This window comes from Tuber melanosporum, assembly GCF_000151645.1.
Source record: "Tuber melanosporum whole genome shotgun sequence assembly, scaffold_48, strain Mel28".
Lineage (NCBI taxonomy): Eukaryota > Fungi > Ascomycota > Pezizomycetes > Pezizales > Tuberaceae > Tuber > Tuber melanosporum.
The window spans coordinates 257781-378295 of record NW_003299093.1 but is presented as its reverse complement, the minus strand read 5'-3'; the positions used below and the strand labels follow the sequence as shown (position 1 = coordinate 378295).

Here is a 120515-nt window from a genome sequence, read left to right as displayed (position 1 = left end):
CCCCCCCCCCCATCACGCCCCCAATTTGGATAATAAGATCAGGGCTCAACGGGATTCCGGGATCCCCCTTGGATGAGCGGGTTACTCGTCCCAGGCAAGGGAGTATTCGGAAACAGGTATTCGCAAAATGTATGGCAAGTTCGTGGGTATCTGGGCGCCCACACAAGCTCACGACTCGTATTTTTGGATACTCCTTGCCCGGGACGAGTAGCTGAGTGACCGTGGGTGGGGGGGTAAGTATTCGATTTTATCTGATCTTTCATTCCCGGCGTTCAATCGAGTACTGTACTCGTATAAGAAGGAAATTGATGCCTGTCGCGTTGAGATAAGCTTCTCTCTTTTCTAGGATTTTTTTTTTTTCCATGATGAATACATTGGGACGGCATGATATTGCATCACTTCAAGGAGACGAAATAAAGAAAGCAGTTAAAAGCAACACGAAGAGGGCTTTGTCTCTTACTCGCCAAAACCAAAAGTCCGTCCTCCAAGAGTAGCCGCCTGTTCCGATACGGGGATTGTTCTCCCTGGTAGCCTTCATGACAAGAAAATTGTGTCGATATCTATCGCTCATAAATAAAATATCCCTATAAACCAGCGTCCCTAGCGGTGTTGAGAAGCCATGAGAAGTATGATATGATAAGTGAGTGAGGTGTAGTGGAGCGGTCATGTGTGTAAGGGTAAAGGTCGGTGATAGACTTTTGATTTCGGCGAGTACTGGCTGTACAGTTACTGTATCTATACTGGTACTACAGTTGGACTGATAAGTAAACTCAATTTAGTCCAGCGGTAGTGAAACACGACCTTACGGGTATCATACATTAATAAATTATCCGCGACAAAAGCGCGATATGAGAGGAGGTGAAGACAAAGAAAGCAGCCAAGCATAAAGCAAACAATCCAGCTCGTGAGCATATCCTCACGTGACGCAGTTGGAAGGAGGAAGGCATTTCTTTTCTGTTCTGCCCGACATGACTCCTAGTGCTTGGCTTGTGTTGGCTTAGCTTGGTCCATCTTCTTCCCTATCGACGTAAGCTCCTTTATTCGGCAACACGACACCCTTTGGCATCGTTGGTTACCGGTATTACAATGCTTAGGATGGGATGGGATGCAGGTCACAGGGGCACAGTGAAGATTGTGAACTGGTGATATAGGTAACATATGAAGGTGGTGTAGGTTGACCAGACCACCCCTCCCTCATCCTGAATGTGACGAAAAAAGTCTCTGGGGTCTCAATTATTATTCCACATGAAAAGAAAAGCAAAAACGAGGAGAGCAAGACGTATTCACTAGATATAGAATGTTACAAGGATTTAAGGAATTTCAACTTACCAGTATTTGGGTACCGGATGAATGGACCCCCCAACAGGGAGCAGTTTGAGTGTGCAGTTTACCTCATCATCACCCCATCCAAACCCAACCGGGGAAAAAGGTTTGACGGGTTGTGGGAAGAAGAGGGACGAGAAAAGAAAAAAGCGATCGGAATATCATGGCACCGAGCGATGTTACATACAGGTAGACTACCTGGTCAGCAAACGCACGTACATACAGTAATCCCCAGTTCCATTCTTTCATCATCCCTAGGGAATATAGCCCGATCATTTGCACGTCAGCGGGAACCCCCATATCCTGGGAAAGCTAGTTCAGTCACCAGATATAATAATGGGCCAGGCCCGACGACATCATGGAAACGAGGAATTGGAGGGTCAAGGCCAAGGTGAAGCTGAAGATGCCTACAACCCATTCGCGCAGTTCGTCTGTACAAGTACGTCTCAAGGAAGACTAAAACTTTTGATAGCATACACAAAAGTACAAGTACTCGCAAACGGCACACGAGTGACCCTGTGTGATACCCTGTCATGTCTTACTTAGACACTTACTTAGACACACGGGTTCATATTCTCGTCACGACCTGATCTATCGAATGGCCAGGCAGACAGGGAGCGAGCAGTACACCAGGCAAGGATGAGAAGGAAAGGAAGCATGTAAAAAAAAAGAAAGAAAATAGAGTGCTAAACTTAGATCGGCGATGATAGCACTGCCTTCCCGACCACCCATCTTTGGTCTCCTGCGTTTGATTTATTGTTGGATCTCTGGAGGACTAGATGAATACGGTTTCCTTAACAGTGCAATAACAGCCCTAGGCCTTGTTTGTTTGTTTTTTGCTTTTTCTTTCTGTGTTCAAAAAAAGATGCTTAAAAATTTTATTCATTCCATCGCTCTAACAAACTAGAAGATCTCAGTGCATCCGATAACAGTGGGGGAAGGGCTGGGCAGTGAACAAAAAAGATTGAGGCAATACATACTTGTATGACATCCCCTCCCCACACCTTCAAGCCCTTTCGTTTCAGATGTGCACTTTGCACTTCGAACCCGCCTCAGGTTCCAAAAGTCCAAAGCTTTTATCCGACGAGAGAACTTCTTTGGAGTACAGTACTTTCTTACTATAGATAGCAAGGCGTGCGTGATGCGTACGTGACTCAGCCCTCGAGGGATTGCTAGACATTACGTATGCGGGAGATGCCGCTCAATTGGAAAAGAGGATCAAGTCTCAAGAGACCGCCCAAGCACCATATGCGCTATCGCATTTCATACCCAAAAAACTAGATCGCCGTTGCGAGGAGTCCTGTGCGGGGGAAGGGGAAAAAAAAACCAGTCATTTCTAACGAAGAGGGGCCGATTAAACCGGTGAGTATTTCGAGTGATTGTTTATGACGGGGGTATCCAGGTTGCACGAGACTTCTGGGCGAAGGAATGCTTCTGACGAGTAAAACTTGAACCGGTGGGGGGGGTGAAGAGGGAGGAGGGAGGGGTGGGGCAAGGATGGCAATGTAACCAGCCAATGATAGACGGGCGCGCGACAAACGAGCACAAGACACCCGTACCGCGCAGATAGTCTACGGGCACACCAACTCTGGGATCGCAGGGCTCGATTTATGCACCGCGTTCATCTGGCCATCTGTGCTCGAGTGCCGTAGTACCAAATCTATGAGGCTGAGAGAGAAAGGGCATCCGGTATGGTAGGGCGAAATGTGCTCCTCACCGCACCGCGGGGTAGAGAGGACGTAGTATTAATTAGGTTCACCGATCAAAACAACCCAAGGCGACTCTGACAGGGTGACAGGAAATTGGAGAAACCTTTCAGTTTGTGCGGATTTGGCGCGAGAGGGCGCGAAAAATGCTATCGATAAGAACCCGTCACGGTGGGACTAGCCTGGGGTGTCGACACTTTTTCCCCGCATGGCTGACAGGGGCGGTGCAGAAATAAGTCTCCCGTTCAAGAGGAAGAGGAAGAATGGGCTGGTGGTGGAATTTTGTTGATTTAGCTGGTAATTCGCTCCTTTGGGGTCATTGGTTTGTATGAAATTTAATTTAATGGGGTTTGCGCGTGGTTATCTTATTGCACTCTTGGTACTGTGGTGTACTATCATATAGTACAGTACATGGATTCCACGAGATGGAGCCTAACCGTAGAGGCAACACTACCGGTACTGTAGAGGTGCAAAAGGGAGAGAGGAGTCGGGGATAACCGAGGATAACAGGTCATTTTTATTTTATTTTCTTCTTTAAGAAAATACTAGTAGTACCGGTACTTGCTCGAGTACGAGTAGAGAGCCTAGCCCTGTAATATTTACCATAAAAGTATGGAAACTACTTGTATCATACTGTAAGAACTCGAATGGACTGACATTGTGCCAAGACGCCAGAGCTGACTCTCCGAGTATCGTAAGGTCCGGCCATTTTTCTCCTCCATAACCTCCGGAAGCGGGCTTCGAGGTGTGTCTTTTGTCCCCTTTCCGGGGGTGAAAATTTTGGACTACCCAGCACATGGCCCGTTTATTCGAGTTCAAACCGTGTTTGCTTCCGGAGGGAGACACGATCGCGAGGGCTATTATTGGCACTGGTAGAACTGCCATCCACCGGTGCGATACGGCACAGCCCGGGGGGTGCTGAGCCATGTCGGTGTTGGGTTGAGCAGAAAGTCCGTTTCAAACCCTTGTCTGCGAGGGACTGTGGCCGTTGTTGCGAGTAGAGTACCGTAATACCTGTATCTCACAAATCTGGATGAGTGCATGCATGCATATTAGACTCCACTATTTTTGCTGGGGGAAGGTGCATGAATAGATGGAATGAGTACTTGTAACTTGTGCGAAATGTATCAATATTCCCCAGGCGGATTGTCCCCGGAGAATCACCGTAAGTGTATTATGTCCTATCTATCCATGTATGATAATGTACTATTCGTACAAGTACAGTATGGTTCCGGCACCTTGGGATCAGCACACGGTGCTATCTACTCGTACAATAGATTCAGAAGGCTGGTCCTAATATAGCATGTGACCTAACCGCTTTAGGCAATATCTTGGTATATTACTCAGCCGAAACATTTTCTTCTTCCATACCGACACAAGGGCTGGTCTCCGAAACATACCGGTACTCGTACCCAAACTTTACCTCAACTTTAAGGGCTACAGTACTGGTATTGGGGGGGTCCTCTCTAGGGTGAATCCGCTCTGTAAGGATTTTCTTCACATGATTTGGAATTACGCGGGTAAAATAACAACATGTGTCTTTAATCGAATCTTTTCTCCCGCTCAAAATCACAATTCAATTAAAGACGGCAAAGAGAACAATGTTATTGACCAAATTATGGACAAAACCCCCTTCCTTATAGCCATCTGCCCCCAATATCTCCCACGAGCCTGCGCCGTTGTTCAGGAGATTTGCGTAGTCTATAGCCATCGCCTCACACACGACGACAAAGTACCTGTGTTCTGCACCCGCAATATAAGGAAAACCAACACGAGCTCCTTCTTGGCAGCGCGACAGTACCATATGATACCAGTATCGAGGGAGAGCCCTAAGAGAGAAGGAGGTTATGCTGGGCCCAGAAAGAGTGAAGGCTAGGATCATCTTTTTTTTCCGTTTTTTGGTTGTGCCGGTATCAACCTGGGGATACTGTATCTGGTTTCCTTGGGTTGGGGGGGGGGCTTGAATCCAGGGACAATTCTGTTTGGGTCGCGGCTCCTGCGGTAGATTTTTCCCCTTCTCTATGGAAGAGACGGCTGGAGACTCGATGTGCTCGTGCTTTACTGTATTTTTGGAATCGGATCGTTCTATTTTCCCTTGCACTGTACCCACGGTAACTAAATCATTGTGGCGGGTTATGGTAGTTTGCTATTGAGAAAATTGGTATCCCTCTCACATGCTCACGAGATTACATGGTTTGCGGTACAACTGCTACGAGATGACTACCCCCTTCTCCGGATGTACCCCCCTTAATCCAACTGTAGCAGGGTAGGATAGGCTCGTAAATAGTGGGTAAAATATCTCCGGGACCGAGTTTGGTGATTATCTGGTGGTATAAGGTTTTCTCATGTCATGCTTTAACATACTTTCGCTCGCTGCTTCACGAGGGTTTAACTCGCGGGCTGGCACGGGTTCGTATCGCACAGGTATTACTTCTCATGTGCGGAGTGAATAGCGCCTATTAACTGGAGGTTAGTCCAGGTAGTTGGACTGCAGGTGCTTCGTACGGTAGCTCTCGGGTGCCATGCCTTAATCCCCCCGGAGCCTTGAGTGGAGGTACCAGTAAGCTACCGTGCCGAACAATGATCAGCTTCTTGAGAGCCTGGGGCACTGGCTGTGCTACACATCTGTTGGGTACTGTACCCCCGGCAACTGTCGTTCCGATAACTCACTTGAGGCCTTAATCTATCTATCTAGCTTTATTCTCGTATCACACTCAATATCAGGTCTTGCTAGCAGCACGTACCCGCCCCGCATCTATGTGCCGTTCCCAGACGGAAGGCCGCATATGGTACGCTACGGGGTCACTGTTCTAGGAGAATCGCAGCCCCGTCGGTGCGGGGCGAGCACTGGAGGGCAATATCGTAAAAGTTCTTGACGCCCCCTATCTGATTACCCGTGGAATTCAGCCCGTCAGCCCATGGCGTAAGTTTGGTTTGGTGCAAGTAGGCTAAGAGAATTGTGAATACCGGTTAATGAGATCTGGCACACCTAGTGAGCAAATCTTTCATTCTGCCGGGAAGGCGGTACCGGTGATCCCTCTCAAGAGCAGTGTCTCTAAATCCGGAGATTACAGGGCAAGCGGAGGCAGCGGATCCCGAAAGATTTCGCAGTACCACGGAATACAATTAGGATAATACTTGCCAACCCTGGCAACCGGTCTTCTCCCCATTTGAATTTGAATGATTAACGTCTTTGGACTCCCTACCATGGTTATTATAGGACGGTTAATGATTCCGATGCCGTAAGAATTGGCAAGTCCTTGCAGCATAATTTGTCGAGATTCGTTCGTGGCACCTATCTTCAGCGCGGGTACTTGCAGCGCTTTAGAATCGCACTCGGGGTTGATCTATTCAGTCACTTTTCATGTCAACGGGAAGTGAAGAAACTAGGTAGCTATCCGTTTGAACGTTCATCTCCCAGACCGCTGACACTGTGGAAAAACTTTTGTGCTACCCCAGTCACTATCTGAGACACTGGTTAATAAGCAACTTTCGTTAATTACTGCGCCTCGGGGATGTGCAAACTTCGGACCGCAGCTGATATTGGCTGAATTCAGACCACAGATACCGTAGTGCAGTACTGTACCGGTCAAGGCTATGTGATTCTGGTCGCACTCGGCATCGCTGAAGGACACGAGGTAGAACCTTAAATATCTCTGTCTTAGACACCACAGGTGGGCACGAAAAATTTTCATCCTCAGTAGTTCAGGAGCTTGCTTGGTCCTATTTTATTTATTTATTAATCTTTTCGCACCTAAGAAGTGCAAATTGAAGGCTTTGAAGCTACCCGGGGTAGCGCCATGGGTAGCAAAATCTGTGATCACTGGAACCACTTCACGATGGTGTTTATTGGATGCTGCAAGGAACTTTTGGTATCATATTCTATCCGTAGGGTGGTGTCAGAGATTCAGCTCTTTAGTTAGTTATCGGCCTATCAATTGAATACTTTCAGAGTTGACATTGAGTGAAAAACATTTCAGCTATCGTGTCGATTGGGAAAAGCAACGTGTGGGGATTAGGAGAATTTATTTCTGTGCGCGTCGGGGGGGGGGGTCCTTGGGGTTCTATGTCAGAACCTAACTTTAGGTCGCTGGCTATGCACAACGATTTCCGAAGTGAACGTGGTTCTCCTAGAGAAGCGGTTTGGAAAACGACTCCATCGCACCCGGTGAGAGATAGACGAGTTATCTAGTGTGTTTGCCTGCATGAGGATATCATTGTGCAATTTTACATTGCAGCAGAGGAATGCTGGTACAGTCGCACCTCGCTGTCCCGGATGGCCAAAATCCGCAGAATCTGTCCGGGACAGCGGATTATCCGGGACAACAGGGTACGTTCTGGTGCAAAAAAATTCAGATCTCAGAGAATTTCGTCCGGGACAACGGGGGATCCGGGAGAGCGGGGTCCGGGACAGCGGGGTGCGACTGTATTCATCGGGGAGGGCAGAATCGGGCAATCTCCACAAACGGTTTGGATGTCCGTGGATAGCACTTTGAGCGACCCAAAGTAGTAGCAACAGCGAGAGTAGTACGATTTCCTTACTGAGCTTCATCGGGACAATGTTTATTTACTCTTTACTATAGGGGGCAATGTCTACCCACTTCTGTAAGAAAAACATTCACGACCAAAGTTTACTATCAAATCCAAGCTCCCCAAGTCGCTCAGCTTTGATTAGTTATCTGCTTAATTGGGTTGAAATAGTTGTACTGTACTCGAGTACGTTTTTTTTGGGTGCTGGTCCATCCAGCCTGTAGGTGCAGTGTATGATACGTGTAATATTATGATCCTGTTTATCGGAGGATATCCGGGTGTCTGCTGGCACTATCAACCCTTAAACCCTGCCACAGACACGGGGCCATTCGTCATGGAGTTGAAATCCTGCCTCTTTCAAGCTGAGCCGCGTTATTTCTTTCACAGCTTTCTACATTGCACACATCGAGTGGCCATTCCTGTGGCATCCAAGACGGAATGCTGCCGCTAGGTTCACTTTAGTGTAGTGTCGTGAGAAATTGTATATAAGCTGCTGGCGGTCGAAGCTCTTCAAGAGCACACACGAGGCGAGAGTTCGCATTCGGTCCATCCACAAATACCGTTCCTCACCCATCTGAAGACAAGCATTTCAAACAAAAATGGTTGGTCTAGGGAGAATCCTCGCATGTCTAGCTGTCATAACTTCCGAACTGGTAGTCTATGCGGCTCCCAGCTGTTCTCCACGTCTCAACCCTCGAAGTACACATTTGTATCCCAGGGATGAGATATGCACCGCGCCCTTCAACCCCTCGGTAACCGCGCCCAAACCTAATCCATGGAATCCTTTAAGCAACGCCGAAGTTATCAATCTTCTTGCATGGCTCCACGCTCCGGCTCAGGGGTTAAACTTGACGGCGTTTGATAACGCGTCGGCTTGGGATAATCGGGTTGAGGTTACGGAACTTTTGCCACCGAACAAGACTGATGTCCTGACCTATTTGGATGGCTCAGGGCCCGCGCCCAAGAGATATGCTAGGGTTGTCATCTCTTTCGGTGCGACAGAAAATCCCTACTGGCAAGAGTTCATGGTGGGATATGCTCCTTCCTTCGCTTTGGTGCGATAAATATCGAGTCTATTTGGGATCTAACGATTGGGATCTTGTAAACTAGGTTGGCCCGATTCCGGTTGTGCAAAGCGTTACCAAGATTGAACCACTAAACTACCTCTACAACAAGGGGGAGGGGAAATCTCCGAATTATGCCGCAGATGATAAGGTTCGAAGAGCATGGCTTGGCCTCATTGCATTAAATATGTCTGACATCACTCTGGATATTTTGGGAACGGTAAGTTGTTGAGGTGCTCCGACTCTGGAGGATCTTAAAGCTTTTGCGCGGTGGGAGCGTAGAATCCACTGGTAGTTGATTGCTAATACTCTCCATTAGGATTATGGTAATTCGAGCCTCTGGGGGATAGACCCCCTCTGGGAAGAGAACGGAAGAATCATTAATTGGGTTCAGTTTTGGTCTAACCCGACTGGCGGCTACGATTCTTCCACTCTTCTCCCTCAGGGTCTCTATCTCAAACTAGGTTAGCCGCTTGTCCAACTCTGGCCCCCACTCCCGCACACTCTAGCAAATCCCATTAGGCTAACTTGACTGGTCAGACATCACGGGACGTGATATGAGCGGGTGGAAGTTGCTTAACATTCTCTACGACAACAAGCTTTACAAAAGCATTGACGAGTTTCGGGCTGCTTGGAAGTCTCCCGGCTTTAGAAAGCTCGCCAAGCAAGCCGACGGAGAGTGGGCTGGCACCGGCCAGACTGGTACAGCGCCCCCGTTAGACATACGATCTCCTCCAATACAAATCCAGCCCGACGGACAGCGGTTCGCAGTCGATAAAGATGCCAAGTATGTTGAGTGGATGGACTTCGCCTTTTACATTGGCTTCACTAGGGACACCGGGGTCAATCTATATGATGTTAAATACAAGGGCAAGAGAATCATTTATGAGCTTGGCTTGCAAGAGGCAATTGCCCACTATGCCGGCAACGACCCCACGCAGAGTGGAACATCGTATATCGATAGTTTCTACGGGTTTGGGCCTAATGTATTTGAGCTGGTTCCCGGCTACGATTGCCCCGCCTACTCCACGTTTCTCGACTCGACGGTGCATGTGGATGGCAACACCACGACCCATAAGAACAGTATCTGCTTGTTCGAGCATGATGCCGGATATCCCCTGCGGAGGCACACCGCTGCTTCCTACGTTTCCGTGACTAGAAACACCATCTTCACACTTAGGTTTGTAGCAACGATCGGTAACTATGACTATGATTTCGACTACAACTTCTATCTCGACGGCTCAATAGAGATTAAAGTGAGGGCTTCGGGCTATATTCAGTCAGCTTTCTACGCCCATAACGAAGACTATGGATATCAAATCCATGATGCCACATCCGGGTCCATGCATGATCATGTTTTGAACTTCAAAGCGGATATTGATATTCTCGGGACGAAGAATACGTTTGAGAAAGTCGGCATCGTACCGGCAACCACGGAGTAAGATTGCCGGGGCTTCTTTAACCTTTCTTTTCTAGGGGTCTTACGATGCTGACCCCCTACCTCACAGCTATATTTGGTCGACTTCCCCGCGGAATACCATGCGCCTCGAGCGTTCTTCGGTCAAAAATGAGGACGAAGGAAAGATAAATTGGGCCACAAATGGTGCTACCATGTACGTCGTCGTGAACAAAGATCAGCCAAACAAATTCGGATCATCCCCTGGATACAGGATTATGCCTGGTGAGTGGATTTCCTAAAGGGCAAAGCCAACATAGGTGATGCTCGAGAGACTGAAGAAGGGAAAACGGTGCTAATGATATCTCTGGGAACCGTTTAGGAGCCGGAACACCCATCCATCTCACCATCCAAAACTCTAGTAACCTTCAAAAAGCAGCGGAGTTTGCCACTCATCACCTCTACGTTACGAAGCATAAAGACACCGAACTGCATTCGTCGACAGCTGCAAATTCAATGAACCCGAAGGATCCACTCATCAACTTCTCAAAGTGCTTTGATGGGGAATCGTTACTCCAGGAAGACATGTGCGTAGTATCTCTGTCCCTCATACTATCTGATGCCAAAAAAAGACAAAAATGGGGAACACCGCGCTGAAACCAGGGCACGCATCTCAAACAGCGTCGTCTGGTTCAATCTGGGAATGCACCACGTCCCCCACACCGGAGATCTACCGAACACCGTCTTCACCACAGCCCAATCCAGCGTCTTCCTCTCCCCGCACAATTACCTACTGAGCGACCCGTCACGTGCCACGTCACAACAGGTGGAAGTCAACTCCGACACCGGCGACGCGGGTGTGACCGTGAACACGTTTGGCTCAACTTTGCCGTCGTGCACGAGACCCGATTTGGTAAGTGTAAAAAAGTTCTTTTCCAAAAATCACCTTTTGCTTTCTTTTCTTTGCTTTGCTTTTGGGTCCATTTTTTGGCTGACGCGCTCACCTGTTCGTGAAACTGCCTGGTAGGCTGTGCTGTATCCCGATTTATGCTCTTATCAGGGCCCGCAGAGAACCAGAAAGTTCCCGTACGATGGGAACCCGGAATAGTCAAGTTGAACTGAATTTAGTCAACGATGGGTTTCTTTCCTTTTATTTTATTTTTATTTTAGCTTATTTATTCATCTATTCACCTCAAATGGCTATGCAGGAATAAATAATTGTAGTGTGGAGGAGCGGGGTAAGTATTCAAGTATGATAAGCAAATGTGAATGAATTATTACCGTACAATTATTAGTGTTGGCACAAGTGATACAGAGGCGAGATAAAGGAGCAGAGTACGGCTTCAATGTTACATTAGCCCGGTTACTTTTTCCTTGTTTTGCGAAAGATCAACCTGCCCCCCCCAGTCGTGGTATGGTAGGCAGGGAAACGGACGGACATTTACGACATTTCTCCTCTCCAGGTTTCTCGAGAGGAAAATAGTGAGAAAATAATGCTGTAAAGGAAGGGAACAAAAAAGAGCGGAATTTGTGTAGGAGAGAGGAGGAGGAGGAGGCAGTGTTGCAGGATGGTCCGGTGAGAAAAGCTTGTCTCTCATACAATGTCGCGAAATAGTAGTGTCAGTGTTACACTTGGTTATTACAGTACAGTAGCTGCGAAGGTGCATATATATGGTTCCCTTACCCTATCCAAAACTATTTCGGCTCCCCTCCCTCATTCTCAGTGCATCATAGCAGCGGAATGGCATCCGTAAAAATCCTGTAGTGTACGGTACCCGTACTAAATTTGGCCGTTGTGCGGCGGGGCACCAGGAAATCCAATGAGGGCGCTAAGGTGGCAAGGAATAATTGCAGTATTGTTAGTTGAGCTAGTGTAAGTCCAACTTGTGCGACTAAGAGGGCGCTGTTGCTCTCTCTCTCTCTCTCTGTTCTCTCTCTCCAACCCAGCAACCAAGCAAGCATGATAAAGAAGTAAAAGAGAAAACGCCTGTGCCCATGAACTCGCCGTCCCAGAGAGGAAAGAAGCAAAGCCATATCCCCATCACCACCAACCACTACACGGAGTTCGGCTCCTGATTAGCCCCCGCTTCCGTCGCCGCTACCGCTAACTGTTGACGTTTTACCGTAGCTTATGTTGTCATCGGCTTCTGAAAAATGAAAAGAAAAAGAAAAAGAAAAAGAAAAAGAAAAACGGAGAGGCTCTAAGTATAGCGCGGTCATAGTATATCACTCGGTCATTGTTGGGGCTGTGACCAGGTGAGATGGGGAGAAACGCAAGAAGGAAAGAAGGAAAGAAGGGTTTCTTGGTTGGGCTTTGTGGGAAACATTTTAGGGCGAGTTGTTGTGTGACAGGCACCGTCAAGCGTTTGTTCACCTTTTTTCCTCCCCCCTTCACTCCGAAAGGGAAAAAGAAAAAACAAATTTTTCTGAGCTGCTTTTCTTTTTTTCTTTCTTTTTTCTTCTTTTCTTTTCTTTCTTTCTTTCTTTCTTTTTTTTTTTTCCTTTTCCAAAGAGGTCATCATGGTGGTGGGTTTCATTCATTGTACTAGTACAAGTATCTTGACGTTAACTTGCTTTTTTTTTTTGTCGTTGTGTTCCCAGTGCGAGTATACGTACCGTACCGTTTAAGCAAGCACGGTACTATATTTTCTTTTTTTTTCCCCTTCCCCAGCTCCAATTCCGAGAATTCTTTTTTTCCAATGATCTGCCCCGATTATTTCATTTTTTTTTTTTTGACTCTTGGGAGGTTAAAAATGGGAAGGGGAAAACGCCCCCGTAAATTTTAGCGGCGCGAAGGAGAGAGAGGAATGGTAAGGGGAGTAGAACCCGGTGAAAGCTTGAAGGGACCTACCTACCTGCGAGACAGATCTCTTCTCTCTCTCTCTCTCTCTCTCCGTGACCTACCGTATCTGACATGCATACATAAAGATGAGAGAGAGTGTTCCCCCCCCAAAAAAAATGAAACAATGGCTATCTGAACGTACGATAGCTGAAACAGGGTGTTTTCTCTTTTTCGCAGTGGAAGGAATATATATATCTACGGCTGAGCCCTTTTTTTTCCTTTCTTGTTTATATCCTGCTGTACGGTATCGTCCTTTCTTCCCTCTATCTCTGGCTCACTCACAGATCGCAACGACCTCCCCCCCCGCCACACCCACACATCCCTGTGATTCACACAGACCCCGGCAGGGGACAACCGTACGGTACAGTTACTCCTCAATAACCGTAACCCCCCCCCAATCTTGGTCGATATATCTCACTTTGCTTCACTTTCTCGGGATATTGATTTTCCTACTTGTACTTACTGGCTCGCTTTTCTTGCTTTTTCCACCATAGGTTTACTTTTTTCTTCTTCTTCCATCACTTCTTTTTTATTTTGTTTTGTTCTTCCTGTGACTCGGAAGGTTCGGTAGAGTGTGCTATGGGAAAGGGACTGACCGCATTCCACTCAATCACAGGCGTATCGATAGCAGGCGAGGTTAATATAACTTAGATTTTATTATTATTTTCTTTGGAAAAAAAAAAATCCAGAAAAATGGTCGACGTCCACTTGGGGGTGTGCCAAAGTGCAAATCAAATCGTGAAGCTCGAACTTGATGCATATATACCGGTGATATAATACTCGTATAAGCAACCGGTACGGTACCTGGACCAGCAAACCGTTAAAAGTGCAGTTTGCGCATCGCCTCAACCATTCTGTACTCCATCCCTGCAATAGTTTATCGGAGGAGGGGGGGGGTGTTTGTAAATATGCTACCACGGGATGGAGACTGGTTTGAAAGAGAGAGAAAAAAGGTATTTGAATTTGGTAGCCCCGTTTAGATGGATACTCCAAGTGCTCGAGTAGAGGCTCGATTGTGAGGGTGGGTGGTGTGAATGCAATTTGTGGACAAACAAGATGCTTGCAACTCTTTGGTTTCTTTTTTTTTTTGTCTTTCTTGGGTCCTTTTGCTTTATTTATTTATTTTGTTTTATTGTCCGCTGTTGTATGTAACTGTATGGTTTTTGTGTTCACGTTCTCTTACTCGTACTATTGCTTTTTCTTTTTTTTCCTTTTTCACCTTGTTTCCGTTTGAAGAGAAGAGTCAAACTGGAGTGCAGAGGGGGATCGTTAGTTGTGTAGAAATCATAGGGTTCCCGAATGAAAAACATACTTTCCTACCACGTTGATATATTAGTTAGAGTATTTGGGATTTCCGAGCTATCCCACGCCGGTGGGGCATGCCGGGGTGTCACTGACTGGGTTCTCTCGCAGTTGCGGCGAATTCATCCATTCGCTCTCTCTCTGCCTTTCCAGGACCAAATAGAACTCGAGTATACGGTAGTGTTCCACTGGTTACCCACACACCACCCTTCCTCCTATGGGCCCACACTTTAGGGAACGGCAGTTTGGGCGAGCGAAAAATATATGCTCACACTGATTGACATACTCCCCAGGGTCCTGTCAGACTGAGAGGTCGAAGACCAGGGAGATGGAAGTGGGGGGGTGGGATGGCAGCGGCGGCGGTGGTGGTGGTGGTGGTGGTGGTGGTGGGCTGTGGACACAGTTTGGGACTCATTAAGATGAACAGTTGGAAAAAAACTTATTAGTGAATTACCGTAAAGGGAATTTTGGGTCACCGACTTGACGCTTTCGGGTTATGCGGGTAAAAAGTACTTTGTACCTCTTTGATTCACAGCCAAAAAAGTCATTGGCCGAAGGCAGGCGGGGTGCACAGCCAAAGCGGAGCACGGTGAACTGGGTCTCGACGTGGCCCTCGTGGTGACTGTAATGTAGCAGGGAAGGATAATGGGTCAGGCGCCGGGGTGTCGATTTTTATTTTTTTCAATAATTAGCAGCATTTTGAATAGAGCCTTGTACAACCACACTATCCCACCCCGTGAGTGCACTCATCCATCTAACTCTCTCTCTCTCTCTCTCTCAATACCCTATCCTTCTTGACTTGGCGAGGCTGAAAGCCTTAAAACCTCAAGCAATCGCTCCCGTTTACCGCAGTTGACGACTATTACGAGACTTTATAAACTCGGCGAGCACTCTTCTTCTCCGGACTCTCTCGAAATTCGAAAGTGTCAAAGCGTACGGATACCCAGAGAGACTCTTGTCCTTCCAACTCTTACGACGAAAGAATTGCTATTGCTACTACCACCTTCTGCATACAGTAACTTTCGTCCTCTCTCTACCACCACCACCACCAGAGCCAACACTCTTATCAAATATTCAACATGACCAAAGCTTGGGACCGAGAGAAGTCGAGGATGCATGAGCTGTAATTACCTCCTCCATTTCTTTGTCCTTTCTTTGAAGGTGGCCCACCCAGCTGACATTTGATAGCTACATGGTCCGCAATATGAAGTTATCCCAAATGCAAGAAATCATGCGGGAACAGCACGGCTTTACAGCAAGGTAATTCCTGAAGAATAAAACCCTTACAGGAAAAAAAAAAAAAACTAACGCTTATAAAAAATAGTGAGCGGGCATACAAGCAAAAGTTTAAGGAATGGAAGTGGTTCAAGAAAACTCCGGTAGGTCCCTTGATCTCCATTCCCACCTGCCCCACCAGTTCGCCCTTGGAATGTTTCAATTTAAGTTTTTGCGGGTGTCTCGGGCGCAAGAGAGGGAGAGAGAGAGAGAGAATAAAAAGCTTATTCAAAGCTCCTAGCGCAACCAAGGAGTAAACCCAGACGCGATGACCATCAGCCTCGGGCGACCGTCGCCCACTTCACGCTCGTACGGACACTCCAGCGCCGACCTACGAAGGTGTTCGGACTCGAGTTCTTTAAGTAGCATGGACCACCATCATGGCCAGATGCCCCCCCCGACCCCGTATCCCGACCCAAGTGTAAGCCCCGAACATAGCGTTTATCCAGCTACTCAGCACAGCTTGTTGGGCTTGGGACCCGTTCACAGTCCACAGCCGGTCGTTCGAGATACCTACCAAATATCGCTACCACCAGTGGCGGAGTTACAGTTGCTGCCTTTCAAAGAGTCTGTAAAGGATAGTGTAAGGACGGCTCAGATGCACCTGGACTCGGGGGATCTGGAACTCGCGGGGGATTACCTTGAGCATAGCTTGAAAACTTTACAATGGTTGACTTCCAAGGGGTGTCGGTAGATGACGATTTTTCTTCTTCTTTTTTATTCGTTAGGGACATGGGTTTTTCTTCTTCTTCGCCTCCTCCTCCGCCTCCTTCTTCGCCTCCTCCTCCTCCTCCTCCTCCTTTCTCCTATTCTTTTCTTTTTACATTCGTTATTCGGTGTTATTGTCTTTTTTTTCGTCTCTTTTTTTCTCTTATTTCCAGGGGCGTCAAGGGTTCGACGATCAAGGGCTATCGTTATGCAAATTTTTTTTATGGGAAAATGCACGAAAGCGAGAGGGGGATCAAAGTCGATGCGCATCCTTTCCGTGGTTAATGTGCATTACACAGATTAGAACTGTCACATCCCCCAGATGTGGACCTGCAGATAAGAGCCTTCTGACTAGTGAAAGTCGGCTCAAGAATACAAATCATCTTCAAGAAAACAAAAAAGGAAAAAGGAAAAAAGACCAATCAACCAATCTTTCACGAGTGATTAAGTGTGAGCGCCCAGTAGGAATTTATTAGGAAATAAGAAAGAAAGAAAAACCCCAAAAGACTCCCTTCTTCTCTGGTCAGCTATGCTACTGATCCTGGTAGGCCAGATCCGGCGCCTATCATGTCCTTTTAAAATAGAAGTGGTCTGAAATCAGTTAGTGCGTTATTGACATCGGTGCCCTGTCCATCTGCCTGCGGCAGGCCGATCAATTGGGTTTTCCTCTAGGCTAAGGCTTTTGGTAAACCGATTTCCCGAATGCCCCCTCCCAGAGTGCTGTACGGTATATCCCAAGGCTGAGAAATCTCGCAACTTCTCACATTTCCCCGCTTCCCAGTGATCTGCGCATTCCCGTCCAACATGGAAGCTTGAGGCAGTTCTGATGGGATAGAGGTCATGAGAGATCACTCATACTCGCTCTTTCTCGCACTTTGGCTCATCCCGTTAGGCCTTCATGATCCCTCATATCCGTAAGCCCTCGGCTGGGTGCATTCGGGCCTTACCGCTGCTGGGAGGGAAAGCTCTGGGTTTCCGGAGAACCTCGTGGATGAGATGTAAGTAACTTGAGACTTTTTTTCTTTGTGTGTGCTAGGGCACTTGTATGATATGACACCTCCTAATTCCAACTCGCGACTTGAGCCCGATTCGAGGGATTTCTCACTTTCCCTCTCTCCAAAAGTCAGTAATGTGCAACTCTCGGACTCCATAGCTCTGGACTAACAGCATGATGCCGCCGGCATGTTTTCTGGGGTACCGTAGCAGATCATTGATAAACCTTTATCCTTGTACATCAGTCGGTTGCATCATTTTCGCACCGGCACGTGTTGGAATCATCATCAGAAATCACTAGACTGGGCTCACACTCGCTCACTGACATGCATATATTGATATCGCACCTTTCTATCTTCTTCCCACTCCCGACAAGTAAGGAATTTATCTCACCCTACGCGTCATCTCCGCCGGCCATACTGGGGACAGATGGATGTTCCCATGATCACCCTTCCCATTACTTTGGTGACCGGCAGGTAAATTCGTTAGTAGCCTGATCATCTCGCACCAATCTATCCTACTGTTCATTCATTACCATAGGTTGACTTCCCTCGCACGCCCGTTCATCGTAACTGACCACCAACCGCACTCCCCATCACATCCTCTACCCTCCCACAACCCGATCCATAATCCTAGCGGAGCTATTTCATTCCACCGAAGAAGTGGGACCAAGTCCCTCTCTCTCTCTCGACGAGACCTACATGTGCGGAGCGGGCCGCCAAAAAAGCCGCCGTCTCAAGCTCAAAAGCCCACCCCCCCTCTTCCCTGGGTATTCCGTATCACTAATTGCTTTTTGGAAGGCTGAACGAGGCTGAGAATGTGATTGAGCTTTTCCCAGGATACCCGAGGAAACTTGAATGTTCAGATTGACGCTCCGGGATTACAAGTGTACAGATATCGGTCCGCGGTACAGAAAGGTACTGTAATACTGACACGTGGGCCTGGTCGGCCCTCATTCGCGGGGTTTGCGGTGTTTTTATTCACCACCGGGAAGAGGGTGGGATAAGGATGGGAGAGCATAACAGCTTCTCGAAGTGGGGTGGGGGGGGGGTAAAAGAAAGAGAGAGATCAAGGGAAAAAAGCGCCTATCAACTAAATACCGAGATATCAAGGGTAAGATTCGCATTGCGGTAGTGCAGATGTTTATCGCTTTGGTATTTTATAATCGTCATGTGTTTTATGAAATGTATGTAGGTTTTTTTTCCCGCTCAGGGAACCTCAACATACTGACGGTCCACTTAGCTCGGGCTTTGGCTACCCGAGCGTGCGTCGCCCGGCAAGAAGCACACGGTGTGTAAAAAAAAACACTAGATTTCCGGAATCCTGGAGAGGCTCTCACCCTACATCACTCGTTCTGGTTCTCTCTAGCTCCATGATCGGCAAGATGGAGACTTTGGTTGGCCGTCGACGATACGCTCCTTTAATCGAGCATTCCATTGCGAGAAATAAAATACTCACGCGGACAAAAAAGAGTTGTTAAGGCCCATACTACAGTTCCTGTGCTTTCTATTCCCTGCTTGCTACTAACCAACGATATTTTTTTGATTTTGATTCCCCCCCCCCCCCGAGGGGCGAGGAATGAAAAAGAAAGAGTCTAGGTCTACCTATGCGGTAGGCGCGGTGTCTTCCATTGTGGGCTTATTGGAATTTTTTTTTTCCTGTGTCTCGAGATTTTGTGTGGGTATGCCCTTCGGTGGGCTTCTAATTATAAAATACCTCTTGGATATCTATCTCCCTATGGATTAACCGTACTGTACCTACTATACCCATACCCTTCACATACATACATGTTGGCTAGCAAGGTGGGTGGTTTGGTGTGAATCCCGACAGTGAATCTCACCAGGCTGTGCAAAAACCTCAAGGTCAGAAATTCGCAGGGAACTAACCAGAGGAATGCAATAACCCATTGGTCATAGCGTTTTGTTGTGTGGGAAAAGGGGGGGGATATTTTTCCCAGCGGGTTGGAACGAGCCCTGGTCGACTAATCGCGGCCAATCACTGATATCCCGGGTGCACTTGGGCAATAGCTTTCTCCTTCTTCTGTTTCGTTTGATAGGAGAAAGAGCTCCCCCCCTCCTCTTAAGCTCGGGTTTGCAAGGTATGGTTCATGGAAAGGATAATGGTACATGGATCTCTCCCCTCGCGATAGCTAGGGCAGCACGGGAACGACATCGGCACACAAACCTGAGCGTGAACTTTCTCGAGGAAAACTACTTGCTGCGATTCTCCAGGATCATGCTGGGCCAACGACTCCCTACATGCTGTGGAGTACATACACAGTTACCGATAGCCTACGGTATCATGCCTGCGTCAGTGCATTGACCGGAAGTACCCCTGCCATTCGACACCGAATCGTGCCAAGAATCAAAAAAATCCGATCCGAACAATCAGGCAATTGGTCCTTCCTCCAACGAAGACGGTTTCCAATTCTGGCGAAAAAAGAGCTATTTGCCTAGGTCCGTGTTGCCAAGCGGTCTGGGCGTCGGAATTGATAGGTTGGCCAGCGAGCCATCCCCAGTTGATTGGTCTCCAGGTTTTCCGGAATGAGACGGATACCGTTTCCCCCTCGAACTGGACGGAACGAGGGTTCCGTCATGAAAGATCACTCGCGCATGATGTTTGATTGACATGGTACCCGGTACGAGCTAATATATCGTGGGATCGTGAAGCGTGTTCAACTCATGCGGGAAGTGCCGGAAGAGGTGTAAAAGCGTGCCGCATTGTGAGGGTGCACAGTTGGAGGCGATGCCCTTACTCCTCCTACCCGGCTTTGGGGGTGTACTAAATATAGTACCGCTTTTTCAGCATCAAAAGGACACTGCAGTAATAACAGATCATCCGTATTTTTAAGATGGCTGCCCCCCCCAAAAACAAAAGAGGATCGCGCGTTTGCTGGGCGGAGGTTTCCAGAAGGAAATCACCAGCTGGCATCTCTGCCATTCGTATCTCGATCTCTGGTCCAGCTGTCGTGTTCCAGAGGTGGTACTTTCGTTGGCATAGCACCAGAGTCATACCACTGTTTATTTTTGCTACGGGGATGCGATTGAGATACGCGTAATGGAGTTCATTAAAGTGTTTACCAAAATGCCGAATCTTTGGCTTGGAAAGGATGGATGGGTGGTCTACACTGCCCCTCGGAGAAGTATCGGAGACGAATATCTGGGGGTAATGGAAAGCCGTGATTTGAGTCACGGAGTAGAGATGTGAGTTGGGAGAACTTGTGACCTCCGAAGGCTGTAGTCACAGGAGAGTGAGTTTTTTTAATTGATTCAGTATGGGATTTCCGGTGAGCGAATAGAAACAAGCCGGAGCTGTTGAGCTGAAAGTTTCCATAGACATGGTCTCTCGATCATCGCTCTCTATCTTTGCTTAGTGGTGCTGGGATTTTCCCCAGGGCGGATGTGCAAGTGGAAGGGCAGAAAGACTTTACATTGATTTCCTACGGGTTTTCTGTATTCCTCTTGCCCTCCATGACATTTCCCGGAGCTACGATAACAATCCTAGACACGGAAGCCTCTGGTTAGCCCTCCGTACCGAGGACCCTAGGACTACTCCACGGTGCAGAAACTTAGAGAGGAAGCTATTGACTACGCATCCCGAGTTCGTCTCTGATACCTCATTACAGCAGCTGCTGCTGCGAGGTAAACGCTTGCGCATAACCGAGATTCCTAAGACTATGGGAGTATCAACTCCGCCTACCGTCGGCCGATTAGAACCAGGTTCCAGAATACTCATAATAGAACCTATCAGAGTGTTTGACCCCTCACTGGAACTTTCTCACGGTACGCGAACCTAGCGGGAGTTCCAGACTAGCGTTAGAATCATGGGAGATCACAAGCCCAGCACCGAACGACTCCAAGAACTGGGAATCAACTCTTTACTTCGGCGACACAGGCAATCTTTACGAAAACCTTCTAGGGTCTCGGCTTCTGAATAATGATACTCCTGATCTCCTGGGTGAGCGCGTTTTGATGGTGCTACATCTAGTGATCTACCGGAAGAATAACCAAAGCACTTGGTCTTTCCGTTTTAAACTTTAGAGTAGCGGAGATAGTTATGCACCCGTATTCTTCTTTCTTTCAACCTCGAGGCGGATGCCAACATCTAGATTATCTAGATTACCGTGAGAGACAAGCAAGATTAGCGCTACAGCAGACTGCGCGCAGAGTTCAGATATGTGATTCTCTAGAAGAAATGTTCCATCGCTCAGCTACGTTTCGTAGAAGTAGCAGAATCTCATCGCTAAGCTACTACCCTATACACCCCCCTCGCGCGGCGCCCCTCTCAAGAGCCACACTCACTACTAAACCACACTTCACCATATTGAGAGACGAGGTATTATCCAGAGTACTACAGCAGGTACGGTAGCAATCATCCCAAGTGTTCAGTCACCCCCCCCCCAAACTCCCGCAAACTCATTCGCAGGTCGGCCAGAGCAGAAAAACTCTCTCCCACACAGTCAATTCCCGATACAACCGGAGACAGCCTCCGGCGTTCTCAAAGATCGCAAACCCTCGAGTCCCCAATAACGACAAGTCCGTGTATCTGCGGTATCTCCCTCCTCTCTCCGGCAGACATCTAAACCCTTTTAGATTGGGAAACATGTGATTAGCATTATCTCCTTCAGATAACGGAGCGAGCGAGGTTAAAGTGGAGTGACCAACCCCCCACACTGCACCCTTTTAGAAAAACGTTATCCCCACGGCAGCGGTTCAGGCCTCCAGCTGGACAGGGACTCAAGCAGTTATCCGTCCGCTTGTTGAATCCGGGGCTTGCCGCTAATAGAAGCTTGATATTCATTAAAAGGATTGGACTCCAACTCGTGATCTATCGATTAGATGGCCTAGGAACAGAGTCCTCCCATCTTGATATTTCTGCACTGGCGGCCTTTTTATTGACGTCCGGGACGTCACTCGGACATTCTCGTGGTCCTGTACACCACTCTTTTGGCGACGGCAATTCATAGCTGTTCGGACGATAATGGGAACGTTGGGACCTGCCATGCTCATCCATAGCTCCATAGCACTATCGCACTATAACCTTATCCCCCAGAGCTATTTCTTTTTCTTTTTTTCTCAGGCCTCCCATAAGTCTGATCTAGTTCGCCCCAGAAATCACCCCAATGCCTGGCCATCGGACGTTCGAATCGTAGGTAAAACCAAGTTCAGATGGGGCGGAGGGTGAACAAAGGACTTTATGCGGGAAAGCCGTCTGGGGAAGGGAGGTAGCTGTTCCGTTCCCCGCTGTCTTATCGGATTGAGCCTACGCTTCACTTGCCCCTTCGCTCTAAGACTACGATGGAAGATTTTGGTAGCAAAACAACAACGGAAAGTTTTTGGGAAGAAGGTGTTCAAGGTAACATAGTTACTTTTCTGAGGGATGGGGTGGGGTGTATCTAGTTTGGGGGTGTAGGTGGTGTAGGTAGAACTTCAAACTCAATGATGGGATCCCCGCTTCTTACACAAAATTGTTATGGATGATATTGGCTTAAGGGGTGCTTGAGCACAGAGTGATACGTGAAAAGGTATATAAAGATTATCGGCAAGTGTTGGAGTAAACCTGAGGTGTCAAGTTTATGAGCTATCCTACTGCCATTTTCCCAAAGACTGACTTAAAACCTCCTCCCACCAGCAGAAACTTTAGTAACAAGCCCGGAAGTAGTAGTCTTTAGCCCTGCCCTCGTTGCTCACGAGAACAAACTAGAGCTTCGTAGAAAAGGAATATCACAAGGTTTGACATATAGTCATATCAAAGGCATATACGTGATGATATTGTCACATGGTGTTTATCACCTACCAACACCTGGCGGTGATATATTCACGCATAAGATTCACATAAGGTTCGGAGAGAAGTCGATGAAGTCAGGGAAAAACTACTGTATAACACCCGAGGGGAAATGGAAGAAACAAAACAGCACAAAGAATTCCCAATCTATCATTTATTTATTTATCTATCCAAGAGCAAAAAAAAAAAAACTTTGCTCATCCCCCACCCGCAAATCTAGGACCCCCCTTTCTTATATGCCCCGCCAGCACAAGCCATGTCCAGCAAATTTGGCAGGCCGATATCGTTCTGGACGTGCCTGGAATTGAACTTGGTGACCTTCTTGAGACCCTGGAATTCTTCGTTGCCCAGGCGAACAGGAGTCCCTGAGACGAACCAGAGGACTCCTTCGGAACAGGGTGGGAATGGAAACGATCCGTTATAGTAATGGATCTTGGAAGTTTCGACATTTTTGATGATGCTCCTAAAAGAAAGAGGTGATGCATGGTGAGTACTGGGAAGGGCAATGGGGGAGAGAGGGAATGTTTACTTGAAATCTATCTTTGCGGGCATATGTACATCTTTGGACCGACGTAATACCTCCAATTGGTCTTTGAGGGAGGAAAAGACTGGGTCGGGTGCTCCAGTCCCTTTTAAGAAGTCTCCAAAGATACCAACTACTGCGAGTTGTCCTGGAACTAAAAAAAAATGTTAAATTTAATTTAATTTTTTTCCACGCAAAAGGGAAAAGGAACAACTTACAGTCAACACTCTCATGGACAAAGTGAATCTCCACCGGAAAGTACTCATCTTCAAGTGTATGCTCCCCGGGCAACTGGAAATGGAATTGGACAAGCCTATATCTCCGCCCGCCTAGCATAGCCGTGAACTCCTGAGGACCCTTTGGAGTCAATTGAACCCTCAACGCATACGCATGGTAGAAAACCTCGAAGTACGCCATCGGCGGGTAAAGGAATTGGGAGCCCGTGACAGCCGTGGTGGTTGCCGCGCCGACGTTGATTGGAGATTGCTGCTTGGAGGTTGCGCACGCTCCCCACTCGGGAGACAGCTTGTGCCAGAGGTTTGGACCGGTGGAGCGGGAGTAGCCGTAGGAAATGTCAGCGCCAGAGCTGAAGGTGTCATTTCTGAAAATGGTTCCCGAGAGGACGAGGGTGAAGAGGTTGAAGAGAGCCAGACATTTTTCAAGGAAGATACGCATCTTAAGTAGGGATTTATGACTAATGGAAATTGTTAATGTTCAATTTGGATTGGCCGCGGTGGTTTGAAGCGAGGAGTTGTGATGGTTGTGTGGACTAAATGAAGCAGGGGTGGCAAGGAAAGAGGAAAGGGAGGAGGATGTGGAGAGCCTACTAATGGACCGTGGCTCGAAGGGAAGGAGAAAATTTTCGAGACACATGAACCATAGAAAAGAAAAACTCGGAACTGATCCATGGTGGAAACGCTACCTGACTTGATACCAACAAACAAAGCTCTCTGTCGAGGAAGAACTTAAAAATAAAGAGTGATAAATTCTGCTCCTTTCAGAGACAATAGCTTCGCTTCTAGTATTATAGAAGGACGAGACCACCTCAATCTCCCCTCCATGAATACACCCTCAAACTTCATCGAACGCCACCAATGACCAAAGGATACCAACACTGCATCACTCAGAATCACTCGTGAGTTCAAACCACCCGCCGCCACCAACCCATGACCTCACAGGACTCTTCACCACCACCAACAAAGCAAAACTCCGAGTCAGATTTTGTACAGTATATAGCTTTGTACCTCGGGATATACAGATATCCCGAATTCATTAGCCGCGATAATTAGGTAGACCTACTGCCCACCCACCACCCCTGACCCCCTCCAACAACCTTTCATCCCTTTCACACTCCCCCCTCCGAAAAATTTCCCCATCAATAACCACTAACTTAATCACAACCTCTATCAACCACACCTCCACTAACCGAATAACTAGGTCAACCTGTGTGAACCGCACCCATAGGTATTCTCGCACCGAAATCAAATGGGCCTAAGGTCCAACGACGGATGATGGATCAGGTGATGCCATGCGTCCGTTGTCCACCTTGTGCGACGTGCACCCCCACCACTGGAAGCCTAATTCAACCTTCTCGCAGAGGGGAAGAAATTGAGTGGACAAGGCTTTCGATGACATATCTACCCTTCAATACGGGTAGCTGCAGGTGTAGCTGTTGGGGCTTGGTACGGCTATGATGGGAAGCCTAATCGGCGGATGCACCGGGTGGGGTCCGGTTTTGTGTGGGGTTTATGTGATAGGTGCAATGGCATTTGCGGTATTACTGCAGTGGGATTGGAGATTTTGCAAGTGTGGATTGCTAGGGTTTATGAGTGGTATGTTCTGCATGGAATAGAAGGCTTGACCAGGAGTAGCGTGCTATTCAGGAATTTCATGGAATAACTAACTTATATCTACCAAGTTTTTTAAAAGGGAAAGAAAAATAGAGGCGGGAACACAATCCAAGTCCCAACAGACATAAAACTATCAAAATTTAATATTCGTGACATAACCGACCCCTCCTCCACCAGGATAATAATATTACACCCCCGACTCAACTCCCTCCACAACCACCTCCTCGTACACCACAACCTTTCCCTGGCCCTGCACATGGCCCCCCCTCTCACGGCGCTCATACCGCTTCTGCATCTACTGCCCAAACATCATCAACGCCTAGTGCGTCATGGAGAAGACCGCAGAGAACATGGGGATCAGGATCCAGGCATATATCACCCAGTCCGGGGTCATCATGGCGCCGGTGGTGAAGGTGGAGAGGTATGGCTTCAGGATCAAGTTGACCCAGGAGAGAAGGACGGGACCTACAGCTGGGCAAACCCGAAAACCACCAGGATATGTCACAATTTGCAAAGCCCGCTGTAGATAATAGCAGAAGCAACCGATACCGCAACTGCGCCGGTGCCTGTTAGGATGTAATGTATTCCCCGCGCCGAGTAGGTCCCGTACTCCGCCCTCTGGTCTTGAAACCATATATTTTGGCTCTCCTATTGGGACATGAAGAAGTCGAGAAGCTATATATATAAACTAGCATTCTAGTTCACCGACAGGATCGAAGGGCGAGAGGGGGTGACTGCAGTAATAGATATATGAGCCGGAGCTAGATAAAAACGCCAATGCGTAAACTCCCCCTTGGCAGGACCGCCGGTGTACAAGCCACTATCTGAGTACAGAAATAGGCGCAGCAGGGACCCAATTGATATTAAATGGCATGCTCTCTTCCTTCATTAACGAGCCGTCGAGATATCTCCGGTCGTGAGAGGATCAACACCGGGATTTGAAAGGTGAGGCGGCCGGCTGTTCGGCAATTATCCGGTCTCCTCCACCCGATCGATAATTGGGCGGTGAAATCTAGCTTGAATAGAGTGTCTGGGAAACGAATATCGTATGTTCCCCCATAGACCCCCGATCGCCAAGCGAAAAGTACCTACTATCTAGTTATTCAAGACCCCGAGGGAGCTTAGGGGCCGAGTTGGGTTGGGAGGTGTTCTTTCTGTAGGAAATATGCCAAGTGCCCACGGCACTCGCCGCCGGAGGTCTTCCTGTCATTCCTCCCCGCCAGGACCGGCCTCATCCCCAACTCAATATGGTGGCCACATTAGGTTCCGGCAGCCAGGGCTGGGGGGATCCCAGAAGTACCGGATAACGTAAGCTCAAACTAGTACCGCGGCGCCCGGCAAAAACCCTCATAATACGAAAACTATTATCATACTTGCCCTGGGAGTTCTACAGAGCAGGTGATGACTGATCTACGGTGTCATACTCGAATAGTAGTGTTTCTCGAGTACCGTAGCAGGGTTTCCTAATAAACTTATTAACAACTTGGCAGGGACACGGCGCAACTGTTACCGTCAGTCGCTTGAAAGCCTACCCGGCAATATCTTCACTCCTCACACCCAAGTATCATACGAACTCACGTCGCCCACCCCTGAAAGTTAACCTAAAACACGGAACTGTACTGCTGGGATTCGATAAAACTTTTGCCCGATAGCTAAGATAGATGATCCACAAAACCCCCAACTTGTATTCAAACACCACAACACCCCCAGGTAAAACAAATCCAACAAGCACTATCAAAAGAAACAGCGAAAAAGGTATATACAGCACTACAAGCGAAATCAAGAAATAGAGAGCCCCCACTTAAAGCACTTATAGTCTAAACCGAGTGCCCCCCCAACCCGGTATCCAGGCACTGGCAAACATCATCCCAGTCGTCAGGCTTCCTCCTAGTATCTAACTTCGGGCAACTCTTGACAAGCCTCATCTCCGAGCACTTGAAGACTATCATCCAACTCCTCTCTAGAGCGTGGCCGAAATATGGATTTTGTGGAGCATCTTCCATGCCAGGCTGCCTCGTATCCTGGTGAATCCAGTGCTTCTCATCACTCTCCAATACCTCTTTAAGGTGTTGGTAGATATGCTTATCGGTTCCCTTAACCCTTCTTGAAGAGACGATAAACCCTGACCCGCGAGACAGAAGGATACTAGTGCCCGGGCACAACTCTCCATAAACGGCTGAGAATATCTGAGGTACCCGAGCCCAAGTATCTGCCGATGCCCAAGGGTCACGGCATTCGTTGCAGGAGCATTCTGCATGGCCAATCCCGAGAGAAAGCATACCAGTAGAAGGAAGGAAAAAATCTTCAATCCGAGCCTTCACATGATCAAAGTCCTCAATATCCGGATGGAGGAAAAGGGTGTGGTCTGCGAGATTATCCCAGTGTTTCAAGATATGGTGGAGATAGGCTCCAGTCTCACGACTAATGTTGGGAATACTCTCGGCAGCATCCGCACCGGTCTCCTTGATTAAAGACACCAAGTCCGCTGTTTTATCCATGCTGTACACCACCACCTTTGTCTCCAAAGTTGAAAGCTGCGGAAGGCTAAGGATTTCCTCCACCCGATCACGAATTGTTTGGGTATTCTCCTGGGACATGCTGATAACAATATCAAACCTGCTCCTAGAGACACGGTTGCCGGTGATGAACCTAGAGGAGCTGTATGACGTATGTGCACCCACAAATGTAGCATCTCGAGTAGGGTATCGACCATGATACATTGTTCCCAAAACTATCACCGTAAAAAGGGAAGCAGCACCAATTCCCAACCGGCGATTTGATAGACTTCCTGTGCCAAGCCGCAATCCTCGTAGATGCGCATATTGCTCGTTGATCTTGTCGGCGCCCAGTTTGTAATACAAAAGACCAGATAGGGCAATGCTGTAGCCAAAAAATTGAAGGATAGTAACTGGATTTCCCCAGATGATCATTGAAGCACAGACGAGCAAAATATCCTTCAAAACACCGCAAAGAGTGAGGACCAGTGAGGACGTTTTCCCAATCAAAAAAACCACCGAGACATTTAAACCGAATGCTACGAGAGCATTTAGAAGAAATGTAAGCCATCCAATCATCAGTAGTTCTGATACCCCCAAGGAACTGCTCTCGAAAATCAAGAACAGCACGAAGTTCATGGCTGCGCATATCGGTGCGAAATAATATAGCGAGACAAGTGGATCCATCTTGAGCTCTGCTGAAGAGAGCAATCTCTGAACCATGACAAGTCGGACTGCCTCGAATCCAATTCCGAAAACCTGGAAGATAAATCCACTGGGATCGAAGAGGATCTCGCCGTAAGAGGCAATCATAATCCCAATCACGATAAAGGTGACATTCCTCAGGACACTCAAATTCAGACTCTCGACCCCCAGGCTCCAAGAGGCGATAAGCACCGCTACAGGCGTGGTCGCCTAACATGACAGTTAACAGCTAACCCCGGGGTAGTGCAGGGACGGGCTGTTACCTTCAACATCTGGATAAATGATACGCTCAGATAGAGATATGCCTTGTTGCTACAGACCAAACTCAAGCTAAAGAAGAGGCCAATTGGACAAATAGCACGCAAGTAAACCTTCCCGGTCATTTTGACTGCCTTCCGGCCATCGAGCAAAGTGCTTGTTCTCGCAAGAAACTGAGTCACAATGGAGGAAAATAGGAGATGCCATGTTGTTAGGAAAATTGCTAAACCCAATGTCAGTTCAATGATTCTCTTATCATGAAAAGCAGCAGGGGTATAATTGATAAGGAAACGGGGGGTAGTACGAAAACCTGGGAACGGAAGATCAGCAACTACGCAACACAACGACAGCGACTATTCAGGGATTCTCATACCGAAGTTTTTGGTTCCAGGATCCAGAATCCACTTGTTAAATAAAATGACAGCGGAACTCAGAGAAATCCACACTCTGGAAGCAAAAAAAAATCAAAAATCTTTAGTTATGTCTCAGACATTCCGCATAAGCTGGAGTGTGTTTACATTACATAGAAAGCTGGATGTATCCTATCCCTAGGCTTCCCCAGGGCAGCGGGGGGCGGTGTTCCTATCGCTGGTGTCATGGGTTGTGCGGTTGTCCGGGAACCCTCGTGATTTTCGGAGCCCCCTTTGTCATAAGAGGCCATAGTGATAGGAGGCGGCTTGAGAGAAGAGTGGAGAAAGTCGAAAACAAGAAGACAGGGAAACAGGGAAACAATGGATGAGAAAATGAAACAAAGATATATGATAAGACAAAATCAAGAGAGAAGAATTGGGATCCCAAGTTGGCTCAATGTCTAGACGGTTTCCAGGGATAAAGAGGAGGGGTCCTAAATTTTTATCATCTCAATCCTAGAGGTATGATAGTGGTATGGGAAGGCCCTAGTGGTGATCTCTGGGGATGCGGATCGGAGACCAGGAGGGATTCTCTTACCATGTTTAAAAATTTGTGAAAATGGGACTCCTCCCCCTTCCAATCCGCCTCGGAGGAAAAAAGTCAAAATACCACCGGAAGACGGCAGGGTAAGGTCTTGGGCAGTACCAATGCCAACTCACCTTAGCTGTGGGGCAATTCTATCATACTTCAAACTGCTGACACTAAAAAAAAAGAGATAGCCATTATCGATTGGAATGCTCCATGCTGACAAAAAGGATTTGGGGACAAAATGTGTGTAAATTTAAACTTGCGTTGTTTTTAGAGTAATCGGAAGATTTTAGAAACACAGTAAAATGGTACCCAGAGTTGATTGGAAAAGATACTGCTGTACTGTACCCAATTCGATAGTGGTAACCTATTTTTTTTGCGAGACTTCCCCAAAATTTAAAACACTATCGGGGGTGACTAAATCTTTAGTAATCGAAAAACATGAGGCTTTTATTCTAACAAAGTAGCATTCAGCAGAGTAATAACATCTCATAAAATTACTAGACTTCTCAAGATCACTATTACGATTTCCACATCTTACAAGTTTCATGGTTTTAAATGTTTTGCTTTTACAAGCCGTGAGCATACCGGTAGGATGAACTACTTGTATGAGGTTAGAGCTACAAAAAAGAATGTTGTATGATATCATAATAATATTATTATTAAAAAAAAGTCTGCACAGCCCTTATGACTGTGTCATATAGAATGCTGACATGTTTTCAATTTTGGGACGCTACCCTGCTGACGCTGACGAAAACTTATATAGTTGGGACTGGACACCGGGTGCTGACAGCTTGACCGTCCCTAACGATCCTGCCAATACAGCACAGAGTTACTCATCAGCTTAAAGTATTGGATTGGAAAGTATCGAAAGGGGGGATTAAGCCATCTTTCGTCGCTAACAAACATCTGACACCCCGTGACCTTGACATGTTAAAATCCCCACCGTGCAACGACACGGGAAATATATAGAATTGACATTGATACCGTGGTAGAAGTAATGCCCGTATATCAGGGACAGGCAGACAGAGAATAATTGAAATGGTCGAATACTTTGCTCTCTCCCATCCTCGAATGCCTAAACTATACCAATTAAGAGAAATCCGAAACTACTCCGCGAGAGTTCCCCAAAATTTACAGTCAACTCCTGGCAGTCACTCACTCGGCTAGCGGCATTTAATTGCTACCTAAGGGGACGGAAACATCATCATTTCCTGGTAGAGAAAGCAAAGGGGATGGATCATCAAGGGGTTCCCCCTCAAAAAAATCCCCCTAAATCGACGGATTCCCACAGAATCATTCTGCCAAGTTGTATGCGGTCGGTAAGTATCCGCGTGAATTAAACTGGTGCCTTGTTTTCGCTTTCGGACCACCGTGCAAACTTCTGTATCATCCTCTTCTCACAAGCAGGAATTGTTCTGTCCGATCCAACCAATGAGTGTCCGCAGCGCCTTTTGGGCAGGTGGGTTAATACTTGTATATAGAGCCCGGGGGATCAAACCGCTCTCAGCGACTAGGCACCTCGTCCATCACCAAGCAAGATACGCAAACCGATAGTCATCCAAGAAAAAAAAACATTTTCGAGTGAGACTCTGTGAAGATATGTCCCCATGTTCGGAATTTTCCAGGCGGCCCGAGTCGAGAACATAGCCATAACCAAAGACAATCCGGTACAGTGAAAGAAATACTTGCAGCTGCAAATTATAATCCAGTCCAAGACACTCACAGGCGGAAGGTTCCGGGTCAGAGGACTCAGGTCCGCATGTACCAGAGCAATAACGACACTTTACACTTCCCTTTAAGTCTCAGCTCACAAAAGAGATTTTTACTTCCGCATAAAGGCGTGCGCAAAGCGTCGCAGCTCGTATTCTCGTGCCAGTGAGGTCTCCCACAGTGAGCCTGTCAAGGGTTGTGTTTGGAAATGATCTGCTGTCCTGTCAAATTTGTTTGTTCAAGCCACGAAGAGTGTCACGGGGGCGCCTGGGGCCAGTGGGAAAAATAAAAAAATAAGAGAATATATTTGGGGGAAGGGTGTCACTGGTGTTGGGCTTACATGTGAGGTCTCTTCTGTGTGGTTATTGGACGCCCGTATTGGTTGCCTGTTGATACTGGCTGGGGTAAGGTCCTTCCGCTCTGGGGGGTTTGTTGAGAGGGGTGAGGAGATTGCTCCAAGAGGCTTCCGTGGTTTTACAAGGAGTTGGTGAATGGGGTGAGAAGCATCGTTGGGGGATCGGCTTCGGGTTCACTCCACGTACTTTATTGTTCCCTAGTATCTTGAACCCACAGCGTTGATCGAGAGTTTCCGGGCTTTGAAATAGCCCAACGCCACACAACCTGAAGTACGAGATCTTCCGATGTATTGCTAGATATTGACCCGCTAGCAACCCGCTGTGATATCAGATGCGTATCTATTTCAAGAGGGCTGAGGGGGACCCTTTGTCCGGGGCCTATGGTCCTCCGGGTGAGTAAAGTCCGGTGGTAGAAAGGCATAAAATGGCTGGTTAGAGCCAGTCGTGGCAAACGCCCCACTCCCGCTATCGAGTCTCGTACGAACAAAATAGTTGTGAGCTTGTGTGACCTGACAGCCTAGAGGCCCGATTCCTGAGACTTTTGTACTCCCCTAGGAGAAGTCACAGATAACATCCTGGCGGGTCTAGCCAACCACAACTCTGAGGAAAATTTATGTCCATTGTGAGAGACAGATAATCCTGGACTATGCAGAGGCGAATGTGCCTTTAGAAAACCATGTTCGGAAACAGCCACCACTTTTCGTGGAAAAATATCATAGCGTTATCCACCAGACCTCAGTCACAAAGTTCATAAAGTGCCAGGCATGAAGGTTAAGTCGGTCAAAGTTCATCTGGTTGACTCGGTGGCCTTTCCTGCCGCCCAGAGAACGGCCTTTACCCAGCCACCGGACCGGACAGACTTTCGCGCATACCAAAAGTAGGGTACAGTACGAGTACTTGTGCTCGAGTACTTGTGATCTGCCGGCGCTCCCCACAATCACAGTGTCCTAGGGCAATGGGGTGGCTCCGTTCCCCTCGGGACTCTCCATCTCACCGAGGTTGGGCTTAGTGGCTGAGATCTGACCATCCTATTCGAGTCCATCTACTCGAGTATATACTTGTAATCCTGGCGTAGTATAACCACCGTGCAAGGCAAATCACTCATGTGCTGTACAAACACATTCCAAGTACCGGTATTTAGGGGAATATACCCCATGGGTCCGGTTACCCGTGCTCAAGTAGAGGCCATAGCTCACCGCAATTGAGGTCTCCTCTATGAAAGGGTATCCTTGCCCTGTTGGGTTTGAGATCCTGCACAAATGCCTTAAAACTCACCAATTTCGAACACTAAGCTGCCAACACCGTAGATCGGCCACCAAACACAAGCTCTAATCTCTCGGAGAACTATCGCACTATCATACCGTACTTGAGTTCGGAACTTTGCGAGAGAGCTTGTCTCGGTTTTCTCAGTCTCAACTTAAAACGATTCCTTAAACTATCATGCAATCTATAGAAAAAAGATCGTAAAATCTCTCGCAAACTACTCTTGCACACCAAGCGTGGAGGTGGCGAGTACGGGTCTGGTGCTTGTATCTATGCACTGCTAATATCCCAGTAACCCCCAGTACTCGAGTACTCGAGTATACTGGTATATTATATTACCGGTACTTAGATTCCGCAAGATCCCTTACATTCTGCACCCACCCATGTCACACTAGGTTCTCGGCACTCCCGAGTACCCGCAACCACTACCCCCGAGACATCGATCTTCTCACGCTACTTGAGGATACCGTACTTGTACAAGTACAATAGAATCTCAAAAATTGGACATCGCGCTTGGTGGTCCAAATTTTCCTTCTATGGAAAAGGGGCAAGGAAATAGCAAAAAAAAAAAAAGGTGTGCCGTTCAGCCCCCTGAAAGTTAAAAAAACAAAACAAACAACATTCCAGACCTTACCAGAGAAGGCAACTCGAACGATATATCACCCGGAATTGCTTGGGATTTTGCGATAGCAGACACAATATTTCTGAGTTGCGAGTTACACTCAGGAATGTTCTTTCATTCCTTCATTGATGACTAATTTTCGGCCTAGATCTGGTGTTTCCTGTAGTCCCTATATTCGATCGATCAAGGCCTCATGATAATCAAGGCTTGGGTCACGTAAGCAGTCAATCAACTTCAGGGTATTACTTCATCCTTCTTGCGATGTTTGAAGAAACCGCAGACCAGTTTGACGCGACCTCATGACCCAGTGTTCTGGGTTTGGGGCCTAGTGTCACCTAGGTTGCTTCGCATCTTTGCTCGGAAGGATTGCTTGATATGATATAATACCATATGCTTCCCATGCCAGATAGTTTCCAAGGTGATAACTTTATGGCTAAATTCTACGCTTTTTCCAGAATCGTTATCCTGTGCCAGTCTAGGTATCGCATAGGTATCATTTGTCGTAAACTAGGCTATGAGTATAAGTGCTATGGCCAAGACGAGCGCTCGAGAGCTTGACTATGCCTTGGATAACCTCCGCCAGCAAGCCAAGCTGTTGCACAATCGGGTAGAAGGAGCGAACTATCGGGAGTACTTATGCTACCATATTTCACTTCTTGTTTCGCGGAATACAATTCCTAATCAACTGCTCATAAGTGGCAAGTGTAAATGGTAGCAATTAAGGGTGAAAAACTGACACGCAACGCAGTGGAGAGAAGGATGGACAAGTGTTTGCCACTAGCCTCTGGTGGTATCCAAGCCCGTGTGTCGAGGGCATCAGCGGAAGGGTTTTGAAAAAATGAGGATCCACTAATGCGCAAACCCAACCCCTGCTTAACCCCCGAACGTGTGGTATTCCGGCTACCTGCAGTACCTGGACGAAGTGCCCGGGAGAGAGCAATTTAGACACCATGAAGGGAGGGCTCCCACATAGAAAGTAAAAGCTGGGTGAGAATGTGGTGATAGGAACGTGGAGTGGAGCCGGATTGTGCTTCTATCCAATTCCAGTAGCTATGAATAAATGACTGAGTTCTCCCAGGCTTCGATTCCCAGGAGGCCGCTTTGCTTGCTTGCTTCTTGAATCGTAGGGACAACACTACAGCACAGGAGCAGCATCACAGTATTCTGTTTCTTCCCATCTAGCACCTAAATTGCGCTTAAGATATGACTCCGTCGGGATGAACATGGTGTGTTCCGGATATCTAGATCTCTCGGTGAAGGTCAATGCTCTGGCACCAGTGCTGACGACGGAATATAGCCAGTGCTAAACGAGTCTCTACTACTCACCGGTGGAGACCCGAGAACTTTAGACGATATTAGCGATACCAAGTGGTTGGCCATCATGCGGTATGGATTATGGTATAGTATCTGCTCCCTCAATCTTTACCCTGTTATTTAACAAGTGATTTAGGCATGTACAGTAGTTGTCTGGCCGATAATTCCTGGTATCGGTTTTCTTTATGCAGGTTTAGCCCGAAAGCACGCTTCGCTAGGGCTCCTTTGGCAGTCGTTTTCAGTCTCGGCGGTGATATCTTTCCAATGGTTAGTGATCTTTCCTGGCGGATTCGCGGAAATTTCCACTGACAAGTCAGGTGGTGGATTGGGTATTCACTTGCCTACTCCCGAACCCGGAGAAGTTCATAGGGGACTTTGAAAATATTGTGCTGAGAATGTTGCAGCTGCCCCGTCTCTCGGTTCAGGTTATATCCCAGAGATTTCGTTCGCCCTTTTCCAGGTAATTTGACCTTATTCCCCCTTACATCATGGCGCTGTTGCTGATACAGGGCGATTTGATAGTTGTTTTTTTCTGTGTTGTCACTGTACAAATTATGATTGGTGGTGCCCTCGAGGGCGGGAGTCTTCTGCCAAGCTTGCTATTTGGGTTTGCCTGGGCAAATGCTGTCCACCGGTACTGCCCACTCGCTTGCGTAAGTACCCCTTTCACTCAAGTACCTTTAAAATTCGAGTGATTGACCCTGATGCGCAGTGGACTACGCTGGTGAGGGCCCGGTGCATGTCGCTTCTGGTTTCTCAGCATTAACCTATGCTCTAGTTCTTGGGAAGCGCCAAGGCTACCAAAGAAAAGAGCATAGACAAACACTTGATAATGTAGCAATGGTCTTTCTGGGAACATGGTTTGGGTGGCTATGCTTCAATGGAGGAGGTGCCTTAAATGCCACGATTAGACCTATGTAGGCAATGTTTAACACTACTCGTAATGTAAGTCGGGAGTATAGTATCTTACCTACTCTCACTCCCTCACCGGAAGTTTGCTGACATGTGATCCAAGTTGCGGTATCATTGGATGGGTTACCGCCGGTTACTTCAGAAAGAAGGAAAAATTCTCTGTCGCGGGTGCTTGTGAAGGAGCCATCGCAGGTATTTCGACTATTCTGGTCAACGGTAAATCTTTGGATTCCAGACTCACAATTTGTAGGACTTGTCGGAATTACGCCAGCAGCTGGGTATGTTGCCGTTTGGTTTGCGGGTAGGCATCCGGAAGCATACTCATCCATTTGCCACAGATTCTATTCGTTAACCTAATATAAAGCTTCGATCGCCTTCATCACGGCAGTCGTCTGCTCCCTCTGAGAGGAAATTAACATCTGGATTTGTATATAGACGAAGGGATGGATGTATCCAAGCTCTATGGAATCGGGGGCGCAGTCGGTGCTTTCCTAGTTTTCCTACCAGGGATTCTCGCGAGCGAATCAGGAAATATACCCCATCCTCCCTTTCTCACACCTGGGGACTTCTGGCTTATATATCTACGGGGTGTTTAAATCAGCCTGTCGGACAGCATGACTTCAGCACCTGGGGTTATTTGACGGAAACGGAGTTCAAGTAGCCAAACAGTTAGTAGACATACTAGCCATAGCCAGCTACTCATTCTCCGTGTCGGCAATTATCTTGTTGGCGATGAACCACCTTCCAGGCCTTCAGCTGCGACCCTTTGGGGAAGCCGAGCTTCGTGGCCTCGATAAGCACGAATTTGCGGGGACGAAACGGAGGACTTCCGGGGATATGAGAGGGACAGACTGATAGTCGGGGTATCACTCGGACCACTGTGCTCCCGCGCGCTCTGACACCAGAACGCCACGGCAATCAATAGCCGCAACAGCCGGAATTCAAACAGCATCATATGATACAAGCTTTCATTTACGATACGGGGATAGCAACGCCTCCCAAGAGCTCTACAACCCCGTCGGATAATTCCCCCGCGGTAGCGTAAATTTTGAAGGAGTGGGTGAGTGGGCAGTACCGGTAATATTTCAGGAAGCAAGGGAGGGAAAAAGAGAGGGGGTTTCTTTCATGCATGATCCCGATATTTTGTTTTACAGAGAAGCACTTATTTTTGTAGCGGTTTATTTTATTTTAGGCTTCGTATGGTAAACCGTGTGACAAAGTTGAACTACAGTAAGGCAGATAGTCGTGGGCTGTACAGTACTTGTACATCACAACCTATCACAAGTGCTTGCACTGTAGGCATAGTACAGTGTTGGTCATAATACAAGCAAAGCAGACTTAAACGGGATGTCGGGATAATCCAACTGCGCAATGCGATAGAGTTCCATTATTCCGATACAGCGCAAATAAAAGCTTCAAAATTTGATGCACAACTCCACACTCCCTCCGGCAAGCGGGCACTCTCATGCCGGCGGTTAGGAAGCACGATTAGTAGAGCATAGTGCGAGTAGTCCTTTATTGATTACCGTACTGTAGGTACGCAGGGCAGGAGTTTCATCAACCCTACAATTTCCTGTGCGTATTTTAGAGATTGGATACTGAGAACAGCTTCGTGGTGTTCTTGATACAGAGATAAGAAATACCGGTACGGCACTATGTTCGGAAAACCCTCTGTACGTCAAGGTACAGTGAGCTACTCGTAATGTAAAACCAGTCTACAGTAGTACCACCGACGATCCATCGTAAGTATTGTACCACGTAGCCACCTATAATAGTACCGGTACTTGTATTCCCCTCGCGATCCAAGATACTCGAGCACCATCGTATTAACTTCCCCGCGTTGTACAGTACCTTCAATACTCGAGTATAGTGCAAGCTGTGGGTGGGTGTCTGTCCGCTTGGAATACCAATATTCTAGGCTAATATCATGGCCGTGCACGGCACAGCACGACAGAGGCGCCCACGCGTAGCACCGCATTTAGAGACTACACTCCGAAGATGTGGGGGATGTTATGGGAGTTTTGTTTTTCTGGACGAGCTCGGACTATCGTACAGTATGAGATCGGAGGGAAGATGTGGGTGATGGCGAGCAGGGGAACTCGCTCGCCAAGACAGCACAGGAAAGTACTCGTGCAAGAGGGAGAAGAGATACCGGTAGCACATTAATCAACACCATGCCCTCGAGCCACTTTAATCTCCGCGTTCCTGGAGTTTATCGGGCATACCAGTAGTGTGAATAAGCAGATTCCAATAAGTGGGTTCTAATTTATCCCATTGCGGTTGCACAGTCTGACCCATTTCTACCTGGGCAGGCTGTCCTGCACTTCAATGCATTGCTTAAGAATATGCCACACCCTCCCAAATAGGACCGAAGTCCCGCAACGAACTTGGTCCCCGGTGTGGAGGAATACCGGTACACATCTTTCCCTTTGACTAATCAAGACACTTTTCGTTCCATGCTAAAGGGCAGCACTCCCAATATACAGGCCTCCAGCAGAATTATATCCTTAGCATCCAGAGCGGGTGGTCCATAGTGGGTTGAAGACAGATGGATGACTGCGCTGGTGGGAGCTCAGCCGAGCGGTTTTGCTACGGCACTCGCGACTTCCGGTGCCAAGATCGTGGAGGACAGGACAGGAACAGTGCTTACGAGATGTGCTTCACGAATTTCAATAAATTTATTCTATGATAGTTCACTGACCAGGTATGTAGTAAAGAGTCCCTGTGGCGATCAGGTACTGTGATCGTACAGGACACCACTCAATGCCATCTTACAGATATCTCATTTAGTATCATACTTGAACCCGGAGCCGCAAGATACTGTAATGACAGTGCTCGTACGAGTACTGTACAGTGCATAAACCACCGCCCCACGCTCACGCCACTTCAGGAGGAGCAAGCGAAATCATCAACCGGCAGCAGCGTACAGTACGAGTACCGGACAATCTTATGAAGAATGGGCGGCTATGGTTCCCGATCAGAACGATTGCTAAGATGCCTCAGCCTCGCACTCTGCTAGAATACTCCACCACATCTAACCAAGCCACAGATGACTGCGAAATTTAATGAAGGATTGTCTTGGCGTAAGCTAATAAGGGATCTCGTCCTCGATACCAATCGGTGCAATGCCTTATCGAGGGAAGGATGATAGGCTAACCGCCGCTGACCAATTTTCCCAGTTTCCCGGCGAGCTGGTTGACTGGACCTGGTAAATTTGATACACTTATTGCAGTGGATTCTTCATTTACCTCCGTCAGTGCCCCCCACCCCGACGCGAGCGGACAGGCGAGGAGGACTGGTACCGGTACTGTAGTTTGCGAATGTTCAAGCGCACCATTGCGATGTGCCAACTTTAGGCGGGTCATATTGTATTATATGACGCTAGCTAGATTAATGAAAGGGTGATGGATTGCATATCAGTTATTCTATTACAGGGCATTGATATTACTGGGACACGGAGGTGGGGGCGGTTTACCTACTGTTTAGTTGCGGTTTACAGCACAGTACTGACTGCACTATACTGCAGTATCATACCATTCAGCAGACTAGATCCAAGCGCCTTACAGTGTTCATCCTTCATCCTTCACACTCCACTCTGTATTGAGTCGACCCATCACCGGTACTCGAGTACACCTGCAGGGGCATCTGACTTGCCTTTCCTTCCATCCATCCTATTCTCGGTGCCACGAATCCAAACCTGACAAATCCAAAGCGCCAAACAATCCCCCACCGGTAGCCCGAAAACGCCAATATCATATCATACGTTAAATTTTTATATAAACCCTATGGCACTCCCCCATCCGAGACCTTTCCTTCTCACCACTCCACACCACCCTCTCCTACCCACACTCTTTACAGTACAGTCTTCCAATCTCCAACTAGGCGCAAGCAGCCAAGGTTTGATACCAACCTTTTTACATTCTTTTCTTCCATTTCAAATTATCCATTCACTCTTTGACCCGGGTGGTCTAGCATTTTGCCTCTTCAATTCCTCCCATATCAAATCACATTCCTTACTTCAATTACCAAGCCCGACAATCACTCAAAGCAAGCAAGATCCAACGACAATATTATAAAAAATGAAGCTCACACTCGCATCTCTCCTTGCTCTTAACGCTGTCATTGCTGTTCACGGGCGTGCTAGTATGATATACCCCCCCCCCCTCCCCTCTGCTAAAGGGACAGTGGCTAATAATTAGTATAGTCCCCGAAACTCAGCCAGAAGCAATCTGGGACCGCCTCGTCGGTCGCTTCGCCAGCAGTTTTGAGGCCCATCGCCATAACAACAGAGCGGTGTTTCCAGAGTACAAGCCCTCGGGAACTCAAGGAGTCGTTCCGAGTGCCGGGACGACCGGAAGGCCGACTGGTACCGGAACGGGACCCATTGGGACAGGAGCCGTTGGGACAGGAACGTCTGTGCTGGCGGGCACGGGTACTGGGATAGTTTCCGGGACTGTGAGCGCCCCGCTTAAATCATGGGCACCAACTTTTGGCTGACAAAGACCACCTTAGGGAATTCCGACCTACGGTGCCGGAACAGGAATCTTTATTGGCACGGGTACCAGGGGTGGTGTTTACCCAACTGTAGGCTTCTCCCTCTTTGCCAATTTCTCTATAGCATCCGATTAACCTAACTTCCTTTGCCAGGGCACTGGAGTAATTCGCCCACCAACAACGAGCATCCCCCGTCAAATTCCCACCTCGATCCCCAGCCAAATTCCCACCTCAATCCCCGGCCAAATTCCTACCTCAATCCCCGAGCCATCCCAAAAACCCAATACAACTTCAAAATCCCCGCAACCCTCAACCGGCGTTCCGCCAGGTGCCACTGACCCAGTCCCACTCCCACAGTGCTCGGGAGCCACGTCTGCCGCCGAGACAAGAACAGTCACCCAACCGGCTGTGACCGTAACTCAGCCTCCTGTCACAGTAACCATGCCTGTTACCGTTACTGCACCAGCTGTCACGGTTACCGTAGCGAGCGGGGAATGTTATGATGACTCCGAAACATACTAAACAGTGGTTGTCTTGCTTGGGAGGGGGGGATCTGGTAATCCTGGAATGTAGTTTTTTTTTTCATTTTTTCATTTTTTCATTTTTTCATACTCCCTCTACCCCGATTTCTTATCGATAAACTTAGTGTGGGTGAGGGGTGTGGGGTGGGGGGCGGAGCGGTATGGTAAAGAGGGAAATTGAACTGGGTTTGAGACTCCAAATGTACAGTACTGTACTGCAAATTATAGAAGATTGTAGAAATTAAAACTTGGGCGTTCCCCGACCTAATCCATTCATTCCACTGTGGTGATCTATATCATACAAGTGCGGAAATTCCTAGCACAGCTATCCTGATCAACCGGAGATACACAGCGGGGTTATGAAACTGCCAATGTTTAATCCTAATAGGCAATATTCCCACCAAGAACCAATAAGTGATTGGTTTCGAGCTCGACAGTGATTTGGAGGGGCACCTTTCCCGGGCAATAAGCACAGAAAGTGGGATTTGCAAAATATATTATAGCAAAAAAAAACCAGTGAGTATATGAGATGAATTCACAAACCCCATTTCCGGGCACTTATTCCCTGGGACAAGTAGGGGAAGTGGTTTCAAGTCAGCCCATCAATCCCCAGACTATCGGGAGTTGGGGAGAGCATCACACTTGTAAGTGACACCGCGAGTGAAAGGGCTAGAAGAGCAAGCATGTCTCGGAATCATCATGAATACTCACTCGGTATGAGTGAGAGAACCGTGCAAACTCCTTGCAGACACAACATTTGCTAGGGCAGAACAAAAAACATGAAAGAATTGTAAACACAACATAGTCTACAGTATTTTTCAGGTGAGGGTCTAGGGGTCTGGGCCTGGACTTTGAAAACTCTGAGCGGGAAAGAAAAGAAGTGAGCAAACGATCACCAACCTTCAACAAACTACACCTCTGGTTTCCTTCGCCCATCCACCACAAAGGCTACACAATCACACCCACATCCACAAAAAAAAGCTCTATCACCAAAATGGACAGCTCAATCATAAACTCCCCGTTCCCGCACCACTCCGAACCCCCATTTGTCAGTCCGTTCATAACTCCGCGCACTCGTTCCCGCTTGCGCAACCCGACCACCCTCACCACCACCAGTACCGAGAGCACGCCTACTCCGGTGACCAGAGGCCACGGCACAGCCCGCGCCACCACTCCAAGTATCATCGGCCAGCACAAGATCAGCACCCCATCCCCCACGAAAAACACTGCTAGGCTGTCAACCCTCCCCCAACTCACACAGGCCGCCTCGAGCCCCCACTACGCTCAAGAAACCATCTCTTCTGCTGCAAAGCGTAGATACAGGGAGGAGGATGAGGAGATGGATGAGGGAATACAGGAGAGAATTGCCGTGTTGGAAGCGGAGATTCGCATGTTGAGGGAGCAGAGAGGGTGGATTGTTGGGATGATTGAGGGGCAGAAGAAGGGGGGCGGGACCATAAGCAGTGTGGAGAAGGATAAAGGGAAGGGTGGTGACAATGGCGATAACGATGACAATAATGTGGGTGATGGGGTTGTGAGAGAAGAGGGAAAGGGAGGCGGAGAGTGAGGTTTAATTTGTCGCTGGACATTCGGCTATTGGCTCTATTATTTGCGAATGGCGCTCTACTCGAGTAGTGGAGTAGTGAACCGTTTGTCGAGAGCACCCCCTACTCAAAGCCGTTACGACTTCGATGTTCTGCGCATATTATTTAAGTAACTTATGATACATTCGAGTTTCATCCATCTTCTTCACGTGACCAACGAGTGAGGCGTTGTGACCACCTAGATTTTCTGTCATTTCCTGAGCTTTGTTGGAGTGGAGTCGCGATGGTACCTTTTAATACTAGAATTATTATTTCCTTTTCGAGTCTCTCCACAGTGCTTATTTATACAACTACTAGTGAGTTTATGCGATTACATGGAGATGCAGATGGAGTTTGTGCCGCAGAACCACAATTTTACGAATGGTCTCTTGGATAGATTGAATAACATACGGTGACAAGCGTGAGGTAGATGTGCGTTAGAACAAGTAAACTCTGGTTCGTAAGGCAATCTCGACAAGGTGGAAAGGACAGGGGGTGGGATGGCTGAAAAAAACAACAACTAGCTCCAGACAAGGAATACTAGCGAGTATATATGATAAGAACAAATTAAAAATACATATTTTCAATTTCTCAATCACCAACCCTTCATCTGTACGCCGTCTTGAGTAGGTCCCTAAATTCCTCCACATCACTTTCCTTGATTCCATCGATTTCTCCAACAATTTCCAAATCCGCTTTCATCCTCTCCGCATTCGTTGTCCCATTCAAAACGCACACACCACCGCCAGCCTCCCATCCCCTACCCAACGCCAACACAAGAGCGTACATTGCCTGTTCCCTCGTCCAGCCTCTCCCCGCAGCAACCTTTCTGACAATCTCACTCCTGACGATCCCAGGATTCGCAGTGAGTGTCCAGAAACTCTGGTAGACGATACCGTGCTCCCGGCAAAACTCCAGCAACGAAAGGTCATACCCGGTATCCTCGTAAAATCTATTCTGCACAATTGAGGGTGGGACCGAAATCACTGGACTGGAATAGAGCGCGGCGAGAATCGGCAGTGAACAGTTGCTGATCCCAATATGCTTTATCTTCCCGGCAGCAACGAAACCTTCCAACACCTTCCATGCGGATATGGTCGCCTCTAAGGTACGTAGTGGGGAGCGCAGAAGCAGCGCATCAAGACATTCCACACCCAGATTCTCTAAAGAATGTTCCACTGACGCACGGACCTGTTTTTGAAGCGGGGCAGTGGGGTCGTAAGGGATTGTTGCGGGGTCCTGACCGGCCGGTGAGGAGAATTTGGTTTGGATGAAGAGGGAGTTACGTGGGAAGAGGGCTAGCGCTGGCCTTATAAGATCTTCGCGGTAGTGCTTTGGCTGGTTTGCGGTGTCAAGGCCCCGGAAGCCAGCCGAAAGAGCGGCAGATACGAGGTCAGTTGTTGAGGTAGATTTCCAGGCGGTGCCATAGAGGAAGAGAGGATGTTGAGAACCAGTTGTAGGGAGAGTGAGAGTTGGAGGCTGTGGGCAGACAGATGGCGGTGGGGTAGCATTCGCAGATGGTGCCATGGTTGAATTGGCTAGCGATCGAGTTTGGCTTATCGATGCAGAAATGGGTTGGGGAGGAGGAGGTATCTGGAGATGAGAGAAGAAAGGCAAAGAAATAGTAATGTGGGTAAAGGTTTTCAGTTTGGTGGAGGTGGTGTGCGCAGCAAAGAAGGGGGGGGATGTTGGTATCATAGGAGGGAAGAGCACGAGACGAGCTCCAAGGGCATGGTTCAATAGCCGTAGTCCGAACTAGGTTTTTAGGACGGAAGGTGGGGGATACGAGAGGCAGGGGTTTGAATCTATTCGGGCACCAAAAAATCCGATACTTTGTTGGGGAAAAGGCGACGGAGGAGTCTTTTTTTCTTTTTCTTTTTCTTTTCCCCAATCGTTGTTGCATCCATCACACAGTACGGTAACCTCTGCGTCCGGGGATAACAAGAAGCAGCCGTCCATCTCCATCCACCCATGATCCACACAAATTCCAACCAATTTTCAACCCAGGAGTGTTTAATGTGACGTCGATGGACAGGGAGAGAATGAGACCCTGCGTCATGCGCCGCCCTTTGGCTGTGTCTCTTCTTTTCTGCTTCCGAATGCCCACCAATTGTAAACTCAACCCATTCATCCGCCCAACAAACAGAATCGGCCCTCAGTTGTAGTATTGTGATTCATATAACAACGACCTGCGCTTGAGGAGAATTGAGTTCCCCCCTTCCATCGTGGACTTTTCCATCTCAGATAAGCACACCAGCTGAAAGACTATTGAGCGTTCAGATGGTCTGTGAGATAGGGTATCGCCGAGGGACAGAGAGCATGCGCCGTTGAGCACCTTCTAATATCGATAGTGAAAGTTGGCAGCATCGTATTCAAATCTAATATTGTTGAACTTGGTATACAACCACAGACAACAATAAAAGGGGTATCATACCTGTACAAACCGCACAGCACTACGGTACGGGTTGTTTAAAGGATTGGCATCTCCCGTCGGTAGACTACCTGAATGGTCCTCCTAGGTGCGCTGTGGTCTGCAGCATTGAACAGAGCGAGGGATTGTACTGGACTGTGTTGCGGAAAGACGGGTTGTCTCCAAACACCAGGCGCAGGTACTTCTACTTCGATTATGATAGTCTAGCAATTCTCTTAGCACTCTGCCTGTCACTCTCCTAGTATGATACCCTAGTGCACTGTAAGTACGGGTATGTTGGGTCATGGGGCTAACAGGATTGACAACCGGAAGATTCGAGCTTCCTTGGCAAACAATTCTTCATACATCGGGGATGCTTGTCAACTCCAAAATAAACAAAGCTGCCCCTCCAAATCATAATTTACCTAGCATACCCCGCTTCCTTCCCCAGAGTTTTTCTTCTCGCACATTTGCTGAGACTGTCTGGAGGGGGGGACAAGATGGTGCAAATCGCATTGTTACATACTCAACGAAAACCCCTCCCCCTCCTATCGTTCGGTATCATTATTGACGGATCTCCATAAGCGCAAGTTTGGCTGCCTTTTCAGCCGCCCATACTTATTATCAAGCCGTACCAAGTCTCGGATAACGAATATAGACATCGACAGGCTCCGCTGACCTTAGCATGCGCAAATAGCAAAACCTGCCTGGCCGTCTCATCCATATGACTCCCCTGATAAAGGCAACCCGCCCGAGCATCAAAGGTACGTGTGTATTTCTAATGCTCCATCAGGAATGCCTAACCCTCGCCCGCTCCTAAGTAGTATTGCCGTACCTATACTATTTTACACCGCAGCATCTCCTCTACGCATTGGGGGGCGCCCACCCCTTTGGCCTATCAGGCAAGGGAGGGAATCCGATTCCTGGAGCCTGGCAGTGTAACACCCGTGCCAGCGATCGATTGATGGCTTCCTGGTGCGTGCTGTACGAGTACCTTACCCTACCATAATCTACCTCTGTGGTATGATACTTCAATTCAGGCTGACAGTGCGCCATGAGAGTAGGAGGGTTAGGGTAATACGGCAAGCCAGGAGCCTCACAATGCTTGGCGGTGTATGTTGGCCGTGTGCCTTCTCCAGCAGCTTCCCTCCAACCCTAACAACCTCCTCACTCTTGGATCTTCTGTTTACTTTTGAAACACCCCACGATATAGCTATTCCTTCACCTTACCGAACTCGCTGTCACGAATATATATCATTCAATTCTCTTAAACGACTACTCTCCCAAAACCTCACTCCTTCACCCGAAAAAATGCCACGGGGTTCTGCTAAGGGGAAGCGTCAAAAGCAAAAATTCTATGCAGTATACAGAGGCCGAAATGCCGGAATTTTTGACGATTGGTGGCCTTTTTCTACATTCCACCGGCGATCCTTTTGTGGCTAATTTGCAGGTGACAGGAACGAAACCAGATTACAGGTTGAAGGATTTTCCGAACCAATCTTCAAGGGCTTTACCTCGCACGCCGAAGCAGAGTCTTGGATCTATGAGCAACGTGACAAGGAGATCCGCGAAGAGAATGCTCGGTTACGGATGGAATACCCTGATACTGATGAAGATGAGTCGGGAACCGGGGAGCAGCGCGGTAGCAGTTGTCCGCAGTTCTCTCAAGATGATACCGGGTTAAGGGTGAATTACCCGGACCTGGACGCCCTACCTGCTCGTTTGAGCGCCTATGGCGGTAATGGGGCTGGCGCGCCTTCCTACGTCTCTACCCCCTTAAACACCCCCTCCTCCTTCACTCCAAAACCGAGTCCTGAAGCTTTACCCCGTCTCGACCGTGATCAAAAGTGTGTTCTCTCCCTAGTGGAGCAGGGGCATAATGTGTTTTTTACGGGCCCGGCAGGCTCCGGCAAATCACTAATTTTGAAACATATTAAGAATTATCTTGATAGCATAGAGAAAACTTATGCTATAACTGCTCCAACCGGGATTGCCTCGGTACTCATTGGTGGTCAAACTATCCACTCATGGAGCAGGGTTGGGAAAGGGGACAAATCAATAGTTTATTATATAAACAAGTCAAAAAGCACCGTCAGGCATCCCGAGGCCAGGTCGCAGGGTAAGCCCGCCAAGTCGAGGGAGGCACCTTGGAAAGAGACACAGGTTTTAATCATCGATGAAATCTCCATGGTAAGTCCCGATTATCCTACCAGGTAGACGAGGGCCAATTTGCTAAGTACGGTACTCGCAGCTATCTCCAGATCTCTTTGAGAAACTGAGCGTGATAGGCCAACATGCAAGGGGCGATAATGGGTGTCCTGTGAAAGCTCCCTTCGGTGGCATGCAGCTCGTTGTGTGTGGGGATTTCTTTCAGCTTCCCCCAGTCGAAAAGGATTCGGATAAGACATGCTATCAATGCGGTATATATAAATCTCTTACTAAATCCAAATGCAGGACTGATTGGAATTACTAGGGTACCCTATCACACCTCGCGAGGAACGCTCCTATCTGCCACCCAATCACGATTACATTAGAACGAGCGTCGAGTTCCTGGACGAAATCCATGCTTTTCGAGTCGATTCTTCCCGATGGTCCCACTGCTCTAGAGCCGACCGCAGTGGAAGAATGTGTAGCCATCTCTGGAATGAGACTGTGAAGTACTGTTTCCAGACCCCAACCTGGTTCAAAATAGGATTTAAGTCGATCATTCTTACGAAGGTCTTCCGACAGCAGGACAAGGTTTGGTTAGACATGCTTGGGAAATTGAAGGTTGGCCATGTGACTCCAGAGATAATGACTTGCCTGTTAGGCCTTCGGCGGCCTCTGGGTGAGCTAGCAAGTGGCGTTAAACCTACAAGGCTTTATACGCACAGGAATACAGTGGTCGATGAAAATGAGCAAGAATTTAAGAAGCTGAAGGCCACCGAGTACTATTTTGATGCCATTGATGAAGGCACCATCAAAAATGCTAGGTACCGGAAAACATATAACTCTCAAGAGCTTAGCGAATTCAGTAATTCCCCGTTGATACCTAATTCTAGTCGACCGCTAATTCTATTCAGACTTTTTTAAAAACCTTCAGGTTCAAAAGGAGATTAAACTCAAGCACGGTGCCCAGGTCATGTTGCTCTTTAATATCGCACAAAACGAATGCCTAGTCAATGGCTCCCGGGGTGTTATTAGCGGTTTTCAGCACATGAACTTCAATACCTTCACGTCCGGCCGTGTCGCCCGCGATTTCGAGCGTCCCATGCTGAAGAAGTACTTTGAGTTCAAGCAACAAGACGGGAGAGTGCGGATTCCGCTTGTACGCTTTGCTTCGCATACCAAACCGATCCCCATCTTACCCGTATCTTGGAATACGGAAATCCCACAGTTCTACGGTTCGATGTCTGATGGTGGTCGAGATATGGTGGAACTGAGTAGGATCCAAATTCCGCTCGGTCTAGCATGGGCTACAACGGTGCACAAGAGTCAGGGCACAACCCTCGACTACGTTGCTGTTGATGTTGGCCACTCATTTGCTCCCGGGCAAGCGTACGTAGGACTCAGTCGTTGCAAGAGCCCTGAAGGAATGCAAATTCTGGGTGGCGGAAGGAATTTGGAGAAGGCTTTCCTTGTGGACGAAGCGGTTCTTGAATTTAGCAAGCGGCTAGAGGAGCAATTATCAAGAGAGAAGGAGAACGGGGATGAAGAAGCAACGATGAGGGAGGGGAGTGGGTTCGGCCAGAAGAGCGAACGCGCTAAGTATGAGGAGAAAGACAACTCCGACGAGTTCAAGAGCGATATGGATGGCTGAGAACGTGTTCCCAGGCATTTAACATGGCATTAATTTTAGAGCACGGGGAAGAAAAAAAAATGTGATTTTGGCCGCGGTGTCAGTAACTGACCATCGGTCGTGGATCTAATTCGGCCAGCTCGCCGACGCCGGGATCCAAGGAATCTTTTACTATACTTGACTCTTAATCGGGGCCTCTGATGCATGGGTTTGGCGTTTTCATTAGGCTTGTCTCCTATTTCTTCGTTTGCAATGCAGGATGTAATGTTTTCCTACAGTTGGGAGTGGCAGACTGTTGATCAAGGCCGTTGTAGTTAGATAACTGATATGTACGATAGTTCAGCTAGGGGGCAGGACTATAATATTTTCGTTAGCGGGGATATACCGGTGGTCAAATAGGCACAAATATTTAGCTATCCAGTCTGGCTAGTTTACGGCACTGTATCTTGGGAGTAATGGAGAACCTTGTTGAACCTACGGTACTATCGGGGCGCAGCTGCGAGGTGTGGGCGATGCGGAGAAACGGGTACCGTCGGTTACAGGAGCGGATGCTCTGGTTGTGGAGGTGGCTGAGGTGAGCACGGAAAGGTCATTGATGCGACCTGTTCTTGGGACAGGTCAAGGTGGGGGACTAACCAAGACCTGTGAAATAAATCCTCCCGTTTGTTTGGTTGGTGGGCCGTGGGGGCGGGAATGTCAACAGCTACTCGTGCTTGCACACTCCGTACTCGAATATCGTAGGTCTCGGTGGGTCAGTAGCAAGGGCGCAAAGAGCCAATGAAGTGGAGAATCCACCCTACCGAATCGATATCATTCATTTATCCTATTATAGAGGCTCTTGAAATGACTCTCCGGGGCTATGGAAAAAAGCAGGAATATGCGGACACTTTGGGGCGACGTTATGATACCGTAACATTTTTCCCCCTTGAGGAGGGAGGGTTCGCTGGAGCGGTAGCTAATGATTGGGGAATTATCATCCGGTCACCAAGGGTCACTCGGGAAAATCCACGCGCCATAGCGGCTATTGGACTACCCTAGTAGTTTTTTTTTTTTTAGGGAGGGCGACTGAGGAACGTTACGATAATGATAACCCTTAACAGCAAGACATAGCATGTGAAAGAAACAGTTATCTACAAAAAAACAAAAAAGACAAGACAGAAAGAAAAAAAGAGGTACACCTAAGAATAAGAACAGAAGAAAGAAAAAAAGAAAGAAAATACAATATGTATTACCCCTACCGAAAAGAAAAGAAATCCCGGTACTTGTAGGTTAGAGTGAAAAGTTTCAAGAGACCAGCCAGATTATAGCCACCCGTAAAAAGGTTCTTAGGATACGCTCAGAGAATTAGAAGCCAGCCTCGTATTCATGGGCAACGCCTCATCCAAATTGACAGAATCCGTCCAGAAGCACAGAAGCGTCTTCCCAGTGCGGCTGCTGGAGAACACAGTGCCATACTTCTTCATAACGCGCTTGACCTCCTCGACGTCCTTCTTCCTTTCCTGCAGCAGGATGCGGCGCTTCTCCTCGAGCGAAAGTGGCTTGCTAACGTACTCCTCACGCACAAAGTCGACGAAGGTGACCACATCCTCGAGCGTGGACATGGCACCTAGCGAAGCCCTGAGGGCCCCGACGTGCTTCCCGTCAATCACGTCCCGGTTGTCCCCGCACATCTTCCCCGAGTGGAAGAAGCTCATCATTTTCTCCTTGCTGAGGCGACAGTACTGCTGCACGCCGCCAGGATTGCAGTGTCCGCCGGAGCGCACGTGTATATTCCTCGCGCTGGCGGCGGCCTCCACGGCTAGGTAACTGATGGGCTCGCCGCGGGAGTCGCAGAGATTGAAGGTGACCACGGGTCCCTGCCGCTTCGGGTCGCCGTACTTCTCCTCGGTGTATATCTCCACAAGCTTCCGGCCCGTGCTGCGGTGCGTGAGTTCCGCCAGCATGCCGGCCAGCATGGCCGCGAGGGACGCAGTGTGCGCGGATATCCTCTCGAACGATTCGTATAGCCTCTTGTGCGTGTCGATGGCGTGCCCGAGCGCGATGATACTGTGGAAGGCGCACGTGCCGTCCTCGAGATGTTCGTGTGGGTCCTTGTGGTACATCCGCTTCACGTGGTCCATCGACGCCATCAATTGCCCGACGGTGCCGCCGCCAAAGTAGCGTCTGTGCTGTAGCACGCCCGCCGACTCCCGCCGCACGATGAGCGCCCCGAGGTCGGGGTAGCCGAACATCTTGTAGAAGCTGCACACGATGAAGTCTGGTGAGGCATCCGCGTCCGAGAGGTCGAGCGGCGAGGTCATCACCAGCGCTGCAGCATCGAAGAGCGAGTAGTACCGTCCTCCCCGCGTCTCGCGGAGCTTGGATGACCAAGCATGGATGGGCAGGCGGCGACCGGAGAAGTTTGACTGGCCCGGCCATGCAAACAGGCCCAGACTGCCTTCTTCCTCTCCTTCTTCCTCATCCTCCTCCGGAGAGTCCAACCAAGCCTCGACCTCCTCGTCTCCCCAAAAGCACTCTGCGGACCCCGCCATCCCCCGCGGCCCGATCAAGCTCGTATGGCAGTCCTTATGAAACCTGTACTTGAAGTTCCCCTTCCCCTTCCCCCCATCCTGCCCATGTCCGGTGAACGAGTCGGCCACCAGCTTCACCCCCGCGGTGGTGTTGGCGCAGAAGATCACATCGTACTTGGCCGGGTCGGCCTTGAAGAGCGCTAGCACTTTCAGCCTTACGGCCGTCACTTTTCTCGCCGAGAGCTTGGAGCTGGGGTTCTCCGAGTGGGGGTTGCCGTACAGGTTCTCACGGAGGTCTGCTGAGATGGTGGTCAGGAGGGATTCTGCGTAGAGGGTTGTGCCACTGTGATCGAGGTAGGTTTGGTCTGCATGTGGGAGTGGTGTCATATCAGTATGGGATATATATGGCTAATGGGACGGACTGAATGGGGATGGGGTGGAAGTGGGTGTATGGTATGTGGAAATCCCTCACCTTTCAACTGGGGGTATTCTTTGATTCGAAGTTTTTCAATGTTCGGGTTGTAGCCTGGGTTTAGCTCGTACCTTGCCCTCAGGCCGCGCTTGGAGGCGCGGGATCTGAAGGAGGGCGACATTCTGGAGGGTGGCGGTGGTAGGGTGAGAGGGAGGAATGCTCTGGGAGTAGTGTGAGGGAGTGTGTAGGGTAAGGGCGGAGGATTCTAACGGATAGTGTGGCAAAGAGGAATGAAGATATCTGAAGGGTTATATCCGACAATAGGCAGAATACTGATGGCGGGAGACCCTTATACAACCTCTTGATAGTTTCGAAATGTGAAGGAAAACTATCTGATATTGATATAGGATGAAGAGACGACGGAGTGGGTATTTATAGCTGACTTATTTCCGGACTCAGCCCTCAGCCCTTCTTTAGCAGAAACATATCCGACAGTTCGGTGTCCGAATCTAGGCGAGTGGGATCCTATGATGAGGTATTTTCCAACCCACCATTACCGCTGGCACCATCTCCGAATATGAGCGGGAATCCGAAGATGCCCGTACCGTATTAATCCATTACTGCCCTTATCCTCCGGCTGGTGCTCCTCCTACACTGCTGAGCTCTTTTTCTCACTTTTGGTACGGAACTCACTCGTGATCCTTTCATATTCCCCCCCTCCCCCCCCTCCCCTCCTCCTCCACCACCACCTCCTCCTCCTCACCCCCAACCCCTGCTTTCGTCCCATCATCCTTTCATCCAATCTATGATACTCTACCTCTACCCTAGTTTAACCCAACCTAGCTTCTTGCCCTTGCCCTTGCCCTTTCTCCCCCCTCCTTCCACTTCCTACCTGACCACACTCAACCTCGCCGTCCCAGCCACGCTGAACTGGAAATCGAAAATATTTTGTGAGAGAAGGGGAATTGGTCGGCGTCAATCGAGAGCCGTAAAGGATATCCACTCCCGAGACGAAACAATGGTTTAGTTTAGTTTAGTCCAGACCCCACCTTTATCAGGGTTTCTTTTTTTCCTCCGCTAGTGGTGGTGGTGATGATGATTCTGCTCCTCCTGCTCCTCCTGCTCCTCCTTCCTGCGTGCCTGCCTAGAATGTTACTGTCACTATTGTCACCCATCCCGGCCCACCATCACTCGCTCACTCATTCACCCCACTACTCCCAGCAAACTTCGCTAGCCAGTAATTAATCCAAGCAAGCAAAAGTGTAAGCTTATAGACGCGCAAGGAAACAGCTAGACAGGGGAGAGATAGTAGGGAAGCTTGATTCAGCTACTGTATGCTGCTATATGTACACTCCCTTTACTGTACTGTACCGTATTGTAGTGGCGATAGTAATGGTGGTAGTGACATCAGCAGTAGCGTAGTAATGGCAGTGGTAGAGGTAGTAGTAGTAATAGTAGTAGTAGTAGCAGGTGTCAGAAACTAAGAAGGGAAGGGTGAATGATTCACTACTACCTGTGCCGCACCGCACCCTTCCGCGAAAAACACTAGCCCCACTGCACGGCGCATACAGTATGCTCCTTCCCACACACTTTGCTTTTGTGTTTTTTGTCTTCTTTTTTTGTTTTTTTCACCCTCTCTTCATGATTCGTAGGCTACCAAGGCAGGTAGGCAGGCAGGCAAATAGGGTAGTTTTGGGTTTAGGTTGTTATATGTGTGCGGACACCATAGGCTGGTAGGTATTCTGCAGGGTGGTGGGTATGATAGATATGATGGTAAGGGCCGGGCTATGCGGTTATGTGATTACTATCATGAAGAAATGGAAATGGAAAAGAAAAAGAAAAAAGAGCGAGAGCGAGAGAGAGAGTTCATATCCACGTGCAATGCGTTGTCTTGAATCTTTTCCGAAGGATGGATAGAGAAGGGTAGACTTACTTACTGACTGACTGGCTCATTTACGTACTCACTTGCTTACTGACTGGCTGGCGAGTCTAGGACCTATTGATATAGTAATCAGATGTGGTTGAAACTGCGTACTAGAGGCCGGGCGCCAACTAGGAGTGAGGGAGGCAGAGTGATTGAGTGAATGATTGAGATGAGGGGAACATAGTGTGGTGTATCATCGTCATCATGGAGAATAGGTCGGGTAAACAGTTATGGTATTACGGGCATTGGATAGATGTGGGAAAGAATCGGTGGTGGGGGGTAAGGAAGGGGGGGGGGAGGGGCAAAATATGGGTTTTACCTGGGAGACACAAACCATGGAGGGGGGTGGGGCGGGTTGTTTTCTGACAAGCAAGGCGTGGCAGTGATACGAGTGACTTGCTGGCTGGCCGAGGAATACATCTTTTTTGCCAGTTCCTGCGACGATCCTTTTGAGCTCTGGGTGAAACATGTTATTGTACCGTAAATTACCCAAGAACCCAGGCGGAGGGTCTAACAGAAGGGAGAATACACCCGGAAACGCAGGTACTGAACGCTCTGAAGGAAGATTTCCCCCCTTCCATTCCTAGTCTGCCCCACGCACCACCACAAGTCCTGCCAGCACCGGCTGTATGCCGAATCGGGAACAAAAACGTCCACTAACCAGAAACAGAGACAGAAGTCTCATACATCTCTTCTGCGTCTACCCATTCACCCATCCATCATCTCTCATCAGCTGAAAGCTCAAACCGAAACATTGAGCATCCCATCACATCCCCATTGCCCATCCCATCTCAATCCTTATCCCAATTCCACTATCATCCACCCCATTAATTTAGCAAACCTTCCCTTCCAAATCATCACATCCACATATTATATTTCCAATCCTTATCACACATCACGCATCGCACACTTCCCCCCCCCCTCCCCCTCCCCCCTACATCGGTTTGTCCGAAGTAGCCTCGCCGACCACCCTCAGCTGCGCATCCCAGCAGCAAGAACCCGATTGGATTGTGCGGGGAGCGTAATCCTCCCAGAATATTTCCGGATTGGGTGGATGGAGGGTGTGCTCGATAAGCGAGGTTCTGGATCGGTAGAAAGGAAGCAGGATCTGCCGGGTTGGAAAGTGATAGGTGAGGTTGTATCGCGTCCTCCGCATGGTGGTTGTACAAGTGTGGGATGGGTTTTGATCTGGGCTGGTAGACGCGACTGACGCCCTCTAATGAGACTGTTCCAGAGTGGGGGGAGCTTTTTAGTTGGACGTGGTGTGGTGGGTGTTGCTGCGAGGGATATACTCGAGTGCCGGTATGCAGCGTGTTCGGGGTGGGAGTAAGCTTGTCGGTGTAGGGCGCCTGGCGCTTATGATAGGACCAGCAGGAATGGCAGTGAGCTTACACCGGGCCCGAGAAAGTGATGACACTCGCTTAAGCTTATTGCGTGGATACGGATTCCTGCCCTGCACCCCCTGTTCTAATAAAGTCTACGCCCGTCACCGGCATTGTGCTCGAGTATCATTAGGTGCGCTGTATAAACTCTTCATCAAAGCCATTAATTCAAGTGCACCGATCACAGCTACTATCTTGCTCCAGACCTACACAGCACTGTAGGCAAAACCAAAACTAGGTACGAAGTCCCCCTCCCCCACACCCCTCCCAGAAAATTCCAAGGGGGGTCAAAAGTATCACCTTCGATTGGCCCAATGGATAGTGACCCCGATCGATCCACCCAACCAATCACCGTCGTCCATTTCATCTCATCCTCTAGTTTCTGATCCAGTTTCTCGCAAGAGCAAAGGCTAGGCCATTACGGACGGGTCATGCCGAAATCCACGAATATCCACTTCCTCACCGCCCGATCCAACAGTGAAGGATAACAGGCATGGGAGCACGAACTTAACGTAAAGCCTAGGAAATTCCCGAGATGCGGCGCTGAGACAGGATGCCAAGATAAATCCGGAGGCAAGGGGAAGACAGCCTGGGGCCCGGCCTGGCCCAAACTGTTCTATTACAGTACCGGTATTCTATTCTATTCAAGCATTGTCGGCATTAACAGCAGTCACCTTAGTCATTGCAGTTTAGATTTTGCCTTGGTCATTGTTTACACCCTACGAGTATCATTCCTTGCAAGGATAGTCTAACTATTGTGCGTGGACAAAATTAACCTCGATTCAACAGAGGAAAATCTTCAGCGATGACAACCACACTCACCCACCAATCCACTATCATGAAAACCAAAAAAAAAATTAAAAGATGTAAATACATAGTAGAAATTAATATTTGGTATACCATCCATCAGCCTTAATAATTGCCTCTATTCTATCCACCATTGATCCAGTTAAAGTATCAAAAACCTTTGAGTCAAGAAGTTCCCAACAATGAGTGATAGCCTCTACTATTGCCTTCTTGACCACATTGACATCACCCTTCATAAGATATAGCTCAAGGTAGTGCTTGTGAAGCTTACCTTTCACTGAGATCAAATATTTTCAATTGGATTGAGATCTGGTAAATAGGCCAGAATTTCCATCAGTGTAATTTCCTATCCTCTGAGCCATCTCCTAAAAGGCAAGTAAGTCTTAGCATTGTCAATGATAAAAAATACCTCTTCTTCTCCAGCCTTTTCTCTGATATTCTCCCATATTCCTAGAAAGTCATAATGATCATAAATATTAATAATTGACTTCTCAGTAACTCCACCCCTAGCAGAAGGATTAGGAAAAACAGGCAAAAAGAGACTATGATTTTGACTATAAAAACAACTAGTCATTATCTGGCTAATCCTGTTAGGAATACCGGGATCCAATACCTAGAAATTATCCTAAGTAGGGTAACCTCACCTGGAATCAAAATCCCTAATCTCCAACACCCTCCTCTGGCCCCCTTACGGGGCCCGTACATCATCATACATATTAATCTCAGTTACATAGCTCAATTGGAAGATCATGTGACTCTTCACCAAAGGTCACGTGTTCTCAACTCCTATTATCGTCAAAGTTATTTCTGGTAATGAGTTATTTTCTACCAATACTACTTGCAACTGCAAGGCTCCCTGCACAACAACCAAGAACTTCTGACCAAAGGTTTATATTTCTATCCTATAGAAGTGCTTCTCCTCTACACGGAGGAAGTTACTGGATAAGAATCCATCAGTAGGGTCAAGAAATATTGAGCTTTGAAGTTGGCAACCTAAGAAGGCTACATACACGACTTTACAGAGTTACCTAAAGCAACCAAGGGTTGCCGACTGAGAGAATATTTATCAATCCAGTGGAATAGCTTTCTGCAAATTAGTAGGAAGTCCGCTGCAAGATATCTATCAGTTGAGTAAGGAGTTATGAAGGTTTAAAGTCAAGTGACCAAAAAAGATTACAATTATGACTACCTTTGCAGATGCAACTCGCAGATGAAACTGATTATTTTATCAATAACGGAGATAATTGGGGCCAAGTCTAAAGACTCTAATGATCAGATAACTAATATTGGGAACAGTATGGTTCCTAGTTAGTTATATCGTAATTGCTGAAGAGGGTGTGGTAATTTTCAAGGTCTCCAGGTGTTCACACCTTTTAAGAATACCCGACATTGCAAGTTATAATCAAAGAGGTACATAGTTGTATAATAAATAGATGTAATCCACGAATACTCAGATGCAGAATATAAATATCGAAGTGCCTCCTAAGCTTTACACATCATCAAGCAACAGAGAAGAGACTTTAATGATATAATATTGTTTTTACAATTCTATCTTACTTTACCAAATCTACTTTACTCTTAGTAGTCATAAATAAAATGAGTGAATTTGAGCCTTCCTAGACAATCTCCATCTACAGAAACGAATCTTGGTTGGCCCAGACAATTCTGAAGTCTATTAGATTATCTCCGCCTAACAAATCCCTCTCTCTCCTCTCCTCTTCCTTGGTTCAACACAATTCTTATTCCATTTCTTATATAAGTATCTGAAAACTCATTTTTTCCTCTTTTCTCCTTCTCTTTCCACAGCTACCTCATCTCCTCACATTGTCTTCCTTCTCCACATCTTCTTTGTCTAATGCCTATGAGCTAATGTATGGTATCGTAATATGACACAGGTCCATGAACTGATATACGGGTTTCACCAGTAGTTCCGATGCATGAGTTGATTTAATTACTTTGTACCTCAAGAAATATAAGTCTAATTGAGAAGAAAAGACCAGATTTAGAATAAGAAATGAAAGGAGAATGTAACTATGAAAGAAAAAAGCCTAGGGGAAGAAAATTAAAACTTCAAAAATAAATAAATAGGGGTGGCGGGGGGGGAGGAAGAACATAGTACTATGAGAAGGTACAAGGAAGAAAAATATAAATACTATGACCTCCGGGAGCGAAGGGGCATGTGTAAGAATCAGTCAGGTTTAGTACTCTTTTGAGCATGGAATGGACTGGTAAAAGGATGTCTTTGCTGAGTTCCAAGTGGAGAGTTCCAATCACTATCACTCAAGATTTCTTCCTCACTTTCTTCCATCACAGAATTGATGAACATTACTATAAGGGTATTCGCAATAACCACGTTTCGAACCAGCCAATCTGGGGTAAGAGGAGAGGAATACTGTGGCTGTGTTGTTTTTGATTTCTGAGGTAGTTTGTGTAACCGGTATGGGTACTGAGTTATTGGTTTTGTTTTATGTTTTGTTTTAAGTATCGCTTTGATATTTAAAGAGTTTTACCGAAGAGTATCAATTGATACCTTTGATTAGTTTCGTTTATGCTAGACATGAACAGATTTGTGTATTTAAAGACCGCCTGTTTCTACGATAGAAAAAGGCAGACTTCAACAGACAGTATTTCAATATACTTGGTTGAACGGTTACTTCTTTGTTCCTCAGTACACCCTCGAAGCCTCCTTTAGTTCTCAGCTCTCGCCTCCTCTCTGGAAGAGCAGGCCACCTGCCAACTATCGTATCTATTACCGATAACGTGATTAGCACCTTGCGAACATGTTACAGTTTGGTAGAAACTTTGTGTCTGGCTCAGTAGATTGAAGCAACACTTTTTTTCTTTATCATTCTTCTCAATACGTACATCACGAAGGCGGATGAGCTCAGCTCCGTCTAGAACCCGGGCAACGGACAGCTGTCGTTTATCTGTAGTGTTGTAGAGGCTTGCTGTACCCTGAAGATGTTGGTTGGTCTCCAGGTAGAGATCTTTTTCAGCGATTTCAACTTCCAACTGATGTCCTAGATCACGTAAAAGTCCCACCACCTGATCCCTAATACCCACCCTTTCTACCTGTGTTTTATCCTCTAAAGTTAGAAGCCCAAGATCAAGTATACTGTTTCCCATCTTAACCTTATTTCAGATATCCTGAGCATTTCTTGGATTCTTACTAAGTCCAAGCATATCTCGCTGCTTCGGCCTTTCTGGAGCGACCTATTGTAATACACGATGGGGATTGAGAGGCCAGATCCCAGTTGTACTAAAGGCTCTTTGGATTGTTGTAGGCCTCATGGTATGATCATGTGCCTCTGTCAAAAAAGGAATAAAAACAGCCTTTTTTATTCCTTCCAAACTCTGGCCAGAGTGAAGGTGTTTATCTACGGCCAGTCCATAGAAATGTTGGTATAGTGAAAAGAGCCTCACGTCGAGAGGCTATAATAAATGTGTAGAATGTGAGGGTAGGCAAAGAAGAAGGATGTCATGCTCGATACAAAACTGAATAAACGAGAAGGTAATGTGGGATCCATGTTCATCAAAAATTAAGAGCTGAGTTTCTCCAATACCCACTATACTACTTGACTCTAAGTCAAACAAATCCTCCAGCCACTTCAATGCAAGGAGATTGTCAGTTCAACCTTTAGGTGAGTAGCTAAAGCGATATTCTCGTTCCCTGTCAGTGAGATTGCGGTACCAGCCCAGGTAATGACCTTTGCCCTTATTGATAACAAATGGAGCAAGTGCAGCTCCACTCACACACATAGTCTCAATTACTGTGATAAGTTCTTGCTTGCTATCATGAGTCACATGAGGGTTCCTATGGCCTCTTCAACACAGCACCTTTGTCTGTGTTGCCAGCTCCATCACAAAGCCTTTTTCATCCATATTGAAAATTTGACAGGCTTTCAAATTGTGAACTCATATCAGGCAGTCTAACTTGGTGAAATAATCTTGCAAAAGGGTAGGGTCCTTCACATATGATCGCTGATGCTCTAGCCGTGTACTTAGCTTTGCTGCTAAGGATAGATTCCGGGTCAGAAAGCGATTGATCCAATTCTGCCCTACTGGTAATCGCTCCACACCTGTCCACTTCCACTCCAAGAAAATTGCCATATCTTTCACCATATCAAGCTGTGGTGGAAAGCCATTATTATCTTGTCGCTGACAACAGCAGATAATGGCAACCTCTTCCGAGTTTGAAAGGCATTGTTGATTCTTGTATAACTCAATGCAGCTCCAGTGAGTGCTCTTCATTCGTTGGTAGAGGGTTCACTTGTTTACTTAGAATTCTTCTGCTGCCTCAGACACTGGAATTGGATTTTGCAGTCGCTTTGTGGCCTTGATTACTGTCTGGAGTCTTTCTTCATATTCAGAAGTCTTCCTCACTGTCACTTTCCCCATGGTTGATGGTTGTATTATCAATTTCGCTATTTTCATTCGCAGAAGCAGGTTTGATGTTCAGACAATACCAGGTCTCACATGACGCCAAGGTGAGTGTCAAATCATAATGCTGTGTCACATCACCATGCTTTACGTTAATGCCCATTCCAACCTCTCTTGAGCTAGATCCTCATCCAAATGAACTCTCTCTTATACTATCCACTTTCTAAGATACTTTTTTTCAAGTCTTCTCCTTACTGTCCTACTAGAAACATTGGAAGCAACTTGCTCAGCAATGTCAGAATAGATAGTATGGTGATTTTTAAGAGCTTCCTCCACTATAGCATCATCCTGTGATTTGGTATTTTTAGGATGTCTTCCTCTACCCTTATTCTCCTTGCCCTCTTAATGTCCCATTGTAATTGTGTCTCTGACAGTAGTGTAGGGGATATTAAGAAACTGGGAAATTTGCTGATATCTCATCTGAGGCTTGTGTAACCCGAGATTGCTCCCCCTGGTAAACTCAGAGAGATGTGTGGAGGGAATAGGTTTTTTGGCATGACTGCGAAGAATAGGAGGCATAGTTTATTGAAAAAAAGAATTGAGCAGAATGGTTTCTTCTTGGTTGACTTAGAGCAATTTTTTTAGGTACTGTTGAGAGTGCGGAGTGATGAAGAGGGGTATGTTGCCACAGATTGTTGAATGGCGGTTAATTTTGTCAACTCACAATACCAGTTTACACCGACCGCCGACCGGTGGGGTGGTACTGCAGGGGTGTCCATGATCCCTACCGTACCTCTGATGCCAAGTGCGAGGCCTCGGTATTTCGCCTCTCCCGATCACTTGTTGCTCTGGTCACGACGTTTTCCGCAGGCGTTAGTCTACTGCATTACTTGTATAATTCAGAGACTGCTGTGTGTCTCTCTTCCACAGCACCCGCCTCATCCTCACGTTTCCCTCACCACCGCCTCCTCCTCCTCTAGCAGAGCTGCACCCCGCTCACCGTATGTACTCGAGTACCCGTACCGTACTCGCGCAGTCAACTTGGCTAGACTCTCCACTTGGCGAGTTCGTCCGTCCACTCGTTCGCCCCGCGCGGTTTAACCGAACTCGGACCTCGCACAAGTGTTTATAAGGGCAATTCGGCATCAATCCGGTCTCAGATAATTGGAGTACCTATTCGGGGGTTCATTAGTATTATTATTATTATTATTTCTCTTTATTGGGCTGACGGAACTGCGCATAGACTATTGGTCACTTTGGGGGCCGAAAAACGAAGGAGGGAAAGGGCAAGGAGAAAAAAGAAATAAGAAATAAGAAAAGAAATCCCACGATTCAAACACGCGCGTACTGGCGATAATACCGGTAGTCTACGTAGGTATCGCTATCCGAGCCAGAAACGCACCACAAAGCCATGTGGACTCTAGGTTGGCCCCGCAGTCACATATCCAATCCACACTACCCATTTCTTATCTAAGACCTTTATCACATAAATGCCAAATCTTTGTGCGAGCAGAGTATTTTTGGCAGGGAAGGGGAGTGAAGTGAAGATTAAGAAAAAGAAAAAGAAGGCGTATGACCGGGCCCCCGAGCTTCCCCTCTACCCCCCCCCCAACCCCTCAAGCGACCTGATAAGGCATTTAGCCCACAGTGTTCCGGACTCTCCATTTTGTGAACTTGGGCTAGATGTATGCACAGTGCCGAAATGCGGTGAATCGAGTGATCCTCGGTGACCGCTTCCGAAAAAGAAGGAAAAATAAAACGTAGTTGCATGATGCGGCATGAACTGCTGGAGGGTCGGAGTGCTGTGTGAGTGAGTGAGCGGGTTTCATACGATTATCAGACCGCGCCGTTCGGAGCTGGCGGGAAGATACCCACATACACACAAGTAAACGCCAAACTGTCGTAAAAATTGATTTCTTTTCTTTTTTTCTCTCGTTTTTTTCTTTTTGCCTCAATCCCTCCCTCGCTATTTGTTAGGATCCCCTTCACCCTCCCCCGCTCCCGTCCGAGACGGCACATGTAGTGTAGTAAGTTACGGTACTTGAGTACATAGATTCACCTATGCATGGTAGTAAGGCTCTCCCTCGAGATTTCTTTCTAAGGTCGGCTTTTGCTCCTGTACCGTTCCGTACGATAGGACTTTTGCAAAGGCTTCTCTTATATCCCATCTTTTCTTACGTTCGGCCCGCGGCACCGGGTCACCGGCGTTGTTGGCGGGCGGGCGGGCGGGGGACTAGAGGGAGAGGGCAACGGTGACTTGTGCGCGCATGGCAGGGGGACCCCTTTTTAGGTAAGCCTGACAGCGCGCTCTTTTCTCCTGTCGGGCGGTGGGTATAATGTAGTAGTGTAGTAGCCCTCTTGAGACCTCGAGGAAAGCGGAAACGATTTAGAGTTATTTGTTGGTCCCGTTTTCCCTTAATTATTTTCTTTCTGTTATTCCGTTTTGCTGGGAATGTCTCTTTGCTGCCGCAGGAGGAAAGGGGAGGGGTAGATGGCAGAAAACTTAACGAGTTGGTGACATGGATTAGTTAAGTCAATCTAGGCATGTTTCGAGATAAATTGAATAGCACAATGCGAGGCTTCAATCATTTGGGCGTGAGGGGAATGAGCCGGACTAGCCGTTCATTTACAATTCTGTCAAAAACTCGAGTTAATATATGTAACCCTTCTGCTACGTAACTCGAGTGATAGAGGTTGAAGTCAGGAGAAAGCATGATATCAAAAGACTTATCCGTTGGTGTTTAACGAAATCTCCAGCAGCGAGTATAGCGACTGCAGATACAAACATAGTTTTTGGGATAAGGCAGAGGGGAGAGGAGTCAGTGAGTAAATGACTTACATATTTTCTAGCCCTCTTTTTCAGGAAGAGATTTCAAAATAACTACCTAGGGCTATCTTCCAAACCCCCCTCTCTTCAAAGAAGGCTAATCCAGTGATTAGGGAACCACCGGGGCAAGAATTGCAGAAAGAGACCGGGAGAGCAATATGGCTTCGTCAGCCTCGAGAAGCAACTACCCCTACGGAAGCCGAATGGTGGTCTCGAGTGCTGAACTCCTGCCCAACTTTCCCCGGCTGCGGTGGCGGGAGTGGATTGTTGACTGAGGCAAGGATATAATCCACTCTGTATGCCCATCCTCCCCGAGTGGTAGAAATATGTGGAGCTCTTAGTGCTTACGCGCTTGGCGGAAGCACTCGCCGCGCCCACCACACCGCCGATTGCCTCCTCGAGCGCCTTTGAACTTGATAGCCATGTGGTGATTCCACGCCCGGATCACAGTTTGACTGTCAGGGCGTATCCCCCTCAATTGGTGGCCCTGTGTATTCCATCTAGATGTCCAATATAGAGCTGACCGCTCTACCATCAGTCAAGTTAGCCATCATCTCCCTAGGGAACTAAAGGGCGGAGCACAAATGGATATTAGAGCACGAACCCGAAGTTAGATCGAGGGCCTGACCTGTTAGGCGCATAGCATTCACAAAGGATCTAAGGATGGGAGAGAAAAAATATCCACGATGTAGAGATTTTCTTTGTGTATATGGCCCTGGAGGGAGATAGTTGTCAAAAAGGAAGTAGAGAAAGATAGAAGGAAACTCCCTTGTACAGGCAGGTCGGCCAAATGTGTTGGCGATTTCTGTAGAGGAGATAGAGCTCAGCATTAAGAAAATATGATAGTTAAAAATCGAGAATCAAAAATAAAAAAATAACTCCACGGTTTGTGTGTCGAGTTGAGCCAGTAGGATGGTCACGTGGTATCACTCGGGGAGGGGTATGTAGCGCGCCTGCTGGAGCTTCAGATTGCAATATTTTGCTTCCAAATTCGGTCCATATTGGAAGACCAGAGAAAGCCCCTCGAGGCCTCAAGGGATGTGGAAACTGTCTGCTTCATTTCCACTTTTGCGGTCAGTTTCGGGCTATTGGCCAGGGCCTTCGAGGCCGACCTCCCACTCTCTGCGGCCAAAGTCAACAAATATCCCAGAAATCCCCGAAGCCATCCGTACCAGCAGCGGTAGAAATATATATAGGGGAAGGAGCATGAACTGAAGACCTAATCGCTCTCCAATTTCTTCTATCATATCTACGGGCGGAAGACAGGGTTATAAAGACAGAGGAATGCCGTTGAAAGCCACATTCCATTGTGCCACTTGGAGATCTTCTGAGCACGCAATAGCTTGTGGATGTTCCAATACCACTTTGGCTCTCCAGAGCACGCAATCTAGAGTCATCTTAGTGATACTCACAGTACGAGTACAAGTACAGTATCATCCTCCAGCCAATCTCGATGCAGGGTCTGGAACTCCCGCAGTATCACGCAATCTTCAGGGGTATTGACACCACATCCCCCGTCGTGTCTTGGCGCAGGGGGGCCGAAGCAATACCGGTAATCATCAAAGAGAAAGTTAAGGATTTGCGGAATGGCGTAGAACAACTGACAAACGGTAGCACCAAAATTGGATATTTGCTACCTTGTCTGTCTCCCATTTTTCCGCCCGATCTGTTACCGTTAGGGATGCTTCGTGATCGGTGGACAGGAGGGTTTAGCCAGAGTAAAGCAGGAAATCTGATCGGATGGATTTGGTTCTGCTTTTAGGCTAACCGCAGAATCGTGTCGGGTGGTATGTCGCTTCGGCAGGTATGACACTGGAGTACTCGTACGTTCGAGAGGTCTTTGGGGCACTGAACCAGACGTCATGCTTAGCTAACAAGTTAACCAAATCACGTGGGGTTGGTATTCTACCCTCCCCACATACCTGCAGAAGCGAAACATACCGGTATCACCCGACACGATTCTGCTCGAGTACTTATGCTAGCGTCAGGACTTCAAAAATGATGAGCAGAAGCGTATGTATCATATCAACCCAAACCATTCTACTTCACTCCTTTCGTTCAATGGATCCTGGAGTGGCAAAATTTTGGTAAGCTGATAATAGTCCAATATCCCTTCAGATATTTCCACAATAGTTCAAGGAATTCTTCGCTGCGTTGGCATGCAATGCTGCTTGCAAAGTTGGAGTTCTAAGAAGCGCCAAGCCCCATGCGCAAACCATAACTCTCGGGGCAATTCATTAACTAGCTGAGATACGGTAAAGCACTCCGAGGGGCTATCGTAGAAGGTGAATTCCATGGGGTTGTCTCGCCTATGAATGAGACCTCAGTGTTGACTGTTGACTGCTTCGCAGGATCTGTACGAGTACACTGCTCATCTCTTTCTGACGCCAACTCGCACGATGCAGTGTCATACACTACTCGAGTATAAGACATCGTCCATGGTTTTTCTTTGGCAAATTGGACTCTTCCGCTGGAAGTTTAACCTTAATCGGTACCGGTACCGGTATGGCAAAAGGTTTCTACCTGCACCTATATCCTTTGGATTCCTTTTTCATTTGTGAGGATTATGATGCCGTGATAGTTTCAATAATATTTATTACCCTGGCACCACCGAACCGGCATATGGCCAGTGCTGGTCTGTAGACTACGATATTAACGTGTGAGTGCACGTGAAGTGGCTGCATTAGATTGGGATCTTCCTCTTGTTCTTTACCGGCACTCAGGTCTTTTTTTTTTTTTTTGTGAAAGTCCAATTCGGCGAGAAAAAGAAATTATAGATGCTGAGGTCGCATCATGGACATCCGAAATCAGGGGCTTTCGTAGGTTGATGAAAAGCATTGGAGAGGCTTGGGGAAGGTTGAGGCAGGGGTGTTTGGGGGTTGGCGTTGTAAGTGATGCGGCTCTTTGCTTTTGACAGCCTGGGGTCGCCATTTTTTTTTCCCCTCGCGTTGTTGTTGATCTGATACGTTAGGGCAGAAGATGGGGGAATAGTATCTTAGTTTGGCAATCATATCGCGGGTGTTTGGCAATCATATCGTGGGTGTTTTAGAGTCTATTGGGACTGGGGGCGCGGTGGTAAATGATTGATAAGTGTGGACAAAGCTCTGATGATGTTCCCAAAAGTACGGGCCGCTGTGAACATAAACGCACGTTAAAAATCTGAACCAAGGGAGGAAGGAGCATCCCGATCGTTCATTTTGGCGAGGGATTTGGGGTTGTGCTGCCAGCGAGGTGGATGCGGGCGGGGCTGGTTCATATTCCTCCCATTCTCCTTGGCTAGTTTTGTATGGGATTTTTTCCTGTTGTAGGGCACAGGTCTGCTGTTTTCCTCTCACCTCCCTTGTGAAGCAACCTTCCTTCATCCCATCGTCATCCTCCCTTTCCTCACCACCCACTCTCTTGCCACCAATTCATCTATCATCCTCCATCCCTTTTATCATCCTCTGCCCCCCTCCGTCTTACCATCTCCCTCTTAAGTCCTATTATCAAGCTTCTCTACAGCTTGCCTTTTTTTGCGCTCTTAAGCTTTCTTCATCTTTAACCAGAATGCGTGAAATTGTATTTATCCTTCTGTCTGATTCCCTGACGAAAATGCTTGGATATTGCTATATCCCAGGCGTTCCTCTGTCACCTCCAACCCTAGAGTTCTTTGCTGATGGTTCCATTTTTCCGTTATAGATTCATCTCCAAACCGGACAATGCGTAAGCCTTCACTCTCATTGTTTATCTTCTCGTGACATACTAAGTTAAGATTCATAAAGGGTAACCAAATTGGAACTGCTTTCTGGTGCGACCAATCAATTCTTATTGTTATCTGGGGTACGAGTTAACGCGGTGTAACTATTATAGGCAAACCATCGGTGGAGAGCATGGTCTTGACGGGTCTGGAGTGTATTTATCCCCCTTTTACCTGGCCTGATTGGCCTGGTTTTATTTGGTTCCGAGCTCTAATGTGGTGGCCATAGCTATGGAGGAACCTCTGATATTCAATTGGAGCGTATGAGTGTATACTTCAACGAGGTATTTTTTTATACTTTTTCCTTGATAATAACCCCTTTCTACGTTTTGGGCTTAGCGTACTTGAATTTAGGCTTCTGGAAGCAAGTATGTGCCACGTGCGGTGCTCGTTGATCTTGAGCCTGGTACCATGGATGCGGTTCGCTCGGGTCCTTTTGGCCAACTCTTCCGCCCTGACAACTTCGTCTTTGGTCAATCTGGTGCTGGTAACAATTGGGCCAAGGGTCATTATACTGAGGGTGCCGAACTCGTTGATCAAGTATTGGATGTCGTCCGTCGTGAAGCTGAAGGATGCGACTGCCTTCAGGGTTTCCAGATCACTCACTCACTCGGCGGTGGCACTGGTGCCGGTATGGGTACCTTGCTTATTAGCAAGATTAGGGAGGAGTTTCCCGACAGAATGATGTCTACCTTTTCAGTTGTTCCCAGCCCTAAGGTCAGCGATACTGTTGTGGAACCATATAACGCCACTCTCTCTATTCACCAGCTAGGTCGGTTCATAAGTGTTTCCCGATGATGGCGATTTGGCCGTTGACTTGAAGTTAGTTGAAAACTCTGATGAGACTTTCTGTATTGATAACGAGGTGCGCACTCACGTTCATTCGAACTAACTACTTATAACACTCGATAACTGATAAATCTCTAGGCTCTTTATGATATCTGCATGCGAACGCTTAAGCTTGCCGCTCCATCCTATGGAGATCTCAACCATCTTGTTTCAGCTGTCATGTCGGGTGTCACCACTTGTCTTCGTTTCCCTGGCCAATTGAACTCTGACCTCCGCAAACTTGCTGTCAACATGGTTCCTTTCCCCCGTCTCCATTTCTTCATGGTTGGGTTCGCACCTCTCACATCGCGTGGAGCCCACTCATTCCGTGCTGCCACTGTTCCAGAACTCACCCAACAAATGTTCGACCCGAGAAATATGATGGCTGCTCCCGATTTCCGTAATGGACGCTATCTCACCTGTGCTACTATTTTGTAGGATCTCCAGTCTTGCTCTAGGCAAATTAAAACTGACATTATCTAGCCGTGGAAAAGTTTCTATGAAAGAGGTTGAGGACCAGATGCGCAATATCCAGACTAAAAGCTCCAGTTATTTTGTTGAGTGGATCCCCAACAACGTCCAGACTGCCCTTTGCTCGATCCCACCTAAGGGATTGAAGATGAGCGCTACCTTTATCGGAAACTCTACCAGTATCCAGGAAATGTTCAAGCGTATTGGTGACCAGTTTACTGTCATGTTCAGGAGGAAAGCTTTCTTGCATTGGTATACTGGAGAGGGTATGGATGAAATGGAGTTCAGTAAGTTTAGTTGAGTCTCTTAATGGGGTATCGTTGATAATTAACTATATTGTAGCTGAGGCCGAGTCCAACATGAATGACCTGGTTGCTGAGTACCAGCAATACCAAGATGCCGGAATCTCTGATGATGAGGGAGAGGCATACGAGGAGGAGTTGCCCGCTGATGGCGAATGATATCTGATTGATCTGCCTCTTGACCGTGCTAGTTTAGAGCAATAGGGGAGGAGGATGGAAGCATGATCGGAGGTGGATCTGTATGTTTTATTCATTCTTACTGTATCGGATTTAATATCTATACCCATCTTTGTGTGTTTTGTTTTGTCGGCCTAGGCGTGAAAGTGGTTGATGGTTGGGAAAAATTTTCGGAATCTGAATGGCATGCTGTTGGTGGGAATTAATGCAATGGTACAGTTCTTTGAAATTGGGAGTAATTGGGAGGTGTGACGAGGTCAATTCATTGAGATTTGTATTAATTCAGAGGTGGTTTCGGTATTGATATCACAGGTGGTTTACATGCTGGCTTGTGGATGGGGTGTCCTATTTTCGCCCCAAAGCGGTAGATAATGCGTTGTAAACTTTGCCTCTCGTGTGGGACATGCGATGCTATTTGATATCTGCCCATCTCACGAGCCGTATCCTATTGAAATGGCTAGAGGTATCACCACACAACACTAGAAACTAGGTGCATTGTCGATGCCTTTGGAAGTTTCTTGGGCCTGTATGCAAGTTAGTATACTAGGAGTGGTGGGCGGCATGGCTTAAATATTGCAGTCCGGTCAAGGATGGAAATGGTTTACGAGTGATAATAAGTGGTTGTGGTGGTTCTGCTCCATGTCACAACGTCTTGGACTGAGTGCCCTCGAGTGGATGCATGCATGCGGCCAACTGGCGCGATTGGTGAAGGCCACTCCTGCCGCACCCTCTACCGTACTGTATGGAAGAGTACGAGAATTAAGTTCATAATAAAATGCTATAGTTGTCTTTCAGTCTGACTTGTGAAACCAATGTGGAGATCGAGAGGATGAAAAGTGAAAAAAAGAGGGAAAGACAAGACTGGACAATTTCTTCTCCCGTTCAACCAAACGTCATATGATACTGTATCATACCCAAACATATCACTCGTGTCGACATCCTCGCTACTCATGCGAAGCTTCTCCCCCCATCTCCTAATGCTCAAACTGCTCCATCTCGCCTGGGTTCCCGCTCTTGGGAATGACCGCATGCCCTCTCCCAACCGCTCAGGCGGTGGTTCCCCGATACCCTTTCCTCGGCCGTGGGCACTCGCCCTTGCGAGCCGAGGGGGGAATAAGCGCGCGGTAGAATTTATCCGCCCCGAAGAAAACGAGCTAGCGGGTGTTTGTCAGGAATGGGTGGACTTTTACTCTGTTTACATGTGGGGGATCCTCGCGATATTTAGGAAGTCCTTGAGGAGTGTGATCGTACGGTTTGACATGCTGATGGCTTTGGGCTCTCCCCGAGGTGTAGTGGTTCTGGGGCGCGCCAGGTAGGTGTTGGATCTTTGTTTATGCTTTTTTTTTTTTTTGGTAAGGTATCATACTTTTGGACATTTCTAACTATGATGTCACCATCTATCAAAAGAGGAGTTGTCAGGAGAGTGGTAGCAAAACTTCACACTCCCAATCTTCAGCTTCCAGACATCTCCCCGCTCAGCTGTTGTGGCCAAATAGGTTGGATGGGATCTAGATCCGCCAACTCGAGCCCTTCTAGGCTCTCCTAGAAGCTCTGCAGTAGCCCACCCGGCTCCTAGAGGTGGTTCCAGACCCCCCCGTGATGAGGTGGTACTCCCGGTGGACCACGGGGCGCTCGCACGGGGTCCTTCATTTGCGGGGGTCCTGAAACCTGGCTGGTGAGCGTAGTTATCTTGTGGGTACATTTCCTCTACCGGGTGGTGATATTGTGCTGTAAGCGGTAGACCATGGGAACCCTCAGCGAGGCGCGGCGAGACTTGGCTGCAAAAGCTCCTTGATTTTAACTACCGTAGCAAGCCAAGCCGTGCCGCGCCTCACTGAGGGTGTCGCCTCGCTGAGGGTTCACACGGTCTAGAGCATGGCTGAAGATGTTTGATAGATTTACGGTTCATCGGTGGTGACATCCAGACACTATATCTCATTCTATACAGCACTCACTTCTCTTCCCCTTCCCCTCACCATCCAACCTTCACCTTCGCATTTCCAAAAGCCAAGTTGAGGACCTGACCAACAGGAGCGACCCCTTCACCTTCTTGGTTGAAACTCTTTTAGAGAGAATTAAACCACTTTCCTATCATAGCACCCCCCCAATACCATCTAGCATAAACCGCAGTATACTATAGTCTACAACCCACCATCAAAACCAAATCGGAGCCCTCTCTTCCGGGGCCCCCAATATCACCTCTTCATGGATCTCTGGGGTGACGGCGAAAAATGTGAGAACTGAAGGGATAAGGGGGGGGAAAAATAGATAAACATTTACATGGAGCTCCCTTGCAGAAAATGGGCCATGTCAAAACGGGATTGACACCGGGACTGACGCTGCAGATCATGCTTCTCCCCGCGCTGTCGAAGGTGGTTCGGGCTTCTGCGTGATGCACAGTAGCCGTTTGGAACCTTTCCGATAGTCATTAATATGACACGAGTAGTTATCGATTGGCTGGCTGGCTGGGTGCAGTGGGCTAGGGTATTTATTATATTGCACGCACGACGTGGTCGCGTGTGGATTGACAGGTACTGTGCGGGGAGTTCGCCGCTGTGCTGTACCGTGCGATTGCTAAGGTTAAGGTCGAGAGGTTCATTTAAATTTGGCTGTATAGTATAGTGTTACTTGTGTTGGGGTGTTGGACTTGTGGTACTAAGTTTTATAATCTCATACTCGGACTTTGTATTATTTGACGACCGGGGGGCAGGCACGATAATATTACTGCAATTTTTTTGTCCCCATTGCAATTGGTTTAGAGGGGCTCTGGGAATGGTTACGGTACCCTGGGCCTGCACCTTTGGATTCGTTCGGAGGGGAATGGGTAGGAGGAGGAGTGAAATGAAAAGAAATTGGGTGATGTCGGATTGAAGAAATTTATCCTTCCGGAGGTATCATACGGTATAGCCGTCAGGGGCAACACAAACTATCACTCTTCTTCTCTGGTGGCCTTGGCGATACAAGCGCTGCTGTGTTGATAGGTATCGCTCGTAAAATCGAATATCCCTAAAATCCAGCGTTTCTAGGAGTGTCGGGGGATAATGAGAAGTATGTGCGTCCCTACAAGCAAGGTGTGGCGGTAGAGCGGTTGTTTGTGCGTGGGTAGGTAAAGGTTGGGGACGGACCTGGTAGTATGGATGGTGTTAAAGAAGTTGTTAGGGAGGAGAGGGAGAGAGTATCTATTGGATAGTCCACCCCCCGAGGAGGAGGAGGAGGGTTTGAACCAATGTTCACTACTGCAGATTGCGTCTTCTTTGAGAAAACACAAAGTAGCTTCTATCATATACCCAGCACCGAGAATAATAGAACTTGTTGATACGCCTTTTTTCAGCAGTTCCGACTTTTGGTTGCTCCTCATGATGAGTAACGGAATGGGGGGAGGGCAGCAAGATACATACATGAGTCCCACTCCTTTCTCCCCAAAATCCAAATCAATACGTATTTAGACGAGAGTCTCAACATGGCGCCCTGCCAATCCTCACCCACAAAAGAAGAAGAAAAAAACTTCAGGGACACCGAAAACACGGCCGAGATTTCGAAACCCCCCCCCATCTCTCCCGTATACATGCAGGAGTCAGGGCCCCGGAAGCTCCTTCGACTCTTTGCTTCCAATCCAGTCACCTCTCTCCCCCTACGATACTCCTTATCAAGACCCAAGGCCTTACGAGGGAGAGAAGGTTTCAGCCACAATGAATCTATCCTTCATATTCGATATAGACCGAATGCTTGTTCGCGGAGATGGGTTAATCCAAGGGGGACAGAGAGCGTTTGGGACTCTAGGCGGGGAGGGAGGAATGAGCTTGGGATCAAGATCCTTCATATACTTCTCACCAATTCCAGGGAGAAGTTGGATGTAACTTAGCCAAGTGTCCTAGTTTAGCAAGAGCCTAAAGAAGCCGTTTTTTCTCCACAAAGCAGTTTATTCCAGTGCCACACACCCAAGAGGGCGCTGAGTGAGCTCTACCACACTTTGCCAGTGGAGTTGTATGGCTTCAAGGACGTGGTCGTGCCAACTGATATCGCCGCCTGGTTCCAGAGCATCGCTTCCTATATGATCTCCGACACCTGGAAGATGGTGAGCGCCTGACCGAGAGACTTTAGCAAGGTAAATACGGAAGCCATCCTGGCCTTCTCCGATTCTAGATGATTACGCCACGGATTCACAAATTATCATGGAGCTTCTATAGAGTGAGGAATGGTGATTGGAGATTAGAGTGAAGCTAGCCGATACAGATCTACCCCCCGATGGTAAGCACCCTCGCCTCTCCCCCGATAATCTAGCCAAGGGCTGACGCAATTCTAAAGGCGATCTTATCTGGCCGGTCGGGGGGCAAGTACAGTACCCCCGCACGACACAGGGCGCCTTCCGACTCTCCCTGGGAGCGATGCAGAGGGTCATAAGCCCGGGGGCCGCAGCGCCTCACGCACATACGCGGACTACATTCTAACCTCATGGATAGAGACCCACCCCAACAAGGTCCTGCCCGGGAAGGTTTATGACACAGTGCATGGTCGGGGATAGTCAGCAGCCCGGCTTCCTCGGCCAGAACCTATACGTGCGGAACACTTGCCAAGTGGAAGGCGGGAGATGCACCGGGGGGCGTTTGATAAGGCACCTGCCGTCGTGATTAGGACCAACTTTGATTTTAACGTATCGGGGGGGGGGGGGTGAGCGTAGTGAATTGGGGATGGATATCGGGCGTTTTTCTCTTTTCCTTTATGTGTTTTTGTCGTTGCTTTTGCGGTTGATCGCGGAATGGTTATGTGTCAATGATTGAGTTTTACTTGTTTGTTGTTCTAGTGGGGATATCTTTGCTCGGCTGATTGCTTAATTGTTGCTAGGAAAGACACATTGTTATCTACCCCCTCGCGTGCACGATTATCCATAGCAAGATGGGCCCATATCAGTTCCTGCGCAAGTGTTTGTATCAAAAAGACGGCCAATTCCAGCTACTTGTGGTTCACGTCCAGTTACTATAGCTTCCCCATATTCTAATATATATTTCAGCCGTTTTTGTCAAAAAATAGAAATGCTATGCGGTCCCAAACTTTCGAAATGGCTTAGAAGCGTCAGTTCACTTGTGAAATTATCACGGAAAAGGTCAATCGTCAACACTAAGTTTTCGTAGCTAAACAGCCAAGAGTAGGCAAACTCTGTGAGTGGTTTCCGGTGAGATATCGAGTGGATTGTAAAGCGATTAGGTAGGCTGAGCGCACTATTCGGGCCGGTTCCAATTGTAGGGGGGCGAGAGAGAGGATGGCTAGTTCAGGTGCAGTGATGGACATGACCACGCTCGAGTATGGCCACTGCTCGATTACGCTCGGGGTTTCTCCACAAGAGTCCCCCACCCCCTCAATATGTCAAACGGTGAATAGAAGATTTAAGCAGCTTTGTTCAATTCGATTTCCAACTATCATACCAACACTTCAGCCGACAAAAGCCACTTTTACCGAACAACATTACTCCAAGGCCCAGGAGCCAGAGTCACTAGCTCTATTCTGCTCCCTTGGAGTGTCGGATACCGTTTTTTCTCCCACTTCCCGGGGTGATGATGATGATGATGATGAAAAAAGTGAGGACATTTGTTATAACCCGAGTTTCTAGGGGAAATGTGTGTTGAAGAATTAACAGTGGAGAGTTCTCATTGAGAAATATGTTATCAAGTGTGCGGGGGGGGGGTATGATAGACAGTTTTCACACAAACATGATTGTCGAGACATTCATGCCTAGATAGAGTGATCGATCATGATCTGGTCGAGTCCATCACTTCAGGTGTGAAAACGCTGATTTCACCAACGCTTTTTGCGGTGACTTTTACCCTACCGTAAGAGAGCTTGCAAAAAAAAAAAGTATTAAGACATCATTCCCATTATGACACCTGGTTGATAGATTCGCACAATCGAGTTATATCCCTATAGCCGGATAGATTACATGAGACCACGCCTTAGGCATTCGGCTCCAACCCGACCGCACGAGCAGACACCACACTCCCTCACCTCATCAACTATCACTAGCAAGAGGAATGTTTCGGTGGTCATGAAATATGACGCCAATTCCTAGGCTACCACGCCCTTACCAAAGCGTTGCTCCCAGACCCGCAGTTTCCCCAAGGCAACATGACGCATAGAAGGTATCGCAACGTATTTACCAAGGAATCACACGGAATCACTCACCAGAGAACCACACGCCCCGCTGAGCACTACCGCAGCATACTAGTACGGTACTGAGTACAGGTGAGATTCGGGCATTGATTGAACCCCTCGTGACCCCCCTTTCACCCCGATCCCCCATGGAATTTCTCGTCCAATCATAGAAAACTGCTTGCCGTCTTACGTCATGCTTACTGCGATTGGCAGCTGGGCGATCGTTCAGTAACACTTTTGTCTTCTCGAGTACGAGTACCGGTAACTTGTGGGGTTTACAGCGCTAAGACTGAGGAGGAGGAATAGCCGGTCACAGCTCGAGGAATGACATTCCCAATTTTCCCTCGCCTGTTGGAAACTTAACTGGCGGTGGTGGTGGTGGTGGGGGGGGGGGGTGTTGCTGGGGAAGAGGAAGAGATACCTTTTCCCGTGCTTGCATTCGGAAAGGATGCGCACTTTCTCCACTTCCACTTCGCGTATATGGAAAGAAGAAAAAAACATGACATGGTACCATATCCCCTCCTGCGCCCAAAGACCCACTTCGAGCAAGAGAAGTACTCGTATGTTGACTATCGGTTCACCTTCTCCTTGGGATTTTACATTGTTCTGTAGATCCTTCTCCTCGTCCCCCCACCCGAGAACGCTTGGCAGAATCCATGGTACCCCGCTATGTACTCGAGTACTCGCACTGTACTAGTACAGTACTTGTACTTGTGTACAGTACCGCCAACGCTCGCGAACACAATCACGCGTGCGATAACGGGCCGCAATTCCTATTGGTTCATCTCGAGCGTCGAGGCCAAGAGGGGGGGGGGGTTCTCATCCAACACCGTACCGTGTTTGTCATGGCCACCGCACCCGAAGATTATTATTCATCTAGTGGAGACATTGTTATATGATAGGCTACGATACTCGTATGGTAGCCTTAACAAGAGAGGATCAGAGGAAATCCCCCAGTGATACAAGTACCATCATAACAAGCGATAAGATCTGAGGTTTTTTGTCCATCATATATCCCTTTTTGGACTGCTTGGGGGGGGGGGAGGCTTCCGGAAATAGCTTTTTGCCTCTGCACTGCCAGCTGCGGCCCGCTTACGCTTGAGTGCTTATGTCTCCGAATATTCATGCCCCTTCTCCCCCTCCTGGTGAGATTGAGAACCCGATCACCTGAGGCTGATGCAACCGAAAACAAACAAAACAAAACAACCACTAGAAAATGAACTTGGCTTGCCAACTTTTCTTAGGGGAATTTGAGAAACAAGTTCTTGAGTAGGGTACTGTAATTAAAAGTTACCTGCACCTGAGTAACAACCAAGAAGTATTCAGGATTAGAAAATAAATATGGCTACTCGAGTACGGTACGGAAATTGCCAGTGCCTAACCTGAGGGCCCATAATCGTGCTGGATTGGCGTCTCGTGTTTGGTAACCGTTGTACTGTACAGTACCGTACTTGACAGCTAGGATAGATTTGTGATATGATAATCATGTTCGAATACTTCTTACCCGTTACCTGCAAGACACTGCAGCAGACCGGCCTGTCATCTCTGATTTTTTAGTAACTTTGGTATCTCAGCTTTACCAGCGGCTTGGGTGTTGTCGATAAGAGAGGCTCAGTTGTGCACTGTACTGTACAGTACTCGTACAAGTACCATATCATACAGTTTGCCCGATCCGGCCGCTTGGAATTCAATCGAGACCACGATAATTTACCGAGCGACCCAACCCCCGCCGAAGGCCCCAAAGCGAATTCAGTATCACAACAACCGTCTATTTCGTCCGCCACGGAGTGTCCGAGAACCGACCCTCAAAACAGCCACCAGGTTCTGCCCACCCCGAATGGGGAAGTGGTACTGACGGACTGCGAGCTCGAGATGCTCGAGTAGACTGTGCATCAAATGCGGGCGCAAAAAGTGCACATCTCCTGTAGCTTTCCGCCTGCTCCCCAGGAGAGAGAGAAGAAACCCCCACCACCACCCCCTATTCGCTATCTCAGCCGACAAAAAAGCCATTCATTTATCTAGTCATTGCATGCTAACTCGCAGGATCCAGCTGTACTTTCGTACACTTGTGGAAATGAGATGGCCATGCCATGCCCCCCCCCCGTGAGAAGAAAACTTCAGCCGGTAATGTGAGAAAGCTACCTTATGGAAGAGGGGGGGGTTTGTCCTGTAGAGTTAAAATTCGGTAAGACGGTAAATGTGGAAACCGTTTCTGGAAATATCGTACAATACAAACTGAACATCTTAAGCGCCTGTGTGCGACGACAACAACGACAACGAAAGGGACAATAGACAAGTAAACAACCCGGTTCTTGATCTTCACAACTACTTGGAGAAGGCGGCAGTATCCATTTGCCATCTTTCCTTGTATTAGAGCAAGTTATCGTAGCTGTACGAGTACAAGTCCAACTGAACCTCATGTCGCGCTTTCCGTCATTCTCGAAGGAGCCCCCCCCCCCGTTCGGACTGGATTTTCTCGTCTACGTGCTGCATTAGGCTGGTTATCACACCTAGCCAAGCACGGGTGGTCTATCTCGCTTTCTTGGCTTCCATTTGGTTCGAGTACCTCCCACGGCCGAGTTGAATTTGGACACTCTCTATGGAAACCTCCACCTCAGGTGTCCACGCCGCGGGAGTACTGTACATGTACACACCAGACAATCTCGCAGCGCAAGGTCTGTACGAGAAAGAACGGTATCACGATCCGTGACCAGCTTCGGGGATGGAAACCGTAGAAATTTGTGTGCCCGGTGATTCTCCCTTTTCAACAGCACCGGACGAGGAACCGCTGAGCGAGTGATGGTACGTGACTGCAAGGACCAAGAACCCATCTTGGATGCTCGACGTTCCGCGGATGTACTCGAGTACAGCATGTAGGGTACTTGTACTCTACCCACTCGTCTTTGCCAAGAATACCTCCGCGAGCCGGATATCAGTTTAGGGGAGCGCACCGAAACATCGGCCAGAAGAAGTATTCTTCTCGTCAAGAGAAGAGACGAGCGAGCACGAAGATACTCGTATGATAGGGAACAGGTGATCCAACGAGGCGGGTAGGACTTGCATCCGGATATGCGTGTGTTGCGCTCAGGTATGGGGGAAGCCAATCCGTGAACATCTTTGTGTTTACCAAAACTTCCCAGATATGATGATAGGTCCCCCCCCCCCCCTTCCCCCTTTCTGGCAAATAAAAAATCGCGACGCCTTCGTGGGATTTCTTTTTTTTTACGATCAACAAGGCTTAGCTAGCTGTACATCGCATCAGAAACTTTGCCATCCACTGGTAATGTCCACGGACCAAGCCACGTTAGTGGGGTGGTGGTGGTGGTGGAAGACAAGTGAAGCCGCTGGAGCACGTATCTGCCCGTACCAAGTATTTCAGTACGGTAATGATAGACTATATCCGGCGACTACTTGGCGCATTCCGAAAGCCCCACTCTATATATACATGTGCCTATATGAACAGCCTTTCCACTAGACGGGGGGGAGTGTTATAATAGAAAGAAAGAAAAGCAAAAAAAAAAAAAAAGTATTGATTGAAATTCAAGAAAGATTCCCCCCCCCCCTCCAACCCCACCACCGCCCCAAGGCTACGCACCCGAAAACTCCATTTGGCTTCACCTAGCGAGGTCACCCAGTAAATGAGCCCGCTCGCCCACTGTGCAAGCGCACTTAACTTGGACCAGGTGGGAATTAACAAAGCTCTGGGGAGTGTGTTGTTGGTTCCATTTGGGCTATCCCCTTGTGAGGTGCGAAACGGTGAAAATTCGCAGCCAGGAACACAGAGAGCGTCTTGGAATTATTCGAGCTCTGTGATTCGCTGAGAATAATTTGAGATGAATGAAAACTGCTGAGTCATTTGAACGACCAAAAGGAAACTGAAAAAGCCCCTAATTTCTCTTACCAAGTAGTACAGTACGGCTAATTTGCTACCCCTTTCAGCTGGCTGGCTGGCTGCGATTATTATTTTTTCCACCATTTCCCACCCCCTGAGGAACAGCCAGCCTGCGCAAGCCCGATCATGTAGAATTAGGGTGAGTAGTCACCAGTTTGCTGGCAACGGTATCATACAAGGAAAGGAAAGGGGCCAGCTTTCCCTCCTCCCCCCCCCCCCTGAGCCAGAACACGACACAAGTACAAGTACTGTGTACATCGAGACATGTCCAGCGAATCGTTCATCCAGCAAGTCAATCATTACAAAGTGCATTTCACAAAAAAACCGCACCTTTACCGCCAACCGCCAAAGATCCGGCTAGAGCCTCCAATTATTCCCTCCTTCGCCCCACTCCAATTCCAACATTGCACTTTCCACCCTCAAGCATTCGGTGCATATGGCACGGGCAGAAACCTGCGTCCCGAGTGACGCTCCATGAACACCGACCCGACCAACTTCCATCTTAACTCGTACAGTACAGTACAGCCCACACCCCCGGCAGAGCCAAGCAATGATCGCCAAACCGCCATGCCAATTGCTCGACAAAGAATGGACGGTAAAAAGCCAAGCTCTTTTTTTCTTTTTCTTTCTTTTCTTTTCTTTTCTTTTTTCCTTTTTCTTACTCTGCTTTGAGGAGGGATGGTGGGTGGTGGACTGGTGGGGTGGAAGGCGGGAAAAACAAGAAGCCACCATTCCATGAAGACAACGGGAGTGGTCAACATTCATTCGTTGGCAGGTTCCGCAGGATCCGCACCGATCCGGAGCGTGGCACTGCACTCCACTTCACTCGCAATTATCAATGTGCCTTTTCCTTTCTTTCTTTTTTCATAAAAAGGAGTGCTACTTGTACCATGACTAGATATACATGTACCGGTTACCGTACTTGTACTCGAGTACAGTACTCGAGTGGTGGTGGTGATGGTGGTGGGGGTCGATCCATGAATACCGCACAACTCGTATTTGTATTGGTCAAACATTCACGGAATGCATCCATTCATCCATGCAATCCACCTTCCCCACGAATCAAAACCACAAGATTTCCTTCGCAACGAGTTGCATATCGGAAACGACCGTTCATTCGCGCACACGCTCGGAGAAGCCGTGCGTGGTACAGTACGTATCCGACCGAGTAGTTACGAGTGGTCACTCGAGCATCATAGCCAACTTATCATATCATAACTTGTACCTTCTACATTCCACACCGCCTTTAGCCCTCATTGCCCAGAATCCGGATTCGTAAAAAGTATGCTGTACTCGAGTAGCGGTCCTTTTTATCATATCATACCAGAATTTATAATATTATATAACAGCTCACAGCGGATGGGTTTGGAACCTCGGTTTCTTGCTTTTTCTTTCTTTCCCCCTTTCTCCTCCCCATCATCATCATCCTTCTCTCCGAGAGGTAGTCTAGTCCATGATATGTTGGGTAGTTAGTACCTGAGGTCATTGTACAGTACGAGTAAAGTAGCTACTTGTACTCGAGTACTCGAGTATATGGAGTGGGATGGTGGTGAGGGTTCGAACCTGTGCACGCTCGCACACAAAAATTAAAAAAAAGCTCGGGCCAATTCTCTCCTATGTGGTTGGAAGGGGGAGGTCAGTTCATCCTAATTTTGTACAGTACGAGCAGAAGAATAATTTAAGCATTGCCATGAAAGTGAAGTTTTCGTTATGCGGGAATATTTCTTTTTCCTTCTTCTCCTCCTCTTTCTCTTTCTTCCTCTATCTATCTATCTATCTATCGGTGAAGAAGGGCATCAATCTAATTGGTTGAAATACTCGAGTTTGCACTTTGCCATCATAATACGTCGATCCTGCTTGTACAACCTGTATGGTACGAGTTATGGCTTGTAGTGATACAATACGGTATTCCATTCTATGAGTAAAAAAACAAGGGGGGGTGTAAAAAAACAAACAAACAAACAAAGTGGAATTAACAAAACAGATAGGAGAGTAATGGTAGTACCAAGTATCAAGTTTGTAGTACAAAGTATGATAACTCATATCTCCTCCGTACCCCTTTTACAAAAATGGCCACCGCGGCGGGCCCATAAAGGAGTTGCTCGAATAGTTGTTCGAGATGTTTGAATTACTGTGCCGGTGGCGCGAGAGATAGCGTACCGGTAACCCGTATGATGATAACCTGTGAGAGCGGGAGTGATTATATCACAACTTACCGGTACCACAACAACTCCTACGGGAAATTAGACGTGCTCCTTTCTAGCCATGAAACTTGCCTTGTGCGAGTGCCAGTAAGGGCACAGTACTCGTACTCGAGTATGAATGGAATCAAGCCATGTTGGAGAGCCACTCACTCGTACATGAAGGACTCACTCCATGGCACAACACAGCTCCAGACAAAGAAGCACATAGTCTACTGTAATGCTTTGATAGAGTCACCCAGTGTCAGATTCGGAAAGTATTTCTATTAAGGTTCATGATATTTGTCGTTCTCTGCAGTACTCGTATATGGTGGCGGTGTGTGCACACACCTTTAGAAAGCGGCTTCAACACCATACTTTTTGTGTCCGTGGGGGCTATTCCAAAATAGGAGCCCATCCTTGGTGCAAAGACACGAGTACGATAGACAACATGCGAACGATACAGAAGAAAAGAAGAAAAGAAAATTCACAGCCACATCCGCAATGTGTCCATATACTTCCAATGACTGCGAAGAGGTAAATAGTGATAAAACCAAAAACAGTCATCTAAAAGTGTCTAGTTGTTCTGTGAATAGATATTGTTCTCGGGCACAATGAAGGGAACTTTGACGGGCGCAGCTATACTCGTACAGTACTCGTACAGCACTCTCCCATAATTGTCAGCCCAGTGCTCCTTATGCGGAACTGCCTACCGGGTACAGTACACCACCAAACACAAGGTAGGAGTGAGCCAAATCATACACCCGCTCGGTTGTTGAAGCTTTTTTTACCACACATGATGCCCTCCATTGATCAGCAAATCGCTCCCTGTCATGAACGAGCAAGCATTTCTGACAAGGAATACCCCAGCGCCACTGTAATCCTCCGGCTCAGCCTTCCCGGCATACCCCCATCCAGGAGGAATCGTCCCCTCTCCAGGGAAGATTTGAGGCCATGCTAGGTCAGCGGGGTAACAATATACAAGTATCCCGGCGAGATACGAGTAGAGTTGACGCTGATGACGCGGGGCCCCATTCCGATGCTAGGTTTCTACTGTAGCTATGATACCATAACCAGGTTGCGGCGGCTCTGTACGGTAGTGAGTGGCCTTAAAAAAGCGGAGGAGGGGGGTTCGGGTTCCCCTTGTCAGCAATGGTCGCACTCACAAAAGCAATCAATGCAATTAACCCCCCATCCCCGTTCTTAACAATTTCTCCTGCGACCGCCCGAGCGGTATCAAACAACCCCCGCGACACTAACCCGCAATTTATTATCCGACCGAAATCCGCAGCGGTGTGCTCCAGCGCGTCCCCTGCCCCTTTATCCCCGCCGCCGCCGCAATGTGTGACTTGAACTTGTCGGTGGCGTAGAGGTGTACCCAACGCGGTCACTGTGTGATCGCGCCTTCTACCAAATTTAGGGTCGAGGTGGTCCGTCTAGGGCGTGTACTACGAGTACATCAATGATAATTCTTAGCAACAAGTACAAGTATGAGGCACACAAGGGTCGGGGAGGGATAGTAATTCACCGGATGATATGATAGTTCCAGCTTCTACGTAGTGAACCCTCCGTCTGCGTAAGCACCGCGGGTAGACAGAAACACCACTCGACCATCTATCGTACCGGTAGATCAAACTCCGGCAATAACCTCTTCGCCCCGACCCGAGATGGTATCTTCCGGCTCGGGCGCTGTTAGGGTTAATAGGGGTTGTTGTTGATGTTGTGCTCGCTAACTCCCGAAGTCTAGTCTTACTGTAGTAACGCGAGACCCAGTTACTGTAGCCGATAAGGGACTTTAAACAGTTAACACACAAGGAACCCATGTCTTCACTCGACCGATGGGAAGTAGACTACCGTATAGAGAAGGACACACAGCTGGTGTTGATTGTTTCTCCGCGAGCGCGGTGGTGAGAAGAGTAGGACATGGGCATTCAATGTGGCGTAACTGTGATACCGTACCATACATACTACACAAAATCCTTCTACTCCCAGTTCATCAACGACGAATATGATCTGCCTTCCACCGACATTACTACTATGCAGTACGAGTACTGTACCCGCCGGAGAGCGAGGGCCCGTAGTCCAAAGCCCGTGTCTTATTCGGCTAGCATTCCTACGAATATCATATGATACTTCGAACTCCGCCGCCCCCATACATCCACAAACCGCCGCTTTAGATACCGTACGTCAAGCCCAATCGCCACAACCATGTCCGTGCGCTGCACCCCCTCCCCCCTTCTACGATACTCGTACTGTACGAGTACGCACCTGCCCAGGTGGTACGAGTAAAGGCCATACCGGTACTTGTAATTTCGGATCCTAGTGCCGGGAGGACCCCTCGATGTCACCACGGTCCCCGCACGGAACACTGCGTGCGGGAGTTTCCTGATCCTGGGTAAACTCGACCCAGCGCTGCCCCTGGTATGACACTTTATCATACTCGTACTCCTCTAGTATCACCAGGAAAGCGCATTTGCAGCAGGGTTGGGCCTTAAGAGGACCACTGGCTACCCCAAAAAGTATAGCTACTTGTAGCAGCGGGTCGAGGTCACCCAGAATTTACTCGTGCGGTGGCATAAATTAATCCCCACCCATCGACCCCTGTTCTCGCAGATCTTGGGAGGGGGAATCCACCCGGGTGTTGGTGGTGGTGATGGTGGCGGGGGGAGTTCTTCTCGAGTAATGGACTTTGCAGGCTTGGCTAACAGGAGGATGGTGCCCTGGGAAAGTCAGGGAGTGGGTTTGGGTTGTCTTCCTGCGCCTTGTTCATGCGGGTTTGATCTTCCGAGATATTTTTAGCGGTAAAGGTCTGAGATACCACCCGATTTTGACAAAATACCCAGAAATACCACCCTACCCTCAACTACCACACAAAAATTGCGAGATCAGATTAGACTACAGAGATACCACAGGTAACTATTATACAATTTATCCACATTCCCAAGATGCTAAAAATTAAGGAAAACGTAGTAAAACCGATATGAGGTTTTCAGCTTACTGAATACCAATCAAGGACTAGCTATGTGATCTACGGCAGGTAGCAGAGTTGTGACCAGGATTACCACAAGTAGAGCATCGGGGTGGTGGAGGAATTGGATCTTCTGGAAGTATACCAATCTGGTTTGTGATCAACTGTCTACGATGGCGATCTCCAGTTCAAATTCGCTCCTTTCTTGGTCTTCCTCGTGGCTTTCTGGTAATTGGTGGCTTGACATGTTGTGCAATAGGAGCTGGATTTGGTTCAATACCCTGAAGGGCAGGAACAGGCTCTGGCTGAGGTTGCAGGTTGGAAATATCAACAGGAAGAAGGTTGTCGTTATTTGTTGATTTCCATGTCGCAATAGATAGAGTTTGTGGAAGGTAATCTTGTACGGCCTATAGAAAAGTAAGTAGAAGATATTGCATCCGAAGAGTAAAAGAGACTTACATGTGCGATAGTCATAATACAGGTTAATGCATGCCCATAAGGAATTCCATTCTCTTGATATATGCCGCAAGTACAAGTACGATCCTCCAGGTTGACCACTTTGATATTGCTGTTTGGCTGTGTAACATGTCCGTGAATCTCATCAGCCATGGGTGCTATATTTTGTCTTGCCCATAACCTGCTCTCACTCAAGATCTTCGTGCAATACTTGGTATATAGAACCATAGGATTTGTTGAATTTGCCTCCATGAAACGCTCAAATCGTTGACTCATTAGACGATGCCATATGGCATTCAGTAGCTCAACCATTGATAGCTCCCGGTCAATTTTTAAGGCATGGTTTACAGATTCCACAATATTTGAAGTATCGTGACCGTAACGCTTCCCAGGAAAGTGGGCTTTAGCCCAGAGAGTAGGATCTGAATTCCTGAGATATTGTACTGCTTCTGGCTTCACCTCTTGCAGCTTTCCCATTGATTCCTCAAACCTTTCTACAGTGGGCGCCCTTGCCACTACCCAAAATAGATTTGATACACCTCTTCCATATGCTGTTATAAGGTTTTCTTTTAAATGATTACAACAATAGGCACGTATAATCATAGGAGGTAGGTTGAGGGATGCATGAACCAATCCTTTATCGCGATCACTCATAAGAGTTATTCCATCTTGTCTGATCTCTGGAATAGCTGCTTGTAAATTTGATAGAAAGTACTCCCATGATGAGGAATTCTCACTCTCAACTATTGCCCAAGCCAGAAGAAGCGTCTTGCCATTTGCATCAACAGTGACTGCTAACAAGAGTGTTTGAACGAATTTAGTTTTCAGAAAGGTACCATCAACTGCAATAAATTGGCGGCAATGGCGGAAAGAAGAGCGAGATTATGCAGGGCAAATGAATATACGTTGAAAGCGATGGCTTTCATGGTCGCATGACAGGCGGATATATGCTTCAGGGTTGCTGGATAAAACAGCAGAAACGTATTGTGGAAGCTGACGGAATCCATCTCTTTGCCCTTCAAGCGTATCATCTAAAACACCAGCCTTTAAGCAATTAGCCACCTTGTATAATAGTGCTTCTCCAAATTGTATGCGCAAGCAGTCTATAATTTCTCGTGGCTTTGTTGCTTGAGTGATATTCAGATGCCTTGGAACATGTCGCCAGAGCCATGATTGAGTACCGGAAATGCTAGTTCGCTTTGTTCCATTACCGGGAAGACAAGTATAGTCTTTAACCAAAACCGTGACCTTTATATCTTCCTGACTGGTACGATATGCTCTTACTCGCCACTCACATCCTGCCACAATACAGGTATAAACTGCCCTATTATTGTCTCGTGCACTGACTTTGAAGCTGAACTTCTCCTTTACTGACCAATCCTCAATCATTTGCTGAAGTTCGACAAAATTGTTGAAAAGCTGACCGAGTGAGGGTGCCCCAGGAAGCTGATCAAGGGCGGACATCACAGATGAAATTAGCTGATAGATGTGGTTGAGTCGAATTAGATTGTGGATGCTTTTGTTAGTTCTACTCAGCACCTCCTGCAACTTTAAAGAATTTATCATGGACTGGAAATTTAATCATATTGGTAGATCTAATCTGATTTAACAATTTTTGCATGGTAGTTGAGGGTAGGGTGGTATTTCTGGGTATTTTGTCAAAATCGGGTGGTATCTCAGACCTTTACCGTATTTTTAGTTATTGCGCTTTGAAAGGCCTGAGAAGTGCTCGTAGGGTCTTGCGCTCTTGGGGACATCATGTGAGATCACTCGGGTTTATTGATCTCGGTCGGGATATTCAAGGGTCTTTTTAGTAAGAATTTATAACAAAAGTAATTTATGCCTACAGGAAGCGGCTAGTTTTTCAGCGATTTTTATTTGGGATGTATGGAGAATAGTTTCGGTGTCGGAGGGAGGGTTTGATTTCATCCCATGGCATTGTGGGCGACAAGACTAACCTCGCTTGGAATTCTTGTTACGATGTTTTCCTCCTTCCGATAGGCCCGCGTAAGTAGAGGGAGGAGTTTAATTCGGGAGCTCGGTTCCAGCGGTGGGTGTTCTCAAGCAAAGGGGTACTCGTACTACTATGGTACTAAGGAGCTAAAATATTCTGTGATTGCTCGAGATCTGAGGAGGGTAATAATGAGGGTGGTCTCCCCAAGAAGGGCTAGGGAGAATACTACCGTATCATACTGTGGTTGGCAGTAGCTCTCAAACAATTAGTCCAACAGATGACAACCTAGGGCTCGGCGTGTCTCGCTACGGGTTTGAGGATACTCGAGTAGAGAGGTGCTTCTGCGGAGGCTCGAGGTTAGAAAACAAAAATCGGGGGATCCCGCTACAGTTGTGTGGTGCGTATTCTCCCCCGACTTAGAAGAGGGTACTCGCACTGCACAAAGAACTCGCCAGCTAAAACGGTAGAACCTACATACCGGTAGGCTCAGCTGGCGAAACTGTGCGACCGTCTTCCCAGGCATTGGAGTCTGGTTCCCGGGTCTCTCCGGAACCGAGAAGAGAAAATTCTACCCCCCCCCCCTAACTAACAGACATATGCCAACCTACACCACCGTTGTGCTCGCTCAGGCGTTAGAAACGATGCCATGCGAAAAATTCCTACTTTAGAACGAGACGCGGAGTTCAGATTCATTGCTGACCAGACCTGGACAGCGGGCCAAATTTTGCCCAGTGTACTACTTCAGTGTCAATGGGATAAAACAGTACCGGTAAGCTTTTATCAAAAATAGAGCCCAAATAGGCCCTTGTTGGCTGAACTTTTGCAATGTGTTGTTGTCACACCCCTTATCCGGGGCCCACTCCCGAGGCCAGCAGGGTGGGTACGAGTGATGCTTTATGAGTCTACATACCAAAGGATTACGTTATTGGCCCCTTCACCAGGTGCAAATCAGCTCCGATCGGAAAGGGCAGAGCAGGGAGAAGTAACGGGGGCCTCACATTATGATTCACCCACCTTACCCGATCGGATCGCCCCCATCTCCAGAGAGTTTGCTCTCCCTCAGCCTAGCCTCTGGACAAGTAAATAGTTGAGACACTCATGAGGCCTCTTATTTTTAGTTCGACTCCTTCGTGGCACGAGTGGCACGAATGTGTCTGGGCGATTCACGAACCGGTTAAGGTGGAGGGCGATACGGAAAAGCAAACACATATTCGCGAGGGATCGCATGGGTTATCCCCGGTTTTCCCGCCCAAAGAGGACATCGCGATCCTCCCTGCTGTGAATACATGTTGGGTTTAGACCTATCCCACACTCTGTTTCCCTTTGCAGCTACTTGCTTTGTTGTTGTCACTAATGATATCGAAAAGTTAGCATAGCCGAATGCGCACCCATAGGCTCCCGAGGAAGTGACTAGCACACGCCCGTACTAGTACTTGTACGAGTACTCGAGCACCGTGCCGGTATTCGAGTACAACTTGTTGATCTGCGCCTTCGTGGAGGGTACTTCCACCCAAGTGTGTGCTCACAGGAAATGAAAGGGACAAAGAGCTGAGGTTTGTGCATCGTTTGTTCCACCTATCAGAACAATGAGTGCCCTGGGCTGAGGTGAAATGCAATTTTCTTCTTCCATGCTTCGCTCCTTGCATAGAAATGCAAAAATTGGTTTGACTGGGATTGGGTAAAACTTCTTGGCCGGGGTTCAAATAATTTATTGTATAGTAGCTAACCACAGTTGAGCAACAGGACCGGAATCGTCACAAAGGAGCTGGAAGCTGTGAAGGCAAACCATGGATCCATTTTCTCGAGATTAAATCAGAGGATGGAGTTTTCCGAAGTGTGAGTTTTGACCCACCCGAACAGATCATGGTAGTTGGTGAGCCTCAACTAGGGTCAGTCAGTCGTAGAGTAAAAGGGTCAATTTATTGCTACATTTTGTACTAATCCGGAAGTTTAGCCTAGTGTTACTGCGATCACTATTGGTCTGGGAGACAGAGAGCGATGCTTCTTACTGGTGATCTTGTATTTTTCTGGGTATTTCTGTCCTTGATTTCTGTTATGCTACCAGTACCGGTATTGAGAGTGTCGACGGTAAGACCTAGCCCATAAGAGGCTATGGGCACAGTCGCCTCTACAATAAGTGAGGGGTTTGCGGTTTTGTAAACTGGAAATAGCTATTTTCGAAGCTTTCGATGAATGGGCCGGGCCAATAAGGTTGTTCCATCCGGGGAACAAAAGTCTCGGTTGGCCAGCTGAGCAAATTTCTTTGGTCAGGATCTAAGCCCTATCAGCGTGATCACCCAGCATTGTGCGGCACTGGAACAAAGTACCGCATTTCTCCATATCGACTTCTGTATGGCCCAGCACCGTTAATTGTACCCGACCGTGTATGATACCAACCATGCCTTCGGCTGGCCCCGCTGCGTTTGTGGCAGGATTTTTCCGTTATCGATAGAAGGCTGTGCCTCCGCAAAAGCTTCTTTTTCACCGCTGAAACCAATCAACCAGCAACATCGCTGACTTGAAAAGTTGACGGGTTACCGTAGGTTGCGGCTGAACTAAGCAAGTGGTCCCCGGATTTGCACTTTTTTTATTTTAGCAACGCGTTCCAAAAATAACCCTCCTCCTAGAAATTCACAGATCCATGGGGGGGGGACTTTCGCACTTCGCCAGGACGGTGCCAATGGAGCGTAGGAAAGATCGGCGGCGAGCGGGATGGACAACCCGCACCAGGCCGTATTCTAGAGTCCGTTATCGTTGCGCTGCGCAAGTACTCGTACAAGTACCGGTATCCCGAACCGGGGAAATATTTACAATCCCGCCATAGGACACCGCCTCAGTCCCGAATATGCTTATTTCAACCTTAGGCTGACTACCGGTAGGAGAGAGGGATAGCGGATTGACTTTTGTGCAACTAGCTTGTGTTGTACAGATTGTATCTTGAACATTTTACATCCTATTTCTGGCCACAGCATCATCGCGGGAACTAAGATTAGAAACTTGAAAGAATGTGACCTTTGAAGCCTAGATACGTGTCACGGGAATTGGAAAAGATCGATGGCATCAGGTCTTTCAAACAAAGGTCCAGTAAAGGCGAAGTATTCCTGATCGGCCAGCGATCACGTCCCAAGTGTGCTCCGTAGTTTGGCCGCGTGGGGGGGGATTGCCCCTTCGACTGAGATGTAGACTACCGGCATCATTGCCTGTACTGGCACTTGAGTAATGTATGAGATACTCGAGTTCTCATACCATCCAGAATTTCAGTGCGCTCGAGTGCTGTCGGTACTCTGCTCGTACTATAGATGGTTATTGGTGTTGAGATAAATTGGAGGGGGCAGGCTAATTCTGACGTATACGTAGGGCAGAGCTCTTGTGGTACTGGTAGATGCAAGTACGGTACAGTATGTGTGATACCTAGGGGGTGCTGTAAAGGATGAACTGACATCCGTACCCGGCATGAGCCAACCCGTGCACAAAAAGCCAACCCCAACGATCCTTTGTTTCTACCCCCCCCTCCACTAACTAATAGGTTTGTTGACTTTTATCACCGCTCACTTCTGAACTGGGCCCCTTATTGTGGTTCAATACAAGTACCCAGGCCACAAAAGTTAGGCACATGTCCATTAATACTACCGGTACTTTTCCCCCCCTCCCCTTTCTTCTTTTGGCGAGGACAGAAGCGGGGACAAAAGCGGGGATAAAAAAGCTCATCGGCACAAGCGGACCATAGTACGAGGTAGTTCGAAATTTCCTCCTCCGGAAAAGGGGCAAAGAAGCGCGCCAAAATCATGCCTTCCAAGACAAACAAGGAAGGAAGAGCGCCATGCCTTTCTAGGAGAGGCAACTCCGACTTCCCAGCATAAGGTCGGTTTTTCTTTTGAGCTCTCATGGTAATTTGCCTTGCCTTGCACTTTAGTTAATTACGCTTGAGGAGGGAAGGTGAGACATCCCGTTGGGCTGGCAATGATGATTCAGATCCTCCTCCTCCTCCGCCCTATCGATATCATGAACCATCCCGGAGGTACGGGATCCCTGGTCGCGTGCAAATTGACTGGGAAAGGGGGGCTGAAGAGTGAACACAACTGACAACACACATCGTCACTTAAATTTTAGTAATACCGGTTGTCTTACAGAAGGGGAGAAGTGCTCTAGTGCTAGCATAGCCTCTTCACAGATGCCGTTCCACAGAGAGTTTCTTCCATTTCGGTCCCTACAGGTTGCAATTACTCCACGGACATGTGGTCCAGAAAGTATTTAGCATTGAGCATTCCCACCTCAAATTCCCTCCTCACCCTCCTCACCCCTCCTTCCCCACAACAGCATTCGCTCTGTTTCTGGTCGGACAACTTTCGTTTTACAAGGCACATCTCACCATCATGAGATCACACTCGTTCGGTGCGCTCGCACTCGCCTTCATTGGGAGTGCGACCGCCGCTGTCGAACCCTATGGACAATGCGGAGGAACTGGGTATGGCGGCGAAACCAGTTGCCCCCCTAAATTTACTTGTGTCCGGGTAAACTCTTGTATGTTTGATGGAACTCCCAAGAGTCTAAGGTTCATACTGATTCCGTCATAGACTATTCCACTTGTGTGGAGACCGAATATTACCCCTCGGTTTATAATCCCACCGCTAGTCAATACACTGACTCCAACTATCATCCCTCGGGTTATACCTACAACCCATACAAACATTATACGTCAACTCCCCCAAAATACACTACTAATACATACTACACCCCGCGCCCAACCAACACATACAAGTCGTCGGATCCCAAGCACAAGACCGACTACAAGCCATATCCGACTGACTATAAGCCCTACCCATCGGACTACAAACCGGATGACTGTCAGTCGTATCCGTACCACAAGCCAGATTATAAGCCATCCGACTACAAGCCGTACCCGGATTATAAGCCGACCGACTACAAGCCAGATTATAAGCCATCCGAGTACAAACCGTACCCTGATTATAAGCCATCCGACTACAAGCCGTACCCGGATTATAAGCCGACCGACTACAAGCCATACCCGACCTATAGGCCGGATTATAAACCATCTGACTACAAGCCGTACCCGACCTATAGACCGGATTATAAACCATCCGACTACAAGCCGTACCCGACCGACTATAAGCCGGATTATAAGTCACCCGATCCCTACAATCCGTACAAGCCATACACCACGGAACCTTATAAGCCATACAACTCGGATCCACCATACAAGCACTGCAAGAACGATCCTTACAAGCCATGCCCCGACGATGAATACAAGCCGCAACCCAGGGCTGTCGTCCCCAGACAGTCTGGCGCACCCGGTGGCTTTACTCCCGTTACTGGTGCACCTGGCCTGCAGACGCGTATGCCTATTGAGGAGATGCAGTCAAATTCCTCTGATGTCTACAACATGTTCATCCTGGCTTTGGTGGCCATGCAGGCAGAAGATGAGAATCGCGACGTAAGTTATTACCAAGTCAGCGGTATTCATGGTCGCCCATATCTTCCATGGCAACACGAATTTGATCCTGCTAGCAACGATCCCGGCCGCGGTTATTGTACACATGGAAATGCTTTGTTCGCTACATGGCATCGGCCCTACCTCATCCTGATCGAGGTATGAGTTATTACAAGCACTCTTGCGTTTCAATAAATATGCTGACCTATTGATTTAGCAAATCCTTTGCGAACACGCAAGAACAATTGCAGCACGATTCACTGGTGCGGATGCGCAGAGATATCGTGATGCTGCTGATAGAGTGCGCATGCCGTGAGCCATCCCACCTCCTTTACCGTAAGCCCGGGATTAAGCTAATCGCCACCATAGGTATTGGGATTGGTCTTCTCAGACAACCAGATCACGTCTCCCGAGTGCCGTAACTGCGACGGATGTCACAGTCGTTCAACCGGACGCTGGTGGTGCCCCACAGACTACCGTCATTCCGAACCCTCTGTTCTCTTACAGGTTCACCAGCGATCAGAATAGACAGAGATACTTTGATGGTGTTTTCCAGAATATACCGCAAACCTGCCGCCAACCGGATGGTGCTTTCAATTCGCGCAACGACCTTGCAGAGAGCGAGATGGTGAACACTTACGAGCCGTGAGTCTATCGGTAACCCCTCTTTCCCGACCTTTGCTAAAAATAACAATAATAGTCGCCGTGCCAATACCTACAATTTGTTCTCCATTCCCACCTTTGGAGAGTTTGCTGCCTCGGGTGGTCCTGGCGGTGATGTGTCACCAAGTAATTGGGTCAGCGTTGAATCGATCCACAACAATATCCACGGTAATTCCCTTGCATGGGTTCCTCACTTGCCCAAAGATGGATTCTAATAATTTACTTAGCGCACATTGGTGGTTTGAACGGCCATATGTCCTATGTCGACTATGCCGCATTCGACCCAATCTTCTGGCTACAGTGAGTTCCCAGTGCCCTCACTTCTAGCAGATATTAACATACATAAATAGTCACTGCAACGTCGACCGTCTTATCGCAATGTACCAAGCCGTCCGGCCAAACGAATATGTTCAACCCGGCCCGGCTGTACAAACCTTCGGAAGAGTTGTCCAGCCAGGAGACCGCGACGATGTCAATACCCCGTTGCGGCCGTTCCGCCGTTCTGATGGCCGTGACTGGACTTCTGCAGATACGCCCAATGCTACCAGCATCATGGCTTATGGCTATACCTACCCCGAGATCCCCGCTGAATACAGGACTAGACCCGCTGAAGATTTGTCAACTTTTGTCACAGGTAGGGTCAACGAACTTTATAGGCCTGCTTTGGGTGGCGGTGGTGGCAATAATCCAGGCCCCGGCACCGGCACGGGTACTGGCAATGGCACCGGCACAGGTACTGGTTCGGGCACTGGCACTGGAACTGGTTCGGGCACTGGCTCCGGCTCCGGTTCTGGCTCCGGTTCTGGTTCGGGCTCTGGTTCTGGCTCTGGTTCTGGCTCTGGTTCGGGCTCTGGTTCTGGCTCTGGTTCGGGCTCTGGTTCTGGCTCCGGCTCTGGCTCAGGAACTGGCAGTCCCTACAGATACCGTCGCGAATGGATCGCCTACATCAAAATGGACACAGGCGAGGTCGATGATAGATACTCTGTCTTGATCTTCCTTGGAGACGTCCCATCATCCGTCCAAGAATGGCAAACTGCACCAAATCACGTTGGCGACTGCTCAACATTCGGCGACGAGAGATCGCGAATGAAACACGTTATCCGAGGCACTGTACCTCTGACCGAGGCCCTCGTCGCGAGCAATGTCGACCTTGACCCGGCCGCGTGTGTGCCCTACTTGCGCAAGAATCTTAAATGGGTTGTTCAAAAGGTTTGTTCCTACACTCCCTTCCGGTGGACTATATAATAACTAATATGAAATAGGGTGACGGCTCCATACCCATCAATACCCTCAAGAGCCTCAAAGTCGGTGTCTCCAGCTCGATCGTCGAATACCCGAATGACTACCGCGAACTACCCAAGTGGAGGAAAGAAGAAACTCACTACGACATTACCTATCAACGAGACGGTGGCGTTCAGTACAACGAGACCCACCTCGTCAAGAGTGAGCAAGCACCATCAGTCATCAGCAACAACAGCATACATGAGGACCCGGGACGGCGCACCCCCCTCAGGAAGCGTTTTGCCAAGCTTAGGTTCTAGAGAGGGATATAATTCGTATTTAATATAGCTATTTCCTTAGCATGCTTTACACTTCTGGCTATTTTCCCTTATTTTACCCTTAATTATTATTTCTCTATTTTTGGTCTCCAGCATGGGCTCCGATATTGTCACTTTCCTTAAGGTTCTTAGCATCACCAATTTGATTCAATTTCCCCCGCCCAAATCATAGTTTGCAAGCTTTTCACAGTGCTGATGGAAGGTGATAAATTATTGTACCATAGACAGCATTTATGAGAAAATATTACCGCGTCAACTAGCAGCCAACTCCACAAAACGTATGATATAGATGATAGATAACCCTTCTACCGTCCACAAGATACCTACCGGTACTAGTGCCCGTTACCAAAGACATTTTTTTACTCAATCAGCGTTACCCCAAAATGGCTAACCAAGGGTGCTGCAGTGCAGTAGCAGTAGCAAAATACACATTCCCGCACCACCATACGCAATGCTCGTTCCGTCCTACGCGAGACATACAAGTACGAGTACAGCAACCTCGGGGGTCACAACAAATGCGAGCTCAACGGGAAGACAGAATTACCGGTCCACTGCTGTACTGCACTACCGTACTGTACTGTACCCAGGAGGACTCCCACTCACCGCTTGGCTTAATGCCCGGTAGTATCATACTTGTACACCTCCGGACGTTCCGGAGGCGGTGACAACGACTTTATTATATCATGTCGTCGGGTCAGGACTGTACTGTACAGGTACTCGAGTATGCAAGGGGGGCCTTCGGGAGAAGGAGAGGCCAATCGCTGGCGAGATAGAGCTAAGGGAAGTTTGGTGTTTTTAACAAAGTGAGGTTTGTTCATAATGCTACCGGTATGTCACGGTATACATGGGGAGGAGGGAAGGGGAATGGAAAGGGGAAAAAAGCCATTTCGAGAGGGGAGGCCTTAAGCACCGGCCATGAGGAACATGAACCCCTGGTCCGACCCAAATTGGACCTCCTTGGGGTATCCCGGTACTAATCAATTGTGCATTCCGCGCATCACCTAGGTTGATATTGCAATACCGGTACCGGTATCCAATAACCAGGCCTCGAACTATCCCTTAAATAGCACCCTAGATCCTACCAAATATCACGGAGGTATGATGCCGGTAGACGATCAGTTCAACATGGCTTACAGGAGTTACATCATAACATTGGTCCGATCACGGGCCCATCAGACAGGTTAGGTCTGCGGAAGTTGAAAAAGAGAACAAAAATTCATTTCCTTCCTCTCTTCCTCCCCTTTCTTGTGGACTAGGATATTAATTAATTAAAAGATCAATTGCATGAGGGGTTATACGACAATGTATGAGTACACTCGAGTACTCGTACAGGTTTTCAAGCTGCAAGTTAGAAAGGGGTGTGGAGGAACCTTCCATTTCCTCGGCAGTTGGCGGTTCCATCAATCCCTTCATTCGCATGCCGAATTCCCCGGAATCCCGGCTCGAGGAGAGAATACCGCAGAAACTCTTACTCGAGTACAGGTAGTCTGCTCACTCGTCTCCGCCAATGATACCTTCATGAGCGGAATATATTGGTGAGGACTCCAGCAAGTTGTCGGCTGGCGGAGGTATTCTTGGCAAAGACGAGTGGGTATACCGGTAATCCACCACCGGTGTTCGCAATTCCCTTAATTCATCAAGTCAGCCTATCGCGGGCTGATTTCCGCTGGTAAGCTGATAGTTGGTTTTTGACGGTTCTTACGGGTACACTTGCGTCGGCAAAGCTCTCGTATCATACCACATGTATACCACATGTACTCGAGTTCCGTACTCGCACAAGTACCGTACGATATGATACCCTTTTAAGTATGATAGAAGGCCGTCCCAGCAAGGGTTCCGTCGATGTGGCATGTGGACGAGGCACTTGTTCCCGGGTCAGTCCGTCTTGGCGTGGACCGTGAAGCCATCGGGCAAAATTTAATATCAAGGCATCGTGCCTCCCCCCCAAAAAAACGATGCTCATCCCATCCTCACCTCCATCTCCATCACGAACACACCGGTGCTAAAAACAAAACAATCAATCGGTCTGGAGGGAAAAATTGCGGATAAATAAGCAGATATGGCTGCGAGCACCTCTACCGGCCTGGTCACCGAACCTATCACTTTTACCCTTCCCTTCTTCCAACACCTAACCGCACAGGGCTAGCAATCCCAGCACACTGTCTGGAATAAGCTCCCGGATCGCACCGCCTTCGTCCAGTCGGGTAGCCACCCTGCAATCCCCTTGCCAAAAAAGATCAAGTGGGCCATCGGGCTCACAAATCATGCACACCGAACCCCAGCCCCCGATAACCCTTCAAATCGACGAAGCGCTCGTTAGTGAACGGTGCACGATCACGCTCGCGGAGGGCGCGACGAGGGGTTAATTCCTGAAGGAGGTTGGGAAGTGGTTAAAGGGAGGGGGGAATTGGCGGCACCCGGCCGGATGGATTATCGAGAATCCGAAGGATTACCTGTTGCTTATTGGGTGAGATAGTGTGGAGGCTCATGCTCGAGCACAAACTGGTGTGCTAGCGAGATTGGCTAGATCGTTATTTGGCACTTGAGGAAAGAGATAATCCATGTTATGGAGGGTGATTTCGTTATGATAAGTGTTCCCTTTTTTGTTTGACATCCAAGCTTTTTAATGGGTGGCCTACGGTAGGCAGTTGCAATAGAGTTGGTTGATTGGCTGGCTGGTTCATGAAAGCGAACAGATAAGCCATGGTGGGAGACAAAATTTTACAAAAGAAAAGAGGTATCATAACGCCTAACAAAATGATATTTTACATCCCCATGAAGAAACCGCCCAACACTGCCGCAGAAACCCAGCAAGTCATGACAATCCCATGCCCACTCGCTGCGACCCTCCCGGCAGCATTCGGAGCATCAGACCCGGTCCCACCCCCACTTGTGCCTGTCTCCGAGGCTCCATTCCCACCACTCCCGGAACCCCCAGTAGCACTCGGGCGCCCGCTCGTCGTCGTCGTGGCCGAAGTCGAATTCCCTATCCAAAAAATTAGCCTCCATCCGCGGGCGAAAGAGGGGGGGGGGATGAAATACGAACCCCCAAATTCCGCCAAAAAATACGTTCCCGCCTTCGCCGGTGCCAAACCGTTCTCCTCCCTCCATGCGGATACATTAAACCCGGTCCTCCTCTCTGGCAACCCCTGCAACGCAAAACCAGCCCTACGTGGCTGGTCATACAGCAGGAAGACATACCGGTGCTCACCGCTACCCTGTGGTGGCGACGGCGGCGCATACGAGAACGTGGCAGTGGCGTTATCGGCTGTGATATTTGTCGCGGTGGAGGCTCGGATACGCAAGTCCGTCTTTACCCAGTGCAGTACATTCGCGGATGTGGGATTGGCGCGGGAGGGCGCGTCCGGGTCTATCATTATTACTATGTACCGGCTGTTGGCGTTTAGGCTGCTAGAGTCGCCGAGGGCGAGGGTTGGGGCGGATTGTACATCTGTGAGAGGGTTAATGGGGAGGGGAGGGGAGGGGAGGGGAGGGGAGGAGGTATGATACCATTCAGGCCAAGTTTTTCACCGTCCGTGACTTCGTTCGCACCATATGTTACTACTAGCGAGATTGTGTCGTTGTCGAAACCGGTGGTGAATTGCTCAGGAATTTGTGCCCATGCCACCGACGTAAGTAAGATGGTTGAGAAGACTGCCGAAAGAATCATTTCGTCGGACTATCCTACTACCGGTACACCGAATCTAACAAACCAATATATATATATATGTATATATAAAGGGGAAAAAGGTCAAACCCGCTGTCGGGAGAAGGAGAAAGAAGTCGCTCGTTCGTGCGTTAGTGAATAATTAAAAATGAGCCCCAAAAACCTGCACCTAAAGTATAAAGTACCGTACTGTGCTGCTCAGTGCGAGACCCAACTGATATATATACGCTCATAGCCCCAGTACTCGAGCACATACACATTACATATGCACGCCCGTCCATGAATGAAACGTCGCTGAGGAAGGCTTTCGTCACAGAGATGTTTTGAACCAAGGACTGTTTAGAGCTCGCCCCGCCCCGATCGGGGGTGGCTGTTACATGATCCCGGTTGGAGTTTCAAGCTTGTTGTTCAAACGGCTGGGCGGGCACTCTGTCAGTACGAGTATCGCACAGTACCACCGGTATCTTTTCCACTTTCCCCTTTCCCCCGAGAACGGGGGGGGGGAGTCGGTGCGGTAGTGCACGGATGTTGTATTTATCGTTGTTGATGAGGTTTGTACGGTGCTGTATCATAGCCGAGTACGGTCGGGTTTTTTCTTCCATGGGGTTTAAAAAAGATGCCGGTTATGGTGTTTTGGCCAGAGGGCAGAGAGGGTGGGACCCCTGCCAAGGTATCATACTCGTAAGGCTTGTTGTTGTGTGCGGAAAAGGGTTTATCCGAGAGGTTGGAATGAGTTGCGCTTCTAATGGGTAGGGAGGGAGTGACAGCCGGTATTGTAGTCTAGTTATGATATGATACGGTGTCCCCTACCAGTGCTTTGTCACTGGGCCGGAGAGATCAACAAATCAAGGTCTCGGGTTTGAAACTCCAAGTAATCCGCTGCCAATTAAGGAAGTGTAACTTACTGGACCCCTCCAGATCTCGTTATACTGAGACCTCCTGAAGGCAGCACACGACAGACTATCATACTCAAGTAAGGGATAAATGGGGTGCAGTAAGGAGGGGAGGGGAAGGGAAGGGAAGGGGTATCGGAGGGGCCTTGGGGGTTTTGGAGGTATATAGAAAGAGTTTGGGTACAGCAGTTTGTGCACGTTGTACTTGTACAACTCTATCGCTTGGTGCTGCTATTGCCGTGTGGGGTAGTACAGTACGATCGTTTGCTCCTATAAAGGAGAGGTGGGGAACGCCCAGCTTCCTCCCCTCGGCATGATATTTGGCATGGACTTGGGTACCGGAGCAGGTATTACTTGTAGTAGTGATGATGGTTTCATCATTTCTGTTTCTTTCCGGTAGTTTGTGGCTAGGGGGGGGTGTTACTCAAGTAGCAGCCTACCATATTATCATACTGCCTGGAGGGCACGGATTTACCCAGCACGAATACCGACAATGATACCCTCCACCGCTGCCCGAGATAATGAAGTTCTCGGCTCGTTCCTGGCATAGCACTCGGCCATAAGTATCCGAAAACGGGGGGGGGGGTACAGTATTTTCTAATGGCTGGTCCCGGGCACAAGCAATCTACTGTACCGGCACTTATGGACTGGAAGAAGCACGGTTAAGGGATTTTTAACACCCGCTACGGATTCTACCGGGGAACATCCACGCAAGATCCACTATGATACTGACCCCGGAGTATCGCAGACGTCTGCTTCGTCTTCTAATCACTGTAACTGTAACTGGGCCATTGCGGTCAGAGATGCTTGGATACAGGAGCTTCAAGATATCATACATGATGTGCCGACACGTCAGCCGATTGCGTAGTCCGGAATCCTCGTGCCTGGGGAACGCGTGTCCTATAAAGCAGAGTACAGTACAGTACAGTACACGCCTTGGAGCAGTGAGAAGCAGGGCGAAGTGGAAACTGGGGCAGTAGGAAGAAAAGGAATGATCATCGTGATTGCTCTTTCTGTTGGAACAGAAGTCGAGCAGAACTTACCTTGGAGTGATACCGGAAGTTTTACATTACAGTGCTTGCACTAAGACGGTATGATATATTCCGTGAGATGCGTTACCCAGCCAGATTTATTGCGCTTCGAATATTGTGAACAAAGTCCAACCCCAAGTGCAGTGGTAGTGCCACGCTGAAATAACTGTGGTATCATTAATATTGGGCAAAATCCCATGATCCACTTTTGCACTCAGCAGGCAGTGTGTGCTCTACTCGATTCCTTAGTTATCATGCCTACGTGCGGCGCTTTCATATTGACCCCCGCCAGAATATACCCCGAACCATTGCTCTATCACCTTACCCAGTCAGGTGATAGGCTCCCGAAACAGTCTTTACTCTTTTTTTCCCCCTTCCTTCCCTCCCCGAGCCCAACCATCTCACCGGACGCTGAGTTTGAAGGAGGAGGTCCGAAATCAAAGTGCTTGTTCCAGACTATGGCGTCAAGTCTCAAGCTAGTGATTCTCCTCTTTACAACATTGAAAGGTGGGCACGCATTAGTTAAAGTGAGCTCCGGGGGAGCAGGTATAGTGTCCAGCCCGGTCATATATGACGAGCCAGGCGAGTGGGTACAAGGGCTATTGAAGAGACATCCTACCTGTGAATTGTTGGAGAACCAAGCGTTCGGGGGCGATGGGAGGAGGTTCCTACGGAGGAGAAATGGTCTCAAATATCAAGATCTTCGTTTCCAGCTACCTATCAGTCACGGCACCCAAGAGTGCGGTATTCGAGTACTGTACAGTACAGTTCAACTTGAACAGGGATGAAACGTGCGAGGCACTGGAAACCTTCTGATCCGATACCTAGGCGACAAAGCCAGGGCCGCCCAACAACAATTTACCCCTCAATTCAAGACGTTATGATTGCGGCAGGCGCGCAACACCGAACCATTGCCCCACCACTTATCACTATTATCCGGCGAGAACCGTCCCATGCTAGCATGGTAACGTTCAAATAAGATTTTATTGCTTTGCCTCGGGATCGCGGTAGGACGTCATACCTCGACTGTATAGCTAGGACTAAACTCTTCGGGGCCTCGATTTTGACGCGACCGCAATTTCCACCTCAGCAACTTCTTGCTTGTACAGTACAGTGCCCATCAAAATGACCGAGCCGCTGCAGATATAATAGCAACGGGAAAGATTACCCGGCACTTGCGAAGAGGAGGCTTAATTCAGGCTAGCGGTGGCTCCATGAAATCCCTTATTTCATCAAAGACGTAGGTAGGACGGGTGGTGATGGGGGATTGACTAAAGGCTCTTGTTGAGGCACAATGAGCAACTATTCACGACAAAGATTCCCACCTAGTCCTGGTCGGTCGGCGAATTCTGTGGAAGTTTCTCCCATTGCTGCCTGCAGCAGCCCAGTTATTTTTGATTGGTAGACTAACAAGACTCGAGTACTGGTGCCTTGACGGTTCTCGCCATGCCATGTAAGTTAATGCAGGATGATGGAAGTGCGGAGAAGCCAGCCGGGTAGTGCCGCACCCACGAAGTACTGTACTCGTAGCCTTCCTTGCACAGTATGATACCCCAAGAACAATAATTTACCTGTCAACAACGGGCAACTGCTTTTCGAATGACTGTTTTGGGATATGTCTCTACAGGCATTGTAAACATTTATCACCATCTGTTTCTCACAGAATTATAGCTATCATACCCGGCTATTTGCTATTCTAACTCCCGAGATGCCAGTCAAGTGTGTCAAAGAGAGCCAAATTAATTGGTAGTTAACCGAAATTGGAACGCTAGTTAACTTGTATTACTAAGCGAAATGAATGAATGTCGTGAGTGCTCCGGTTCGAGGCTTCCTCCACCGTTCTTGGAGGGCATGGGACTTTGCGGGCGCGGCTGTACTAGTGGGGGAATCCGCCGAACTTAAATAGGCTTCCATACCCTAGCTTCCTCCCCGATAAAAGGCTGCCAGAAACCACCCATCACGCTCTCCCCTTTAGTTCCCCATTGTACTTGATCATCTTGCTTATCCAACAATGTCCGTTCCAGCTACCTTCAAGCTGAACACGGGAGCTGAGATCCCTTCCATTGGGCTAGGTAGCTATCTCCCACCACCTTGACCTTTTGTCCAAATAGCTGAGTGGTTATCCCGCTAGGAACCTGGCAATCCGCTCCCGGTGAAGTTCAGGCAGCAGTGTCCCACGCACTTCTAAAGGGTGGCTACAAACACATTGATGCAGCATACTGTTACGGAAACGAGGATGAAGTCGGAGCTGGTCTTGCTGAAGCTTTCAGGGGTGGCGTAAAGAGGGAGGATATTTTTGTCACCACAAAACTATGGTCGACCTATCACTCCCGGGTGGAATTGGGTCTTGACAAGAGCTTGAAGAGTCTCGGTCTAGACTACGTTGACTTGTTCCTCATGCACTGGCCCGTTCCCTTGAATCCTAATGGCAAGCACCTACCCATTCCTTTGGGAGCCTTTGAGGAGACTAACAAAGCGGGGTATACAGGAAATCACGACAAATTCCCGAAGCTGCCAGATGGATCAAGGGATCTACAAACTGATTGGACCTACATTAAGACATACAAGGAAATGGAAAAGTTGTTGTCTACCGGAAAAGTCAAGGTTTGATCCCCCGCCCCCCCTTTTTTTACACGCCCCACGGGAGCTAACGTTTTTTGCAGGCAATTGGAGTTTCAAACTTCTCAGTTCCGTTCCTGAAAAGTCTTCTCTTACAAAACACTGTTGTCCCTGCAGTTAACCAGATCGAGAACCACCCATTCCTCCCACAGCACGACGTTGTCGACTTCTGCAAAGAAAATGGAACTATCATTACTGCATACTCTCCTCTTGGCTCCGCAGGTGGACCTCTACTCAAAGAGGAATCTATTATTAAGATTGCCGAGAAGCACAATGTTGCTGTTAGCACGGTTCTATTGAACTATCATAGTAGTCCAATCATTCATTTTCTTGGCTAGAGCCCTACTGATTGGTGAATGCAGTCAACCGTGGGAATGTAGTTTTGGCGAAGTCGGTCACTCCCAGCAGAATCGAGGAGAACAACGTGCTCTTGAAGCTTGACGACGAGGATATGGAAGCTTTGAACAATATCCACAAGGAGAAAGGAACAAAGAGGTATTTGAGGCCACCCTGTTCAATCAATTGAGTGGCCGAGCTAACTTTAATATTAGATTTGTGATGCCTCCATGGCCGGTCAACTTTGGCTTTCCAGATTGGAAGCAGGACGTTTGAAGGGTAACTTGGGCTGTTAGGTTGTGCATGTCTTTTGGGGTAATTATTGCTGTATTCGTTATTAATCAGTACTGTACTTGCCTTTCTAAGGGCAGTGCCAAAAACTCTCAATATAAACAAACTTTTTCAAGTTCCATCCATTCCACGTATCATATCGTAGCACCGCCAGACCGGTGGGGTTTGAGGCGAAAAAAAAAAACGACCGATGTGACGGCGGGAAATTCTGAAATGAGTAAGAGGTCATGAGTGTATCACCCTCCTCCCACATATGCACGCCGAGGGCCATCGGATGGAAGAGGTATAGTACGAGACTCGTTTGAAGGAGTGACACCGCCGAACTGGGGTTCTAAAGGGAAGGCTGGAATGCCGTACCCGCGTTCTTTCTTTGTGCGGTGGCCTGCCGATCCCTTTAGTCCAGGAGCTAATGACGTGGGGGGCATCTTACCCTTGATAAAAAATTTTAAGTCAACTTTTAGAAGCTCCCCCCCGCCAAGGCGGGGTCGTTCCAGAGCTTGCTACCCTCTTTAATACTTAACCACCCCCCCCCCTCCACCCTCCACCACCACCACCATTATCAAGATCACACAATGCCTCTTCCAATTGCTCTCCTCCTCGGTAAGATCGATCATGCTCGTAAGGAATGGGAATCTCTAGCCGAAGTAGCGGAACTCAAGGTTTGCCTTTTTTTCCTTCCCCTTTCTCTACTTATGTCTTACCTGCCGGGGAGGTTTCTGACTGAGTTCTTGGTTAGGAAATCGCTTCTGGCACGAGGGAGTCCACGATCCAGGATTTTAAAAATGGGAAATACGATGGTGTCGCAGTGATTTACAGAACCCATGATTCTGCTAATGTCAGACCCCCATGAGCTCTATATTGCTACTTAAGCTAATGGGGACAGATCACCGGCCGCTTCGATGAAGATCTTGTCTCCCAACTACCCTCCAGCGTGAAATTCATTTGCCATAACGGTGCCGGATACGATCAGATTGACATTGAGCCCTGTACTGCCCGCGGTATTTCACTCCATCTCCCTTCACCCCCCCTCCCACCTAATTTGCTCGTCCGTACTAACCCCGCTCCAGGCATCCTCGTAGCCCATACCCCGGGAGCCGTCAATAATGCCACAGCCAACGTCGCAATGATGCTTATCCTGCAAGCCCTACGCAAGACTTACATCGCTGAGACCTCGATCCGTAAGGACACTTGGCGTGGTCAATTACCCCTCGGCCACGACCCGGACGGCAAAGTCCTCGGCATCCTCGGCCTGGGCGGGATCGGCGTGGCCCTGTCCACCCGCGCGAAAGCCTTCGGCATGAAGTTGATATACCACAACAGGAAGGAGGCGGCGTACAACCCCGCCGGTGCAGAGTATGTGGCGGACCTTGCGCAGTTCCTAAGCAGATGCGATGTCTTGAGCATTCATCTACCATTGACGGAGAGGACAAGGCATTATCTCGGGAAGAAAGAGCTGTTGGGGTTGAAGAAGGGGGCTGTGCTGGTTAATACTGCGCGTGGGGCAATTATCGACGAAGCGGCGCTGGTGGAGGTGCTCGAGGCGGGTCATCTGTGGAGTGTGGGGTTGGATGTTTACGAGGAGGAGCCGAAAATTCATGGAGGGCTCGTTGGGAGGGAGGATGCGGTGCTCTTCCCCCATATTGGGACTTTTACTGCCGAGACGCAGGCAAGCCACCTCTCACTCTCTAAAACACGCCAGGAACTGACAAGGAGGGGGGGTAGAAAAAAATGGAGGTTTTGGTCATTGACAATGTCTTCTCTGCCTTGACTAAGGGGGAGCTGCTCACGGTCGTTCCGGAACAGAGGGGGAAAGAGGCGCTAATACATGGTAATTTTCAGCCAAAACTTTGAGTGATGGGTGTTATGATAACAAGGTTTTCGTCCGATAGAAAATTGATAAATTCCGTCGGAACAGACATTTCTGGGGTTACAAATTCTACTCGTCCCAGGCAAAAAGTGCCCGGAAAGCGGGGAGGGCATATCTTTGCCCGAGACAAGCAACTACTATACTATAACCCCCTGTTCATCACGGTCAATCACTCGCTTATTGTTAAATGCAACTGTAATTAGTATACACAATATATTACACTCCTCTCATCCAGTGAGCAAGGTCCCTAGTACTCCCTCCCATCTTCTCAAAAATGCATCCATCCAGTCCACCACCGTCAATTCAGAAGGTCAAAGTAGCACCCGCAGTCCCAACGACCGAACTCTTAACACTGCCAGCAGCGACCAGGCTATACTTGTACGGCATGCTATTAAGCGTACCTGCAGAGGCAGCATTCTCCCCGCCACCAAAGTCATTCCCGTTGGCAACAGCGTAGCCAGCATCGGTGGAGTAAAGGGGTTTATTCGAGCCGACGAAGACATTGTTCTCAACGAGTAGCTGGGCACCCTGGCGAGTGTTGATGCCGTCGGAGACGTTCTCGTAATAGTTGTTGAAGATATGACCCGTGCCGAAGCGGAATGAGGGACCACGAGAGTTGAGATTGTGGAAGTAGTTGCCAACGTAGGTGACGGTCAAGTGGCCCTTGTCCTCGGACTCGTTGGTGTCGGAGTGTCCGACGAGCGAGGCCTTCCAGTGATTGTGAAGGTAGTTGTTTGAAAGAGTGATGTAGTCGCATGCGTGCGTGACGTCCAAGAGACCGTCGTAGAAATCCTATCATACACATATCGTAAGCCACCTCCCCATCAACACCGAGAGTAGGGTTAAGGGGAGAAATTTATAGACCTTGTCATGATCCTGATTAGAGCTCAAGTCGACATGATCAATCCAAACATTATTACTCTTCTGAATCCCTATAGCATCCCCCGTGCTCGCGAGCACCTCCTTCACCGCCAAGTTGCGGATGATGACGTTCTTGACGTCCTTGATCAGGAGTCCCACACCCTGAAGCACGGCCTTGCCATCCGCGCCCACGATAGTCTTGTCGGCCGCCACGTCCACCACGTCGTCCCCCGTGATAGTGCCCTGCACGACGATGTTCAATGCCCCGCTCTTGGCCGCCGCGGTCTTGAGCGCGGCGAGCGAGGAAACGGTGGTCGTGGACCCGCCCGCGCCGCCGGTAGTGCCGCCATTGAGGGTTGCGTAGCCGACTGTCGCCGCTTCGGAGAGTGAGGCACGCTTCCGGAGTGTAATGGCAGGGGCCGCGAACGCTGCGGGGAGGAGGGAGAGGAGGAGGGTTGCGGTGAACTTCATTTCTAATTAACGAATTTGGGTTTTGGTTTGTTTGGTCGGTGAAATGGAAGATTAAGAATGAGTGGAGCTTTCCGGAAACTTAAAGAGTGGAAATGGAGGGTTTGGACTCTTGTGAAAAGAATGAAAGGATCTGTAGAAGATCTTGGTGGTGAAAATGAATGGATGAATGGAAGGGAGTGGGGGAAGGAGTGCTGGTGAGGCGGAAGGGAAAAGACAGTGTTGGAGGTGGGTGGGGATGGAGGATTTATACATGTTGATGGTGAGAATTTCTTGCCCAGGCCTTCTAACATAATACATAATACGTACCCTGTCTGTATATCACTAATATTATTATATATAGCGCCAGTATTGTGTACTAGTACAAATATGTAGAGCAGTATCTAGTTTTGATAGTCAGCCCGGGCCAGGACTGCACCGCACACCCTTCCTACCCATCTACCAAAACCAGCGAGATGTCGCCCATTATACAAGGGAAACGTTGCACCATCTCGCTCGCCCATAGCCCTTCCCGTAAAATTGGAACAAAGGTTTGATCAGGAACAGTAATCGAACCAATCCAATTCCTGGGAACCCAACCGGCGAGAAGTAAATCGAGCCCTTGCCCATGCTGCAGGGACAGCCGACATGCCCCGCTGTCATTCGGAGCATCTTAGCGGTGGGGGCGGGTGGGGGCGGGTGGGGGCGAAGCGAGGTGGAAGAAGTAATTGCCGGCACCCTGAAACGTTTGGGGCGGATTGGAGTTCTTGGTGCGCCAGCGCTGGGCTTCGAGTACGGGGGTCAGTGATGGGACGGAAGGGACGGGAGAGGTCTAAACCGCAGTATCAAAGCCCCCTTTTCTCATCATAACCCTCCCTAGCATCACTCCTATGATATCATACCAAATTAATTCCTTTTCTTTTCCCATTTTCTTACTTTTGAAGGGTTATTGAATACCCTTCCTTGACTCCAGAGCCCCCTTGTCGGCCCTGCCAGGACCTCCACCTCCATGCTCGTGTACTTGTACCCGCGCTCGGAGTACCGGTATTGTGTGATATAGATTCTCGTTATCCCCCAATCTCCTTGTTCGGAAACAGAAACCGTTATGAAGGATCAATTATTTTCCTCACATGAGAAATAATTAAGGCAGGTCGAGCATACCGACTGTGTTGGATTTCATCAACTGGTATTCGCCATTGCATTAACCTGTGAAACTAAACCTCTCGTAGCCTGATGCTGGGAATTGACGGAGATTAGAGAGGTCTGTTAACCTGAGCATGCTCAGTCACGAATGGGTGAAAGTATCTAGTAATGCAAGAAGAATTAGCATATATTATACGATGTCTCGAACCGCAGATACCGCACAAGGCAGGTAATTTCAGAGTAACGGTACAGCACAGCAAAACCGGGAATCATCCCAGAGAGAGGAGAATGAGCTCGCCAAACGCCTCTGCGGTTCATCCCACCCTCCATACCTGCATGTAAATAAACCCCTGCCTACTCACGCGATGTCAGATCCAGATTGAAAGTTGGTACCGGTACCCTGTGCTATCCAGCGATCGGACCCCCCCTCGATCTCTATCCGCAACAACTCCTTGATCACGTTATATAATATCCCTGCGCTCCCGGATAACCCTTTCAACATTACCCTAGGGTACTCGAGTATAGTGCTATGATTGCGACTCCCCAACCGCATTGGGAGTGTACTGGCATTTTTATTAAGAAACAAGAAAATGGGTACTTGCAGCCGAAGCCGGGGGAGGACAGTACAGTACGAGGACTCTAGAATCGAAGCTTTAAGAAAGCAGAAAGCTGCGGTGGGCTGTGCTGCTGCCCACTCAGCACAACAGCCCAACGGTAGCGTAAACTACCGCAAACCTCTTGAGTATCTCTATCAGATCAACCCAAGATGGGTCTGGTCCGACAGGTTAACAACTCGCGAATACCGAGGTGGGATGGAACGCTTCCGACCCTTGACCCCATACCACGATATCAGGAGGGCCCTCTCAGGTGTGATTTGTCTGGGGATCCGGGGATGGAGGACGATACTGTGCTTCAACTCCATACATTAGACCACATCATAATATTACCGTATGGTGCTGTAATGTACAAGTACAGTACGTCACCATCCCCTCCACAACTAATCACTCGTTTCACCCCACCTTCAATTCCGACTACCATCTGCACCGCCAAGCGTGCTGCATGCCCAAGCCACCTCGGAGATTAAGTTATCCCATGCCAAGAGGGAAGCCGGTATCCATACTCGATGTGGTATCGTACCGGTACGCAGCTGAACTACAATGCACACATCTTCCACACCTCAGCTATCGAGTCCGAATAATACCACTTATCGCAACGACCAATCGTCCACTCCACCCGCAAGGAGCGCAGCGACAACAGGTTGGGAATTCGCTCGGTGTGTAACTTTTTTATTGCGCTGGTACGACTGGGCGGAACGAAAGGAACCAAAGGGAAAGCGATGCTGAGTGCCGGTTTACCGCGCTCGATACCTATATTTAGCTGCTTCACTTCTGTCCACATACAGTGCACATTCGTATTCACTTTTTGCTCTTTCATAAATTTGCCCTTCCTCTTCCACCCCTCCACCAAATAATCCCCAACGGCGCCTTCCGAACAGACGATTCCGGATAACGGGGCTGGCGCCCGCTTGTGCACTTATGCTCTACGGCCACACCCCCCCCCGGATCTCAATAATCCGGTGCCCCATGTGAATCTCTGCGAGTTCTAAATTTCTTTTACACCAAAACCTGACCTGTTGTCTCAGATCACCCCACTGCACCGGACAGATTCTACGGATTCTGATCGCATGGAATAGCGGGGTGCGGCTGTATTCGAGTACTGGTCCAATACTTATGAGCGGTGGCATACACATATCTGCACCCCGCCCCAGCCTCTAATGCCGGTACTGTACTGTAGACTACTGTACCGTGCACAACTACAAGTATCCGACGAGGGCACCCGAAAATTCGACCCGAATCCGGCACGGGCGACGGCCGGGGTGCTGCACAAATAACTTCCCGTAACAAGTCTTGATCGCCGTGTTCGTGCTGTTTACCTATGCCAGCATGGTACGTACCGTACTGTACTTGTACAGTACAATACTTGCACAGTGCGGTGCGAATACTTGTCCCGGGCAATAATTACCCGGAAACAGGGATTGGCAAAAATAGCTGGACATTGCCAAAAAAGAAAAAGAAAATTAGTGCCTCTCTGAGCGCCCACGCAAATTCCGGATAACTGATTGCCAGAGACGAGCACTCGTGCAGTACTGCATCCTGTTGCTAATATGGGTGCTGTCGGGATAAATGCCCTTGGAAAGTTGATTAATCGTGCAAGTGGTTGTGGTTGGGGTGCAGTATGGTATAAATTTGCGTTATGGTTTTGACTATGGGGTGGTTGGTAGTGGGCGAATCGGAAGGGTGGTGCGGACGGCAATAAGATGCCGGGGGTATAATACTTGTGAGATAATTAAATTTTTGGATAAATTTTCACTAATAGTATAAAAATAATTGAAACCTCCCATTTTGCTCGTGACTTTCTGACGTTTGAGAAGGCGACCTGGTCGGCATGTTCCAGTATATTCACAATGGGCAGGTCATGGCTAGTCGAGCAATACCAAAAGTGAGAAATGTAACCCACCTAGGTCTAAAAGTCTTGCAGAAGTAAACCATCACCTGTCAGAAGCTTTGCTGAATCTTTTGAAAAATATCTACTTACTACAGAAACAATATTGTCCATAATTCTACGAGGAAAAACTTCATTAGCTAAATAATTAAAAATTATGAAGTTTTTATATCAATTTAAAAGGAAATTAGAAAATTGCCTTACAAGTTACAGAGAAAATAGAAGTTCTCTGAAGCAGATCATATTATGTAAATATCATACAAAAGGTAAAGAGATAGTTAAAAGAGCCTAATTGTAATGATCCTACTCTTCAGATATTAGTTCTTCAACAGATAGTGACCTTGTGCTTTGTATCTATTTATAACTAATATCTATATTTGTTAGCTGGAAGCTAACTCTAGTATGTGTTAAGATGACTTGAACTAGAATCTTTGGTTTAGACGGAGATTGTCTAGAAAGACTCAGTAATGTTCTTTTTATTTATAGCTACTAAGAACTCACTTAAGAGGATAATGAGAATAGTGTAATAAAGATTTGTTGGCAGAACAATTTTTATATTACTAAGATCTCTTCTCCATTACTTGATGAGGTCTGTAAAGCTCAGGAGGCACTTTGATATTTATATACTGCATCTGAGTGTTTGCAGACTACTTCTAACTACTATTCAACTAAGTACCTTTTCCACTCCTATATGTAATAGTCTTTATTCTTAACAAGTACAGACTCTGTTTGACTCTGAATTCTTTTCATATCACTTTCTGTACTTCTAATGGTAAAATATTCACCATTAGAGGAGGTGCTTTCATCTTCCAAATGGTGGTCTCTGATTTATAGAGTTGAATAGACATCTTCCGGAAACTTCAGTTTAAATAACTATCATTCTAGTAGCTTCTGTTAGGAGTACTATGATCCGACACCTAGGAACTATCCTAAGTAGGGTAACTCTGCTTGGAATCAGGATCTCTGGTCTCCAACACTGCCCTCCAGCTCCCTTTCAGGGCCTGCATGTTATCATACATATCTATCTTAATTGGGTCCTGTAACTATAATGCTACAGAATTCAAGGTGTAAGAATAACACTGTATATGTCACTACCGTCTGTCCGGCTAGATCCTGTTTGCAGGATATGAGAGAGGACCTTTGTCTAGGTTTAGGAAGTGAAATAGAGTAAACCCGACCACTACCTGAAGAGTTACTAGGCTTTAAAGATAAAACATCTTTGGCATGAGCCATACGTAATGGGACATTTTTGCATAAATATATGATATTGAATATTAAAAGATCTCTACAAAAAATAGACATATTCTCATCCCCCTTATGACGATTTGAAGAGTTTAGAACTCTTAGAAGGTATCACAGAAGAGGTTAATAGACTTCTCGGAGTGTTATAACTAGGTCAGAGAATGCGTGGTAGTTGTGGGAATTATGTTAGGTGGAGACAACATGTATAAACTCAGAGTTGTCTAGGTCAATCAAGATTCATTTCTGTAGATGAAGATTGAGTAGGAAGACTTGAACTATACTCATTTCGTTTATGACCACTAAGTGTAATAGTAAAGAGAGTAATATAGAATAGAATTGTAAGAACAATATTATATTGTTAAGGTTTCTTCTCCGTTTCTTGACGATATCTAAAAGTATGGGAGGTACTTCAATATTTATATTCTACATCTGAGTGTTCACGGACTACATTTATATGTTATTGTAATGATCCCTCCTCGGATAGTTAGTTCTTGGCAACAGGAAACGATACATCTCTTTTTCTTCTCCTTCGTTCTTTGTCTTACGATAGTACTAGGCCTCTGCCTACGTTACCGATAGTACAAGACCTTTGTCTTCTATCAGAACTGCCTATCGTAAGTTTTCTCTAACTCTTCTGTGTGAAGAGCTCTCCTTGGCATAATGATATCATTGCAATAATGATAAAGATTGAAAAAGTATTTTAGATTCATTAAAGTAATAAGTAGGAAAAGTACTTAGAATTCAATCTAATTTTATTTAAACTCGTACCACCAATACTGGCATACGACGAGCCCCGTGGCTGAGCCCCCAGGTTGTCGCATCCCGGATACCACTAACCACAAACTAACTAAACCTCCAACCCTGTACCTCAAACATGTCTGCGCCATGCCCTAATACGAACACTAAATACAGAGCCATCATTGGTCAAGAAAATCCTCCTCAGCCCAGCCTACCCACCAGCTAAGTTACCTGTACAAAATACAAAAATTCTACTACCGCCACCTGAATGTGACCCCGCAAATACCTCCTCCACAATAGAAACCCACCCAAGCGCCCCCACTCAATGATCCCGGGACACCCCGCCGACCGCCCCGGCACCTGTCCCCATACCCAAACAAAAGAAATACCCAAAAACCCAACCGCGTAGACCTGAGGGAAAGCCGACTTACAGGACGTAGGCTCCCTAGCCAAGGGGGTACGAACCGTCGTAGAGAATCTGGGGTGCACCACAGCGGCAGTGCAGTCCAAAAACCTTGACGGAAGCAGCCAGAACGAGACAGTCTCCAAGCAGCCAGCACTTGATCGAACAAACCCAAGTATTCAACTCATCCTCCAACTGCCCAGCCCGCTCCGCAGGCGGCAAACCCGCCGCGGACTCCGTAGTAGCTGGTTTGCGGTAGTGAACCGGCGAAGGCAATGACCCTTCCGAGTCGGGAACAAGTAGCACAGGTGAGGTCTGGTCTTGCTTGACCCGGCGCTTCTTTTTTTTCTTCCTCCTCCCACCCCCAGGTGCACGTCTAGTAATAGGAGTGAATGGGCCACCCTCATCACCACCCACCGCCACAGGAGGGACGCTACCAGAGGTGTTATCCCGACCAGCTACAGAGGACTCAGGCACCTTCCCCCCTGAAAGGGGTGATACCACTGTAGCTGGTGTCACCACACCAGGACCCACCCCGCCCACACCAGGAGTAAGGGTCTCCTCCAAACCTGACAAATCAGGAACAGGACCACCCACACCACCATCCACAACCACAGCTGCAGGGGGGGCAGGGATAACTGCCGGTACAACATTCTTCCTAGGGAGCTCCTCTGCTTGATCCTGAGAATCCTCAGGGTCTAGCCCACCCCCCCCAACCGAGACCACCATAGTAACCAAAGCGACTGAGGGGACAGGCAAAGAGGGGATAACCGTAGGAGCTTCAGCCACCAAAATCGTGACCAAACCATGAACAGTATCGCGTTCAGAGGCCAGGGCAGCTGACAAGGTAGATATCTCTTTCTCAGCGTGATGAAATCATTGAGAAAGGATGGAGATGTGATGCTGAAGGCGAGAGACTTCGGCCTCCAGGGCGAAGTTCTTTTCGATGGCACAAGACAGAACCACTGACGAACGTAACGTGGACGTGGCGGAAGGGACAGAGGCTCGCTTAGCCATTGCGACTGTGAGGAGGCGACGTAAACGAACAAACGTAAAGATAGGTAATCGGAAGAAAGAACTTCCAGCAATCGTAAGGGAGGGACTAACAACGATGCCCCCGAAAGTTGATCGAAGTTAAAGACTTGAAGCCTATCGTGAGATAGAAATCAAGGGCTCTGATTGGATCGAGACCGAACCTTCACGTTCCAACACGGGGTGAAAGAAGGAGGAAAAGTACTTAGAACAAAGCATGAAGAACCTATCCTCCTTGGCCGCATCAGCCTCCTTATATAGTGTTCTTCCCGCCTGTAGTCATGTGACCCAAAATAGTCACATTGTGTGAAACCAAATCATAACAAACTAGTCATATAACCAAAGTGGTTACATGCTCAAAACCCATGACCTCATAGTGAGGTCATGTGCAAAAACTCATAAACCAATCATAATACAATAAACAAGTCATATGACTCGACTGAGTCATATGTGTGAAACCCATGAACTCATAACGAGGTCATGTGCGAAATATAAATCATATGTGTAAGGCATACCCACAAGGCACACTCGTAAGACATACCCATCAGGCACATATCCTATGACTCATATTTGAGTCCTGTGTGAAAGCATCACAAATCCCACATATAACAAATCATATGACTCGAATGAGTCATATGTGTGAAACAATAACCTACCTGTGACTCATAACCATGTGTCACGTGAAAACCTTTTCCTCGCCAAGCCACATTCATGACAGTTATATAAACTTTATACTACTCTAGTTATAACTTGTAACGTTGGGTATTATCCAAAGGTGTGAATACTTGGAGATCCCGAAATTCAACACACCCTATTCAGTAATTATGGTATTAACAACTAGGAGCTATGCCATTTCAAATAGTAATTATCCGATCATCAGAGTCATTAGACTTATGGTATTAGGCAGAGACAATCTGATAGACTTCAGAGTTGTTTAGGCCAACCAAGATTTGTTTCTGGTGACGAAGATTGTCTAGAAAAACTCAGTTTTACTCATTTTGTTTGTGACTACTAAGAGTAAAGTAATGTAGATAAAGTAGAATAGAATTGTGTAGATAATATTTTATTGTTAAGATCTCTTCTCCATTGCTTGATAATGTCTAAAAGCTCGGGAGGCACTTTAATATTTATATTCCGCATCTGTGAGTTTGTGGACTACATTTATCTATTATACAACTATGTATCTCTCTGATTATAACTCGCAACATGAGGTATTCTTCAAAGATGCGAATATGTGGAGACTTTGAAAATCGCCACACCCTCTTCGGTAATTATGATATTGCTAACTAGGAACCATGCTATTTCCAATAGTAATTATCCCATTATCAGAGTCGTTAGACTTATAGCCTAGTTCTCAAGTTTAACTGAGTTGGCACTAATTGTCTCCGTCATTGATGAAATGATCAGTTTCATCTGCAGGTTGTATCTGTGAAGATAGTCGTAATTGCAATCTTCCTAGGTCGCCTGACTTCAAACCTCCATAACTCTATATCTAACTGATAGATATTGTTTGGATAACTTCTTACTAATTCGCAGGAAGCTATTTTACCGGATTAACAGATAATTCCATAGTCAGCAACACTTGGTTTCTCTGAGTAACAGGGTTTCAACTGCTATTCTAGTATTAGGAATCATTCTCACAACTACAGCGCATTCTTGGACCCAGTTGTAACACTCCATAAAGTCCATTAGCTTCTGTGATATTATACTCACAGGATACAACTGAGATTCATATGTATGATAATATATGGGCCCTGTAAGGGGGTCGGAAAAGGGTGTTAGAGACCAGAGATTCCAATTCCAAGCGGGGTTACCCTTCTTAGAGTAGTTCTTAGATATCGAATCATTGTATTCCTAATATATAGTCTAGTTCTTAAGTTGAACTGAGTTGACCCTAATTGTCTCCCTGATTGATGAAATAATCAGTTTCATCTGTGGGTTGTATTTGTAGAGGTAGCCATAATTTCAACCATCTTGAGTTACCTAACTTTTAACCACTATAACTCCTGATTCCACCAATAGATATCCTATGGATAACTTCCAACTAATTTGCGAGAAGCCATTCTACTGGGTTGGTAGATAATCTCTTGGTCGACAACTCTGTGAAATCGTGTATGCAATATTCTTATGTTACCAGCATCAAAACTCAATATTTCCTGATTTATGTAACTGGTATGGGTACTCGGTTATTGGTTTTGTTTTATGTTTTGTTTTAAGTATCGCTTTGATACTTGGTTTGTTTTAAGTATCGTTTTGATACTTGGTTTTGTTTTATGTTTTGTTTTAAGTATCGCTTTGATACTTAAGGAGTTTTACCAAAGAGTATCAATTGATACCTTTGATTAGTTTCGTTCATGCTAGACATGAACAGATTTGTGTATTTAAAGACCGCCTGTTTCTACGATAGAAAAGGCAGACTTCGACAGACAGTATTTCAATATATTTGGTTGAACGGTTACTTCTTTGTTTCTCAGTACACCCTTGAAGCCTCCTTTAGTTCTCAGCTCTCGCCTCCTCTCTGGAAGAGCAGGCCACCTGCCAACTATCGTATTCTTTACCGTTAACGTGATTAGCACCTTGCGAACATGTTACATTTTTTTAATCTCAGCAAGTGGTTAAGAACCTGTCCCCAGATTTAGGCCTGATCAACCTATCGATATCCACCTCAGAACGCTAGCAGAGAGAAGCGGCAGAATCACAGCACATTTGGCTTCATCTCAAACCCAAGATAGAGTCTTTGACGACCAGGAGTGGGAAGCAAATCCCACGGCAAGACCTTACAAGAAAGAATCAACCCCGGCGCTCTGTTAAAGAGCTGGGCGATCCTGCAAACACGGAAGATACACAACCTCCAGGAGAATTCCCTGCTACTCCAGCAAAGAAGCCTTTCTTTGAACCTCCAAACGACCCCGAATCCAGTAGCGAATCTGATATGGCTAGCACAGGAGGAGGGCCTTCTGGAGGAGGGAAATCTCAGGCAAGGCCTGAAGAAGAGGAGGTGTCCACAGCATTTGAACCCCCTAAATTTAAACTCCACCTCTCAGCGAAGTTCACAGGAGAAGGAAAAGACCTCAAACCTGAAGCCTTTGACCGATGGGCAACAGAACTCTCATACTTCCTACTCTTACAAGGAAAAGATGTGGAAGACCCTACAACCGGACTTATCATTGGATCATTTTACGAAGGAAAGGCAACCGACGCATACCACCAATGTTATAAGGATTTCGGCGGAAACGTAAGATTAAGAGGAACCACAGTTCTCGATTACCTGAAAGGACGATTCCAATCCTCTATAACAAACGACCTCCTATACAACAAATTCAACCAGCTCTAGCAAGTTAACGGAACGCATGTCAAGCGAATCACTGATGTGACTACGGACCTAATGATGTATAAGGACCGGATGGTGAGAGGAAGTATCTCTAAATACATCCTGAAGCGACGATTCTACGACACTATACACCCTACCCTCTGGCGAGAAGTAGAACCACGCGAGGAAGACGGCGATGATATTGCAGTAATAATTGCAAGAGCAGAACGAAAGGACGCCATTCTCCATGAGACCAAGGCCTACAAAACACAGACATCCTCTAGTAAGAACAGCCAGCCATGACACAAAGCCTCCAGCAACTCTGAAGATGATACCCCACGGGTTTTCAAGAAGAAAACAAAATCCTCCAAAGAATCGAGACGGCAAAAAGGAGAATGTTTTGAATGTGGAAAAACAGGACACATGGCAAAGAACTGTCCTACGAAGAAAAGGAAAGGAAAGGCAATTAAGCAAGAGGTATCGGCCAACAATGTGGAAAGTGATAATACCCAATCCAGCAAATATGAAGAGATCCATATTGGATATATCGATGTGGAATACAACAGTGTTCGACCTCCAGCTACATTCAAAGCACACACCGCCCTGGAAGGTACTATCCTGATCAATGGCAAAAGGGCTCGAGTCCTATTCGACACTGGCGCAATCGGAAGAGATATAATCAGTAATGCCTTTGTCTCTGTCTATGGACTCCCCACTCGAGACCTTAACCAACCCATACCAGTCAATATGGCGGTTAAGGGATCACGATCCACAAGCCATAAAACCTGTAGTGCAACTATTCGACTTGGTTCAGCCATCCTGCCCATCCAGGAAATGCTGGTTGGAAATTTAGCCAAATACGATGCCCTAATAGGCATGCCATTCCTGAATCGCCACAAAGCTATAATCAGGTGTGGGGAATCAACTATCGATTTCCCAGAGCAGAAGGTCAGAGTCTGATGCAAGCCAACAAGCGGAGAGTACCGAGCCGCAGTCTGTGAAGCAACTGCACTACGACTATTGGATGAGTACTCTGATGTTTTCCCTGATCAAATACCTGAAGAACTTCCGCCTATGAGAGAGGTGAATCACCACATCCGCCTCTGAGACACCTCTAATCTCAAGGACCAACCCACCTACTCTATTCCTGACGCATACAAAAGTCCACTTTGTGATTGGATCAACTAACAACAAAGAAGAGGAGTCATCTACCGGGCAGAAGCCCCAGGTGCCGCTCCTATGTTTGTTCAACCCAAAGCAGATGGCAAAAGAATCCGCCCCTTGGTTGACCTTAAGCTACGGAACGAAAACACAGTTATAGACACCCGCTATCCCAAACCAAACCCAGATTCTAAATGCAGTTGGACGGGCAAGATTCCGAAGTAAGATTGACCTAAGTGACGTCTACTTCCAAACAAGATTAGACCCAGAAAGCGAACGCTACAACAGTTTCAAAACACCCTTCGGAAGTTTCATTAGCCGAGTTATGTTACAAGGTGATATGAATGCGCCCGCCACCTTTATGCGAATTATGGAAAACCTCCTAAGCAAATACCTCCACCATTTTGTTTGGGTCTACATTGATGATATTCTCATCTTCTCGAACACCGAAATAGAATATGCCTACCATCTAGGATTAGTTTGTACCAAACTAAGGGAAGCTAAATTCTACGCTAGCAGAAATAAATCAATTCTGTTTGCCGATAAACTCGATATCCTAGGACATGTTATTGATGATGAAGGAATACACGCAGCCTCTGGAAAAATAGCCTGTATAATGGAATGGTCGACACCCCAGAATCAAAAAGAACTCATGCGATTCCTAGGACTAGTCAACTATATTTCCCAGTTCCTCCCACACCACGCCACTGTGACAGCACCGCTTACAGACCTTACCGGCAATGCAGAATTTGTCTGGACCCACACTCATGACCAAGCCTTTACCAACATCAAGGAATTGATTAAAAACGCCAACGTTATTCAACCTATCGACTATAGTAAACCAGAACCGATATGGCTGATTACGGATGCATTGGATGTTGGAGTTGGAGCATGGGTTCGGCAAGGGGCTTCCCATGAAACGGCAAGACCGGCAGCATTACACAGCAGGAAGTTCACTAACTCACAAATGAACTATGGAACAACAGACAAGGAAGCCCTTGCTGTGATTGATGCTGTCGCCACTTTCAATCACATCCTGATGGGCAATACCTTCACTATTGTTACCAACCACCAACCCCTCACCAATCTTAAAACAGAAAAGATACCTGGAAGGAGAAGAACAAGATGGATAGGTGAAATCAGCAAATACGATGCAAAAATCATCTATACCCCTGGAAGAACGAACTATTTAGCTGATGCTCTCTCCCGCCTATATGAGAACCAAGATCTCGCAGATCCTCCTCTTGTTCATGACCACACAAGACAAAGCGAGGACAGCCCGGACGACACCTCCTATGAACAAGAACCATCGATGGCTACTGCCAGCTCTGCCGCTCCCTCCAATCCTTTCTCTTGCACCATGTACAGTGCTGCTGGAACAGAACGAGGAAAAGACGTTGATGAAGAATGGAAAGACAATTGCACGCTCCGCAGCACACCTCCTCACGAACTTGAACAAAGCAGACTCCACTGGTCCCACTGTTATCATGACACCTGCCCCTTTCACCAGACTGAGATCAAGTGCGGCAACAGATACCAGCGACCATACTATATGCCTGCTGACAATTCCAAAGACACCAGCTTCGACACCGCAGAAGGAGAAGAAGAGATGATCGATGAAAATGAGTCAACCCAATCTCCTCATATCCTTAACCCTGCTCCAACAAGATACCAAGGTCTTGAAGAACTCGAACAAGCAGCAGCCTATGTGGATGCAATATCCTATTTACACCCCCCACAGTCAGCCCCGCCATCCTCTCCTCCCATAATCGATTCACGACCACTATATGGTGGACCCCTACGAGTATACAACAATGAAACTATTGTCTTGGTCATACCCCCTACTATTCCCGAGTATCAGTGTCAACTCTACGAAACCTTTGAGGAAGAGGAAGCCCCTATCGAACCAACAAGAGGATCCCTAATCGAGGATGAACGAGATGTTAGATCAACCACAGAAGAATTAACCTCCTCTTTCCAAAGCCAAATGATAGCAGGATATTGCCATGACCCGATTTACTTCAAAGCCATGGATAGCTCCAGGCATGGAGATCTTGCTCCCTACAACATATCAAATGGAATGGTCTATATCAGCACCCATTATGGTGAACACTGCCTATACATACCAAAGGGCCATATGTTCAATGGAATGACTATTAGAGAATATGTCATATCCGAGATTCACAACAAAGGACACCACAGTGCGGACCGCAACCTTCAATATGCTTCAGAATATGTTTACTGGCCTGAGATGCGAAAGGATTTCCGCGATTTCGTCAAACAATGTGAACTCTGCCAGGCAAACAAGGAGCAAACACAACTACCTGAAGGAAAAGTACAGACCCTCCAACTACCATGTGAAATATTCGAATCCTATGCCATCGATTTTGCAGGACCATTCAACAAGTCGGCAGGATATGATACCATCTTAGTAGCTGTGGATCGATTCTCTGGATACACATGGCTCATACCAATGAAGGTTACCGATTCCTCCAAAGACACCTGGAATAACCTCCAACGATACCTGTTTACCCCCCATGGGTACCCCTTATCTATTGTCAGTGATGCTGATCCCCGCTTTACCGCCAGATTCTGGAAGCAAACCTTGACCTCCCTCGGAATAAACCACATTATGGCTGCCCTTGAACACCATGAGACTAATGGCCAAGCAGAACGAAAGATCCGCGAGGTTAAGACCGGAATTAGGAACATGATCAATGAACGACAAACCAACTGGGAACCAGCCCTTGTTGAGCTAGCAGCATATATCAATGCCGGATTTTCAGACACCTTGGGAATGTCTCCATACAAGGCAATCTTTAGCCGCCAATATCCTCTCTTACCTACAACCGTATTCAAGAACTCCTCAGTCCCTGCCTCCGATGACCACTTAAACCGCCACCAAGCGATTCGCAACGATGCCTTCTAAGCTGTTAAGGCTGCCCGATTCCGAAGCACCACCACTGCCCAGAAACGACGACACAAACATGTCCCCATCTCACCAGGAGACATGCTCATGGTACATGGTAACATGTTCATTACCAATGTCGGACGCAGCAAGAACCTGCAACCCCGATGGCGAGGACCCTTCAAAGTCATATCCTTTGACGAGCATACAGAGAACTACACTGTCCAGATGGATGGACACATGTACCGCCGCAATACTGCAGTCTTTCACGCCTCAGCTGTCAAGCGATTCCATCCAAATGACGACTCCAAGTTTCCTGGAAGAACCCACTCTTAGCCTGCACCTATCATCATCGATAAGAAGGATGAATGGGAAGTTGAAGAA

At 47.8% G+C, this 120515-nt stretch overlaps 17 protein-coding genes; 10 read left to right on the top strand and 7 right to left on the bottom strand.

The window, feature by feature from the left end:
- Positions 1 to 8092: 8092 nt before the first annotated feature.
- On the top strand, positions 8093 to 11307 carry GSTUM_00008554001 (uncharacterized protein). XM_002840123.2 has 8 exons: positions 8093 to 8587; positions 8670 to 8843; positions 8943 to 9087; positions 9164 to 10061; positions 10132 to 10304; positions 10402 to 10606; positions 10701 to 10932; positions 11047 to 11307. The coding sequence occupies exons 1-8, from the start codon at positions 8159 to 8161 to the stop codon at positions 11125 to 11127; spliced, it is 2337 nt and encodes a 778-aa protein (XP_002840169.1). The 5' UTR covers positions 8093 to 8158; the 3' UTR covers positions 11128 to 11307.
- Positions 11308 to 14959: 3652 nt separating this feature from the next.
- GSTUM_00008553001 (uncharacterized protein) lies at positions 14960 to 16562 on the top strand. XM_002840122.2 has 4 exons: positions 14960 to 15286; positions 15352 to 15423; positions 15488 to 15542; positions 15680 to 16562. Exons 1-4 carry the CDS (start codon positions 15243 to 15245, stop codon positions 16130 to 16132), a joined length of 624 nt encoding a protein of 207 aa, XP_002840168.1. The 5' UTR covers positions 14960 to 15242; the 3' UTR covers positions 16133 to 16562.
- Positions 16563 to 27113: 10551 nt separating this feature from the next.
- Positions 27114 to 29352, bottom strand: GSTUM_00008551001 (uncharacterized protein; the record flags this gene model as incomplete). The annotated part of the gene is made up of 4 exons (XM_002840121.1): positions 27114 to 28706; positions 28760 to 28977; positions 29128 to 29201; positions 29273 to 29352. The coding sequence occupies 4 exons, from the start codon at positions 29350 to 29352 to the stop codon at positions 27114 to 27116; spliced, it is 1965 nt and encodes a 654-aa protein (XP_002840167.1).
- A 5683-nt stretch (positions 29353 to 35035) lies between these two features.
- Positions 35036 to 36728, top strand: GSTUM_00008550001 (uncharacterized protein; the record flags this gene model as incomplete). The annotated part of the gene is made up of 9 exons (XM_002840120.1): positions 35036 to 35050; positions 35098 to 35322; positions 35471 to 35618; positions 35674 to 35878; positions 35956 to 36065; positions 36124 to 36174; positions 36238 to 36263; positions 36332 to 36463; positions 36498 to 36728. The coding sequence occupies 9 exons, from the start codon at positions 35036 to 35038 to the stop codon at positions 36726 to 36728; spliced, it is 1143 nt and encodes a 380-aa protein (XP_002840166.1).
- A 2689-nt stretch (positions 36729 to 39417) lies between these two features.
- On the top strand, positions 39418 to 41151 carry GSTUM_00008549001 (uncharacterized protein). XM_002840119.2 has 5 exons: positions 39418 to 39770; positions 39846 to 40016; positions 40078 to 40328; positions 40386 to 40457; positions 40521 to 41151. The coding sequence occupies exons 2-5, from the start codon at positions 39953 to 39955 to the stop codon at positions 40887 to 40889; spliced, it is 756 nt and encodes a 251-aa protein (XP_002840165.1). The 5' UTR covers positions 39418 to 39770; positions 39846 to 39952; the 3' UTR covers positions 40890 to 41151.
- A 1821-nt stretch (positions 41152 to 42972) lies between these two features.
- GSTUM_00008548001 (uncharacterized protein) lies at positions 42973 to 44057 on the bottom strand. XM_002840118.2 has 1 exon: positions 42973 to 44057. The coding sequence occupies exon 1, from the start codon at positions 43996 to 43998 to the stop codon at positions 43078 to 43080; it is 921 nt and encodes a 306-aa protein (XP_002840164.1). The 5' UTR covers positions 43999 to 44057; the 3' UTR covers positions 42973 to 43077.
- A 5927-nt stretch (positions 44058 to 49984) lies between these two features.
- GSTUM_00008546001 (uncharacterized protein) lies at positions 49985 to 51762 on the bottom strand (the record flags this gene model as incomplete). Its single annotated transcript, XM_002840117.1, has 2 exons — positions 49985 to 51534; positions 51642 to 51762. The coding sequence occupies 2 exons, from the start codon at positions 51760 to 51762 to the stop codon at positions 49985 to 49987; spliced, it is 1671 nt and encodes a 556-aa protein (XP_002840163.1).
- A 9195-nt stretch (positions 51763 to 60957) lies between these two features.
- Positions 60958 to 62283, bottom strand: GSTUM_00008545001 (uncharacterized protein). XM_002840116.2 has 3 exons: positions 61954 to 62283; positions 61404 to 61876; positions 60958 to 61247 (listed from the first exon to the last, which is right to left on the bottom strand). Exons 1-2 carry the CDS (start codon positions 62091 to 62093, stop codon positions 61672 to 61674), a joined length of 345 nt encoding a protein of 114 aa, XP_002840162.1. The 5' UTR covers positions 62094 to 62283; the 3' UTR covers positions 60958 to 61247; positions 61404 to 61671.
- Position 62284: 1 nt separating this feature from the next.
- Positions 62285 to 64130, bottom strand: GSTUM_00008544001 (uncharacterized protein). XM_002840115.2 has 5 exons: positions 63506 to 64130; positions 63350 to 63429; positions 63023 to 63294; positions 62914 to 62928; positions 62285 to 62708 (listed from the first exon to the last, which is right to left on the bottom strand). Exons 1-5 carry the CDS (start codon positions 63729 to 63731, stop codon positions 62660 to 62662), a joined length of 642 nt encoding a protein of 213 aa, XP_002840161.1. The 5' UTR covers positions 63732 to 64130; the 3' UTR covers positions 62285 to 62659.
- A 2133-nt stretch (positions 64131 to 66263) lies between these two features.
- Positions 66264 to 68534, top strand: GSTUM_00008543001 (uncharacterized protein). XM_002840114.2 has 10 exons: positions 66264 to 66459; positions 66580 to 66603; positions 66663 to 66688; positions 66751 to 66792; positions 66867 to 66921; positions 66992 to 67409; positions 67465 to 67502; positions 67565 to 67899; positions 67949 to 68223; positions 68279 to 68534. Exons 1-10 carry the CDS (start codon positions 66448 to 66450, stop codon positions 68395 to 68397), a joined length of 1344 nt encoding a protein of 447 aa, XP_002840160.1. The 5' UTR covers positions 66264 to 66447; the 3' UTR covers positions 68398 to 68534.
- Positions 68535 to 81356: 12822 nt separating this feature from the next.
- On the bottom strand, positions 81357 to 82454 carry GSTUM_00008541001 (uncharacterized protein; the record flags this gene model as incomplete). XM_002840113.2 has 2 exons in its annotated part: positions 81357 to 81435; positions 81497 to 82454. The coding sequence occupies one exon, from the start codon at positions 82452 to 82454 to the stop codon at positions 82104 to 82106; it is 351 nt and encodes a 116-aa protein (XP_002840159.1). The 3' UTR covers positions 81357 to 81435; positions 81497 to 82103.
- A 6196-nt stretch (positions 82455 to 88650) lies between these two features.
- GSTUM_00008540001 (uncharacterized protein) lies at positions 88651 to 89249 on the top strand (the record flags this gene model as incomplete). XM_002840112.2 has 1 exon in its annotated part: positions 88651 to 89249. The coding sequence occupies one exon, from the start codon at positions 88651 to 88653 to the stop codon at positions 88831 to 88833; it is 183 nt and encodes a 60-aa protein (XP_002840158.1). The 3' UTR covers positions 88834 to 89249.
- Positions 89250 to 90306: 1057 nt separating this feature from the next.
- Positions 90307 to 93846, top strand: GSTUM_00008539001 (uncharacterized protein). XM_002840111.2 has 8 exons: positions 90307 to 90530; positions 90584 to 91617; positions 91676 to 91770; positions 91828 to 92103; positions 92159 to 92289; positions 92349 to 92421; positions 92472 to 93330; positions 93384 to 93846. The coding sequence occupies exons 1-8, from the start codon at positions 90383 to 90385 to the stop codon at positions 93660 to 93662; spliced, it is 2895 nt and encodes a 964-aa protein (XP_002840157.1). The 5' UTR covers positions 90307 to 90382; the 3' UTR covers positions 93663 to 93846.
- Positions 93847 to 94418: 572 nt separating this feature from the next.
- On the top strand, positions 94419 to 96634 carry GSTUM_00008537001 (uncharacterized protein). XM_052355807.1 has 1 exon: positions 94419 to 96634. The coding sequence occupies exon 1, from the start codon at positions 95523 to 95525 to the stop codon at positions 95727 to 95729; it is 207 nt and encodes a 68-aa protein (XP_052211772.1). The 5' UTR covers positions 94419 to 95522; the 3' UTR covers positions 95730 to 96634.
- Positions 96635 to 101124: 4490 nt separating this feature from the next.
- GSTUM_00008536001 (uncharacterized protein) lies at positions 101125 to 102636 on the top strand. XM_002840109.2 has 6 exons: positions 101125 to 101343; positions 101403 to 101680; positions 101783 to 101875; positions 101935 to 102199; positions 102253 to 102385; positions 102442 to 102636. Exons 1-6 carry the CDS (start codon positions 101283 to 101285, stop codon positions 102500 to 102502), a joined length of 891 nt encoding a protein of 296 aa, XP_002840155.1. The 5' UTR covers positions 101125 to 101282; the 3' UTR covers positions 102503 to 102636.
- A 260-nt stretch (positions 102637 to 102896) lies between these two features.
- Positions 102897 to 104614, top strand: GSTUM_00008535001 (uncharacterized protein). XM_002840108.2 has 5 exons: positions 102897 to 103176; positions 103254 to 103352; positions 103401 to 103515; positions 103585 to 104345; positions 104407 to 104614. The coding sequence occupies exons 1-4, from the start codon at positions 103090 to 103092 to the stop codon at positions 104283 to 104285; spliced, it is 1002 nt and encodes a 333-aa protein (XP_002840154.1). The 5' UTR covers positions 102897 to 103089; the 3' UTR covers positions 104286 to 104345; positions 104407 to 104614.
- Positions 104615 to 104687: 73 nt separating this feature from the next.
- GSTUM_00008534001 (uncharacterized protein) lies at positions 104688 to 105716 on the bottom strand (the record flags this gene model as incomplete). Its single annotated transcript, XM_002840107.1, has 2 exons — positions 104688 to 105176; positions 105249 to 105716. The coding sequence occupies 2 exons, from the start codon at positions 105714 to 105716 to the stop codon at positions 104688 to 104690; spliced, it is 957 nt and encodes a 318-aa protein (XP_002840153.1).
- Between the last annotated feature and the right edge of the window lie 14799 nt (positions 105717 to 120515).

Coding starts and splice junctions, on each gene's coding strand:
- GSTUM_00008554001 (XM_002840123.2), top strand. CDS start 8,159: ATGGTTGGTCTAGGGAGAATCCTCGCATGTCTAGCTGTCATAACTTCC. Junction 8,588..8,669: donor CCTACTGGCAAGAGTTCATG/GTGGGATATGCT, acceptor CTTGTAAACTAG/GTTGGCCCGATTCCGGTTGT. Junction 10,305..10,401: donor TGGATACAGGATTATGCCTG/GTGAGTGGATTT, acceptor GGAACCGTTTAG/GAGCCGGAACACCCATCCAT.
- GSTUM_00008553001 (XM_002840122.2), top strand. CDS start 15,243: ATGACCAAAGCTTGGGACCGAGAGAAGTCGAGGATGCATGAGCT. Junction 15,287..15,351: donor AAGTCGAGGATGCATGAGCT/GTAATTACCTCC, acceptor GACATTTGATAG/CTACATGGTCCGCAATATGA. Junction 15,424..15,487: donor CAGCACGGCTTTACAGCAAG/GTAATTCCTGAA, acceptor TATAAAAAATAG/TGAGCGGGCATACAAGCAAA.
- GSTUM_00008549001 (XM_002840119.2), top strand. CDS start 39,953: ATGAAGCTCACACTCGCATCTCTCCTTGCTCTTAACGCTGTCATTGCT. Junction 40,017..40,077: donor TGCTGTTCACGGGCGTGCTA/GTATGATATACC, acceptor TAATTAGTATAG/TCCCCGAAACTCAGCCAGAA. Junction 40,329..40,385: donor CTGGGATAGTTTCCGGGACT/GTGAGCGCCCCG, acceptor AGACCACCTTAG/GGAATTCCGACCTACGGTGC.
- GSTUM_00008548001 (XM_002840118.2), bottom strand. CDS start 43,998: ATGGCACCATCTGCGAATGCTACCCCACCGCCATCTGTCTGCCCACAG.
- GSTUM_00008545001 (XM_002840116.2), bottom strand. CDS start 62,093: ATGTGCCGTCTCGGACGGGAGCGGGGGAGGGTGAAGGGGATCCTAACA. Junction 61,877..61,953: donor AGTTTGGCGTTTACTTGTGT/GTATGTGGGTAT, acceptor TCACTCACACAG/CACTCCGACCCTCCAGCAGT.
- GSTUM_00008544001 (XM_002840115.2), bottom strand. CDS start 63,731: ATGCTGAGCTCTATCTCCTCTACAGAAATCGCCAACACATTTGGCCGA. Junction 63,430..63,505: donor GGCCCTCGATCTAACTTCGG/GTTCGTGCTCTA, acceptor GACTGATGGTAG/AGCGGTCAGCTCTATATTGG. Junction 63,295..63,349: donor TACGCCCTGACAGTCAAACT/GTGATCCGGGCG, acceptor GCGCTCGAGGAG/GCAATCGGCGGTGTGGTGGG.
- GSTUM_00008543001 (XM_002840114.2), top strand. Junction 67,410..67,464: donor TCTCTCTATTCACCAGCTAG/GTCGGTTCATAA, acceptor ACTTGAAGTTAG/TTGAAAACTCTGATGAGACT. Junction 68,224..68,278: donor TATGGATGAAATGGAGTTCA/GTAAGTTTAGTT, acceptor ACTATATTGTAG/CTGAGGCCGAGTCCAACATG.
- GSTUM_00008539001 (XM_002840111.2), top strand. CDS start 90,383: ATGAGATCACACTCGTTCGGTGCGCTCGCACTCGCCTTCATTGGGAGT. Junction 91,618..91,675: donor CCTACCTCATCCTGATCGAG/GTATGAGTTATT, acceptor CTATTGATTTAG/CAAATCCTTTGCGAACACGC. Junction 92,104..92,158: donor ATGGTGAACACTTACGAGCC/GTGAGTCTATCG, acceptor TAACAATAATAG/TCGCCGTGCCAATACCTACA.
- GSTUM_00008537001 (XM_052355807.1), top strand. CDS start 95,523: ATGTGGCATGTGGACGAGGCACTTGTTCCCGGGTCAGTCCGTCTTGGC.
- GSTUM_00008536001 (XM_002840109.2), top strand. CDS start 101,283: ATGTCCGTTCCAGCTACCTTCAAGCTGAACACGGGAGCTGAGATCCCT. Junction 101,681..101,782: donor TGTTCCTCATGCACTGGCCC/GTTCCCTTGAAT, acceptor AAATTCCCGAAG/CTGCCAGATGGATCAAGGGA. Junction 101,876..101,934: donor TGTCTACCGGAAAAGTCAAG/GTTTGATCCCCC, acceptor CGTTTTTTGCAG/GCAATTGGAGTTTCAAACTT.
- GSTUM_00008535001 (XM_002840108.2), top strand. CDS start 103,090: ATGCCTCTTCCAATTGCTCTCCTCCTCGGTAAGATCGATCATGCTCGT. Junction 103,177..103,253: donor CCGAAGTAGCGGAACTCAAG/GTTTGCCTTTTT, acceptor GTTCTTGGTTAG/GAAATCGCTTCTGGCACGAG. Junction 103,516..103,584: donor TGAGCCCTGTACTGCCCGCG/GTATTTCACTCC, acceptor ACCCCGCTCCAG/GCATCCTCGTAGCCCATACC.